Source organism: Ostrea edulis, chromosome 7 (genome assembly GCF_947568905.1).
Source record: "Ostrea edulis chromosome 7, xbOstEdul1.1, whole genome shotgun sequence".
NCBI lineage: Eukaryota > Metazoa > Mollusca > Bivalvia > Ostreida > Ostreidae > Ostrea > Ostrea edulis.
In genome coordinates this window covers 60,999,914-61,144,092 of record NC_079170.1, presented here as the reverse complement: position 1 = coordinate 61,144,092, position 144,179 = coordinate 60,999,914, and the positions used below count along the sequence as shown (strand labels likewise).

At 36.5% G+C, this 144,179-nt stretch overlaps 6 protein-coding genes and 2 long non-coding RNA genes across 11 annotated transcripts in view; 6 read left to right on the top strand and 2 right to left on the bottom strand.

Moving 5' to 3' along the window:
* Positions 1 to 3,542, top strand: part of LOC130048317 (prostaglandin reductase 1-like) — a 13,534-nt gene extending 9,992 nt beyond the window's left edge. Inside the window, exons 8-10 of the mRNA XM_056144909.1 lie at positions 1,910 to 2,015; positions 2,600 to 2,718; positions 3,371 to 3,542. Of these exons, the coding sequence (XP_056000884.1) occupies positions 1,910 to 2,015; positions 2,600 to 2,718; positions 3,371 to 3,481 (336 nt within the window). The 3' untranslated portion in view covers positions 3,482 to 3,542. The remainder of the gene's footprint in view (positions 1 to 1,909; positions 2,016 to 2,599; positions 2,719 to 3,370) is intronic.
* Positions 3,543 to 9,115: 5,573 nt separating this feature from the next.
* LOC130048314 (uncharacterized) lies at positions 9,116 to 13,700 on the top strand. The gene is made up of 6 exons (XM_056144904.1): positions 9,116 to 9,530; positions 9,742 to 9,997; positions 10,165 to 10,399; positions 10,598 to 12,357; positions 13,123 to 13,347; positions 13,488 to 13,700. The coding sequence occupies exons 1-5, from the start codon at positions 9,157 to 9,159 to the stop codon at positions 13,192 to 13,194; spliced, it is 2,697 nt and encodes an 898-aa protein (XP_056000879.1). The 5' UTR covers positions 9,116 to 9,156; the 3' UTR covers positions 13,195 to 13,347; positions 13,488 to 13,700.
* A 20,119-nt stretch (positions 13,701 to 33,819) lies between these two features.
* LOC130048723 (acetylcholine receptor subunit alpha-L1-like) lies at positions 33,820 to 36,606 on the top strand. Its single transcript, XM_056145766.1, has 3 exons — positions 33,820 to 33,830; positions 33,963 to 34,501; positions 36,188 to 36,606. Exons 1-3 carry the CDS (start codon positions 33,820 to 33,822, stop codon positions 36,604 to 36,606), a joined length of 969 nt encoding a protein of 322 aa, XP_056001741.1.
* Positions 36,607 to 49,226: 12,620 nt separating this feature from the next.
* On the top strand, positions 49,227 to 50,779 carry LOC125657386 (uncharacterized). Of its 2 annotated transcripts, XR_007363304.2 has the most exons (3): positions 49,227 to 49,632; positions 49,751 to 49,963; positions 50,567 to 50,779. It is a non-coding gene; the product is annotated as an uncharacterized LOC125657386 (long non-coding RNA). The 2 variants fall into 2 exon arrangements; XR_007363303.2 differs by having other exon boundaries at positions 49,227 to 49,963.
* On the bottom strand, positions 50,778 to 53,253 carry LOC130048323 (uncharacterized). The gene is made up of 2 exons (XR_008797161.1): positions 52,645 to 53,253; positions 50,778 to 51,009 (listed from the first exon to the last, which is right to left on the bottom strand). It is a non-coding gene; the product is annotated as an uncharacterized LOC130048323 (long non-coding RNA).
* A 7,076-nt stretch (positions 53,254 to 60,329) lies between these two features.
* On the top strand, positions 60,330 to 69,606 carry LOC130048321 (acetylcholine receptor subunit alpha-L1-like). Its single transcript, XM_056144913.1, has 6 exons — positions 60,330 to 60,474; positions 60,893 to 61,059; positions 63,957 to 64,001; positions 64,220 to 64,332; positions 67,807 to 68,345; positions 69,171 to 69,606. The coding sequence occupies exons 1-6, from the start codon at positions 60,429 to 60,431 to the stop codon at positions 69,587 to 69,589; spliced, it is 1,329 nt and encodes a 442-aa protein (XP_056000888.1). The 5' UTR covers positions 60,330 to 60,428; the 3' UTR covers positions 69,590 to 69,606.
* Positions 69,607 to 84,438: 14,832 nt separating this feature from the next.
* On the bottom strand, positions 84,439 to 107,594 carry LOC130048315 (uncharacterized). 2 transcript variants are annotated; one of them, XM_056144905.1, is made up of 11 exons: positions 107,331 to 107,593; positions 105,985 to 106,144; positions 97,673 to 98,002; positions 97,326 to 97,407; positions 97,156 to 97,238; positions 94,442 to 94,531; positions 91,842 to 91,865; positions 91,553 to 91,621; positions 90,715 to 90,921; positions 86,703 to 86,849; positions 84,439 to 85,913 (listed from the first exon to the last, which is right to left on the bottom strand). In XM_056144905.1, the coding sequence occupies exons 1-11, from the start codon at positions 107,382 to 107,384 to the stop codon at positions 85,249 to 85,251; spliced, it is 1,911 nt and encodes a 636-aa protein (XP_056000880.1). In that variant the 5' UTR covers positions 107,385 to 107,593; the 3' UTR covers positions 84,439 to 85,248. The 2 variants fall into 2 exon arrangements, with proteins under 2 accessions (XP_056000880.1, XP_056000881.1); XM_056144906.1 differs by lacking the exon at positions 94,442 to 94,531 and having other exon boundaries at positions 107,331 to 107,594.
* A 5,431-nt stretch (positions 107,595 to 113,025) lies between these two features.
* Positions 113,026 to 124,647, top strand: LOC130048318 (nuclear receptor-binding factor 2-like). 2 transcript variants are annotated; one of them, XR_008797156.1, is made up of 4 exons: positions 113,026 to 113,101; positions 118,113 to 118,197; positions 122,901 to 123,656; positions 124,012 to 124,647. XR_008797156.1 is itself a non-coding variant. In XM_056144910.1 (3 exons), the coding sequence occupies exons 1-3, from the start codon at positions 113,081 to 113,083 to the stop codon at positions 123,596 to 123,598; spliced, it is 804 nt and encodes a 267-aa protein (XP_056000885.1). In that variant the 5' UTR covers positions 113,026 to 113,080; the 3' UTR covers positions 123,599 to 124,647. The 2 variants fall into 2 exon arrangements, 1 of the variants encoding a protein (XP_056000885.1); XM_056144910.1 differs by having other exon boundaries at positions 122,901 to 124,647.
* Positions 124,648 to 144,179: the final 19,532 nt, after the last annotated feature.

Here is a 144,179-nt window from a genome sequence, read left to right as displayed (position 1 = left end):
ATGTTTTACTGTTCCAGCGACTGTTGAACTGGAACTGTTAAAATCGACTGTTGACCGACATGGATTCATATTGCGCTAAAACGATTTATCTTTCCTGTCGTTTCGTAAACAAATATGACCAATAACGACGCTTTGTAATCTCTTGCAACCAGACGTTTGGTTGTCTCCGTAAATATCCGACGAACAGAGAGTCTGGTAAAGACACGCGATAACGTTTGTAACGTCAAACCGAGGCTTACCAAAATATCAGTATCTAATAGATTGGTTGATTCAACACACCTCCAAAATAACGACTACCGAAGAAATTTGTAATAGACTGAATGTGCCATTTAAGCTTGAGGATTTACAACTAGAGTGTTTATAGAAACTGTTGTGAAAGGAGAGGATTTATTTGCTGTTCTACCCACGGGAAATGGTAAAACCGTTTTACCAAAATTACTTCGGGGGGCAAAAATGAAAGTACAATCTCCAGCCGGCAACGATCGCAATTTTTCTCTGTTGTACATGTAGTAATGATTTCACCATTAATATCACTAACGAAGGATCAACTAATTAACATTAAATTCCGGATTTGACTGTTTCTGTCGGGGAGAATCAAACCGAAACTAAATTAGCGCTTCCTTGCGGTAACAATTATTTTCGTGAATCTTTACCAGACTCTCTGCTCGTCGGAGATTTGCGGAAACAGCTGAGTGCCTGGTTGAATGAGACTAGATGCTTTGACAATACATCTAAAGACTCTGAGGAAATGCAGGCAATACTCGAAAGCAGTGATAGCCTATATGCGATAATGATTTTAAAATTGTTTCCAATATGGGTATACCAAAACAGCTGTTGACAGAGGTCTCGGGCAACAGTTTGCACACCAGTCCGACAGATCAACTGTTGCCCTCAACCCCAGTCAACAACTGTATAATATTACAATTTTCACAACATTGTGGGAATTTTTATAGATTGGAAAGATAGAGCACATTTTTGATCAAATACCAATTATTTACGGAATGTGTATTTATACTCATAATAGTGATCAGTGACATATTTATAAAACAAGCGAAAATGTGGTCAGATAATGTCTGCTTTCTTATATTTCTAAATGAAAATATCAGTAAGATATTGTACCTTTGATTGTATTTTGGGGAAATGGCAGACACTTTTTCATTTAGTGACATTATAGAAACAAACCTGAACAATGTTATGGTCATTAACATTTTTTGGACAAGAATTTGTATGTTAAGTTATTTTTATCAGACATTGAATCATTTAGAATTTCTGAAGATTTCTTTAGACATATATTGTTAATCTACCAAACAGGGGCGGATCAAAGTTGAATTGTCCTATGAGATAAAAAAAAAAAACATCCTTGCAGGTATCCTTTGAGAGCAAGAACTTCATTGGGGGCCGGTCCTTTGAGAGCTAGAACTTCTTTGGGATGTTCTTTTAAAGCAAGGACTTCTTTGGGGGTGTCCTTTGAGGGTAAGAACTTCCTTGGATTGTCCCTTGAGAGGGTAAATATTGCCTTGGATTGTCCCTTGAGAGGGTAAATACTGCCTTGGGTTATCCTTTGAGAGGGTAAATATTGCCTTGGGTTATCCTTTGAGAGGGTAAATATTGCCTTGGGCTATCCTTTGAGAGGGTAAATATTGCCGTGGGTTATCCTTTGAGAGGGTAAATATTGCCTTGGGTTATCCTTTCAGAGGGTAGATATTGCCTTGGGTTATCCTTTGAGAGGGTAAAGACTTCCTTGGGTTGTTTATTGAGGGAATAAGGACTTCCTTGGAGTGTACATTGAGAAGGTAAGGACTTCCTCGGGGTGTCGTTTGAGAGAGTAAAGACTAACTTAGGGTGTCATCTAATGGGGTAAGGACTTTCGTGGGCATGCCAGGTCAATTAACTGTCGTTTATTTCATAGGTGGGAGGAGAGGACACTACCATCGTGATTAAACACATGAACAAATATGGCAGAACCGCGATTTGTGGAGCTATCTCACAATATAACAAAAGTAAAGGAGATAAAGGTCAGTGGAGGTGGATCTCAGTGTGTACAACTCTAAAGATTAAGTTAGTGGAGGTGGATCTCAGTGTGTACAACTCTAAAGATTAAGTTAGTGGAGGTGGATCTCATTGTGTACAACTCTAAAGATTAAGTTAGTGGACGTGGATCTCAGTGTGTACAACTCTAAAGATTAAGCCAGAGAAAATATCTGTATATATATTTTTTTTATCTCACATTCAGATATTTGTTATACAAACATCATATTTACAGTCTGATCTGGTAAGAGTTGTTGAAAAGATTAGTAAATGGCGCGAGTTGGTGTACATGCACAATGCGCATATATAGTACAATTTGAATTCAAATAACGATGACATGTTATTATTTTTATGCAATAGAATGTTTCACGGTCATTCTACACAGCTCATTTTTTATTCCGAATTCTATTTTTTTATTCAAACTTTTTACATTGATTCGGCATTTTGATATAAGACGTGGTGTAAGTGAGATTTCAACTCAGAAACTTCGGCGCACGAGGTGAACCACTATCGACGGAAATAATGAATATTATGTAAAACTGGGTTACGAAAACAACATCATTTCTTACAGGCGAATTGCCATACAGTCCAATTCTAATGAACTTGTTACGTGTTGAGGGGATACAGATTATGAACTACGTTCAGAAATGGCCAGAAGGATTGAAACAGATGTCGCAGTGGATTAACGAGGTAAAGCAATCGTATCTCTGATTCAAAAACTGGCAACTGGCTCATCTCAGAAAACTAGCAGCGATTGAACGGCCGATAGTTTAGTTTTAAGAGTATTGCCAATCCTGTTTGTGTTGCCATACAAAATGATAAACCATTAAGCATCAATAAATCAATTGATTTCACTTTTCAATAAACTTAAAAACGAAAACAATTTTTTTCCAAATTGTAGTAGCAAACATGGTGTATATGGTAGGCTGTTGTTACTGTAGTGAAATTTACGGATTTGCAGTACAGTGCATTTTCAAAATAAAGGGGTCCTGACATGCCTTTGATTCTGAGCGATTAAACAGTTCGAGAGCGGACAACTTGTTATTGCATAATTGTTTAGATTTTCTTGAAATCCTACATAGAACAGATTGTTTTTGATAGCTGTTAATTTGCTCAATAAAAACTTATTTAGCATTACTTAAATTCGCTTTCCCTTTCTCTTTGAAAATCGTTTGGAATAAGCCATAAGCCGGAAACTCACTCTATGTGTTCATGTTGCATGAATTACAAGTTCCATCAAATGAAAACTGTAAATTGCTTTCTTTGTTTTCCATTAAATACTCAGTTTTATATTACGCGTACATGTATATATTGATAATGAATGGGTGAATTTTCATTTCAGGGAAAGATTAAATATAAAGAGACGGTAACAGAGGGCTTTGAAAACATGGTTTCTGCATTTATAGGTCTCTTCTCAGGCCAACATGTGGGAAAGGCTATTGTAAAACCATAAGTGACATATATAATAAGGAAACCGCGAACAGTGAAATAAATAAATTTTGATTACCGACAAAGTTCGTGTTCTTGATTGTTGTTTTAAGTATTCTTAGAGAACAAAATCACTCATGTTGAGAGATTACCAGCTGTAGGTGAGGTGCCACAAATATTCTGACCTATGCATAGCACTATGGTCGAAACATTAATTAAAGGTAAGTTATTGTGCCAACACGCACCGTACTGTGATGCGACAGCTCCGTTTTTCAGGTGATATGAACAAGTGAAAATAACGAACAGAGACCTTCAGATGTATCTCAAAAGTCTCATAAAGAATACAACATTGAAAGCAGGGTAAAACAGTAAACACGGACCCCCTGGAAACGACAGAGGTGGAATTAAGTGTTTAGGACTAATTATCCGATGTTAACTGGTTACATCCGCCGTTAACTGGTTACATCCGCCGCGAGCCCTTTATCTTCATCAAGTAAACGGAACAATTAGTACTCGGAATTAATATGTAAATAACGGCCTTAAAAATTGGTATGAAACACGTTAGACAGCATTCAACCTAATGATAGGTTGTGTGTATTTGCAACTTAAATCTTTATAACGACCATATAAGACGGGGGCACATTAAGTGGCAAGGAATGGTCACGAATTCTGTATATACATGTATACAGCTAGCTGCAATAATGTAGCCCTATCCAATTTTTTTTTATTCTGACGTTTTCGGGATAGGGCTACAATTCCATAGGATCTCCGTAATGGTGCAAAATAATTTTATGAATAACCGATAATAAACTGTGTATTAGTCCCAAATGTTGTTTACACCAAAAGGAGTACCAACTTTGTGCTCGGGCATGTCTAATAAAGGTGTTTTTCATTAAATATAATGTACAGCATGCAAAATTCTTCGTCTGCTCCGCCATGCTTGTTATCGCGAGATCTCGTAGGTGGATCTAATGAAAGCCTAAACATTGACAATCAGCGCGAAAATGTAGTTACTCGAGCCACTTCGACAAAGAAAGGAAAATCATATTGTTGCAGAAAGAAGTTACACTCTGCTGTTCGGTTTTTAACTTGATATTTAATTCAAACCTTTTCAATACCGACGAAATAGATTTCGCCTCCATACTTGTCCATTGATGTAAATACTACCTTATATGGCATATGCAAATGACTTGACAATCGGAAGTTGAAACTTCAGTACATCAAACATGGCGCACAAATATGAATCGAGGAATTGGAATTTATCGAAATTGTTGAAAACGGTAGAATAGAGCCTCACAAATCTAAAGTTGCAGGTTGTAAATTTATATATTGACTAAGAAACATAGAATATCATTTTATTTACGTAAAGAAAGTCAGGAAATGTTTAGAATGAACGCAAATGTTGCGGGAGTGAATCACTCTCGCATTTGCACCATTACGGAGATCCTAAGGAGTTGTAGCCCTCTCCCTAAAAAAAAAAAAAAAAAAAAAAAAAAAAATCAGAGAGGGCTACATTATTGCAGCTAGTATACAGCATTCGTGATATTCATCTGTTGCAATCAAAACATTTGACGTGACAGTGCGACGGCTCAGCGCAGATTGAAAAGATCTAAGCCTGTCGCCACGCACTTGTGGGAACATTTTTTTCAGCGCGGACTCCCTTGAAAACTTTGGATTGAAGTTCCAATTTCTATGTTGATTTTCAATCCACTTAGTTTTACTCTTATTGTATTGATGAATTATAATGTTAAACATTTGTTAAAACGTATCCAAAACGGAAGAAGGAGGTCTATAAGGGGTTAAAACCAAGGAGAACATAATTATTAGTTCAATTTTAATAAGCCATCTAGCTGATCATAAACCAATGAGCGGGTAATAGGCCCGCGAAAACTGCAGTTCCTGATTTTAATCAACTTTTAGCTTCCATTTCAGGCGCAAAAAATATATATGCAAGATCAACTTTTTAAAATTTAATTCAACCTCGCATGTGACCCGTGTATTCATTAAAGCATGTTTGTACTGTTAACATTTCAAGAACACGGTGTATTTGTATGAATTGACCGTTTATTTTCAGTTTTGTTATAATTACTATGCATGTTCAATTTTGTTGTAATGCTATAAGATGTATGTCTTTCGCAATAAATAATTATTAAGTATATGTAACAAAGGAGTCCGCGCTAAAAAAAAATTCCCATCCGTGCGCGGCGATAAGCTTAGATCTTTTCAATTCGCGCTGAGTTAGCATCTGCCCGTCGCACTGCACCAGTTCAACATGACGTCAAAGGTTTGACTGTAACAAATGAACATCACGAATGCTGTATATTTCATTTCTTGCCACTTAACTTTAAAAGGACTGTTCACACCCTTGTTAGGGACCGGTCAATATTTATTGGGAGGGTTGGGACCGGTGCAAAATGCACATTTATTTTGACTTGCATACTGATAGGACTCCAACTTTTTAAATTTTTTTAACACTGATAAGAATATATATATATAAATATAAAGCACTAAATAATCACAACTAGGTACTGAAAATTTTCACCCCAGCCCAGGGTCGAACCAGCGACCTACGGCACCCACCGCCTAGCAAGACTGTAAAACCAGTGCGTAAGTCCACTCGGCCACAACGACTTCCCAAGGGGTTCCCAACCTACTTCCGTAGGTCGCTGGTTCGACCCTGGGCTGGGGTGAAAATTTTCAGTACCTAGTTGTGATTATTTAGTGCTTTATATACCAATTTATTGATTATCACATGTATCGTTTAGATCCTAGGGGTAAACGTAAGGTTGGGTGTTATAATTGTTTGTTTGTGCTTTATTTATATATATATATATATATATATATATATATATATATATATATATAATATATATATATATTTGCAAATGTATCAATGAACAAAAAATATTATAAAGATTTCAAACTTTGAATTCAACTATCTTTTAAACAATAATACTGAATTAAGTGCATGCTTTATTTCAAGTCCAAGTCGAATATACTAGAGACAATTTGCAATGAAATACGTGACTGAACCTTTGAAAATTTTTCATATTAGCCTAAAACATGTAATTAAAAATCACAAAAGAAGTATTCGGCTGTGAATAAAATTGCAAAAAATTACATGCAAGTTTTGCATGAAGTATGGATTTCAATCATAGAAAATATAAATGGTACATGTATATCATGTTGGTCATAACTTGAAAGATACAGACCAGAATTTAACTAAAGTCTAAACACATCTTTAATAATTTGATAGTATGCCATTACATGTACAACCTATCATTTGGTCAAATGCTGTCTGAATTGTTTTATACCGAGTGTTAGGCTGTTCTTGGCACACTGATTTTGACTACGGATAAATCCGTTTACCAGATGAAGATGTAGGGCTCACGGAGGGTATGGCCGGTCGACAGGGGATGCTTAACCCTCCTAGACATCTGATCCTACCTCTGGTATATCCAGGGGTCGATCTCTTTGCCCACCTTTCTATTTTGTATTGTTTATAGGAGTTATGAGATTTATCACAGTTCGTTATCTTCACCTTTCATAGAGAATACTGAGATGTGAGAAATGCTTGTAAGTACATGATACAACAATTCAGTAAAACAGTAATTAAAAAATGCAAAATGTAGTACTTTAAACAACAATTTAACAAAAAGAAAAAAGATGAAAATAACGAGATCTGTAACTTCACTAGACAAATTACCGAACAAACATGATGAAGTAAACAAAGGTTTCCCAGGAGCTTGAATCTTTCAGCTGATACATATAACTGGAGAGACAATTATGAAGAACTCCAGATTTTTAAAATGAAGTAAAATGTTCTTTAATCATACATATATATTTATTTATTAGATAGGACACACACTTTTTAATTACACATCTGAAATAGGACAGCAACTTTTTTTGTATTCTTAGGAGATAGGACATAGGGTTTTTTTAAAAATGAAAATATGGAATGCACCAGTCCCAACCCTCCAATAGATATTGACCAGTCCCTTACATCACATTATTTGTCAGTAGCCCGCCTCGATAAAAATTGATCATACCCAGAACATGCTTAAAACATGCGATTTTCATCTCTAATGCTGAGAGCGTGGTAATCCAACAATTACTACCTATGTTTAACGAAACGTCATCGAATTTGAATTTTATCTTTTCAAAAATAACTGCATGCAAATTGCTGTTCCTGGCGTAGTCAATAATGGTGGTCAATTGGAGATAAACGATGTATGTGAGTAAATATGCAAACCAATGCTTGTGCATACATATAATAGAAACGGATATAGGACAAATGGGAAATCAAAATCATCAATTGATACTAACATGTATGTACACAGCTCTCCGAATAATGTGTAGAACCAATTCACATTACCTGTTTATTCTTCCACTGAATATAGGACAATGTGTCCTTATTCACAGGGCCTTGTGAAATCTTTGATAAATTATGGTATCAAACAGCAATAAAAAAGGTCTGGTTTCAAGTGGACCCAGGCTTGAGTTAAGGCAGCTAAGTTGGGGAAATATTATACCGACAATTGCAGTATAAATCATCACATACATAATGATTGATAAAATGTCTGACGACTGACATTAAGGAGATACTCTGTTATTCTTATTTTTTGTTTTTATATTTATTTGTCATAAAAGTGGAGACGTGTGTATCCTCGCACCTAAAATTGTGATTTCTAATATACATATACTAGCGGAAAAAAGAAACTGTGCATTATAAAATTTAGTATGATTTTTCTATATTTATTGTTTATATTTATCAAATCTAAACAATCGATAAAGGTGATGTTTTTGAACAATATCGGATAGTACCCAACTCAGATGAACGGACTTTTTCAAAAAGAGTTTGGCTTATGAGCAAACAAACTCTGGCGGAAGTTTGAACCCCATAGGGGGTCGTGTCCGCATGACCTTTCGCTACAATAAGATCTGACATAACCCCAATCGAAACTACTCGGATATTTTCGTAACCGCAAATAACATTGGAGTTATGTCAGGTCCTATTGTAGCGATTGTGAGCGTATTCTAGGATCTGATTTTAATTAGATTGGGTCCTCTTCTACATCACTTGTGGAGTCGTCTTCTGGATTTATTTCCGTGTATGTGGTGTTTATACATGTATGTATGCATGGTGATGACAAAATCAATATTTTTCTGTCAGCTGTAAGGGTAATACTCACATACTTACGTGTGTGAGTTGGTGCCGCAAAGGAAAGATACGTTTCTATTGGTAATTATATCATTTTCATTCATGAATACATGTAGTAATGCGTTTGGACGATGCGTTACCACGGGTTTGATTTGTATTATTTTTGATATCATTGTCCCAATTACCACGACCAATATGTACGATTCTCTCTCATCTGGGAGAGAGCTATATATTATGCGGACTCCGGACCGTGGCTTGAACGATGAATATCATACGGTTACTTAAAACCCATCGCTTAATTATACAGTTAGCAACTGTTACACGCACCGTCAACATCAACTTCATGTTGTTCACCATTAAGGCCAGCATTTTTTTATTTTTAGGTTTACAAACCCGCCGCTCGCTTTTTCGAATTTTCAGAAAAAAAATAAAATTGAGAAAATTGGGATTTTTTTTCTTTCCGATGTCAAATTTGTATCGGGATCGAGATTTTGAATTTACGAACTCGTAATTCCGGTTGATGAAAACATGGCGCTTTGATGGAGAAAACGTGTATGGCCTGGTTTAGTATTAAATATATCGACGGGAGTGCCGTTCGGAAAGTTTTCGCTCGATCGGAGGACACCCAACTTGCTGGGGAATTTGTTGTTCAGGGGTATGTTGGTGAGATGAGGCATTTGGTGAAAATTGAGGGTTTTAAGACTGACCCAGATGAAGCAAATTCAAGGCAGAGTGAAAATGCGATGCAAATACCGAACGACATGCCAATGCATACTGTCGCTGCATTTGGGGTGCGATACTTAGTGGTATACTATGAAAACAACGCCAAGGCAGTTCCCGAACCAACTAAACGAAATGCTTTTGATGTGCTCCGTGATGTAAACAGAGTTTATGACTGGCTGCCCCCACCCAAGTAAGTTCTTATCAAGTAATAAAAACCCTAAAAAAAAACAAAAAAAACAACAACAACAAAAAACCATGTAATTTTAAAAGTCGGCAATATTAAAATGCAATGTACGAGCAAATCCTCTTTTTGAGCTACTTTCACTTTACATGTATATAGCTATAGTGTTCCTCTTGAAATTTTATTTCAAAGTTTTTGAATTTTTGTAAAAATTTTGTAGAAGGACACCATCAAACAATAAGGACAAGCTCTATAATGATGTTCTTCAGAAATGTATGGATACCTTTCAAGTTGGTTTTCGTAGACAACAGCAGGATATTGGATCAAAGATCATCAACACTCTAGTGGAAACTCTTTGGTTTATTGACCCTTTTCTTGACAAAATGAAGGAAAGATCCTGCAAGATCCCAGACGAGCTCTACTTTTGTGGATACAGAGATTTGAAAAAGTGTCATAAAAAATATGTTGGTGTACAGGTAAACTTGATTGCTATGTGAAAATGATATTTGATATTTTGGATTATTGTTTTGAAAAAAAAAAATAACAAACATGTCCAGGGTGTCTTAGTTTTTACTGAAATACTTCAATATTTTATTTAGAAATAGGATAACAACAACATACAGTGACTAAATTGTTTTTACAGATGAAAGAGCCAGAACTTAAGGCCAGTCTAGATGCCTTAGCAGAGGTACTGATGTATCCATGGTGGACGAATCCTCGCTTTCAAGTATTTTACAAATGTGTGAATGGTCTGTACAAGGCATTGGAGAAATACCATAAATTTCTAGCAAATCAGCAGGAGCGTACCAACCAAAACCATGCATCCCCTACACCTGTTAGATCTCTCAACGACAATTGGTCCTTAAAGTCTATAGAGGGTCAGTATTTAAAACATCATCACAAGGTCAAAGTTTTGAATAGCAAGGGCCAAAATAATGGTACAATGTACGTGTCATCAAAGAAATTTCAATACAAGGAAGGCCTAAAGATTTCTTTAATATATAAATAAAAGGCATCTGACAATTTTTCATCATTTTCTCACAAACAAAATTTGTTAAATATATTTAATATTTCAGGTAATCCAGGTCAGTCTGTACCAACTGACTGTAAATCCCTTATTTCAAAACTTGAAACCTTGGATACTTACGAAGCAGTCCCATTAGACAATTTTGAACCTAGTGAGGTGAGTGATAGGCGCAAATGGAGAATGAAGATAGAGAGCGTGTTACCATTTCCAGTATCATTGTTTTCAATCAGTTTTGGGAACTACATTGGCAATTCACTTTTTTTATGGAAAATACCATGTGCAAATGAAAGAAGTGCTGAAAAAGAACTTGAAGTAGTGACTCACATTAAGGACAAAATGCCTGTGTTTTCTACCAGAGCAATAAGGAAAGAGTTTTTTGAAAGATATCCGAATCTGAAACCATATGAACTGAGAAATATGTTCTTCAAGCTTACAAATTTTGAATACTGTGCAGAGAATCAAACCACTGCAGCTGTTGATGAACGATTCTTGAAGTTTATTTTATCTAGTGATGATGAAGACTTAATAGTGGACCTTAGGAAAAACAATGGCCGTCCTTGTGACCCGAAGCTACAACCATTTTGGGATGAACTTGCCAAGTTACTGGAGGAGGTTTCAACAGTGGATGATCGCCGCCAGCATTCAACATCCTATCTTCCATTTGCAATTTCTATTGATGATTTACGAGAACAAGTGAAAGCAAGACTTCCTCCAGGTGATCCGACTCCTTCAAATTCCTGGATCAGACTGAATTTCATGCCATCTAACCCAATGGCTAAAACGGCAGCAAACTACACCGGCAGATTCAATGTTAAATATGCTGTACAGCAACGATTGCTGCGTGCACAACATGATGATGCATCCTTTGCCTTACATCAGTTCTACATGTTGAAAGACATGGCCGTCCAGTACAGGGAATTTGCTCACATGCAGTGTCTTGATGATAAAGCAATCGTACCCATAGGTGAACCATACCGACCTGTTTCCACTGGTGTTAGGGCACATCATCAAGGACTGACAATTAGCAATAGCAAAGGCCTACTTTGTCTCGATCACGATTACAGCATTGCTGGGATGGTACCTTCAGTGTGCTTTCAAGTGTCTATTCCTGAAAATTCCAGAGATTCATTTCATTCAGGAACCTTACATATTACACTGAAAGACAAGGTATTCCAGAGCTCCACTCCATTTAGGCATGGTATGGAAACCATCAACATTTTGCGGGAGTTTCATAGTCATGATGATGTGAATTTGGATAAGCCAATACTCTTCCGTTATACAGATGGTGGTCCTGACCACAGGACAACATTTCGCTCTGTTCAAGTTGCTGCTTTGCTGGAATTTATAAGTTTGGATTTAGACTTGCTAGTCTGTGTTAGAACAGCCCCAAACCAAAGCTATAATAATCCTGCAGAGAGGATGATGTCAATTTTGAATATTGCATTGCAGAATACCGCCCTTTGTCGTACAGCCATGTCTGAGGGAAGAGAGCTACAAGCAAAGCGATTGACATCACTTGCTTCCATACGAAGATATGCTGAGAAAAATCCAGATTTCAAAACTGACTATATAGATTCTATTCAGGAGCCTATCACTATTATTTCTGAACGATTTCAGAAACTTAAACTAAAAGGAAAACCTGCTCATGTGCACAGTGCAGCAACAGATGGAGAAATCAAAGATCTGCTTGAAATTATTCATGTGCTCGATCAAGACTACAAAACAGAAGATATTTCAAACTTTGAAAAATCTAGGATGGTTCATGCATTCATGAAGTCACATGCAAGGTTTCGCCAGTATTCCTTTCAGGTATGGTAATATGCATTGTAATTTTTGCATGTTAAAATGACATATAATGGTGTGAAGTATTAGTTAATGTCCCTTCGTAGAATATTAGCTTGCTAGCTTTTGGTATCCTAATTATTTATGAAGCTTAGATATGCATTAAATTGAGCTTGATCAAAGAAACAGTGCATGTACTAATCTTGTAACGAACACTCATTCTTGCATGCTTTTTCATACTCAGCTAGTATACTAACTTTCCTATTGCACACTCTACCTGCTTGCTAATATAATATGGCTAGGACACTGGATCATAAATTTCAGCTGAAGAAGTGCAAGGATGCTTGCTGCTCATATTGCACAATTAACCCACCTAGACTTCCTCATGATGTGTTTGAACAGCTTTCTTTCTTACCTGACCCAGTATTGGGATGTGATGGCAGATTCAAACCATTTACTGAAGTTTATGGCACTGAAACATCAGATTCAGATAGACCCTCTTTGCACAAAAAACCTGAACTTACAGAGAGAGACAAAAAATTCAAGACCATGCTTGTTGCTGGTTTGTTATATGTTTACTTGAAAATCATTTTAAATGGTGTCAGTTAACAAAGTTTAAACTTCTGCTGGGTACATTTTAAGTTGTTAAATGTTGTTCAATCTGATATTTAAAAAAAATGTGTTCAAAACAAGTTCATTTGATATTCTTTACCATTTTCGATGTTGGTAACATCAAAAATGGTAAAGTTTTTATTTATTTCATCCATCATATGTTGTTCTTTTATTTAATAGCCAAAGTTCGCAACTATGTTGTCTGCCATGACTGTGGAAAAAGACGGGTTGTGTATTCTGCTGCAAAACTAACTAGGGAGCAAGAAACCGCAGTCACTCGTGTGAAGGAAGAGCTGCTTTACTCATGTGGTAACCCTCTTTTCCCTGGTGGTGCTTACCAAGATATTATCATCGTTAAGGAGGGGATGAATTGTCAGAGCCCCATGGAGACCACGTACTATTCTGGTACTCATTTTAATTGATGCATTTTATGAGAATTTTGAAAATTGTCTACAATTCTACAGCCTCACAATATATATGCTCTATGGAGGTAGTTGGTAACTTATGACAAACATAATATCAAAATAGTTCATTATTTATAACAGGAACTGCCCAGGTGTTTGAGTCTGTGTGTTTTCATTGTGGCAAAGACGAAGATTTGGCTGATAACGATGAAATAAACAATTTAAGGTCGAACTATCTTGTTCGTCCCATTTGTAACCACTGTGTAGCCAGTGGAAAGGAGCCGGTTACACGAGCATCAAAGAAACAGCGAAAATAAATGTACATTACAGAATAAAGTCGATAATGAATCAAAATATGGATTTTTTTTTTTTAATTTCCTCCTCCTCTGGGACTTAATAATTCTTGGGTTCGTAAACCTAAAAATAAAAAAATGCTGGCCTAACGGCAGTGGTCTTTTTCACTAAAAATCTTCCGATTAAGACGAAAAATTTAAAATATGGTAATTCTTTTATAATTTTTTGCTCACATATTTTGAATGAGCAAAGGTAAGTATATGCATTGGTAATGAAACTCAATTCTTACTGGGGAGTTGCACTCAGTTGAATATAAGACAGAGACAAAAAATTTATCTTAGTCGTAAGATGTTTTTGTGAAAATGGTAAGTATTGTTACATTGAACGATTTGATGATTTTGACTACAGATAACTCCATTTACCTGATCGGGATATATGGGGCTCACGGCGGATGTGACCGGTCGACAGGGGATGCTTACTCCTCCTAGGCACCTGATCCCACCTCTGGTGTGTCCAGGGGCCCGTGTTTGCCCAACTATCTATTTTGTATTGCTTATAGGAGTTATGAAATTGATCACTTGTTCGTTATCTTCACCTTTCATCACAAATATGGAGTCCATTCTCCGATAGCATTGTTTGTTTGATAAGAAGCAGACTCTTTTAAATTCAATTTACTGAATATTTAGAGTAATATTAGCTGTAAATCTGAAAATTTTATTTTGTTGTGAAAATATGTTATTATGATAGTTTGTATGTAACTTTAACCATGTAGTACTTCATTGATAATAAACTTGCCAATTTTTAACATAAATTTCTTTATTAAAAATAGACCTTGTTATATAGAAATAAATTTTGGTACGGGAAAACAATAATGTAATTTTACTTCATTCAGAGCCTCTGGATAGGTTTTCTAACACAAATATTGACTTAATAACAAAAGTTTATAAACCCAATTTTTTTGTCATTGAAATAGTAAATCACTATTTTGCATCAATCATTTTCGATACCGAAATGACAGCTAGTACTAGTATTGCTTTAATGTTAAAACACAATCAAGATCTAGACACAAATTTAAGACATTTTAATCAGCAACCTTGACCTCGGAAAATGCCCTACATGAAAGGACATGACACTCCGTCTTGACATAATGGTAACTCTGTGATATGTGTTTCTAAAGCTTCTCTATATCTGACATAATAGTAACTCTGTGATATGTGTTTCTAAAGCTTCTCTATATCTGACATAATAGTAACTCTGTGATATGTGTTTCTAAAGCTTCTCTGTATCTGACATAATGGTAACTCTGTAATGTGTGTTTCTAAAGCTTCTCTATATCTGACATAATGGTAACTCTGTGATATGTGTTTCTAAAGCTTCTCTGTATCTGACATAATGGTAACTCTGTAATGTGTGTTTCTAAAGCTTCTCTATATCTGACATAATAGTAACTCTGTGATATGTGTTTCTAAAGCTTCTCTGTATCTGACATAATGGTAACTCTGTAATGTGTGTTTCTAAAGCTTCTCTATATCTGACATAATGGTAACTCTGTGATATGTGTTTCTAAAGCTTCTCTATATCTGACATAATAGTAACTCTGTGATATGTGTTTCTAAAGCTTCTCTGTATCTGACATAATGGTAACTCTGTAATGTGTGTTTCTAAAGCTTCTCTATATCTGACATAATGGTAACTCTGTGATATGTGTTTCTAAAGCTTCTCTATATCTGACATAATGGTAACCCTGTGATGTGTGTTTCTAAAGCGTCTCTATATCTGACACAATAGTAACTCTGTGATATGTGTTTCTAAAGCTTCTCTATATCTGACACAATAGTAACTCTGTGATATGTGTTTCTAAAGCTTCTCTATATCTGACATAAATGCATGGCTTAGAAAACGTTTAGAACTAGATTATCCTACTAGAAGACGTACGGTACATCCTTTGATCAAGGTCAACTCCTATGTCCACCCCTCGCAAAACTATTGCCTAAACATAAAATGAGATAGTAATCCAATTTCAATAGACCATTATTAAACTTGGACTATGTGAATTTAGGTTTTTGTCGGGCAGAAATCGCCCCTTTAGAAGCAAAAATAAAAAATAAAAATGACATTCCATATTTATTTTGAAGTTTCCTTGATCTGACTTTAAAAATTTCTTAATAAAGTAATGACATTATGATGGAATATCTTTGCTCGCTGAAAAACACAATTCCATTGGTTATTTCTTTGATCCACGCCGCGCCCAATACATTTCTTTTTATATGGGATAGTTAGGCCTAGAGATCTATTCGTAGATTTATTTCCGGGTTCTCAGGATGACGTCAGAATAGTCATGTTTACGATGCCTGGCCATGATGTTAACATTTTTGTTGATAACAGTAACTTCTGCACGATTTTTATTACTGAATCTTCCATTGAGTTTTGTAAAATCTTGTATCCTAGAATCGATAGATACATGTACATGCATTTGGTTTTTTATGTGGACTTTAAAAAATATAATATTACATTGTATTTTTTGCCAGATATCTATCGGTGATTGAACAGGCATGGCGTCGGGAAGAATGATGCTGTTCGTGCTTGGTGTTTCTATGGGCGAGTCTATGAATATGTTGACATAAAATGTATCATTCTGTTCGATCTATGTATTGATTTACATCATCAGTTTACATATCATTTGTGTTTATTGATAACGGTGAAAGAAAAAAGTTTGGAATTTGAGAATTTTGAACGTGGTAATTCATAAAGATATTCAGTCCAACAATCTATTACATGTATCTAAAAGAAAAATATCTGTAAATATGTTGCATGGTGTAATTCCGCAAAGTGCCATTTTCTTCACTTAAAATGTCATATATGGGATCGAGCGACCTGAATTTATTATCTGTTATTTAAAAAAGAAATAATTTCTGATTACTGTTCAGGTGTTATCAGGACATGTAAAAGAGTCACTACCCCCTTTGATAAGATATAAACCAAATATTAAATATGGTGGCGTGTATTCATACTTTGTTTTATAGGAACAGTATTGTTATGGCCGATACACATCGTCTCGTGTCAGTACACCCCGGAGTTGGAGGTCAGTTTATTGGGAGAACTGTACAACAGCAACTACTCTACATTAGTCAGACCATCAGCAACTGTCACCGTCAACATCAGCTTCATGGTATTCACCATCAGCAAACTGGTATTTATCTCATACGTGTGGTGTATATTGAAAGTGAGATAAAGCATTAGCTTTATCACACACCCGTTTGATGAAGTACTTCCGGTCCAAACTACTTTTGACACTGTCCCCGCTTGGATGACATATTTTCTGTGTTTATGCATATCCATGCATGAAATAAAGCGTAAAACTTATTATTCTGTATTTATTTAGAATTTCTTTTATAGAAAAATTAATATGATGTTGCCCCCACTGACATATAATGCAAATCACCGGCCACAAAAATGCCAACTCGGTCTGTAACTACTCAAAAATTACAATCAGAAAACAAAAATATGTGCACACTATTATCATCGACAAGGAATCGACCGCCTACTGGACAAGCCAAATCGAAAGTACCTCTACATGCTGCGGTACCAAGTATTCACAAGCACATTCTCTTTTTTCTGGAGCATATCAGGCCTAATTGTAACAATTCTTAACAGCTTTATTTACTAGGCTATTCCTATTTAAAGTGTCTCAGGATTTCCTCTCGCCCAAAGAAACTACGTAAATAAAATCCAAATGCACAAACACTTCTACTTTTCATTGAAAACTGTTGAACATTCTAATAACGCTGTATTAAAATATTACTTTCATTGATCGTTAGGCCTATTACACATGTTTACATTTCAAAACGACGACAACATGAACATTTTATCAGAAGGTCAGGCCTACTTCAAAAAATAAATACTCGGTCAATAGTTTTGTTGGAATGGCAAAACCATTATTAATTATAAACTATATTCCCTTCTAAAACAATTTTCATCCATGGTTTCTTTTATAAAAATGCCCTTTTGTACTGTATATCAATGGTTTATAAGCGCACTATTTTTTCCCGTGTAAGGTAGACAGATTAAGCACGACGTCTGAGCCACGGATTCAGAACAAATTCAATCAGCTGTTCCTACCATACTGGGGATCATCTCAAAATTAAGTGAGAAGAAGACGCATGAGATAACTAGAACATCTATGTATTAAAGTTTTGTGGAAGTACGTTCATTAACCTTAAAAGATTGTTTCCGGTCTTCCTAGTTCCCTTTCACTTCTCGCGTCCACCCTAGTGTCATCTCACTGTCCTTCCCTCCGTAGCACCTGTCTTATCCAGTTCCATCACCGCCTCCTTACCTCGTTGCTTATTGTATTCGTGTCTTCCCTCTCTGCCACTTCCCTATTTATCACCATCTGCTACCCCCTTATCCCCAGGATCCTTCGCAAGAGCATTTAAACTGGAATACATGTATTGTTTTCTCTGTCACCTCTATCTCCATATAGCCGCAATGGCCCCACTACTGATTTCAATAGCTTGACCTTCGTTTTAACTCCAATGTTCGCTGCACACTATACTTTCCGTAGTTTTCAATATTCTGCTGCCTTGCAAACCTCGTCCTGATGGATAGTTTAATTTTTACTCCCAGATAAACATATACTACCTGATCTTCCATATTGTCTTCCACATCTTTCATATCGTCTTATCTCTTTGGGATCCGGATTAGAATAGGTCATCAGTACCCTTTACTTGTCGTAAAAGGCAACTAAATGGGGCGGTACTTCAGATGAGATAGCAAAACCCGAGGTCCCGTGTTACAGCAGGTGCGACTCAATAAAGATCCCTCCCTGTTTAATGAACATAAGCGCCGAGCATAGGTCTAAATTTTACAGCCCTTCACCGGCAATAGTGACGTCTCCATACGAGTGAAAATTCTCAAGGGGGACGTTAAACAACATGAAATCAATCAATCCATATCGTCTTTACTTCCCCTACCTTTACCATTTGTCTCCATTTCTATTCATCCTCAAGGTATCGTACTTCAATCATATTCTCTCCTTCATTCTTGTTGTCTCTATATGTGTTCAAACCGTAATGATATAAGTGACAGGTCGTCAGCAAAATCCAAATCTTCTAAAACTTTCATGGACATCCACCTGATTCCCGTTTTCCTGTTCTCGACCGCTCTTATCATCACGTAATCTACTGCCAGTAGGGGGAGGAAACCTGACATGACATACCCCTGCTTAACTCCGGTTTTGATCTGAACAACTCTGATATATCTCTCCCACTTCAATCACGGCACATCTAAGCCCATCGTATCGTTATGGCCATCCTCTCTGTCACCCGATCTGATTTAAAGCTCTTCCGGTGTACAGAGTCGAACAATTTCTCTTACGTCCACGAAATACAAATGCAGTCCGGCGTTCCATCCGTGTGCCTGTTCGATGACATTTCTCAAGATGTGCTCGCATGTTCCTCTTGTATATCTAAATCCTGCATTATCCTCCAAACACCGTGCTCATTACTTAGAACAGTGTCACGCCTCACCAATTGGTACAGTCTTTCATGTCTCTTTTCTTCAAAATCTTCTTTGTAATTAGCGCCTTCTTTCACTTTTCTGGGACACTTTCCTCTTGTCATATAATTTTGAACAGGTATGTGACCCTCCTACTTGTCTCTTCCATATTCACCTTTAGCAGTTCATCTCCACTTACATTGTATGCCCCATGTGCCTTACTCCTTTTCACCTTTCAGTGCTGTCATCACCTCTTGCTGGCTAAAATGTGCGCAATCTATTTCTCCCATTTCTTCTATCCTCTCCGTCTTTTTTGTCTGCTGCTAGGTACTCTGGATCTTCCCTGTTGAGTAGTAATAGCGCCGCGGTGGCCGAGAGGTTAGAGCGTGCGCCCCGCATGCGGAAGGCCGGGGTTCGAATCCCTGCCGCAACAGACGTAAGTCGTTAAAACAGGTAATGACAATTTCATCGCCAAACGCTCGGCATAAGGTGTGAATGTCACGGGTGCTCAGAGATTACCTTAAAATCGGATGACCCGTGGCACGCTAAAGAACCCTCACTACTCAATGGCGCCAAGCATAGGCCTAAATTTGAAACCCTTCACCGGTCTTGGTGACGTCTCCATATGAGTGAAAAATTCTCGAGGGAGACGTTAAGCAAGATACAATCAATCAATTAATCCCTGCTGAGTACTCCCTTGAAAGGACATGGACATGGATGCTGAATTCAATGTTGTTTTGTGAACCTCTTTGTTCGGAAATATATATGATTTCAGTGATTTTCATTCCATTTGTGCTGGCACTCACAGTTTCTCTGCAATTGTCGCATATCTCTCACACTCCATGCTTTTCCATAATGCGCTCTGTGTGTCTGTTATCTGCGCCGACCTTAGCGTTGCCCATCACCAACATGATATCATTCCTGTTGCACTGATCTGTCGTCTTTTACAACTTGTTGTGGAACTCTTCTTTGTCTTCTTCCTCGACTTTATTCGTTGTTGCATACACCTGTACTGCTGTCACCTTCCTGTATGCTGAATAGAACCCTGCAGTGATAATCCAACTGCTCACTGGCCTCAATTTCTTAAGACTTCTGCGCTGTGATATAACCAGCGCCAACCCTCTATTGTATTGGCCTTCTCCTAAATGGGCCTCTTGTTAATGTCATTTGGCGAAGGAGCACTCACCTTCTATGTTATACGTCTAAGTTTAGATGCAGCGTCTGGATTGATAATCAAACCAGGATTTATTGGGTATGAAGCGAACAAGCTTACCACTAGATTTACCGCGACTAATCGCTTAGGGATTGGGAACAGTTTTACCACTAGACAACCGTGACCAATCGCTTCGGGACTGGGAAGAACCTTACCACTAAATTACCGTGACCAGTCGCTTAGGGACTGGGTTGTACTCTATTAACCAGCACTCATCTGTATTTGTGATTTTGAAAGCTGTATTATTTTGCCCTACTCCTTATGCACGGAATTCCTGCATCGTACAGACAAGGTATGTACATGGTAATCACTGTTTTGCGATAACAACAGATGTGGACATATCTGGTTAGAAATCCCAAGATATGTTGGTCCATCGGACTTCGATATGCATTTCTTTTAAGAAATCCAAAGATATGTTGGTCCATCGGACTTCGATATGTAGCATATTCTCTCCACAAGATTATATATTATATATAATTACAAATGTACATATCCTCAGAGAGAACTTGTCTATTTCCAAATTTTGCCTTTCTATATTTCTGTATTGTTTTGAAAAATGTATCAAAATTGGAATAAAACTTTATTGAGATTTGAGAACAAATTAAATTCAATTCCCTCTTTTAACAGTTTTCGTTGTTGCTTTCTTTCTTCATCAAGACAACTAATTCATTATTATTTTATTTACATAGAACATCGTTGACCAAACACTTTCTGTAGCGGGGATGCTGTCCATGGTAAGTCGCTTACAAATACAAAAATCTAGGTATACTGTAGTAGTGATGCTTGCATGATACGATTATATCAATCTCAGACTTATAAAGTATATTGTTTACCTTTCAAAACATGTTTATTTGTCTCGTTTTTCAAAGAAATATCGTCATTAAAACATTCCAACGATAATGTGAAGCAGATATGAACTATTGACACATCTTGTATTGTTGTAATTAATCTACTCAATTTTGGCGAAAATTCTTTTCTAGAAATGGATGGACAGTCGTCTAGCATGGAAAGATAACTCTGATTACTCACTAGTTAGTTTCATTTTCAACACAGAGGAGCACACATGGACACCAGCAATATTTGTGGAGAACTCGTGAGAAACATAATTTTCCTATTCTTAAATCAATACACTGACATACTTTAGAAATGCAACAGTGGATTGATACATTTAATATCATTTTGATTATACATGTAACTCTTAAACATATGAAAATCTTTTCAAATCATTCTTATAGAACCTAAAGTCCAGTAACGTAAAATTTTAAATGATAGTAAAGAAGGATTCACCACACTTCATTTTATTTTCTCTCTTATCGCTCTTAAATGACATACATGTAGTTCCAATGCAACAAGTTCGAAACCGCCGCGGTGGTCAAGAAGTTAGAACGTTCGCCCCGTATGCGGAAGGCCGGGATTCGAATCCCGGCTGCGACAGACCTAAGTTGTTAAAACAGGTAGTGACATTTCCTTCGCTAAACGCTCGGCATCAGGTTTGGATGTCACGGGTCCTCGGAGATTACCTTAAAATGGATGTCCTGAGTCACAGTAGGTGTGGCACGATAAAGAACCCTCACCGCTCAATGGCCGAAAGCGCCGAGGAAAGGCCTAAATTTGCAGCTCTTCACCGATCTTGGTGACGTCTCCATATGAGTGAAAAATTCTCCAGCGAAACGGTAAACAAGATACAAATAATCCTTTTTGTAGCAATGTCAACCCAAGCTGTTGCGAATTCTGATGCCTACATACTGGCGGTTTCGAACTGTCCTTCCAGCTCAGTTCACAAATGGTCGATTTGGTTTAGGTCCAAAGAGGAAGTGCAGGCCAATCCAGAACTTTTATTCACAAAACTTCAAATCAATCTAGCATTATATGCGCACGCATTGTCTTACTGGAACACGAACCATTGGTGTCGTTCATTTTGTAGTAATGGTTTGGTTAGTTTCTTCTATGCATCGCTTAGCATTTACAGTACCACTAAAACAAATCAAATTGACCCCTCCTATGTCGCTTCTTCCGCCAAACCTGTCACACTATAAGGCACGGTTGTCTGCAAAACGATGATGCTTAAGTTGTAATGTAAACGCTGTCGTCAGGAATGCTAACAATGAACTTTGACCATTTCGAAAACGCTACTCGAGTCCAATTATGAAGCTACTGATGTCTCTGTCTGGCCTACTCCAATCGGGTTCGGCGATAGCACAAACTCTAATATGGTGTTTTGGAGCTGATCATAAGACATTTCACTATTCTTTTTCTACGATGTCAGAATGAGTCTAATCTGTGGGATGATAATTTGGCATAAATCAATGCCTAGCTACTGCACGTTGACTCGAAACACCTTGCATCTGCTTAATTTCGTTCTTGATTGCTTAATCAGTATTGTCAGATTACTCATTTATTCTGTCCGTCAGTTACAGCTTGTATTGCTCTAAGTTCCGTGGGGATTTGGGTTAGAATAAGTCCTCAGTACCCCTTGCTTGTCGTAAGAGGCGAATAAATGTGGCGGTCCTTCGGATGAGGCCGCAAAACCAGGGTCCCTGTCACAACAGGTGTGGCACGATAAAGAACCCTCCCTGCTCAAAGGCCGTAAGCGCCGAACATTCGCCCTAATTTTGTAGCCCTTCACTGGCAATGGTGACGTCTCCATTTGAGTGAATTAAGTATGAAACCCAAACGTTATTATCTAGATCCGATTGTGTTCCCTTGTGAATTTTAAGTTAAAGGTCCAGATAAAATGACAAGGATGATTTGTTTGTTTACGTCCCATCAAGCATTTCTCACTCATACTGAGACGTCACCAGCTATCGGTGAAGTACCACAAATGTAGACATATGACAAAACAAGTTGATGGTACAGGGATTTCAACAGTCTCGATTGAAGTCAGCATTTCGCAAATTTTATGGTTGTTATAACGATCTAGTTCATCAATACAACCTCGCATTGGGTCAAATGCTGTCTGACGTGTTTCATACCGATTGTTAAGCCGTTCTTGGCACACTGATTTTGACTGCGGATAACTCCGTTTACCTGATGAGGATGTGGGGCTCACGGCGGGTGTGACCGGTCAACAGGGGATGCTTACTCCTCCTAGGCACCTGATCCCACCTCTGGTGTGTCCAGGGGTCCGTGTTTGCCCAACTATCTATTTTGTATTGCTTGTAGAAGTTATGAGATTGATCACTGTTCGTTATCTTCACCTTGCATGCTTAGCGCTCAGGGAGTCTTTAACGTGCCAATGCCTGCCGCGACACATGACCTCGTTTTTGTGGTCATAACCGTTATTCTCATTCTTAAATGCCGAAGGAGCAAGTATTACATATGTATACGCTGAACTCACGACCCCCATTTATAACTACCACTTCGCTACCGCAACCGGTAATACTAGGGTGACTTTTAATTCTGAGTTTAAAGGTCAATGAAAGCTACATATATTCCACATCCATTTTGTTATCAGTAATACTTTAAAATGAAATACGTTTCAAGATTAAAAAAAAAAATCTTTTCTAAAGCACACTTTTATTTCAACCTAGATTGATTTAATATTGTTTAACGTCCCTCTCGAGAATATTTCACTCATATGGAGACGTCACCACTGCCGGTGAAGGGTTGCAAAATTTTGACCTATCCTCGGCGCTTATGGCCATTGAGCAGGGAGGGATATTTACCGTGCTACACCTGCAGTGACATGGGACCTCGGTTATTGCGGTCTCATCTGAAGGACCGCCCCATTTAGTCGCCTCTTACGACAAGCAAGGGGGTGCTGAGAACCTATTCTAACCCGGATCCCCACGGGAGTTTAAACCAAGAATATTTAAAAGTTTCTGTTATAAACACACGAAAGACTATTGAAGTGTTTTCCTATACACAAAAACCACCGGAAAAACACTTATAAACACATATATTAACAAATAAACAGGACAACTTACAACGGGTCAACGAATACACGAACTATAGTGCTGCTCTTTCTAAAGCACGTTTGCTCTCCTTAGAGTTCGCGGGTAAGAGATAGACAGTTGCACGTGCAGGCTCAGAGGACTCCGAGCCCAACCAGAAATACCCAAAATCCACCCCCTAAAATCACTACACCCCCCCCCCATTTTGAGGAGGAATGTCCCAATTCCGATTAGTTAAACCTGCAGCACTGTAGCTTACAATAGATACATACAATCTCACAAATAAATGACTGAATTACACCTATGATTTACAGTATGATAAACTTTACTCTATAAAATCATAGTACTTTAGCAGTCCAAAAAGTTCACAATACAGAAAATCCAGTAACAGTTAAAGCAGTATGACCCGATGTTCATGTATTATTTATGTACATAATTACTTTAAAGTAGATTAATTACTTTATAAAGTTATTAACTTTCCCTTAATTACATGCTTGAAAACATCTGCATGTAAAAGAAAACAGTGCGAATATTATTTAGAAAGTAAATATAGTGGGTACATATATAAATCATCCATAATAGACGTCTATAAATAGACCCACGCGCGTCAGGGGAATCCCAACATGATGTATTAACTCATACGCAACTGTCTAGTTTTAAAGGTCATATGAAACGATTTCTAACAATGGTATTTTACTTTAAAATCATAAAGATGAGTATGAATGAAGGTCAAACAGCGTTTAATAAAAAATTATTGTCTTTGGATTGATAAGTCTTTATCTTTAGAAATAAAGCTGTAAACTAATTGTAGATAGAATGAATTTGTTACCCGCTTATCGTTCTTGATTATGTGTTTGTGACGTCACAACGAAATAGTGTAGGCCTACCGTTTTGTTCAACGAAATATCTCACTGCATTTAACGGATATGGACTGATTTTTGTTTTCTGACGAACTGCCCGATTTTGTGGTTCAACAGTTATCAGTTTAAACCAGTCAAGAATGATGCACGGCAAGCGAATAACGTTCTTCAACAGAGGATGATATTGAAGAAGTCAACACTGCACAGGCACCGGAAGTACGGCCACTACTACCCCCTCCTTTTCTGACTTTTTTTATCGGGGATAATTTCTCCTCCAAAATGCATGGATTCCTTGTCTATCCCATGCAAATTTCGATTTATATAATACTTTCCCACTTTTTGTAAGCTTTAGAGATTGACCTTCTACCGGTAACAACAAAGCCGGTAGAAGGCCAATCTCTAAATCTTACAAAATGTGGGAAAGTCAAACGATTACATAAAGCGAAATTGGGATGAGTTAGACAGAGAATCCACATATTTTGGAGAAATTATCGCCGCAAAAAAATCAGAATGGAGGGGGGGGGGGTGGTACTGTCCATACATCATGCAGATGCCTGTGGCTTTCAAGACCCCATGCCATCAGATACGGAAGTTTAACTATCATTTTAAAAAGATTAGTTCTAGTCGTTTGAACTTGTGTACATTTCATTTATGAAATAGTTTAAAATCTGTGATGGGAATCCCATTTTCTTTTTTATAAGATAATTGATTGATTGAGATTGAATGTTGTTTTACGTCCCTCTCGAGAATATTTCACTCGTATGGAGACGTCACCACTACCGGTGAAGGGCTGCAAAATTTAGGCCTATGCTCGGCGCTTATGGTCATTGAGCAGGGAAGGATCTTTATCGTGCTACACCTGCTGTGACACGGGATCTCGGTTTTTGCGGTATCATCCGAAGAATATTTCGACAAGCAAAGGGGTACTGCTCAAGGACCTATTCTAACCTGGATCCCCACGAGATACGAATAACCACAATATTGAAATAGCGTTAAAATATTCTTGTAAGTGTAGAGTACCCTAAATGTGGTAAACTTATCATGGATGTCATCTGTTGTACTTGCGCACGATTCTTCATAATTAGGTAGTGTTTCCTGATGTGTCCCAAATTAAGTATAAAATTCACAAATCGTTGTTTTAAAATAATGGGAGAGGGGGTTGCTTCTAAATTTTCCAATCGAAAAAAATTGATTGCGTTTATAATTCTATAGCAGGTATTTACTTTCTCACTTTACATCCCCGCTGTTCAAATATTATTTTAATGAGAAAAGAAAATGAATTTTTTTGATAGCTTTCATGTTTAGTAATATCAGTACTGATATATGGTATATGGAATATAAATTATAATTTATGAATGATACTTCATGATTTTCTTTTTGAATTTCAGAACTAAAGATTTATTTACAATTTTAATTCAACTGAAGTTTATAGTTAATAATAAGAAAATAAAAATTACACACTTTTGGGATACTCGAGTAGGTACATATTTATATTACATGTATAGGCCTAATAAACATGAAACTATACGAATACTGTTGACTGATAGTTTGTAATGTAGATAAGATATGAAAATAGAATATGATTTTGAGTACATTTATTCAAAGTTCACGTTCATTGATGAAATGTTTTTTTGTGATTACAATGATATCCAACCTTTGTGTAATTTAGTAATACATACCAGTGTCTTCGCTTTAACTATATAAGCGGTTGACTTTCATTTATGTTTTGATTTGTCTCCGTCTTTGGAAAATATAAAATTATTGGCACAGCGTCTGAACTGAAAATGATCTATTTGTGTCCACATTAGTAATATAACCCGCCTCCATGGGTGGTTCAACTGAGTGCACTTTTGAGGTCAAAAGGTCAAGTTTGCGCCTGGATGGACGGGTCAACTGAGTGCACTTTTGAGGTCAAGTTTTAGAGTGCATTCGAGAGCTAGGGGTGGACCGAGGTTGCGCGTGTCGAGGTAGCACGTGCTAGGACGGCCGGGCTAGGACGGTATGAACTAGAGCGGAGATGGGAGCTATGACGCAACAATGGGAAGAATCGATAGCGCTATGACGTAACAGTAGGGTTAAAGTCGCTATGACGAGGCCTGAGCCGTGTTTTATCGGTGTGTTAATCCTCAGTGTTTGAATCCTTTAAAATTCACAGTGTTATGAATAAAAAACGCATGATTTTAAGTTTACACATTTATTAAATAAACAATTTGAATAACAATTGAACACAATTTTATACAGTCACAAGTGAAACATTAAAATTGTCCGAATAAAGTCCACACTGGTTTTATCACACGCGTTCATTCTTTATTCTTTCGGCTCAGCTTTCTCTTCTTTTTAGGGGGTTCTCCTTCACTCATCTCTTTGCTCGTTTTCTTAGGGGATGGCGGGTTCCATATCTCCGATGGGGTGTACTCTCTTATGACCGGAGGCTTTGTGCCGGGTACCTCACCAATCATAGCCAACATTTCTTCTTCATCTCTTGGGCAGTCGCTGATCCAGTGACCTAATTTCCCACACTTGTAACACGGGTCCTTTTCCACGGTTTTCTTGACTTTCTGGGGGCAATCTGGCGACCAATGCCCCGTTTCCCCACACGTAAAATAGGGTTTAGTGGCTGGGTCCTTCCTAGCTTTGGTGGTGAAGTCCTTACGGGTTCAGGTTGCTGCTAATTTCTCGATTTTTTTCATCAAGACCCCCGTGTGATTGGCGATTTCGTCGGTCATCACGTTGATCCGGTTGACAATCCCGTCCAAAGTGGTCGTAATGATGGCGAAATCGGTCCTGGTCATGGGTGAATCTTCATTACTCATGGGAGGGTTGTACAGGCCCAACTCTAATCCCGTAGCGTCCTATGTCTCGGGAAAATAGAAGCCTAATCCCGGGTCTGTCGGATTCTGCCTAGGGAGGAAATCCGAGGTCTGGGCCATCTTCACCTGTTGAGCAATGTAGTCTTTCTGTGGCGCTATCTGGTTCTGTACCACCTGATCTACTTTCTTCTGAGCTTTGTCCACAAATTCTATTTGTTTCTGAGCCATGTCTTCTGGAAGGTGACTGGAGATCGAATGAGGACTGACATTTGGGCTCCGCTTTTATAGCCAGCAAAATGTCTAGAATATTCTGTCTCGTGGGGCGCACGTGGTTGCAGCATCTTTTCTGGAAAAACCGGTGATAGAAACATCTAGAACATCTCGTGACCAGCGCGTGTTAGTGCACATTGCTACACATTGACTTTAGTGCACTGGAACTTCTATTGGTGCTTAAAATAGCCCCGAAAAGGGCTGTTTTGTGTATGTGTGTTTTTAATAATCTCTTTGGCCAAATTCGTAGGGATAATCTACATCATAAAAGTTATAAGTGTGATCTTCTGAGGTAATGGCGTTTTCTATTTTTGAGCTCTGCTACCTCGGAAATTCATCACGTTGATTGTTTCCAGCCAATAAATGTTTGCACAAAAAAACTGCCGCCATGCGCCGCCTCTGTTACGACGTTTTTTCAAACGCATGAATCCCGATACTTTTCTGGTTCCGTTAGACAGCGTGTAAAACTGGGCAATCATAAACTGTATTACAGTACTACCGCGATAGCAATCTTCCAAATCTATCAAAATGGCATGTTCCGTTTCCCGCTGTTGTAATAAATAATAATAATGATTGGTTTTATATAGCGCCTTATCCAGCGTATGCTGCTCAAAGCGCTTTACAATTATCAATGTACATTATTACCCCGGCAGACCTTATATTAATCTAGAACTTTCTCAGCCTCCTAGGAAGCATACAGTGCAAACTGCCATTACAAGCGCTAGAGCACTAACATTCTAACAATATCTTTCACTGTCTATAGCCAGGTACCCCTTTTACACTTGGGTGGAGTGAGGAAATTCATGTAAAGTGCCTTTCCCAAGGACACAACGTCAGCCCTGCCGCGGCCAGGACTCGAACCCACGACCTTTCGGTCGAGAGTCTGACGGCCTAACCACTCGGCCACCGACGCCATCATTGTAAGACATATTCAGAACACCAATTTTTAGATCTTCTCCTACGAATGCTCATCCGACGTTTCTCTTTCAATTCTTCCCATCCGTTGTCGTCCATGACTAACAGTGTAATGCTCGAGAATGTTAGCGCGTGCTACTGAACAACGCTCTATTGCATCATCTTTTTCTGGAAAAACCGGTGATAGAAACATCTAGAACATCTCGCGACCAGCGCGTGCTAGTGCACTAATTGAACTTGAAAAACCCTATTGTATCAAATCTAAAATATTCTCTGCACTCCACGACCTTTTCCCTATAAATACGATTGTTTTCTTAGCTTATTTATTTACTATGGGTGGAACTTCCAACACTAGGTTAGACGGTCATACTTATATTATAGATTTTGTCAAGATTGTTGAAAATTCGTCTTGGTATAAATCTGCTAAATCTTATGTACAATCGGCGATACACGAGGTGGGAAATCTTGACAGTTTTCAAAGGATTGCTAGTTCGTTAGTTAAAGACACAAATCCCGGGAGACTAATCATGATCTATCTGTATGCTGAGGAACTTAAGAAAATCATCCCCGATCAACCCCGAGATCATTCTACAGGAATGTTTACAAGAGGGATTCATGGAAATGATGCGTTTTAACTAGTTTTCCTTCATTATCGAATCATGGCTGAAAGTGACAACATCGCAGAAAAAGTGGATACTTGTATTCTTTTCATTTACAAATCATGGCTGAAAGTGACAACATCGCAGAAAAAGCGATAAGCATGCATTATCATAGCAACACTGAATCCATCGCGTCGGAGATTTTGTATACCCATATATTTTTGTCTTCTAAATCTGATATCCCTTGGGAAGAGGTATATATCCACCCTCTTCTACAACCTAACACATGTACCACAATTAAATGCAGCACACGTTGACATTTTTCAAAGCTATGCAGTTTTAAAATACTTCGTTATACCATGTTATAAGGCCTAGTTGTTTACATCACAGTGGGTCTTTTTGACGTCATCAGCAAGGGAGATCAGCCGCGATCATCAAAAATCATTTTCGTGACCGAGTACATTTGATCAGCTGTTATGACGTTATAATGCATTGAATAAAAGAATTAAAAATGAATTATTATTTAATAAACCTTGATTAATGAATTTCCATACATAACTCAATTTCTTCAGATATCGTTTCATATGACCTTTAAGGCTGAGAGAGCGTAAAACAACGAATTACTAAGAGGTATTTGATATTTTTATTTCTATTAAACTTATGGTACGGTACTGTTATAAAAAATACACAGCTTTACACAGGTAAGACCACCGATGATCTGAAAGTTTGAACTGGTCACTTGAAATGGCAGAGTGACGCAGTTATTTGTAAACATCGATTTAAAATCAAATTATTTGGGTTAAAACAGGTGAGATAATTTATGATATGTCGTACAGCCTCATAACTACATACGTGTGATGATTTAATAGCGTTTTTACGAGTCACATCGCAGAGTCACATACGGTCATGAACTTTCCACATGTAAACGCCACAGGACAGGTATCATATCGCACATGGCAGATCACACCAGAGGACATCACACCTTCCAGGTCAGCAGATCCGGAAACCCCACAAGGAAATACCCCTGCCCAAGAACGGCTGGGTTACTGCAGCCTAATCTACCCTTCCCCGCATTTCGGGGTACTGTGCGCATAGAGGAGTTCACACCCCTCACATAACTTTCTTTCGTACCCCCTTGCGATGACAAAACCTGGGTTGTTCCTGGTTCACTGTCAGTTGAACCCGGGATGCATAGCCATCACCCCACGACCAATGGAAACTCGCGAAGCCACATGCAACAAAACCATTTCGTTAATTGCTTGGACATTTATCAGGAGGAAGCCTCTCAGACAGAAAAGTAACACTACTATTCCACCAGGTCGAACTGGACAGAGCCACAAACCCCGCATCCACGGGGACATCTCCGTGAGACGCAGACACAACACACCATCCATCAGACCAACACACAATGGTACATTTGTCAGGTGCCTTGGGGACACACTCCCCTGGGAACTGATAGGCCAATGCTTCAATCATGACTGGGGTATTTGTAATGATTAGACTCTGCCGCTCAGCAACAGTCTCTAGCACTACAAATTGAGGCCTGCATGTTTTCACTCTTGCATGGAATACCAACACAGCCCTCATCACAAACCTCCATGCATGCATCGAATCCCACCTGGAACTATCCAGACTCACCAACAAGACACTCAACTGCACCCTCGCCCCCAGACTCGTCATCCGCATACGGGAACTGACCATCAGCGGAATGCAAGACCAGAGCCCGTGCCGCCTCAATATTCCGCTGTCCAGCACTACTGGTCCAACCACTCAAACCAAACTGATCACGAACTGAGAGGCACGAGATACCGATCACACCAGGTGGAGCATCAGACGGTGCCTCAACCAGACACTCCAACAAAAACATTGTCACCATCCCGACCCTTGGACACTGTGGAAGGATCATCATCCACATCGCAGAACGCATCAACAGCCATGTCAACATCAAAACTCCGAGAACACCCAGAGCTCCCCCGAGAAGTCATATCACTATGGCAACCGACACTATCCCCGGTGTTCTCCCGCCCACCACCCTGGTGACTAACACCTGTCTCAGTGTCCTCCGGCCAACCACACAACTTCTCATCTGCGCCTGGCAGCACCCCTGTCTGCACCGACCCTGTGTCTGTGACCCTTGCTTCACTCCAGGCTCTCTGAACAACCACACACGTCGACAACAAAACACTACTGCCCACCACAGACACACCATTACTCGGTTTCACTGGCATTCTGACCTCATGACACGCACTGTCCACTGCTGGACTGGAGCTACCTAATAAGGGTTTACAGACCACTTGCTCTGACCTATTTTGAGCCCCAGTCCCTGGAGACCGATTAACTAACACACCCTGACTAGACAACTTTGGGACCATCCCTTCTAGCAGCCCTGCAGTCTTCTGTACTGACATGCCTAACCAGTGGAGATCTCGACTTTGATCTGCTATGATGTCTAATCCCCTGTCTGACTGGCGAGCGACCAAAATGCATACTCCTGTCTGCGCTGACCCTGTGTCCCTGGAAATTAGGTGAGTGGCCTTGTGTCCCGGGGGATTCCCTACTTACTGGGTTTACATATCCCCTATGAATCTGGATAACACCATACACACTTGAGTTATGTGGGCTATCGTTGCTACACGTATACAGGGGCTCCCCCAAGGGATTGCTCCCCTACTCTGGCGTAACTGCCCTACACCACCATTGAAATCTGAGGTATGGCTGGCCCTACTTCCCCAACTTCCACCCTCCCTGTGTGATACTTCTCTGGGATTACCACCACCGACTCCACTGTACATTGGGATACCTGTGCCCGATTGCCCAGAATGACCACCCTGGGACAATGCTGTCCCCCATAGGACGAAGTGAACTGGGTATCACTTGGCATGCTTGTCATACTGAGTATACCTATACCCCCACTGTCACCAGCCTGGATGGGCTGTGCAGCTGAGTTCCCAACGGGGGACCCCCCCACTACTTTGGTCCTCCCTGGGAACTGGTTCCTGGGAGTGCTTATTCCCTAAGGAACCCATCCAGCAACTGTGCCATCTGTGTCAGCTTAGATTCAAACCTATCCTCCACGGCATCTAACCTAGCCAGGACCTCCTCGTCTCCTGGTGCATACCCTGACCTTTGTCTACCTCCAACATTGCTGCTATCGCCCCTTGCGGGATCCCTAGTACCCCCGCGGGTCAAGGACATATCAACTTCTCCCAGTAATGTAGTATCCTTAACCCCACGTACCTCCGGGGTACTGTACACTGGCGGTCTAAAAGGTGTGATAAAACCAAACAGCTGATCCACCCTGTCAGGTTCTGAGCCCCCAACGTTGTCTGAACGCTGCCCCTGGGCCCCTGCTGTGCCACCCGGCCTAGCCCCCTAGGACACCCATGCCACTCAACAACCCGGGACTCCCCCTACCTCGACCAAACGACCACTGTTTCCGTTCCATATCTACCCACCTAACTGCCTAGAACGCAATACACAACAATGCAATGTAAACAATATAGCACCTGATAAACCTAGGCCTGCTGCCACACAGCTATCACAATCAACATATAACAAACTAATCAATTACAATTGCATAATAAAAATCACTATCGATTCCCTATCGATACGAAACAACAAAATTGATCAGTTAACAAAACTAGCCTAATCCTAGCATTTCAAAATGGTTCCCACCTGCGACCATGCGGCCCTCGCTATGATCCGCGGAGCAGGTGGGCAAAACATCCTACCGACGACGATAATGAAGTGTTTTCCTATACACAAGAACACCGGAAAAACACTTATAAACACATGTATTAACAAATAAACAGGACAACTTACAAAGGGTCAACGAATACACGAACTATAGTGCTGCTCTTTCTAAAGCACGTCTGCTCTCCTTAGAGTTCGCGGGTAAGAGATATACAGTTGCACGTGCAGGCTCAGAGGACTCCGAGCCTGACTAGAAATACCAAAAATCCAACCCCCAAAATCACTACACTATTATAATGAGCATGCGTTTTTTAAGGACATCAACTTGTTATATACAGACAGGAATGTATATCAATCTTTGGAAACTCTTGTTTTGATTGCTTGGTATACGACTAGATTTATCGTCCGCATATTGTTTTGTTTCAAGACCATGTGGACTAGGTACGTACATGTATATGGGGCATCACCATAGATAGACAACAATCGGTTATGATATTTATATGTCCATATGATCTATACTACTAGCTGTTTGTAATCATTTGTCTTCATTGTACCCTATGTTTTAATTCACAGTGTAGAAGACTTAGCTGTCATCTCGGCTGAGAACATGCCAATGAGAATTACACCTACTGGACAGGTAAGCCGAACTCTTTCCAGGGTGTACCATGTTTCCTGTGAATGTGACGTCAGATACTATCCACTGGACAGACAGATATGTTACATCAAAATCACAACATCCGGGTACACTCAGGGTGAAATTGATCTTCGATTCGATAAACCCGCTGTAGATCTCTCCGAATACGTTCGCAATGGAGAATGGGAAATTGTTTCCATTGGGGAAGCTCCGTCATTGCAGCAAACCAAGTCAAGGAACGGGTACAAATTTTCCAGCATAGCATTTCAACTTCAGTTAAGAAGACGTCTTTTGTTCCACATCCTGAACTCGGTATATCCTGTGTTTTTGATTGGCATGCTTATTCCATTTGTATTCAAACTTGGAGAGACAAGCGTTAAAATTGACTTTTCTTTGACGGTCCTTTTATCATATGCTGTATACGTGACCATGATTGCTGAAAACATCCCCAGCACCTCTATGTCTGTGTGTTATTTATGTAAGTACGACTACAGTATAATTAACTCTATTTTAGAATTTCAATCTGATACACATATTCAATAATGAAGCCTTCTGAATGGTTAATAGGCAATCTGCACACAAGAGTTTACTGTACCTTGTTTACTTCGGTTCAGATTCGAAGCTCGTTCACTTTTCAGTCTGTTATTCTTTCTTTATTTAATTTGAAGGTCATACCACGTGTTTATTGTTTGTTATGCATGAACATACATTTTTGGTGTATCAATTGTTGAATATGTAAATGCTATTGTTATACCCCCCGCAACAAGTTGTGGGGGGTATTCTGGAATCGGGTTGTCCGTGTCTGTCCGTCCGTCCGTCTGTAGACGCAACGGTTTCCGGGCTCTAAAGCATTATCCTTTCCACCCACCGTCACCATATCATATATATGGACTACCCATGGGATGAAGATGTTCCCTATGGATTTTGGGGTCAAAAGGTCAAGCGCACTGGACATTAAAGTAGCAATATGGTTTCCGGGCTCTAAAGCGTTATCCTTTCCACGTACAGTCACCATATCATACATATGGACTACCCATGGGATGAAGATGTTCCCTATCGATTTTGGGGTCAAAAGGTCAAAGGTCAAGCGCACTGGACATCGAAGTAGCAATATGGTTTCCAGGCTCTAAAGCGTTATCCTTTCCACGTACAGTCACCATATCATACATATGGACTACCCATGGGATGAAGATGTTCCCTATCAATTTTTGGGTCAAAAGGTCAAAGGTCAAGCACACTGGACATCGAAGTAGCAATATGGTTTCCGGGCTCTAAAGCGTTATCCTTTCCACGTACAGTCACCATATCATACATATGGACTACCCATGGGATGAAGATGTTCCCTATCGATTTTGGGGTCAAAAGGTCAAAGGTCAAGCGCACTAGACATCGAAGTAGCAATATGGTTCGGTTTGTCATGCCATTTGTTTTTTACACTCAGAAAAGAGGTAGTTTATACCTATTACCAACACCCTTTGGGAGATTGGGGTAAGCGGGGGGTATTCTTAGTGAGCATTGCTCACAGTACCTCTTGTGAAATTGAATATGGTATGCTAATGTTTGCTTATTGTGTTTAACAAACGTTTCCATATTTACGGATTTTTTTAAATGATGTATTCGTATACGTTTGTTCTTAGGTTTGAATTATAAAATAAAGACCCCTCACCACCACCATCACCAAAGAAAAAAATATTTTGAATGAATTCGAATCATAAGGATTAAAGAATTTTTAAAGAATTTATCTGTGTATACACTTGACATTTTACTCACAAACTATATATAAAAATACTTAGCACTTCCATTCAGTTTGTGAGTAAAATATCACGACTTTACACATGGATGAATTCTTTAAAAAGAACTGTTAATCCTGTATTAAAACTGTAACATATAGATGATAAAGAAGGCATGTTAAATTTACACATACCGTAATGAATAGTGTCCCATTCAAAGCTTATAAGTGCACTGTTAACGTTTAATCTTACAAGCTGTTTTGACGGCATGGTATTTTAATTGCTATTATTACAAATACAAAACGAAGATCCAACTTACAATGCGACATACACACCGCATAATGTCTACACGTTCAACGTATTACGTTAACATTGTTTGCTTTCCTTGACATGGAAAGTAATTATGAAATACTGTACATTTGATATCATTGCAGCTATGTATTTGACAATGATTCTGACGATATCAACGCTGTCCATCTTTATCGTTATTTTGGGGTCCAAGATAGCCAACAAAGAAGACAAGGTGTCACCAGGAGTTAGGGCATTTGTGCGCTGCCTCAGAAAAATGTTGTGCTGCTCCAGACACTCTTGTTGTGGTCGTAGTAGCGTAGCCTGTGACGCAAAAGAAGTTCACGTCTGCATGGAAGAAACTGGTAGAATCCATGGAGAGGGGAGTTCGCTGAAAGCAGTGGAGTATGTACCACATTTCGAAAAGCATGAAAATCCTGAGGAAGTTACGTGGGGAGATTTTGTGTGTGTTTTGGACAGCCTTTTATTTATTGTGTTCTTTCTGTTTATCATTACAACTTCTTTGGTTCTTTTTATCGTTTGGGGCATCCAATATGAGTTATGATTATGATACTGGCAAAACAAGTTTATGTAAATAAGTATTTTCACAGTACAATGTAAGTGAAAACTTCCACATTGCTTTAATTTATTGTAACGTGAGTGAAGTAAGATTTTTCTTAAATCAAATTTGTTCGTCGTCGTCGTTAACATTCACATAATTAACATCTTCGCAAAAAATGCTTGGCTTATTTCAACCTAGATGCATAACTGTAACTCTCTGGGACAGATCAGAGAGCTACAAATCCACCCCTTATAAATATCTTCGATTTACGGCGCACGAAAAGTGTGCACAGTTGAGGCTTATATCGCTATTGTTTTGCATCGCAATCTCATAGATTTAAAAAATCCTAACATATATTTCTACTATATTTGTGTCCAAACATACCTTCAAATATTCATTAGACCCCCATACGACCCGAAAACTCACATCTTTTAATGATTCCGTTCTTTGACGTAGCCATGCTAGGTAGCCAGTCAGTTTGAACCCCGGTTCATTTCCGTACAGGTCTGCAGCTGATTTCAACCAAACTGGACTCAGAGCCTCCTTGGGTTATTCGGAATTATTGTACAACCTCTTCAAAGGGCAGATAATTGAGAATAATAAAAAATGGAGGTTATATTTTGAAAATCCTCTAAAAGTCAAACAGACTTGGTGCAATGCATCCTTTAGTGAAGGGGATTCAAGTATATAATAGCATATGCAAATGGTGGTCACACGCGTTATTAACTTTGTTAATTCAAGTTCGAATACCATGCAGTGTCTTTCGAGTGTGCTGAAATTGACGTTATTCGACGTTAACATTATGGATCATGAAATGTTGTAATGAATACATTTGTTAACAGTATCACAAAAATTAAAATTTGTTCATTGTTATTTTTTTAAGATTATTTTTTCATATATTAAATAATGCACAGTTTCTTTTTTCCGCTAGTATATAAACAGTTCAGGGCAAAATATAATTTTTTAATTTTTTTTTTAATACTTACTACAAAATATCGTTAGTTTTGTTGACTATGAAAAAGTTTAGTGCATGAAACATTCCTCGAACTTTTGATTAGGCTCGATATTTGTGTAAAATATTTTCGTAAAAAGAAGTAATAAAGCTAAAATGTTAAAAAAAATTCAAATTCTTTTGAGTGTTTATTTTCACAGCGAAATTCTACTGGAAAACAGTGATCACGATTTGCGCACGAACGCGCAGAACACAACTAGCCCAAATTATCATCATAAAAATATTTAAGAATCCTTCAAGTACATGTACACTAAATCCCATATTTAGAAAGTTCATTTACATGTATATTCCAATCTTGAATTATTTTTTTCATAATATCTATTACGGAGTATTTGCTTGAGGATCACAGGCACATGAGTTACTATCTAAACATCTAGATCACAGGCACATGAGTTACTATCTAAACATCTAGATCACAGGCACATGAGTTACTATCTAAACATCTAGATCACAGGCACATGAGTTACTATCTAAACATCTAGATCACAGGCACATGAGTTACTATCTAAACATCTAGATCACAGGCACATGAGTTACTATCTAAACATCTAGATTTGCTTGAGGATCACAGGCACATGAGTTACTATCTAAACATCTAGATTTATTAAATGAACACTCCGAACTGAGGATTGGTTGAAATCTACATTATTTTTATTATACATGTAAAATAATGAAGAATAATCACATATATAAGTATATAATGCAATGCTGTTTTTCGTACCTATGTATGTGTATTGTACATGTATTATATGAAATGCTACTGATGTGGAGAGGGCCTACACAGGCTATGCCTGTTGCCGAATGCTTTCGAATTTCTGAATAAAATATGTTTAAAATAAATTAAAATGTGTTTATGTTTTTTATTAAAAGTATATAATGAATTACTATGCTGTTGTTCTGATTGAATGAGATGTATGACTATACAACGTATAAACCGGCACCAATTACTAAACATCACCACAAACATACCACCCTATCAAGACCTAAATCAAGCCATTAGTGCAATGTAGGCTACCACCTACTGCAGGGTCTATCACGCACGAGAACACATTATTTAGCCTCGTCATAAGCTCGCTAGGACTATGTACCCATACCGGTCACTATAAATAAACACGAGGTCAGGACCCGGCGAGTCTGGAGATGATTAATTTGCATCATATAATTATAAAGAATGACCAGAGGGAATACGGTTGTATATATTTGTAAGTTAGTTTCTGGTGATGGTACGGTAAAGGTAGTTGGGTTTTTAATTGCTTCACAATATAATCATACATTTTTCATAGTCATGGAAGGTGTAAAGTCTGGCTATACATGTAATATATTCAGGGTAGAACTGAGGATGTGAAATCTATTTCTAGTATTCTTAAATGCACTTGGTAAACAATTAGCTTACTAGTATTTGTCTTCTATATCACTTGTCGATTCGTCTTTTGGATTTATTTCCGTGTATGTATGGTGTTTATACATGTATGTATGCATGGTGATGATAAAATCAATATTTTCCCGTCAGCTGTAACATGTGTAAGGGTACTACTCACAGTTACACGGAGGTGCCGCAAAGGAAAGATACGTTTCTATAGGTAATTATTTCGCTGTTTTCTATTTAGTAGAATATCATTTTCATTCATGAATACATGTAGCAATGCGTTTGGACAATGCGTTACCACGGGTTTGATTTGTATTATTTTTGATATCATCATCATTGCGACAATTACCACGACCAATATGTACGATCCTCTCCCATCTGGGAGAGAGTTATATCCGGACTGTGACTTGAGACGATGGTATCATACGGTTACTTAAAAACCATCGCTTAATTATACAGTTAGCAACTGTTACACGCACCGTCAACATCAACTTCATGTTGTTCACCATTAACGACAGTGGTCTTTTTCGCTAAAAATCTTACGATTGAAATGAAAATTTTAAAATACGGCAATTCCTTTATGTAAAACTTATACGGTACCAATTTTGATGCACCAGATGCGCATTTCGACAAATAATGTCTCTTCAGTGATGCTCAACCGAAATGTTTGAAATCCGAAATAACAATGAAGTTTTAGAGCTATTGCTCACATATTTTTGAAGGAGCAAAAGTAAGTATATGCATTGGTAATGAAACTCTATTCTTACTGGGGAGTTGCACTCAGTTGAATATAAGACAGACACAGAACATTTATCTTAGTCGTGAAAATGGTAAGTATTGTTACAATGAACGATTTGATGATATCACAAAGACGGGGTCCATTCTCCGATATAGCATTTGTTTGTTTGATAAGAAGGAGACTCTTTCAAATTCAAAGTACTGAATATTTAGAGTAATATTAGCTGTAAATCTGAAAATTTTATTTTGTTGTGAAAATAATTATGTTATTATGATAGTTTGTATGTACCTTTAACCATGTAGTACTTCATTGATAATAAGATTGTCATTTTTTAACAGAAATTGCTTTATCAAAAATAAACCTTGTTATATAGAAATAAATTTTGGTACGGGAAAACAATAATGTAATTTTACTTCATTCACAGCTTCTGGATAGGTTTTCTAACACAAATATTGACTTAATAACAACAGTTTATAAACCCAATTTTTTGTCATTGAAATAGTAAATCACTTTTGCATCAATCATTTTCGATACCGAAATGACAGCTTTAATGTTAAAACAATTAAGATCTAGACACATATTTAAGACATTTTAATCAATGACCTTGACCTTGGCAAATGCCCTACTTGAAAGGGCACGATACTCCGTCTTGTCATAATAGTAACTCTGTGCTATGTGTTTCTAAAGCTTCTCTATATCTGACATAATGGTAACTCTGTGCTATGTGTTTCTAAAGCTTCTCTATATCTGACATAATGGTAACTCTGTGATATGTGTTTCTAAAGCTTCTCTATATCTGACATAATGGTAACTCTGTAATGTGTGTTTCTACAGCTTCTCTATATATGACATGATAAGAATTAAATTACATAGAAATATTCAGGTTTGATGAATCAGTAATGCATGTAGATCTCTGCAGTAACCATATAGGAACGAAACGGATGATATTTTTGGGCTGGGCCACATGAAATTACATATTTACTCTATAGCTAGAATTATTTCCTAACCGTGTTCTGAATGTTAGAAAGCTTCTATTCTCAAGACCATTTGAAAGAAAAAGAAGATGGGTGACTTTATCGAGCCTAGAACCCACAGAAGGACAGTTATCAAAGCTAAAGTTGAAACTCTCCAGTAAAAGAAAAATTTGCATTCTATATATATGAAGACTTAACTCACTCCACAATGTTTGGGTCTTATTACACGAAGTAAAAATATGTGTTATTGTTTCAATATTACTTGTACAAAATCTACAGAGATCATCTGTTTTAACACTAATGTTTTTCAAATAATAACCAACAGGAAGAATTCTATGTAAAATTCTAAACTGTAGCCACTGAACAGAAGAATCACTAGATGTTTTGAAACAAATTTTAAACACATCTTGCACTGAAATATCATCTACTCCATATGAAGATAGTTCAGTTTTCCACTTGCCCATAGAAGTTGGGATATCTTCTTTTGCATTTAAAATATTGTAAATAATATTAGAACATCTTTCATGTAATAAAACTGGTTCAAAAAATATAGGCATACATGGATTAACATTTTGTTTGGTTGAGTGTCTATCAATTGACAGACGTTTTAAATATTTTGAAATTGCAGTAATAATGCTATTGTATTTCATTACACATACTTCTTGAAGATTGTATAAACACTGAAATTTTTCTATGGTATGGAAGTTACAATCAGTATCAAAAAAATCTTGAACAGCTTTAATCCCCTTTTCATACCATTTCTCATAAAACACAGGTTTTCCCGCAATTCTAATATTAGAATTGTACCACACTGGAATATTATGAAAATTATTTTTAATATTTGAAAGATTTTGACTAGTCTTCAAATAAAAAAACCAAGCATTAAAAACATCCTTCCAAAAAACATTGCTTTTAACACATAATTGTTCCACAATAAAACTATCTCCAAAGTCATATAATTTCTTTAAAATATCATTTCCATACATGGCAAAAAAATATTCATCCACGGTTTCTGACAGTTGGACCTAGTAAGCCTTTTAATCCAAGAGCATTTCAATGATGTAATAAAATTGCTTATATCAACCATCTTGATACCACCCGATAGATAGTCTTGTGTTATCACAGACCTCTTAACTTTATCTACACTAGATTTCCATAGGAATTCAAAAATAATTTTGTATAAATAAGAGATTGTTTCTTTCTTTGGAGTAGGAAGTGATATAAACAAATGATTCAATTTTGGAATAAGCAAGGTTTTAATGACAGTAGCCCGCCCAATGGGAGTAAGAATCCTTCTTTTTCACTGTTCAGTAAGAGCAACGATTTTTGGTATTTGAATTCCGAAATTTATATCTTCAATTTCTGTAAGGTCAACTGAAAAATTAATACCCAATAAATTAAAAGTTGTTGATCCCCAATCTAATTTCCATCTTGTATGGTGAAAAACTTGATCTGAAAATTTCTTTGAACCAATCCAAACAATTTTTGTTTTAGAAGAATTAATCCTTAGACCAGAAAAACTGGAAAAAAAATTCTATCGTATCTAGAGCTGCAAAAAGCGATTCAGGTGATCCGTCAAGGGCTAGTGAAGAATCATCTGCATATTGTGATATTTTGTGTTCTGTGTTTTCTGTACATATGCCTTTTATATACTTTTGTTTTGTTTAATTAATATTGCAAGAAATTCTGCACATAGGATGAATAAATAAGGTGCAATGGGATCACCCTGCCTACATCCCCTTTGTATATCAAACTGTTCAGATAAAAAGCCACTCTGTAAAACTGAGGCTCTGAAATTTGTGTTTAAGATTTTTATCCATTGAATAAAGTTTTCCCCCAAACCAAAATACTTTAAAACTTTATATATGAATGACCATGACATTGAGTCGAAGGCCTTTTCGAAATCAATGAGAACTAGAAGGCCTGGGATATTATTTCTTTCAGTGTATGACATAATATCATATATAAATCGAGTATTCTCCCCTATATATCTACCTTTTAAAAAACCAGACTGTGTATCGGATATTATATAATCCAAAACTTGTTTAATTCTAAAGCTGAGACAACCAGATATAATTTTGTATAATACATTTAAAAGTGTAATTGGTCGCCAGTTTTTTAAAAACTGTCTTGGTTTATCCCCTTTAGGTAAGCATGAAATGATTCCTAGTATTTGCGAAATAAGGAAGTTCCCTCTTATGATATATACAATTAATAGCTCTAACAACATAATATTTAATGTCATTCCGAATTTTTTTAAAGAATTCAGTTGTATAACCATCGCTACCCGGGGATTTGTTGTTTTTCATATTTTTTAATACTTTAAGAACCTCTGCTTCTTCAATATCATCCTCCAGTTTTTTGGTTGCATGTGTATCTAACTTAGGAGAATTGTAATCTGAGATGATGCTTTCCAGGTCGACATTAATTAAGTTAAAATCATTATTAGTATATAAGGCTTCATAATATTTCTTGACACCTTCTAATATATCTGACTGTTTGTAGATTGTACCAGTATCCAACTGAATTTTTTTTGATAGTTTTATTTAAATAATTTCGGGATTCTAAATTACAAAAGTATTTTGAAGGTTTTTCCCCTTCCTCTATCCAACGTGCACGAGACCTTATCATGTGACATTGTAGCTTTTCTTTTCTAATGTTTTCAAGAGCTGCTCTCTTCTCATCTAGAATATCAAAATCAATAGGAGAGTCAGACTCTAAAATTTCAATTTCATCTAAAAGTTTCTTTTCTTTGATGTCTTTTTCTCTTTTCTTAAATGCTGAGTATGATATAGTAATTCCCCTAATTTCCATCATTAAAACCTCCAGAAATAAACTTTCATCAATATCGTTTTTGCACTGAAAATTTATATTATCTATGTTATCCAAATATTGGCTAGTAACAGATTGAATAGTTTCTTTGACCTTCATAACATATTTTTTGTCTGTTAATAAATTGTTATTAAATTTCCAAAGGCCACTCCCTCTTGTAAAGGGATTAAATTTTAATTCAAGAATAACAACAGAATGATCAGATCTATATCCTGGCTTTATGGTACAGTTTTCAACCAAATTTGACAAACTATCAGATACAAGAAAGTAGTCAAGGCGACTTTGTTTTAAGGGATTTTTTTCCCGCCATGTATAAGCTTTTTTATCTGGATTTAGCACTCTGTAGTAATCTAAAAGTTGTAGATCGTCCATGATTTCTAGAACTTTAGCACGTGCTTTGGGATTATTATTCCACAATAGTTATAAGTATCCAGTGAAGGGTTTAATGTGAGGTTAAAGTCACCACATAGAATAAAATATTCATTGTCATATTCCAAGAAAATATTTCGTACATTTTCGTAAAATTGAGGGTTATCAGTATTAGGCCCGTATATATTAATAAGAGTTACTTTGTTTTCTTCAATTGTCATATCAAGTGCAAGTAAATTACCTTCACAATCCCTTTTTACACCATGAATTTTAAACTCAAAGTTATTGTTGAACAAGATGCACACACCCCTTGAGTTTGACATATAAGAATTAAAAATACATTTGTATCCCCACTGTGATTCAATATATGGTTCACATTCAGAAATAAAATGAGTATCTTGTAGACATATAATAGAAAAACGCTTTTGTTTCAAGTAATTAATAACATCTTTACGTTTAGATGGAGTTGCCAGCCCCTGACAGTTCACTGTGGCTATTGAAATATTTTCAGACAACGACATCGCAGAAAAATAAGTAAAACAACTAAACATCTAGGCATTTTCAGCAAGTAACTTACCCGTCCATCGTTTACCCATTCACACACACTAACACTCACATAATAACACAAACACATGTAAACAATTTGTATCAGTTCGATGATCCCGATCCCGGTCCTGTCGCTCATCAGATAATGGTATTTCAAACCCGATCCAAATTTGTTGCTCCCGCATGGAAATTTAAAGTTTGTTTAGCTTTCTACAGGGTAACAGGCTGTGTCCATAATATCAAACTTGTGTCGAACACCTTTCTGGTCCAACCCGAAAATTTTTCCGTTGTAGTACCAGGCACTCTGGATTTTCTCGTCGTTGTTGAGATCTCTTAGTAATTGAGAGTTCATCTGTGTTATATGATCGAACATCTTGAAGCGTTTTTTTGACTTCTTCCTTAGACCTGTTTCGAATAACTGTAATTTTAGATTCTGAGTTTTTGAATTTTGCAATTACTGGTCTGATTTTTGCTTTCGCCCCTGGAATTCTGTGAATGGCTAAAATATCAGCGGGGTCGATGGTCACTTTCGCTGCTTCCTTCATTATGACGCACAGTTCTTCTCGAAGGTTTTCTTGTGGTTTCTCCTTCCATCCTAGAAATTTTATATTGTTTTTCTGAGAATACTGCTGGTTGTGATTAGCGAGGGTCAACGCTGATTCCGTCAGGGATCGATATCTTTTCATCGTGCTCTGTAATGATCTCAATTCTTTAAGGTGTTCTTGAAACTTCTCTCTTATGTTTATTAAAGTCCATATTCACCCCATCTTCAATTTCTTTAGTTTTCGACACAAACGTTTTTACTTTTTGGTCGACTCTGCTTTCAAATTCGTCTTTCACCTGAGCTTTCACGCTTTCAATGACTTCTTTTGTTAGTGCCTCTTTAACATCCGAGATTTCATTTTTTATTTCTCCCTTCATTTCTGACATAATCACTGCAACTATGCTTTTGATATCGTCTTTCTTTACCATAGATTCCCTGATCTCTGTTAGGCTTTCATGAATTCTTTTTAACTCACCCGATATGTCGGCACCTGGAGACGTGGGTGTCGTGGGTTCTGCGTCGGAACTACTAGTCCGTTGTTGTAGCCTTTTGTCCGAGACATTCGTACTTCTTAAAGTTCTTATAGATGATGGTACCGAATCTATCGTCAGTTGACTCTGTACCAACCTTTTCTCTAGAGATTTTCCGCTGCGATCTACTCGTTTCTCATTCTTTTTCTCTGTTTTCTCTTTCCCGTCCATGTTCTCCGATATTCCAGTGAGTAGATCTCTGCTCACGATGATTTTTATACTTCAAGGAATACAAAGTCAAAACCGCAAAGAATAGCACAGAAATTCCACAGAAACATGCACAAATCGGTCTTTTATTTGATTAGGCGTCTTTTGAAGCTTTTATAAAGTTTTTGAGAAACAAAATCGAATTTTTAGCGGAGCGCTTAAAAGTACGTCAGCCTACTGCCATCACGTGACCGGAACCTCTAAAAAATTTCCATTCTAGTTAAAACAATCAATCCATATTTTCCAATATGCCTATTTCAAAGGGACATTGAAAAAAATCCTATTTGAAATCACGTATACGCGAAAAACGCACAAAATAACTTCTCCAACCAGATTTTTCATATGGAGTGGGTCAAGTCTCCATAGTAAAATATGTTAGTACATGTTCAGGTATTGTATGTTTTGTAAATAAAAGTATGGAGACTTGACCCACTCTATAAAAAAACTTACTTTTTGTGTATAACTTTTGTCGTATTATCAAGAAAATTTCCATGTCCACGACGGGTGACTTTAGATAGCTTGAAATTCGTTAATTCTTCATGGGTTGGATATCCTAGGTGGTATAGCGGCAGTCTCAGTGAAGTTTTTGGCGGGCCCAAATTGCATATCTGTGGTTAGAATACTAATTTTTCCTACCTATTTTCTTCTTCTTATAAATTACTAGACTCCCCATGATTATTTGTCTCTGGCATTTTATGCTAAGTTTTACTCATGGTATCTAAATGACGATCACAAGTAATTGATTCCAACATGCAGCTCCTGTGAAGTATGGATGTTGTTTATGTAAACGACAACTTAAAGGAAAGTTAAAGAGAACAATTTCAACAATGCTTTAAAAGTCACTTGAAGAGATCATGACAAAAACCAAATACATGTATGCGGCCAGTGCAGACTGTTTAAAAGGCACAGGGTATTACAGTTGAGTACAAAAACAAAAACAAATCAAGTGTCTGTTTCTGTTCCATTTGTACTTGCTGGGAAATCTAACAGCAAATGTGCGTTCTGTAACTGTAAAAACGGCCTCAGAGTTGTACCAAAAGAGGCGAGAACTGAGGCTTTTATTATATTTGGTATACTAGTACCAGTAGGTTGTAAATGCTGTTCAAAAACATTTGTTGAGGAAAAACTGAATCCAAATCAAAGCAATACTGCACCATACAGAAAATACTATTCCACATTTGATTTACACCACAAAACATGTGAGGTTTCTCATTCACATCAGTTAATATGTCAATGGAAATGCGGAACACGTACTGTTGGATGTTGCGAGCATATAATTATGCAGTGTCATTTGGTACCTTAGGTACTCCAGGCATCACTGTGTATGTGTATGTTAAAACCACTTACTGTCTGATATACATGATGCTGCCTGTGAAACAAATTCTGATGATAATTTTGATTAAATATCCTTCTTTGAAGTATAGTCTATATATAGTTGGGTTTTTTTAAAATCTAAATATTTTGGACACCGTTTTAGTACGGTACTGTATCTATTGTAACTATGGGTACCATTAATGCGGATTTTAAACTCGGGACTGATTTGCGACCGGTGCCCATCATGAATAGGCTTATTGTTCGCAAAGTTCACCTATCTTCTTTGCGCGATTTCTACCGTACTAAACTTTTATTTACCTCGTGTTTATATTTTAGGGATCTTTTTCTTCGCCCCTGAAAATGGCAACCGCTCACATCTGGCGTAGGAATCGATGGAGGGGTGTGTGCAGACGTAAGGGGCGAGATCAAAAGAGCGATGTCGGCAGGATAAAAATCTAAATTCATAGTATAGTTAAGGGGAAGGGGGGGGGGGGGTAAAATCTCTCGTAAGTTTCTGTCATCCAACATCGGTAGTTTAGTTAAAAAAAGACAAGCGACTGTTAAAAACCACACCATGATGTTGCATTTTTTATATGAACATTTAAATAGTTTTATAATGTAGATTCTATACTTTCATTTGTGAATAACATTAGAAAAGAGTGTTAGTCTATTTATAATCTTATGTTTTTACTTCGATCAGTTTCAACATTCATCATATTTAGTTTTAAAGGGTCTTAGTGAAAACTATGTGAATCTAGTTTTTTGTCTGGCAGAAATCGCCCCTTTAGAAGCAAAAATAAAAAAATTAAAATGACATTCCATATTTATTTTGAAGTTTCCTTGATCTGACATTAAATATTTCTTTCTAAAGTAATGACATTATGATGGAATATCTTTGCTCGTTGAAAAACACAATTTCATTGGTTATTTCTTTGATCCACGCCGCGCCCAATACATTTATACAGGCCGAGAGATATTTCCGGGTTCTCAGGATGACGTAGCCATTCATGACGTCAGAATAGTCATGTTTACGATGCCTGACCCAAACTCCCCGTCGAGGCCTCATTACGTCACCTACGAATAGACCTCTCCTATGTGACGCACCACAATATACAGATTTGTATATTGTGAGTCCGCGATTATCACGCAGGCAAATAACACTAAAGAAGTAGTTCGCAGTTAAAAGTTTGAAGATATTGATATTAATATAAAAGTGTGGGTTTTATTTTAAACATAAAATTATCAAAAGATCATTAAAAAGTAGGGATACTCTGTTCAAATTATTGTGTAAAGTAATGAACTTGATGTTTACGTTCTTGTTTTGAAAGTTGTTTACGTTTGACGTTATGTTTTTTCGTCATTCTACAGTGACGTCACAGTATACGCGGCCTAAGAAATCGCTATCCCATAATGCCTAAGTGGAAGAGTTTGGTTTGTGAGCAAACGAACTTTGGTGGAAGTTTGATGCCTGACCATGATGTTAACATTTTTGTTGATAACAGTAACTTCAGTAAGTATTTCTCAATTCAGGAAAGACTCATTGAAACTTTAGATTTTGTGAGGTGCTGGTCTGGTATCTGGGCGCGGTTTCGGTTTACAACTTTGGTTAGAATGGCGTGACGTAAATTATCGTGAAACCTCGCAGACTTTTAATAACTTGTAGTATCAACTCCCGTTTTTGTGCTAGTTCAATGATTGTTATTGTACAGAGTATACAGGCTCTCAACCCCCAACTCTTTAACCCAACTACCGGTACCTACCCGCTCAAGATTAGCCTTAGTTACAACCCATCCTCATCTATTTTTCCCCCTTCGCGAGCAAAATTAATGTTCATCATGTTATTCATAATTAACTTATTATAATAAAAAATGCTTACGTCGGGATGAATATTGTTACCTAGATGATAGGCCTATGCATGGTTACAAAGTAGAACAGTAGACAGGGTACATGTACATGTAATAAAGGTACAGTGTACTACTAGCCTGAACTGAACACTCCAAAGTGCGGGTAAGGGATCAAATCTCTCTAGCATTTGTGGATTAAATCAGGTTAAATCTTTAGTGATACATATTTCGAGTCATAAAAATGTATATTAATCTACTGGCCCCATATTTCCGATTTTGAGTATGCGTTACATGTAAACTCGATCCCAAGAAGCCCCCCCCCCCCCTCCCCCCGATTTCCTCTTTAAAGGTCAACTGAAACGATTTTCAAAGTTCGTTTTTCAAATAAATTCCGTAAGAAAATACCATTCCTTAAATGTTTTCACATAAGAATAATTTTTGTTTCGATCATCCAGGTAGATACGACATCGTTAATTTCAACCCGGTAAATTTTATTGTATGAGTTATCTGTCCTTTAGGCGAACCTGATATTTCAATATGGCGGCACGATATGAAAATCATTCGGAAGATTGTATTCCTGAAATAGATATATCGCTTAGTGTTAATGTGCAGCCCTGCCAATACGAACCAGTTGTACAGCGAGACGCATCCCCACTAGTGGAAAACGATAGTTATTCAGAAAACAGCGAGGATCAATCGGACGAATGCCCTTCACCTGTTCACCATCTGATATGCGAGGTCGATATGCAATGGTTTGTTAATTTAGGCTAATTATTTATATGAGACTTTTAATGAAAACGAAACGATTACTCAAAGCTCAGAAGTGCATCAGCATGTATTTCTAAGACTAGTTTTCTATTATTCTAACAGGTGATCATATAGGCTAGTAATGTCATCGCAATGCCCTCAAGAAGGGAGTCCAAATGTTGCAGTGCATAGGATTGAAGAGGTGGGCGTGTCCTGCATCACAGATCACGAAGGTTTTGTTGTGGCAAACTGTCTCAACAGATTGGTTATAGGAACAGCTTATTATGAATGCATACAAAATATTGGTCCCTTGGAGGAGGGGGAATTGATTCACAAGTATGTATTTTGTTATGATTACTCAAAGTTAATATTGGGGGGGGGGGGGGGGGGGGGGGGGGCACTCGGTCTCCTGATTCACTATGACACGGCCATAGTCATAGTCATTAATGAAGCATTGTAAAATAAATGTCTAGATACTATTAAATACCAATGTTCTTTAATATTTTCTAGATTGAAATTGCTAATTTATTTAAGTATTTCAAATAATTTAATGCAAATTAGTAGATAAAAATGAAAATAAGTATGTCAATGGTCAATGGGGCAGGCACTCGGTCTCCTGATTCACTATGAGCCATAGTCATAATGAACCTCTCCTATTTCAATATCTAAACCCACTGAATTGTTGACCCTTTTATGCACTTCCTTTCAAATAAACATAAAATGTGCCTCAATCAATTTCTTATGTTTTATCTTTACCCATTTTACTGTCTAACCATGTGTACATTTTATATCAATTTTAAATCAGAAATTAATTCCTGAAAAATCATTCATATTTAAAGTAACCCCATCCCCCCCCCCCCAATTTTTTTTTTTTTTTGGTTAGATGAAAGTCATCAATTATATTTGAAATTTTAAAATTCTTCATAATTTTTTTAACAGATTTTACAGACATCATGCATATTGGAGATCTGGTAGTAGCTTGGGAAAAACAATTGGAAAGTTCTTCTATCCTGCGTTGTGACTATGATAAGAAATCATTCCATCACAACAGTACTGTGGATTTAAATACCCTTTGGTATTAATTTAAATGTGTGATAAATTCTTAATGCATTTTTCATAAGTGATATAAATAAATATAAACAAGTAAACATAGTTTGATGTTCAGTTTTTATATTGTACATAATATATATCACCAATTTACATATATGTAATTTGGGTTAAATCCAAAAGGTCTACAGGTCCCAGTCACCTGAGTTTGACACATGTTGGTAGGAATTTGTGATCGGGGCAGGAGAATTACCAACAACATCCATTATATTAACTTCCTGGAGTTTCTGTAGGAGCCAAACTGATCACTTCCTGCATCAATTCAAAGGCTTAATCTGAAATATAACAAAACGTTACAATTCAATAAACATGTACTTATTGTCTAGTATTATGAATATCCACTCACATACATACTAATTATGTGGGTCAATTTAAAAAATGTACATATTTGAGGTGAAGAAAAACAAAAAAATTCAAATGTCGCAGAAAATTAATTTTCATATTAATGAAGCATTGTAAAATAAATGTCTAGATACTATTAAATACCAATGTTCTTTAATATTTTCTAGATTGAAATTGCTAATTTATTCAAGTATTTCAAAAAATTTAATGCAAATTAGTAGATAAAAATGAAAATAAGTATGTCAATGGTCAAAATTGACCTACATGTAAAATTTGTACATGTATTCCGTTTCTTTTTCCAACAACTGGATTTATTTAATGATACAAGTTTAATTTTCCATCTCATAATTATAAGAATATTATCAAAACTATGGTTGTAAGAAATATTCATTTATCAATTTCACAATTTATCTATTTAGTAAATTGTAAAATTGCTTCTTTTGGGGGGGGGGGGGGGGGGGGGGGGGGTCTGTAACTTGGGAAATTTGCATAGTATCAGCATGGATAAATAAATATATGCTCTGCATCTAATTAATCAAATGTGGATCATGTGTACTTAGTTATGTTGCATGTATATCCTAAAGCTGATTAAGTATACTCGACTAGTGATATTTTTATTGTACTACTACTTGTGTAGATTTTTCTATACCTATTTCTGGATTTTATATTAATTATTGTACTTCAGAGAAAACTCAGTACAAATATGTGTCCTATATTTACTTGTTTTAAAATCATTTACCTTTATGGCATAAAAATAATGAATTTTAGAAAAATTTACAATTTTTTCATGTTTGACACTGTATTGAGTTTGTATTCAAATTTAGTAACAGTATCGAGAGTAACGTCATGGACAAAGTGTAAAAAATCTAAAGGGCATGAGTGTAGAACACAAGTGAAAAAATATTCAGATTTTATACAAAGTTACTTAACATGCATATTGGCTATGATTCTAATTTACACATTTGCAAAAGTTCACTTCAATCTAGAATAATATTCATAGATATTTACTTGATATCCTTCACCTAACTTGTATACATATGTATGTACATGTATGTTACATGAACAATTGAACATTCAAAGTATCCATTAAATTTACACCAATGTGTAATATTTTTGAAAACAAATTTGATAATACAATTCATGTCTTTTTGTGGCTCTAGTACAAATCTTGCAATTATTCCATATGTGGTTTGTGTAGTCATTTCATAAGTGTTTGTCCCATTCATGATTTAATCATTTTGAATGGCAGGATCATATGACATTGAATGGAATTGGTTGTTTTTGTTGATTGTCTTGGAATTGGGTGGTGGGGGAAGAATGATTCGGACATTGTCATCAACTTCTAACTCATATAAACTAATATAAACAAATGAATGAAAGTAAACTTCAGATATGAATGACTTGTGTGACTGCATGAAGGGGGGGGGGGGGGTAATAAAAATTAGCTTCAGTATGAAATAATTGTGTGACGGGTGGGGGTAGAGGATATTCGTATAGAGAACAAATAAATCGTGTCATACTATATCAATGTCAATAAAAAAGCCAATATCATTTACATCAAAACTTACGTTCTTTTCTCCACAGCTCTGGAAGTTTTGTTTATGAAGGGGAAAGTCCAAATCTGTTTTCCGTTTTCGGCCCTTTCAGGTCTTTGTAGCTACGTGTAGCGGTTTGTAATCAAAGAGAATTGGGATTGGCTTTTTCTTTCATTGCATTCTTGAGTGTTCCATGCAAAGACCATGCCATGGACAGCTGATGGACGGCTTATTATGTAGGCCTAACAGTCCTCAATAGAGTGCTTCGACGGCCAATAATTAATCCATTGTTTTTAATTTCCCCACCCAAATTCCGCAATTTTTTGTGTGTGTAGGGAAACTAAACATTGTTACTCTGTCTATATTAAACCTTACAGTCAGGAACCGCACAAAACACCATATTTACTCGTTGTTTACCGGACGTCACCTGCTGATTAGCGTCTTTAGTTTCAATATGGCGGGTTCGTGTAAAGGGGCATAACTCCCGCAATATTTTCTGCTCTGACACAGGTGCGCTATCTTTATCCGCGCGTATCGCGGATATATGACCAAAATGAACCGAACAAACCCGCACAATCATTTTATACGATCTAAATGAAGCAAATACATACTTAATATGGAAAAAGTTATATTTCGTTTCAGTTGACCTTTAAATTTAAGCTTCAGAAATTTTTTAATATAATTTTACTCCAATAGAAAAATGATTTTTAAAATCAGATGAAATTAATTTTCAAAACTTTCTTTTAATCAATTGGTTTTTGTTTGTTTGTTTGTTTGTTTGTTTGTTTTTTTTTTTTTTTTTTTTTTTTTGTTTGTTTGTTTTTTTAATCATTGAATGCTTTTAAAACGTTCGCAAGCTAGCTAAAAGCTCACATATGAGACATAACTTTACAGCTTATTAAAAAAAATCAGTCTCACTTAGAGCAACACCCCTTCCCTAAAGTTCAACAGTCTAATTTTGACACCAGGAAGTGTGATCTCGTACACGTATCTTATAAACGTGTACACCCAATCACACCTTTACATTATATAGTTTTGAAGGAAAAAAAACGATAAGTGGGTTTTTAATAATATATTGTTTGATAAATGATAGTGAACTTTATAATAGAAGTTTTTGCAAAATAGTGTTAAATTCCTCCCCCCCCCCTTATTTTTCATGTTGTCACGTATATGTTTGAAACACATACCTGTTTGTTATTTGTTTATTTAGTATTTTGTCTGCATTGGCCAAAACTAGGGAGTGTGTTCAATATTGAATTCAGGAACATTTCTGTCTTAGAAAACTTCTTCAGTCAGTAGTTGGAAGGAGGGAATTAAAAAGGTTTGAAGCCCTCGGAACAAGATTTCAGATACCATTCAAGTACATGACTCACACACAGTGAATGTAAAAGTACATGTACATTCTTTAAAGGTAAAAAATACAGACAGTATGGTGACTGTGCTTCTATTCAATCAGAATTATAAATGCCGGTGGATTGATTGCACATATTGTTACTTTCCGCCCGAGAATTTTTCACTCGTATGGATAAACGTCAATATTGCCTGTGGAGGGTTACAGAATTTAGGCCTATTTATGCTTGACGCTTTCAACCTTTGAGCAGGGAGGGATCTTTATCGTGCTACACCTGCTGTGACACGGGGCCTGTCTCAACCGAACCCATTTAGTCGCCTCTTACGACAAGCAAGGGGTATTGAGGTCTAACCCGAATCCCCACAGGAAGAATTATAAGTGAATCACTGTTTTGCTAAGTTTGTATTTAAATTAGTTGTTCATTGTACTTCATCACGAAGATACCTTGCAGTTTTCATACCATCATCTCTTGGTCGAGTGGCTTCCAATGTAAAAGTACATATTTACCAAGTAAATTAAAATCTAGATGGCTAACATATATGGAATCTTACGAGGTTCAACACTATAAATATTTACTTAAGACGTGCTCTTTATATAGAATAAAATATTCACCTTAATTCAATATGATATTTTAGGTCCTTGGTTAACTTTCAAATTATGAACCTCACCTTAAATAATCCCCTAGACATATTTTCATCTTCTTAAGGTTTATTTACTGGGACATTTTCTGATAGATGGCGGATTAAACACATTGGTTATGATTCTGTGCTACATGTATCAACATAATGTTATTTTTGCTGTCTACAGACAAGTAAGATAGTTTATGGATATTTATGCATGTGTTTAGTTTGAAAAGTCTGCAATTTTCTAAGAGCTATTAAATAGAAAATTCGCTATTCGTTGATTTTATAGTTGTGAACGAATAGGTTTTTTTTTATATTCATATAAAGAGTTGTTTGGTTGATTGTTTTACGTCCTGTCGAGATTGAGAAGTCACCAGCTGTAGGTGAAGTACCACAATTTAGATTTTGCTTAGCGCTCAGGACTGTAGCAGTGAGGGTTCTTTAACGTGATAACGCCTGCCACGACACGGGACCCCAACTCATATATATATACAAATGTATATATATATATATATAAATCGGAAAGGCTTGTGATTCTCACTTTTAAATGCTGAGTGTATGGCGAGGGATCATTTACATCTTTGGTTTGAAGCACTCATTATACTATTCTCTTTAGAGAAGTCGAGAGGCATAACCTTCATTCGATGAAGGCTATGCCCCTCGACTTCTCTAAAGAGAATACCATTATACAAGCCGAGCTCCAACTTAAGAACCCCCCCCCCCCCCCCCGATTACGAAGCGGACGCTATATACATGTACCACTGAGAGACCGCGACCGGTTCCATAGAAAGAAAAATTAGCCTGTACAGCGAGTATCCTGATTATCGTTTATTTTTCTACAAAGGACAAGGGACGTTATTGGCTATATACCGCCGAGATTTTTTTCATTTTTTCAACTTTCATACTATGCTTAATTATTCTTCTTATTTACACAACTAGGATGTTCTTCTAATCCCACTTACATGAAAATGACGTAATATTTTATTATGACGTCATGAATATACGCTAAAGATGAGCTGTTTAGCGGAATCTGTTGATTTGAAATAAATTATGAATAAACTTTAGCAAAAACTAATACTTTTGCATGCAACAACCAGATTTATATTTTGCATGTTTAATTATCCATTAATATTCTTCTTTCATTATCAATATGGTGTCGGTTGTTGGCTGCAAACAATATGAATTTAAAAAAAGAATGAATGCGAAATCGGCTGTTTTCGATACACAAAGTCAATATTTTGCATGTTATAGAACTAAAAAAAAAAACCACTTTTGCATGCAACAACCAGATTTATATTTTGCATGTTTAATTATCCATTAATATTCTTCTTTTATTATCAATATGGTGTCGGTTGTTGGCTGCAAACAATATTATTTTTTAAAAAGAATGAATGCGGAAATCGGCCGTTTTCGTTACACAAAGACAATATTTTGCATGTTATAGAACTGAAGCAAACTGTTCCATCATTTAACCTCATAAACTTTTACTTTCTTTGCGATTTAATAAATACATGTATGTCCAGTCAAACAATTAATGCGTTACCTAGTTTGCCATAAAAATCTACACCCAATAAATGCAGATGATGTCTGCCTTTCGAGTCACGGAGGCGGATCAAAAATCCACCGCATGATGAATGGAAATTATTCTACTTTCGTTTTTAAAGGTCACGGGAATATGTTTGGACGTCCTGTGTTTTCAAAATAAGATTATTTAAGAATAAATTGCATTAAAAAAAAGATAAAATCAAAGACACACATAGACCTTTAATAACTCGAATTTATTTTCGGACCAAAATTCGTTCATTTTCGGCAAAAATGGGTACTGATACGTTATATCTCAAGAACTAGATAGTTGGGATGTCTGTTACTTTTTTCGCTAAATTTTAAACTATCTTTTATACACATATATCAAATATAATGCGGTTTCTTTTTTAAAGCAGTTTTCTTACATCATTTTTTACGTACATGCATGTATGTATATATGATGCATGTTGAAATTAAATATTACTACATTAGTAATTAGATATTGATTCCAAAGGTTCTTAAAACGGTTTAAATTAAAAATAAAATAACAGCAAATCATTATTTATATCTTCCAGCGAGATGTGGTTTCTTTAAAACGTCGAAAACCTGTGATCGATTTGAAACTTCGACCATTGTGGTGGCAGATTTTTTTTCTATATCGCATATGATTGATTGATTGAATATTGTTTAACGCCCCTCTTGAGAATATTTCACTCATGGAGACCTCACCACTGCCGGTGAAGGGCTGCACAATTTAGGCCTATGCTCGGCGCTTATGACCATTGAGCAGGGAGGGATCTTTATCGTGCCACACCTGCTGTGACACGGGACCTCAGTTTTTGCGGTCTCATCCGAAGACCGCCCCATTTAGTCGCATCTTACGACAAGCAAGGAATACTGAGGACTTACTCAAACCCGGATCCCCACGGGTTCATATATACATGTATATGTAATAGATCGATGCACATTTACAGGTGCACATATATAACAAAGGTAATTGGGCAGGATGAACATGTGTATATATACATGTATAGATATAAATATTCAGACAGCGTAGTATCGAGGAGGGGTTGCCCCTCCACTTTGAGGGGGGGGGGGGGGGTGATGTTGACCATTCCCTTGCTATGGGAACAACTTGACCAGCCTAATGACACTTCAACTTTTATCAATCTTATAAAATATATAATATATGTGTTGTGATGATTGTTACTAAACGTTTATATTAGTATTGACGTATGCCCCCTCCATGATTAGGAATACTGGAGTATAACCGTAAGGTGATGTAGACACCCCCCCCCCCCTCTCTCATGTCAAGGTGTTCTGGATAGGCCTGGCCCGCACATTGAAAAACGAAAATACATGCATGATATTTATTAAATTCATTTTTATAAAAGGTCTGTTGTAGTTACATATACTGTCTCTTGGAAACAGACACGTAGCATCATCTATCGGGGGGGGGGGGGGGGGGGGGGGGGGGGGGGGGGGGGGGGGGGGTCGAAGGATAAGTTGGTAGTTAATTAGCAAATGAAAAAAACCTTTCTGCCTGATCTTCGAATTCTTAAATCGTCGGGAGGTGGAGGGTTATCCTTCGCTACATGGGTTCAATTAATAATTTTAAGCGTATTTTTTTCTCATTCAATACTACTATCAAGAATATGGGTGGGGGGGTGGGGGGGGGGGGGTCACTCAATATATCCTTATTCGCATATAAAAATAAGTGCCTGGGAAAAGCAGTTACATATACCACATTGTCTATACATGTACTCAAACAACTTCCCAGAGTCCGTTCTAGATTTGGACTGAATGTCGGTGCATGCAATGACATGCCCACTGACTGATGTATTTTCATTTATCAAAGATGAACACTAAATGGAGAGAGAGAGAGAGAGAGAGAGAGAGAGAGAGAGAGAGTTGGAACTACTTTGTTGACCATTTAGGGGAATGTAAAGATATAAACACGGACACATTTTTGTGAGGCTTTTAAATACATTGGACGCATTTTTGTGAAGTTTTTAAATGCATTTGCTATATGAAATATACCATCTGAAGTTACATGCATATTACTTGACGTGTTTTACTGTACCCAAGAAAATGATATCCCATTCATGCAACATAAATTTGTATCGTTTAGTATATGTACATTTACCACACTTTATTCAATATATTTTGTAAATACCCACAGCATATTTTATTCGTATGTACTGTAACATGTATATTGCATACACACGTAAGCAGACCTGTTATATAGTCCTTGGTGTACATGGCATAACAAGTAATTTTATCCGACTCAATCGACGTTTTTAATCAAAGTGTTAATATTTATGACCAAAAAACAAAACCAGGAAAAAGAAAATTCAAAAGCCATTTTATTTTTCATATTTCATTTGAATAGGAGGACATCGAACAGCACCTTCGAAAATATGATTACGTTCTACTGAACAATTTTTGACAAATACACGCATTATTTTCCTCACTCTAATTAACACAAGATTCTTCCGCAAAATGTCTATGACCACGATAAAGTTGCATGTAAATGAATTATGTATTTTCCATAGCATGCCAGTTTTCAATTGTCTTTGATCTCAATGAGTATTTTTATATAAAAAGTTAAAATTGTAACTTTTAGAAAAATATTCTAGAAGAACCAGGGGACTGTAAATCCTATAAGGTCAATGACGTCGTTCCGAAAAAGCGACCGTCGGGAGATAGCGTCAGAGTTAACAATGCAATATTGTAACGTTATTTTCTCAATATCAGCAACAAGTAAATGGTACATGTTATATATGAATGAAACGAGAAAATTATCACCTTTCTACCTGCAAAATATGATCGGTTTTTGAAGCGCGGCCAATTTTGGCCAATAACGTCCCTTGTTCTAAATTAGCACAATTTATACACAGTGTGTTGTTGATAATATTCGTTATCAACACAATCATACTCTTCCTACTGGATGTCAAATTTATCATTCTGTCTCCCCTTCCAAAAAGGGGACATAATGTTTTAGTGTGAATTCTTTTTCCGCTTTTTCTTCTTCCGCTTCTCATACAAAGTTTGTCCGGGCCGTAACTTTTGACATAGGCATTTGGTATGTTGCAGGGGCGGATCCAGGAATTGTGGTTACGGGGGGGGGGGCGCCACTTTATGAGGCAGTGGGTGCAAGGCGAAGCCCTGGTGGGGTCCAGGGGGCGAAGCCCCTGGAAGTTTCTAGATTTTACAGATTTTATGGGGCTTGAAATATTTCTCCTATTAAGTCATTTGTACTATTTTCTATCATTTTAATAAGGTGAAAATAATAAACTGACCCATATTTTAAGGGGATTTTTTGAAAAAATTAAGTTCTCCCAATAAAGTAATTCAAGAAATCAAAGGATTTTGTCATTTATTTCTCCGGGAGTGGAAGAAATTATTGCTACTTTTATCGTTTAGGACATTTTCCGAAACAAGATACCGCGATTTACCTTAAATTTGAAAATTTTAGGGAGGGGGGGGGGGGGGGTGGCTGCGCCCCCTCTAAATCCGCCACTGTGTTGGTATATCATAAGACAATGTGTCACGTGCCATTTATGATGACCTTGAACTTCTATGTAAAGGTCAAGTAATAGGATTTTGGGGCACATTTGTTTGTCCAGACCATAATTTTTATATAGGCCTTTGATATTTGGTATGTTGTTCATTTAATATTCACAACACTGTTCCAGTGTTCCTTGGTAGAAGCACATACACATAGGTGACTGCTTTGTACCGTAATTCTTAATGTTCTACTTTAAAGATGATCCCTAAATATGTTAAAAAATGAATATGGAAGGGGAAACATGCTATAACCCCCCCCCCCCCCCCCCTCCTTCTGAAATTTACGCAAAACTTTCTTTTTCTGACTATACAGTAGATGTCCTTTGATCGATGAAAAAACCGAAGTAAAATGTTAAAAAATCCTCTGTATCGAGGTATTGTAATGTAAATGTAGTGTTTCATCGAAAACTACCGAAATTCGATCTTATCTATTACATTATCATGGTTTAGTATATGTATCCTTCTCCTACATATTAATGTAAAATAGAAATGATGTTTTATTTGAAAACTGCATGGAATTTTGCATTACAATGTTGGATATCATGGGCTACATATGATGAAGGCCTCCGCACGATTTGTATTACTGAATCTTCCATTGAGTTTTGTATAATCTTGTATCGTAGAATCGGTAGATACATGTACATGTACTTGGTTGGGTTTTTTTTTTTTTTGGTGGACTTTAAGGAAAATATTGGTAATTAATATTACATTGTATTTTTTGCCAGATATCTATCGGTGACTGAACAGGCATGGCGTCGGGAAAAATGATGATGTTCGTGCTTGGTGTTTCTGTGGGTGAGTCTATGAATATGTTGACACACAGTGTATCATTCTGTTCGATTTGTGTATTAATCACACCATAATTATATATATCATTTGTGTTTATTAATAACGGTGAAAGAAAAATGTTTGGAATTTGAGAATTTTGAACGTGGTAATTCATAAAGTTATTCAATCCAACAATCTATTACATGTATCTGATGAAAAATATCTGGAAATATGTTGTAACTCCGTAACGTGCTATTTTCTTCACTTTAAATGTCATATAGATCTATGGGATTCATTATCTGTTATTTAAGAAAGAAATAATTTCTGATTTCTGTTCAGGTGTTATCAGGACATGTAAAAGAGTCACTACCCCCTTTGATAAGATATAAACCAAATACTAAATATGGTGGCGTGTATTTATAAAACTTTATACTTTGTTTTATAGGAACAGTATTGGTATGGCCGATACACATCGTCTCGTGTCAGTACACCCCGGAGTTGGAGGTCAGTTTATTGGGAGAACTGTACAACAGCAACTACTCTACATTAGTCAGACCATCAGCAACTGTCACCGTCAACATCAGCTTAATGTTGTTCACCATCAACAAACTGGTATGTACATTCTGTATTAAAGTTTTGTGGAAGTACGTTCATTAACCTTAAAAGATTGTTTCCGGTCTTCCTAGTTCCCTTTCACTTCTCGCGTCCACCCTAGTGTCATCTCACTGTCCTTCCCTCCATAGCACCTGTCCTATCCAGTTCCATCACCGCCTCCTCACCTCGTTGCTTATTGTATCCGTGTCTTCCCTCTCTGCCACTTCCCTATTTATCACCATCTGCTACCACCTTTTCCCCAGAATCCTTCGCAAGAGCATTTCAACTGGAATACATGTATTTTTTCTCTCTGTCTCTGTCACTTCTATTTCCATGTAGCCGCACTGGCCCCGCTACTGATTTCAATAGGTTGACCTTCGTTTTAACTCCAATGTTCGCTACACACTATACTTGCCGTAGTTTTCAATCTGCTGCTGCCCTTGCCTTGTTTGTCCTTCTCATGCTCTCTTGCAATCCTCGTCCTGATGGATAGTGTCATCCAGATAAATAGATTATACCGCATCTTCCATATTGCCTTCCACATTTTCCATATCGTCTTATCTCTTTAGGATCCGGATTAGAATAGGTCATCAGTACGTCTTACTTGTCGTAAGAGGCAACTAAATGGGGCGCTCCTTCGGATGAGATCGCAAAAACCGAGACCCCGTGTTACAGCAGGTGTGGCACACTAAAGATCCCTCCCTGCTTAATGGCCATAAGCGCCGAGCATCGGTCTAAATTTTACAGCTCTTCACTGGTAATGGTGACGTCTCCATACGAGTGAAAAATTCTCGAGGGGGACGTTAAACAACATGCAATCAATCAATCCATATCGTCTTTACTTCCCCTACCTTTACCATTTTGTCTCTCTTTTTATTCATCCTCAAGGTCATATTCTCTCCTTCACTCTTGTTTCTTTATATATGTGTTGAAACTTTAATGATATAAATGACAGGTCGTCAGCAAAATCCAAATCTTCTAAAACTTTCATGGACGTCCACCTGATTCCCGTTTTCCTGTTCCATTATGGCCATCCTCTTTGTCACCCAATACGATTCAAAGCTCTTCCGGTGTACAGAGTCAAACAATTTCTCTTAAGTCCACGAAATACAAATGAAGTCCGGCGTTCCATCCGTGTGCCTGTTCGATGACAGTCCGGTGTTCCACCCGTGTGCCTGTTCGATGACAGTCCGGCGTTCCATCCGTGTGCCTTTTCGATGATAGTCCAGCGTTCCATCCGTGTGCCTGTTCGATGACAGTCCGGCGTTCCATCGTGTGCCTGTTCGATGACATCTCTCAAGATGTGCTCATATGTTCCTCTTGTATATCTAAATCCTGCATTATCCTCCAAACACCGTGCTCATTACTTAGAACAGTGTCACGCCTCACCAATTGCTACATTCTTTCATGTCTCCTTTCTTCAAAATCTTCTTTGTAATTTGCGCCTTCTTCCACTTTTCTGGGACACTTTCCTCTTGTCATATAATTTTGAACAGGTATGTGACCCTTCTACTTGTCTCTTCCATATCCACCTTGAGCAGGTCATCTCCACTTACATTGTATGCCCCATGTGCCTTACTCCTTTTCACCTTTCAGTGCTGTCATCACCTCTTGCTGGCTAAAATGTGCGCAGTCTATTTCTCCTATTTCTTCTATCCTATCCGTCTTTTTTGTCTGCTGCTAGGTACTATGGGTCTTCCCTGTTCAGCACTCCCTTGATGGACATGGATGTTGAATTCAATGTTTTGTGAAATGTATATAGTTTCAGTGATTCTCATTCCATTTGTGCTGGCTCTCACAGTCTCTCTGCAATTGTCACTTATCTCTCACACTCCATGCTTTTCCATAATGTGCTGTGTGTCTGTTATCTGCGCCGACCTTAGCGTTGCCCATCACCAACATATCATTTCTGTTGCACTGATCTGTCGTCGTTTACAACTTGCTGTAGAACGTTTCTTTATCTTCTTCCTCGACTTCATTCATTGTTGCATACACCTGTACTGCTGTCACCTTCCTGTATGCGGAATAGAACCCTGCATTGATGATCCTTATGCTCACTGACCTCCATTTCAGGACTTCTGCGCATCCTGTGACATCATAAGCACCCCCCCCCCCCTCTACTGTACTCGTCTTTTCCTGCATGGGCCCCTTGTTAAGGTCCTACGCTATACTTTAAGTTTAGATGCAGCGTCGGGATTGATAATCAAACCAGGACCTACCGGGTATGAAGCGAACAACCTTACCACTAGACTACCGCGACCAGTCAATTAGGGACTGGGAACCATTAAATAACCTTGACCAGTCGCCAAGGGACTAGGAACAACCTTACCACTAAATTACCGCGACAGTCGTTAGAGGACTGGGGACAACCTTACCACTAGATTACCGCGACAGTCGTTAGAGGGACTGGGAAGAACCTTACCACTAAATTACTGTGACCAGTCGCTTATGGACTGGGTTGTACTCATATCAACCAGCACTCATCTGTATTGGTGATTTTGAAAGCTGTATTATTTTTTCCTACTCCTTATGCACGGAATTCCTGCATCGTATAGACAAGGTCTGTACATCTGTACATGGTATTCACTGTTTTGCGATTACAACAGATGTGGACATATCTTTTTAGAAATCCACAGATATGTTGGTCCATCGGACTTCGATATGTAGCATATTCTCTCCACAAGAGCACAAGTATATTATATATAATTACATTTCCTCAGAGAGAACTTGTCTATTTCCAAATTTTGCCTTTCTATATTTCTGTATTGTTTTGAAAAATGTACCAAAAATTGGAATAAAACTTCATTGACATTTTACAAATCAAATTCCATTCCCTCTTTTAACAGTTTTCGTTGTTGCTTTCTTTCTTCATCAAGGCAAGTAATTCATTACATGTATGTATTTTATTTACATAGAACATCGTTGACCAAACACTTTCTGTATCGGGGATGCTGTCCATGGTAAGTCGCTTACAAATACAAAAATCTAGGTATACTGTAGTAGCGATGCTTGCATGATACGATTATATCAATCTCAGATTAAACATGTTTATTTGTCTCGTTTTTCAAAGAAAAATCGTCAATAAAACATTCCAACGATAATGTGAAGCAGATATGAACTATTGACACATCTTGTATTGTTGTAATTGATCTCAAGTTTGGCGAACATTCTTTTCTAGAAATGGATGGACAGTCGTCTAGCATGGAAAGATAACTCTGATTACTCACTAGTTAGTTTCATTTTCAACACAGAGGAGAACACATGGACACCAGCAATATATGTGGAGAACTCGTGAGAAACAATTTTCCTATTCTTAAATCATTAATACACTGACATACTTTAGAAATGCAACAGTGGATTGATACATTTAAGGTGGGTCGATCCTCATGTGACTTATCAATATTAATGGTTAAAAATGGAAAACAAACTGTATTAATTTCCACTCAATATAGTTTAATCTAATCAATAACCATAGAAAATTTGTATGTTGCCACCCTTTGAAAGATGTCAGACATACAAAAACAGAAGTATATATCAACATAAAAAAAATCGCACATTTTAGTTAAACAGAATGATGAAAATTAATAAAAACTTGTTGAAATGAAATATTTTAAATGTCAACAGTGTAAGAAAACTGATAATTCATAGATATATAAAAATTGTGGATATTAGGGAAATAGTTGTGTCATAGAAATGCAGTAGACGAAATTCCAGCATAGGAGTTATTACCCTTGACAACATTTTTAAAATTATAAATAATTGATTATCCATGGAAAATAAAAACTTTTTCATTATCAAAAGTTTACCAGATAGTTTATCTTATTCTGTGAAAAAATTCCTGTGAAAGATATATAATTTCAATCATGCGCAAAATTTAATTAGATAAAGATTTTGAAAAAAAACTTAAGACTTCACATGAGGATCGATCAAGCTTAATATCATTTTGATAATACATGTAACTCTTAAACATATGAAAATCTTTTCAAATCATTGGCTTTTCTTATACAGACCTTGAAACGTGCTACTACCCCTCCAAAGTGTTTCGTTCCGTTCCATGCAAACCGCTCATCGTTCCGTGCAGATCGTTCAGCGTTTCGTACAAACCGTTCACCGTTCCGTGCAAACCATTGACCGCTCCGTGCAGATCGTTCAGCGTTTCGTACAAACCGTTCACCGTTCCATGCAAACCATTGACCGCTCCGTGCAGACCGTTCAGCGTTTCGTGCAGACCGTTCAGCGTTCCGTGCAAATCGTCTCGTACAAGAATCGTTTCGTGCATGATTAAGTCACGCCCATAGAAACGTGCGGATCGTTCAAACCAGGCCCTTAGAAACGTACAGACCGTGCAAGTCATTTCGGTGTGGGATGTAGGACAGGTAAACATTGTTGGGAATTTTAGAAATTATTTCAAAATGTCTCCAAGACGAGCTTTAAATGTTCAGTGAAAATCTGCAAATAATCGAAAGAAAGCAGTTTATTATAAAACCATCAGGCAGAGCAATATCCGATACTATTATATCACCCTTGGCTTGCAAGTGCCTTCGGTATTTTTTGTTTTCGTATATCAGATTAATTTATTTGTCGAACGTAAAGTTTAGTAACGTCAAATGATAGTAAGGAAGGATTCACCAAACCCCATTTTGTTTTCTCTATTAACGAATGCAAACTCCAGCAGAGCTCTTAAATGGCATAGTTCCAATGCAATCTTCTACTTGGAATAATTCCTCTTGTAGCAATGTCAACCCAAGCTGTTTCGAATTCTGACGCCTATACTGGCGGTTTCGAACTGTCCTTCCAGCTCAGTTCACAAATGTTTGATTGGGTTTATGTCCAGAGAGGAAGTGCTGGCCAATCCACAACATTTATTTCAATTCAAATCAATCTAGCATTATGTGCACACGCATTGTCTTACTGAATACGAACTGTCGGTGTCGTTCATGTTGTAGTAATAGTTTGGTTAGTTTCTTCTTTTAGTTTTGCAGTTACATTTCTTTAAAACAAATCAAATTTCATTGTTCCCTTCTCTTATATCGCTTCTTCCGCCAAATCTGTTACACTAGAATAATGTAAACGCTGCCGTCAGCGATGCTAATATTAAACTTGGACCATTTCGAAAATGCTACTCGAGTCGAATTGCTACTCAAGTCTCTGTCTGGCCTACTGCAATCGGGTTCGGCGATAGCACAGACTCTAATATGGTGTTTTGGAGCTGATCATAAGACATTTCACTATTCTTTTTTCTACGATGTCAGAATGAGTCTAATATGTCTGATGATAATTTGGTATAAATCGGCCTATTGTAGAAAAATAAACATGAATAATGCCTAGCTACTGCACGTTGACTCGAAGCACCTTGCATCTGCTTAATTTCGTTCTTGATTGCTTAATCAGTATTGTCATATTACTCATTTATTCTGTCCGTCAGTTACAGCTTGTATTGCTCTAAGTTTCATGGGTATCTGGGTTAGAATAGGTCCTCAGTACCCTTTGCCTGTCGTAAGTGCCGACTAAATGGGGCGGTCCTTCGGATGAGGACACAAAATCAGGGTCCCTGTCACAGCAGGTGTGAAACGATACAGAACCCTCCCTGCTCAAAAGTCGTGAGCGCCGAGCATAAGCCTAAATTTTTTAGCCCTTCACTGGCAATGGAGACCATTTGAGTGAATTAAGTATGAAACCCAAACGTTATTATCTAGACCCAATTGTGTTCCCTTGTTAATTTTAAGTTAAAGGTCCAGATCAAATCACAAGGATGATTTGTTTGTTTACGTCCAAGCATTCATTTTTCACTCATACAGAGACGTCACCAGCTGTAGGTGAAGTACCACAAATGCAGACATAAGCTTAGCGCTCAGGGAGTCTTTAACGTGCCAATGTCTGCCGCGACACGTGACCTCCGTCTTCGTGGTCATATCCGAAAGACCCGTTATTATCATTCTTAAATGCCGAAGGAGCAAGTATTACATATGTATACGTTGAACTCACGACCCCCCATTTATAACTACCACTTAGCTACCGCAACTGATAATACTAGGATGACTTTTAATTCTGAGTTTAAAGGTCGAAGCTACAAATATTCCACATCCATTTTGTTATCAGTAAAACTTTAAAATGAAATACGTTTCAAGATTTTAAAAAAAATCTTTTCTAAAGCACAAATCTATTTCAACCTAGATTGATTTAATATTGTTTAACGTCCTTTTCGAGAATATTTCACTCATATGGAGACGTCACCACTGCCGGTGAAGGGCTGGAACAGTTTGGCCTATCCTCGGCGCTTATGGCCATTGAGCAAGGAGGGATGTTTACCGTGCCACACCTGCTGCGACACGGGACCTCGGTTCTTGCGGTCTCATCCGAAGGACCATATTAGTCGCCTCTTACGACAAGCAAGGGGGTGCTGAGGACCTATTCTAACCCGGATCCCCACGGGAGTTTAAACCAAGAATATTAAGTTTCTGTTATAAAACACATGAAAGACGAATATAATGCGCATGCGTTTATTAAGGACAGCAACTTGTAATATAAAGACAGGAATGTATATCAATCTTTGGAAACTCCTGTTTCGATTGCTTGGTATACGACTAGATTTGCCGTCCGCATATTGTTTTGTTTCAAGACCATGTGGACTAGGTACGTACATGTATATGGGGCATCACCATAGACAGACAGGACTCGGTTATGATATTTATATGTCCATATGGTCTATACTACTAGCTATCAGTAATCATTTGTCTTTATTGTACCCTATGTTTTAATTCACAGTGTAGAAGACTTAGCTGTCATCTCGGATGAGAACATGCCAATGAGAATTACACCTACTGGACAGGTAAGCCGAACTCCTTCCGGGGTGTACCAAGTTTCCTGTGAATGTGACGTCAAATACTATCCACTGGACAGACAGATATGTTACATCAAAATCACAACATCCGGGTACACTCAGGGTGAAATTGATCTTCGATTCGATAAACCCGCTGTAGATCTCTCCGAATACGTCCGCAATGGAGAATGGGAAATTATTTCCGTTGGGAAATCTCCGTCAGGGGAGCAAACCAAGTCAAGGAACGGGTACAGCTTTGCCAGCATACAATTCCGACTTGAGTTAAGAAGACGTCATTTGTTCCACATCCTTAACACGGTCTATCCTGTGTTTTTGATTGGCATGCTTATTCCATTTGTATTCAAACTTGGAGAGACAAGCGTTAAAATTGACTTTTCTTTGACGGTCCTTTTATCATATGCTGTATACGTGACTGTGATTGCTGAAAACATTCCCAGCACCTCTGTGTCTGTGTGTTATTTATGTAAGTACGACTACAATATAATTAATTCTATTTCAGAATTTAAATCTGATACACATATTCAATAATGAAGCCTTCTGAATGGTTAATAGGCAATCTGCTCAAGAGTTTACGCTTCGAAATACTGTACCTTGTTTACCACGGCTCTGATTCGAAGCTCGTTCACTTTTCAGTCAGTTATTCTTACTTTATCTAATTTTGAAGGTCATACCACGTGTTTATTGTTTGTTATGCATGCACATAGATTTTTGGTGTATCAATTGTTGAATATGTAAATGCTATTGTTAAAATTAAATATAGTATGCTAATGTTAATATTATGTTTAACAAACATTTTCAAAGATACGGATTTTTTTCATAGAAAAAATATTTTGAATGAATTAGAATCATAAGGATTAAACGATTTTTAAAGAATTTATCTGTGTATACACTTGACATTTTACTCACAAACTATATATAAAAATACTTAGCACTTCCATTCAGTTTGTAAGTAAAATATCACGACTTTACACATGGATGAATTCTTTAAAAAGAACTGTTAATCCTGTATTAAAACTGTAACATATAGATGATAAAGAAGGCATGTTAAATTTACACATACCGTAATGAATAGTATCCCATTCAAAGCTTATAAGTGCACTGTTAACGTTTAATCTTACAAGCTGTTTTGACGTCATGGTATTTCAATTGCTATCATTACAAATACAAAACGAAGATTCAACTTACAACGCGACATACACATTGCATAATATGTGTATACGTCCAACGTATTACGATAACATTGTATCCCTGACATGAAAATTGATTAAGAAAATTTATATCATTGCAGCTGTGTATTTGGCAATCATTTTGACCATATCAACGCTGTCCATCTTTATCGTTATTTTGGGGTCCAAGATAGCGAACAAAGAAGCCAAGGTGTCACCAGGAGTTAGGGCATTTGTGCGCTGCCTCAGAAAAATGTCTTGCTGCTCCAGACACTCTTGTTGTGGTCGTAGTAGCGTAGCCTGTGACGCAAAAGAAGTTCACGTCCGCATGGAAGAAACTGGTAGAATCCACGGAAAGGGGAGTTCGCTGAAAGCAGTGGAGAATGTACCACATTTCGAAAAGCATGAAAATCCTGAGGAAGTTACGTGGGGAGCTTTTGTGTGTGTTTTGGACAGCCTTTTATTTATTGTGTTCTTTCTGTTTATCATTACAACTTCTTTGGTTCTTTTTATCGTTTGGGGCATCCAATATGAGTCATGATTATGATATTGGCAAAACTGTGTAAATAAATATTCTCTCAGTACACTGTACGTAAATTAATTTATTGTAACATTTTTCTTAAATCAAATTTGTTCGTCGTCGTCGTCAACTTTCACATAATTAACATCTTCGCAGAAAATGCTTGGCTTATTTCAACCTAGCTGCAGAACTGTAACTCTGGGAAAATATTGGGACAGATCAGAGAGCTACAAATCCACCCCTTATGAAAAATTTCGATTTACAGCGCACGAAAAGTGCGCACAGTTGAGGCTTATATCGCTATTTTCTTGCATCGCCATCTCATAAATTTAATATTAAAAAATCCTAACATATATTTCTACTATACTTGTGTCCAAACATACCTTCAAATATTCATTAAAACTCCATACGACCCGAAAACTCACAGCTTTTAATGATTCCGTTCTTTGACGTAGCCATACTAAGTAGCTAGTCAATTTCAACCCCTGTTCCATACAGGTCTGCAGTTGATTTCAACCAAACCGGGCCCAGAGCATCCTTGAGTTATTTGGAGTTATTGTACAACCTCTTCAAAGGGCAGATAATTGAGAATAATAAAAAATGGCGGTTATATTTTGAAAATCCTCTTAAAAGTCAAACAGACTTGGTGCAATGCATCCTTCAGTGAAGGGGATTCAAGTTTGTTCCAATGAAAGTCCACGCTTACTTGAGAACGGAAATAATGTATAAAATTGAATTTACTCTTCAAATATTTTCTATATTTCACATGGCACAATACATAATGGCTTTTAAAAGGGGATCAGATAAAAGGTCATGCCCTAATTATGAAGATGATGTGGACTTTAAAACAATCTAAACGACTGGATCTACGATAATTATGTACAATACCTAGACAGAAACCAGGGTAGTACATGTAGAAACATCTTGTAGTGTAGATTCAAGTTTCTTCAAATTATAGATCATGGGTTCAGAGCGAGTCCATCGGCTTCCATAGGAATATATGGAAATTTACTGTATATGGAGGAACCATTATAAAACTCCAGAACGACACGACTACAGTATTTATGGCATATGTAAATGAAAGCACTCTCATGTTGATTCAGTTTAAATTAATTTTTCTCCATGGGTGTCAGGATGATGGAAATATGTTTATTAAACTTTACACATACAAATCGGTCGCAGACCTGGTATTTGGGGCGCTTGGTGTGCAACGACCGGGTTCACTTATCAATTATGATGCAACATCACACATATTACTACATGTAAGACGTTAAATGCTCTTCTCAAGCGCCCGCCAGTAAAATTAACTTCAGATATGACCTTCAAAATGTAGGTTTCATGTCACGGTAGGCGTTACCATATCAAAGAACTCTCTCCTGTTCAGCCTTTATCGCTAAACCTAGTTCTTTGTCTAAATGTAAAAGTAACGTACCTATGTGAGTGACAGATCCCCAATGAAATGTAAAACAGCATATTAATAATTTTAGCGTTTGCTTACAAGAAAATATTGACCATATATATAAAATCACTAAAATTAAAGCAATGCATATGTAGTTATTGATTCGATTGAATAAGATAACGACTCAGATTGATGACGAAGAGGATAACCACTTCAGATTCTCAATCGGTAACTTCTATATTTATGTACCAATGTTCCATTATTAACTGATTCGATACGCAAGAGCATGTTCTGCGTATGATTGATTTTTTAATTTAGACATGCTACAGACAAAAAGTTGATCTTACACGGATTTCAACAGACTCGTTTAACGTCAGTATTTCGCAAATTCTGTGGGTTTTTTTTAAAATGATACATTATATGTATCATTTGCATATACAATTTTCATTAGGTCAAATGCTGTATCACGTGTGGGGATCCGGGTAAGAATAGGTTCTCAGTACCCCCTTGCTTGTCGTAAAAGGCGATTAAATGGGGTGGTCCACCGGATGAGAGAGCAAAAACCGAGGTCCCGTGTCACAGCAGGTGTGGCACGATAAAGATCCCTCACTACTCAAAGGCCATAAGCGCCGAACATAGACCTAAATTTTGCAGCCCTTCACCGGCGGTGGTGACGTCTCCAAATGAGTGAAATATTCTCGAGAGGGACGTTAAACAATATTCAATCATACCAATTGTTAGACCGTTCTTTGCACACTGATTTTACTACTGAATACCCCCGTTTACCTGATTAAGATATCACGGCGGGTGTGACGGGTAGACAGGGGGTGTTTCCTCCTCCTTGGCACCTGCTCCTACCTCTTGTATTTCCAGAGGTTGGTGTTTTCCCTATTCACAATTTTGTTTTCGTGATAGGATTTGAGATGTGTCATCCTTCGTTATTTTCACATTATTGAATGGAATTGATGGAAGATGGGGCAAGCTTAAAGACTTTTTTTTAATAAAAAGTTTTGATAACCCAGGACATAACAATGGTTGCAATACAAAATCTGATGAAAATAAATAATGTTTCGAAGTCAGAGAGCAGCAGATCTTAGACTACATGTATGGGTATCTACAATGTATTGTTTGGGGTTTTTTTCTTTACAAATGACATTTACATGGTACATTAGTCTCCGCAAAATTTGCATAAAAGAAAATTCATCAATATACGAATCATTAATTTGTCTGATTTTTAAAGAACATTAATTTGTTGTTTTTTTTTTTTCATCGTCGATGTCATCAGCCTCCTTTCGTCTCGAGAGACGATGGCTGCACCAGATTGTGTCGGGTCTAGTCACTGTATCTCCTCGTGTGGTTGTGAAGGCCAATGTGGGAGTGGCAGACATTACTGCAAAGTATACAGGTGTGGATTGTCACCGCCTGGCCTGTGAAGCTCACATCACAATTGAAACATCATTTCACATTTTTACACCCCGACACTTAAAGTACATTTTAGAATAAAATTTTACTTTCTTCCGAAGTTTGGTTGGAAATGTTTCGGGAACTGTTTAATTGATGAGAAACTTCCAAAAACATCCCACCGTAATTAGAATTAGCACATAAAGCATTGTGGTAGAGCCTTCATTCAAAAGTTTCTTTCGATAAATAATTCTTTTCCATTTGAATGCTTAAAACAACTCATACGCTTATCGAAAAGTAGACATCAGACATAATTTAAAGCTTATTTTCATGTAATATCTCGTAGAGCAGTTACCCTAATACAAAAATGACATGGATAATCTCATGTTCTATTAGTTTCTTCTTTACACCAAAACGATTTATTTGGTATAAAGAGACACCTTAACTTATATAACTTATAGTATATATTAGGTCATAAGTTATGAAAAATAACAAATTTTTTGTAAAATTGACAACAGAAAACATAAACAATTTAATGGGTAATCTGCTCACGGCCTTCAGAATTAAAAAAAAAAACAACTCTAGTTTAAATTTTTCAAAATACAAATGTTTATATACAATCTCTGCTTCAAAAATATTTAAGAAAAAATATTTTTAGTATACAGAATACACATTTTATCATAATTACCCCTATGTATTTTGGATTATAGTCTCTTGAACACGTACACCTCCATATCTATTTGGTGATATGAAATTTTACTAAATATTCTTTGTGAACCGTGAAAATCGTCAAACGAATCAAGCAGATTCAATATCTTCGGGCGGTGTTCTTTGCTTGTAATATTCTTTTTGGCCACTCCTTTCTTTGAAAATACAATGCTGTACATATGCCCAGTGAAACATGTTTATCTACACCTTATTTATAATCTATATACTCCTGTCATCTGTACTCTAGTAAAATTCCATATGTTTTTAGTTCCCTTTATTTTGCTGCTGTTAAGGGGGTACAATATTTAAACTGAAAAATACAACCAAGAATAATTTTCAGTCTTGATTTAGCAAAGGTTCAGTAGAAAATTTTATATTATAAATCGTAAAATAAATGCAACTTGCCCACCATCTTTGTGGACACCCCTTGTACTTTAATAATTTACACAAATCTGTCGTATGATGCTTAGAATGTCTAAGAATTGTTTATTACCATACTAGTTGAATTATTTAGACCTGTTGTTCTACTGTCACGAGGCTGTGCGATCATAAAAGTAATTTTAAAAAAAAGGTATAAGCCTATAGATTTATATCCATGATCAGCACTGACCTTTAACAAGCTTTTCCATGCTTCACTGGGCGCGTCCTTTAATGGAAGGCAGCATCCACTGCGCCGGGTGAACTGTACTTTCTGCAGGCCTGTTATACAGAGCCGATCAGGTGGATAATCATGGACGGGGTCAGCTGACGCTCAGGTAGCAATTAATATTTTGAGACGAGTCTGGTAGTTTGGTTGCAAATTAATAATGTAGACGTTGAAATAAAAAAAAAAAAATAAGGTCAATATGAACCAGGTATTAAGTGTAGCGATGTGTTTAATTACATTTAATTCACGTTTTGTATTGTAATACCTAAAATCGTATCAAACTAATCCAATACTATAACTGTTTCAGGTGTTTGCGGTCTTTGTGATGTTGCATCATAGTGGCAAATGTTCATGAAGAATAAAGAAAAGTATAGAACAAATGCCCTGACGTCATTTGATGAATTTACGTTTTACAGTGTACATGTAGATGCACGTTGCATATGCGCAAATACATGTTGGCATATTCAGAACAATTTAATTAGGGAAAATATTGATTTTAATTGGAAAGTAGGATTGATGTACGACAAGTTTTGTGCCAGAACTACTATATATACATGTACATGTATATAATTATGTATATATTGCATTCTAAACCTTCCTTGAGGACCAGTTTGAAGCAAATCGCCCTTAGATGCATGTGAGCACTAGTAATAATAATAATAAATTCTTTTATTTAGACAGGATAGCACAATTAGTACAAATGACTAGTTTACATTGTGGTCCTGTATAAAACATATTCACGGACAGATAAATGAGAGAATAGAAAAATAGATAACATAATATAAAATATATACATAAAATACACACACGATATCACTGGGGGGAAAATAAACATATACATCATATCTATATATCACTTATTTGAGAAATAATGCTGCAAATATGCTGATTTAAAAGATGCAATAGAACCACAGCTTCTGACAGACTCGGGCAACTGATTCCATAAAATTGTGGAGGATACCTTAAAAGACCGTTTATAATATTCAGTTCGAACTTTTGGTAAATATAAAATGCCACTATCGCTACTTCTTGTTGCTCTGGAACTAACTTGGCTGACAAAACTAAAACGTTCATATATTCTGGTGTCATGTTATTAAGAACCTTAAAAGCAAGCACTAGTTTTCTGTATACAAAATAATCATGAACAGGCATCCATTTAAGAACACTAAAAATATCAGCTGTAGAAGTCTGAGTTACTTTCACTTTCAATATAATTCTGGCTGCCCTTTTCTGTAACTTAAAAAGTATGTCAATAAAAACCTGTTTTTGGCTGAGCACCAAACTGTGCAACAATAGTTAAAATGAGGAAATGTAACAGTGTTATAAATTTTCAATAATGCTGCATTTGACATAAAAGTTTGCAGACGACGTAAAATGCCTATTTTCTGTGAAAGTTTCTTGCATAAAGAATCAATGTGTACAGACCAGATTAACCGTATCTAAGACAATATATCCTACTTTGATACACATTTTTCTACACTTTGAGAGTTTTTGTGCAGTGCCAATCAACATACATTGTGTTTTCGCTAAATTCATCGTAAGTTTATTACTTTCCATCCATGTCATAGAGTTTAAAAGATCATCATGTAACCTTTGCTCAATAACATCAATAGATTGATGTGAAACATCCTGAGATGTATCATCTGCATATATAGAGACATTTGAGTGCTTTAGGCATTTAGGATAATCGTTAACAAATAAAATGAAGAACAATGGACCCAATATGGACCCCTTAGGCACTCCTATTGTAACATCTTTTTCATCTGACAAAACACTTTTCCATTTAACACATTGTGATCTTCCGCTAAGATAAGACTGAAACCATTTAAAAGAATTTTGACAAATACCAAATGATGAAAGCTTGTGTAACAATACCTGGTGGTTTACAGTGTCAAAGGCTTTACTAAGATCAATAAAAAGAACACCTGTTAATTTGCCACTATCTATATTACTTAACCATTTATCAATAATGTTATGAAGTGCTGTTTCGCAAGAATGCTTTGGTCTAAAACCGGATTGATGTTCCTTTAAAAGATTGTTTTTATCCAAATACTCGTAAAATGAGTTAAACATCTTGCTTATTTACTTTTTTTTTTTTTTAGCTCACCTGAGCTGAAAGCTCAAATGAGCTTTTCTGATCATCCGTTGTCCGTCCGTCTGTCTGTAAACTTTTAATATTTTCGACTTCTTCTCCAGAACCACTGAGCAAATTTCATGGTCCAAACTTGGCAAAAAAACATCCTTGAGTAAGGGGCTTTCAACTTTCTTCAAATGAAGGGTCATGACCCCTTAAAATGGGATATAATCACAAAAATGCAAAAATAGGGTGGTGTCATCTAAAAAATCATCTCGAGAACCACTAGGCCAGAGAAGTTGAAATTTACATGAAAACTTCCTGACATGATGTAGATTCAAGTTTGGAAAAAACATTGCCCCGGGTGTAGGTTGGGGCCACAATACACTATAGTTGATCACAGTTTTGCATGCGAATATTTAGGGAAAATCTTTTGGCTAGAAAAGTTTACATTTAATTGAAAGTTTCCTGACATAATGCAGATTCAAGTTTGTTAAAATCATGGCCCAGGGGGGTAGGATGGGGCAACAATAGGGGATCAAATTTTGCCAATACAGCCTATCATTGGGTCAAATGCTGTCTGACCTTAACAGGGTTTGACATTTACTTTTTTGAGCACTAGACCAATCGGGCTACTTCAAATGATTTTTGCTAGATCTGACCTTACATCCACTAGCCCTGATCAACTTTCCAGAAAAAAAATCTGATGATTCTCCATATCTAAATACTTAACGTTTGTCATTTAAATTAAGTTTGAACTAAAATGCATTTAATTGTCTAAAAAAATATTTAGTCTCGTCATTCAATTTGATGCTTTTACTTAAAAACAGATTTTCAGTTTCTTTAAATTCTTACCGGCACGGAAATACTTTAATCCATTTAGAATAAAATGACCTCAATATTTTTTAAAAATTTCTATTTCATAAGCCCTGCTTTGTTTCTTCACAACGTTTTCCTTTTTTTTCTCTTTCTTGGGACATCTTTTGCTTTCCTTGAGGACGAGAATTCGTATTTGAATATAGACATTCCCGCACATATGTAAACACCAAAAAATTGCTTTATTATATTCAATTCAAATGAACTGGGTTTTTTTTATGAAAATGAATTCAATAATTCTATTTAACCAAAACATAACTTTAAACACATTAACATTGTGTAGATGTCGTAGAACATCACTTCCGACCGCGACTTATTAGAACTAAATTGCTCGCGAACTCTTTACAGTTTTTTTTAAAAGAATAAAATATCTTATGATTTAAAGTAAAGTTTCATAAATTTGTTTATTTTTTAAACACGACCAGTCGGACTAGTAAATCGACATTTTACCCGACCGGACCTATCATTTAGTAGACTCGGTCGGTCGGACGGGCCTTAGTGTCAAACCTGGACTCGTTTGATACCAATTGTTAGGCCGTTCATGGCACACTGATTTTGACGACGGAAAACTCTGTTTACCTGATCAAGATATAGGGCTCACGGCGGATGTGACCGGTAAACAGGGGATGCTTACTCCTCCTAGGCACCTGATCCCACCTCTGGTATATCCCGTGACCCGTGCTTGTTCAAATCTCTATTTTATATTGCTTATAGGAGTTATGAGATTGATCACTGTTCGTTATCTTTTTAAACGTTGATATCACTTCAGTTTTTCCACATTAAAATTCAGATTCAATATTGATTTACTAATTTAAATCGTGACAAAGTGACATATTTTCTCTGTTTTTATTTAAGTTTCATCCGAATGACTCCCGACTTTCAATCTAATAGCAAGCTGATGTCTTACACTCTGTGATGGCACGTGACTGATTTCAGTAGAGCACGGTTGCTAGTCATTAAGGGAATGGTTGTATTTCAAATCCCTGCACACATGTAAATCTTCGATCAATGCATATCAAATATTCAACATAAGATCTCCCTATCATTTATGTTAAGTCAACGTTGAAATTCCAGTGTTGAATCAACATCCATTCTCTCATCAGAGGGCGCGTCACACAAGCTTCACATACACTTAGAACTGTCAACGCTTGGAATCACGTCACAATATAATCGCATGATATAAACAATCATTCTCGGTCTCCTTTCCCTTTAAAAGTCTGGTAACAGGTGATGACATCAGGCTCTTTTCATAGCCCACTGGCACTTTAATAAGTACATATTTACCGTTCAGCTGTTTGTCTCTTATTTCACAAGTTTTATCGTATTTTTACAGCCTTTCTTACTTTTGATTCCATCTTTACATTCAAATCTTCACTACGTGGATGTCCTACATTCATGCGCATATTACGAAGTAGTTCCAAATTTAAGATCAGAAAACAGCGATTTTAAACAATTTACGGTAAGCATCAATTTAATTGCACCAACAACATATAATATGACTAAATATTTAGTCGAAAACATATATGTTGGATATTAGAAACTTTTACAAGATTTCTGTAAAAAGCCGTTAACAGAGGTATAGTGGGAGGAGCGCACAGAACTCTGGGTAGAGAATGAATCAACATCATCTGATTTTTTAAGGCAAACAAAATTTGAACATCATTTCAACATTGAAAATTTATGTTGATTCAATGTTGAATGGAAATTGCTATGTATGCTGGGTAGGAGCAACTTTTCAGAACACAATTAGTAATGAAAATAAGATTTAAAAATCTATATTCTGTCTGAAACACTGTGTTTGAAATAATTATCTGTTGCTGTATCATGTTGAGTTCACCACCAATAGTAAAATAGATTTATCTTTAATCTAAGAAAATATGTCAACACCGAATGTGTCCTTCTGTATCACAGTGAACGCAAGGTGTCTACATGTATTTAGATGTGTTTTTAAAATTTGTATTTTGATCTTTAACAATATATGACGTTTGTACCTGAACATGACTGTCCGCTAACTGTGTCTAGTACCAGGTTACACATTGTTCCATGTCTTTTACAGCTCTATATTTGTCAAGTGTTCTTGCAATGTCTAGTCTTTCTATCCTCATCGTCATTTTCGAATCTAAGATTCCCAGCAAAGATCGAAAGATGTCACCGTCTACCAGCACGATTTCACGCTGTCTTGGGGAAACTGTCATGTCGTTCACGACATCCCTGTTGCTACCGTAATCGTATTGGTGAGGAACGCCACTCAAGAGAAGTCAATACCCGGATCAACAACTCTCGTAATCATAACAAAGGGAAGTCCGCGGGAAATGGTGGAAAATATGCCAGATTAAGAAAGCGAGGTTAATGTGCAAGATTACGATAGCGAGAACGCATGCGCAATAACTTGTACAGAATTTGCATGCATACGGGACTATTTTTACTTTTTACATGCATCATGGCTGTGGTTCTTGTCACTCTTTGGGGGATTTAGTATGGATCATACTAATCAAAGTGTCAACTGCCACATAGTACTGTCTCTGAAGTTCACGAATTGTTGTGGGCATATTTCGTAACATTCATAAATACTAATGCTAAATGATTCACCGTTTGCACTATGTATCGATCAGCAACGACGGTAACTTAAGAACATGTCATTGCTTTGCCTCTTTCATAAGATCACTATTTCCTTCAGCATTAGAAAATTCTACATGACATGGTTTTTCTCTTAATTATTGGTCCAACAATGGGTATATGTTTACGTACATTAACAAACATTGTTTACTAGTGTTACATGATGTAAACTGAAAGTATATATGTCGCTTTGGTGTACATGTGTAGCATACATTAATGTACATACCCAACAATGTAATCATGTTTTGTAATTTATAACTTAACTTGCTTTGCTGGACCAATTCCTATTGAATGTAAAGTATACAAGTTTACAAATAAACTACTGAGAAGTGGAATTGACCACCGCTGTAATCACTGAACAGATCCATCACTGTCTCAGACGGTGAAGGAGCAAATTCAAAACTAGATGTCATAAGACTCTAACAACCCCACGCAAATGTTTGCCTTTTAATATACTCTATATTATATTATTGATGAATAAGTCAAGATGTAGTGAGTATTTCGTTGCTCTATTTCATAATTGTTGAAATATTATCTTAAAAACAATCACATGAAAATGAAATTTCTGAAACTTTATTGCACATCTATAGAACACTGCCAATAATCTTCCAAAAGAGTATTTCTTTAAGATTAGATGTACATGTATGAAACTTCAAGTTTGAGATTAGATGTACTTGTATGAAACTTCAAGTTTGGGATAAGATGTATGAGACTTCAAGTTTGAGATTAGATGTATGAAACTTTGAGCATTTATGATGAGGACCTTGCTTATGTGCACAACTTCAAGCTTGGATGTCCAGGACCTTGGGTTCCTATGTGTAGAACTATATATATATATATATATATATATATATATATATATATATATATATATATATATATATTCGTTAAGGAAAGCACTTTAGTTTTGACAAAATTTACCCTTCTGTCATGCCACGACTCATCGAAAACCAACGTAATCGTGCTGTTGGGATGCTTCAAGCTAGAATGGCACAAAATAGCGTAGCAAGACACTTTGGAGTTCATCGGAACACCATCCAGTCAGTATGGAGACGTTTCCAACAATCTGGCAACACTCGGGATCGACCACATTCTGGGCGTCCTCGTGTGACGTCGCGTCGACAGGACAACCACATTAGACATGTGTACCTGAGAAATCGTTTCCAAACAGCAAGTTTGACTGCTCGTAGCATTCCTGAACTTCGACCGATGAGTCCAAGAACTGTTCGAAATCGTCTACGCGAGCACAGCATCAGACCAAGACGTCCAGCGGTGCGCCCAATACTGCTTCAACGCCATCGTATCGCTAGACTAGCGTGGTGCAGACGACATCTGCGATTCAGAATACAGGACTGGGCCAATATTCTATTCACTGATGAATCCAGATTTCATTTGGATAGCAGTTACGGCCGTTGTAGAGTGTATCGTCGCTTTGGGGAGCGGTACCAGGACGCTTGTGTTGTGTAACGTCGACAATTCGGTGGAGGTAGCGTTATGGTGTGGGGGTGGAATAATAGCACGTGGAAGGACCCCTCTACAAATTGTCAGTGGAAATCTCACTGGCGTACGCTATCGAGACGAAATTGTTCAGCTCCATGTGATACCCTTCATACAGAGACAGCAAAATCACATCACTCTGCAGCAAGACAACGCAAGGCCACATGTTGCATGTATAGTCATGAACTGTTTTGTTCAACAGAATGCCGATGTCTTGCCTTGGCCAGCTGTTTCCCCTGGTTTATCGCCGATCGAGCACGTCAGGGATGAAATGGAACGACGTCTATGCCGTTTACTAAATCAGCCAATGACATTGGCTGATTTAGGCCAGACTTTAACCAACATCTGGAACAACATCAAGCATTTCTGAACACTTTAGTGGCATCAACGAGGCGCCGTTGTCAAGCATGCGTGAATACAAATGGTGGTCACACGCGGTATTAACTTTATTAATTCAAGTTCGAATACCAGTGTCTTTCGAGTGTGCTGAAATTGACGTTATTAGACGTTGACATTATACAATTATGGACTGTTTAGCAGGAAGACATCACAAATTATCAGGTCTGAGTAGGGTTATCCTCAGACCCGATAATCGCCCGAGGGTGATAACTCTCCTCAGACCTGATAATTTGTGATGTCTCCCTGCTAAACAGTCCATAATAGTTTTATTATCCTGAAGAATTTGAATTTTAAAAAAACTATCACACATTTATTGACTTTCACCATGTATCTTTTTTATCTGAAATGTCAACAAATTCGTAATAACTTTCTCTGCAGAAAGTTCTAAAAACTTTTCAATAGTTTTCGAGGGCTAAAATTAATGTTATCCTCAACTTATTATTTTGTTTTACACTCAATGTCATACATTTATTGAATATATTATATGTTATACTTTCATGTAAAATGCTCGAATCTGATTGGTCGAGAAGCATTTGAAAAAACATATTGTTGCACTCTGAGTACAGAAAGCACGCGCTCCAGGGTGATAGTATCTAGCAACGGGTAACAGTACTTGACAACAGTAGATATTATGAAAAATTATCATACGCGTCAAATTTATGCGCGTACGGTTCGCCGTAGATTATAGACGTCATTTGAGCGTTTGTAATAAACGGGAATATCGGTATCGATATACGAAATGTCGCTTGAGAGTGATCAAATGTCTACAAACGAAAGTGTTTCTGCTTTCCTGTGTACATAACATTCAGTATAATAAAACAAATATTGCATAAAGTTGAGGGTAACATTGAAATTTTCACCCCTCGAGAAACCATTGTCAACCTCGGCTACGCCTCTGTTGACAATGGTTTTCTCGGGGTGAACATCACAGTAGAATGACGCAAAAACATAACGTCAAACGTAAACATTTCATAACGTATTTCAAGACAAAAACGTAAACATCAAGTGAAATGCAAAATTGCATTAAGATGGAATTTTTTTTTTTCTCGATTGTTATTTGCAAGCGGTCATGTTGACGCTGAAGTTTATGATTAACAATCCCGCATATTTTCAATATTTTTTTTATAGAGCTTTCTCGCTTGTGCCATTAGAAGTTATCTTAGAGGAAGGTCCTGTTTTTAGGAAGGGACATGTACCATACCTTGAGTCACCACATGTAAGAATACTCCAGTTTCGAGATACGAACTCTTCTGTACAGGAGGTGCATTTAGTGGAACTTTGAATGCCTTAGTGGGACAGAGTGGATATACACCCAACGAGGAAGACGATGAAATGTATTAAAAACGGCTTCTCTTTAAATATGTAAATGTGGGAAATACTAAATACTATTGAAAGAAATGTTTTACCGAAGTAGTAACATAAAACAATGTCATATTTGCAAGAAATATCTTGGATATGGTACTTATGACGAACGAAATAACGTGATAGGATAAGAATTCTATGTATTTAATTACTTCCTAAATACTCATCACTTACTTAGTTTGTGTATCGGTCGAATTCGGGTTATCAAACAGCGTATGAGAAACTTACTGAATACATTCACTTACGTTGTGATGAATATCTGTCCCACTCCCGCGTGTGAACAAATTCTTTAGCGCCTTACTATGTACGAGAGTTCTCCAAAGGGAAATAACTCGGACGTATCTCGAAACCGGCGTATTAGATATACATTATATCTATTCCCTCCTCGCAAAGACTATCATGACGTCACAATAGACGTCTCTAAGATAAACAATTTTGTATTCAATATTTGTATTCACCTGAGGATGGATGTTAAAATCCAGAGAGCGCTAGTGATTTAAATTTATTTTGGAACTACACATTTTCCTGCTTTTTTATTGAATTATTTTGACTGTGTGATATCAACTCTTTCTATTTGGATTATATATATATATATTTCACAATTTCGTGGATGATGATACTCTTTAATAGCTCTAATCAATACCTTTCCAACGGTGTAAACACGAGCCTTTAGCTCCTCATAATTTTAAAATTATAGTCATTTCAATAGAGCCAGTCGTTGACCACTGTTGTAAAAATGGTTGGGAAACGGGTTGAGAATATTGAAAAAATTAGAGAGTAATATACAAAAGTTCGCACAAAACTCGGTCATTCGGTAATGCAGATTTTTACTGAATTGGGGGAAGTTTATGGGTCTGATAAGGTATTGTATGAGACAGTTCGTAGGTGGTGAAAGAAATTTCTGACTGGCAGAGTCCGTCAAAGATGCAGCAAAATCTGGCCGACCTGTGACTGCCTAAAAAAAATCAGAAAAATATTTAAAAGTTATGGCAGATACACGATTTGTGATATTGCCAAAGCTGTTGGCATATCATTATCGCGGATGCATTTCATTTTGAAGCGTATTATGAAAGTACGAAAGATTTCTGCCAGATTGATACCTCATATATTGACAGATGTTCAAAAACGGGTACGAGTACAAACTGAGCTAAGCAATTGCTGTAAATGTTTCCCAAATCCAATCAAAGACAACTTGCTAACATTGTTACTGGTGACGAAACACGGGTTCACTATTTCGAACCAGTAAGAAAAATTGGAAACACAATATGGCTAACTAAACACGGTAGAAGGCCTGTAGTTGCCAAAAGAACCATAATCGCAAAGAAGGTTCTTTATTGCATATTCTTCTCATGTGATGGCATAGCCGTACAAATTCCGGTGCCGAAGGGAAAAGTGTTACAGGTCGGTATTACTGAGATGTTATACTAAAAAAGCTCAAGAAATATTATCATAAACGACGCCCCGTGTCAGGATTTAGGCATGTTCGTTTACTTCATGACAATGCTCCATCACATACATATGAGCTTGTGAAGCAATTTTTGAAGTCGGAGAAGGTTACCGTCTTGCCACACCCACCATACATTCCAGATCTAGCCCCATGCGCTTTTTCCTTTTTCCAAAACTTACAAAGTTCTTATCTGGTCGTCGTTACAAGTCCCGACAAGCCCTTGGCTCAGCCATCAGTCAGTGCCTCAGAGATCTACCTAAATCAACGTACCGTGACGCATTTCAGAAATGGATTCAGAGATTGAAATTATGTATTTCAAGCCGTGGAGAATACTTTGAAGGGATGTAATGTTTATTTCACTATATGAGTCGAATGTGTTTGAGATACCGTTCAATACACATTACATATCGAACAGCCCTCGTATACACATGTATAACATTGACAATAAGATGGACGCTTCCTTTATTTGAATGACATTAACAGGATAATGACAGTTTGATACATGTAAAATTGTGTGAAATCGTGTGTGTGTGTGTGTGTGTGTGTGTGTGTTCACCACCACATGGTAATAAGATTATCGAAAGCTGGATACGTAATTCACGGTAAAACATTTCAAAGCACAACTTAAAACGTAAAATTGTAAATCAGATGTCTCAGTTTTCAATATATAGTTTTGAGTAAAAGAGATATAATTAACTAATTTATAGAATTGAATACAAGATTAATAAACTACTCGTAGAAAAATAAAAATGATATCTTTATCTTGTTTATATAGGAAAACATCGGTGTGAAATGTTTTGCAAATATCATTTTTACAGAATTCCTAGTCAAGGCAGTTTATATTTAATTATATTTCACTCTTACGTTTAACCAATGGATTTCAACGACTTGATTTTGACAAGTTATGAGATCTGCGTACAAAATGACAAGGAACAGTATAACATATAAAAACTTGTCGAGAAACATAGCTGAGTTGCTTCTGTACAAAGTTGATACAATATATGAGGTAGGTTTCTAACATACCAAATCGTAATTATTACAGCAATAAAATCAATCATAATGAAAGTTACATACATACATATGCCTGATCAAAGGTGGGAAAGTGTGTGTTTTCTATTTTCGTATGACTACAGGTACACAAAGGTACAGTTTTACATCAGACAAACAGTTAAACTACCTCAGAACTCTGTCATGCCATAGATGCTTCATTACAAATGATCTGGTTGATGTCAAATACGACGTCATAATGATATTTTCATTTAAAGATTATGTCAGCAAGTTCCACTAATTTGTGTTCACGTACTAACAAATCCTTCACCTTCTCCATAGACACGCCCGACTCTATCAACACGCTGGGTTTCTTATTCACTTTCGTATTTTGGCGATATTTATTGTAGTACAATTTCGGATAACCTTTAAGAAGAATACCGATTACCTCTGCTTTATCATGTACAATTCGAACCAAGGGCGACCCCGAAGCACCATGTGCAGTGTTTTTGGAACAATGAAAAAAGATATGATTTTGTGAAATTTTGCATTCACAGTACTCGTGTTCAACTTTTGATTTGTTTTCACCAAGGGAGGTAAATAGTTTAATTCCCTTTTTAATGGCACTGTTAAGCTGATGTTCGTCATTTAAAATTCGACATGAGGGATCAATTATCAGCTCTCTACCAGCAGGATGACCAAGTACATATAGGTGATTTGTAGGCGTGTAGAGATCGGCCAGGGAAAGTGCGTCTGGCATAACACTGTCAGATACTGGCAAGAGTTCCAGAATCGCAATATCGTGTTCTTTGGATATGAACGGTGCATCATAACTGAATGTAAAGTGTGTTCCATTTATTTTATCATCAACATATCCAAAGCTCATTTTACATGTGTCTGAAATCATCCCTTTTCCAATGGATTTGAAAGTTTCTAAAATAACAAAATATAAAGGTTTAATGTATATTTTTCATATTCAGAAGGAAACTGATTTCAACATAGTTATATAGAACTAGAGATTGTTTTTTATGAAAAACATATGTCTCCCCAACTCCCAAAATTGGAAGTGTTCCAAACGAAACATCCCCCCTTTAATGTACTGCATGGTGTGGACGAGAAAGCATGAGCAGGAACATAGACAATATGAACTCCGATAAGCCACATTGGAGAAGTCTTCACAAACTATTTTACAACCTCCATTCCTCAGATCCACTATAACTTTAAGGACAACTATTGGATCCTCCTGTCCCTGCAAAATGCACATCTGCATATGGCATTGGAAGTATCATACCCAATTCCATGTCTATTGGATAAGCCATATAGGAGGAGAAGCGTTCACAAGCTATTTTAACATCATTCACCCCTCTTTGATCTACTATTATAACTTTTATGAAAATAATTGAATCCTCCTGTCTACAAACGGCAATGAAGCATTGTACAACGTTTCAAATCTATCCAATAAGGCGAAGTGTTCACAAGCTATTTTACATCCTCCACCCCTCTTAGATCCGCTATATCTTTTAGGACAATGATTGGATCCATTTGTCCCGACAATATGCACATCTACAAATGGCAATGAAGCATTGTACAAAGTTTCAAGTCTATCTGACAAGCCATATAGTAGAAGAAGCGTTCACAAAATTTTGAGACAGACGGATGGATGGACGGACAATGTGATTACTATAGGGCTCTCGCATTTCATGCAGGGCCCTAAAAATATACCTCGTGTTGGGGGGTCTAAATTTATTAATAAATCTGTAAGGCTCCACTTTCCATCATCTGGTATGGATTTGCTTCCAAATTCTGAAATTCCCTTTACATAATCTCTTCGCTGCTTCAGTCTTCTAATCACAGTCTTCCAAAGGTTTTCTGAAAAGTTAAAAAACAAAGCTTGCAATATTAATTACCTTGAACATAAAATCTATTATAAATACAAACATATAAATTCGTCGAAAAGAGCTTCAAATATTGCACATCTGCGTCGAATGTCCAGAACAACTTACCTAATAAGTTTTTGTAAATGTATCATTTGCTTTCATCTCATTTATACATGAAACTTCATCAACAAAGAAAAGGATTATAGACCATAATCTAAATCATTTGACCCCTGAACCCCTCATTCTATATGTACATGTATATTATGAAGAAAGGTAATGCAACTGAAATATATACCACAACAAGCTGCTTTCCTATATTTCACAAAGTAGTTCTACACACAACCCTACAAACAAGTTGTGAAAATTTAGCCCATGGACTATTCGGAAAAGTTTGGCACAATGCATTGAATGTCTTGGATCCGTAAAGCTTCCTATATATTTGTACAAATTTCAGCACAATGACAATGGTCTCCTAAATACGGGATATCGGAACTAGAAAATTTTGGAACTCTTCAGAAAAAGAAGTTACAAAATTAAGCATCACTTGGGCAATTCTTGTATACAAAATAGTGAGGACTAATTTCTGATTCAAAAATATCTACCTGGCTTGTAAGTTATTTTGCAGAATGTTGTAAGTGAACATGAGTTATTGGATTATATTTCTGATGTTTAAAAGCGAAGATATTAAAAGTTTATTAATTTTCCTCTATGTACGTATACATGTGGATATTTACTTAATGAGATTTATATTCTCAAGTCATTAAAACAACCGACCGCTATGAAATGATATAAATGATCAGAATTTATGCATCGATCCCCAGTTATGTATATACGGTGCTCAACATGTAGCCCCTCCCCCTCCTCACTTCTACCCCCCCCCCTCCCCCCCCCCGTTTTCTTGACATGTGACGTACTTATCGTGTTATTATCATGTATAATGTTTGTTATTTAGTACAAGCAAAGATCGATTTATTAGCTGGTCAGTTGCTATAATGGCGATGAGAGGTAGTAGAAATGTAAGTATTGAACTCGTACGTACATGTACTGAAGAATATACACACACACACACCCCTCTTTTGATTTTATGATTATGGGGTTTGGGCAAAATTGCTTTTCATGCTAAAAAATTTTCTACATATATAATGGCACCTTTTTTCTCCGTTTGCTCCCCACCCCTCAACTTTCAAAACCGACTTTTAACCGTGCCTGAACTCACTATATCTGATAATAATCATTAATAAGTAAGTTATTAATTATCGATTGAAAGCAATCTCTACCCAGAGTTGTCGTTCCTTGCTCTCACGTGTAAGTGAGTGTAAGGAACGATAACTCTGGGTAGAGATTGGATTGAAAGTTGCCCAAGTTAACGCAGAAAACGTAATCTCGTTGGGCATACTAAATATTAAAACCACGACGGAATCGGAGACGAAATAATGGTTTCGATATTCCGTATTGACGTGAGTCACGCCTATGAAATATTGCGGCGAAAACATGAATAGATTTTAAGAATAATCATCAAACTATTTAGGTATTACATATAGTATATGATCTAAATCAAATTTAAATACTTAAGTTTGAGTTACTGCAATTTAAATACTTAAGTTTGAGTTACTGCAATTTAAATACTTAAGTTTGAGTTACTGCAATTTAAATACTTAAGTTTGAGTTACTGCAATGAAAACCTTAATACCTTTGTGAACTACTGATTCGATATGCAAGAACTTGTTCTGCGTATGGTCAGTTTTTAAATCGACGCAGGCTACTGACAAATAAGTTGATGTTACATGGGTTTCAACAGTTTCGTTTAAAGTCTGACTCAGCCTTTCGTAATTTTATGGTAGTTATAACGATCTAATTTACTAATAAAACCGGTTATTGGATAAAATACTGTCTGACAAGTTTCATACCAATTTAGACCGTTCTTTACATACTGAGTTTGACCACAGATAACCGTCAACAGGGGATACTTACTCCTCCTAGGCACCTGATCCCACCTCTGGTAAGTCCAGGGGTCCATTTTTGCCTTGCTCTTAATTTTGTATTCTTTATAGGAGTTATGAGATTGATCACTGTTCGTTATCTTCACCTTTTCATTATAACAAACAGTTACTATGGTTAACCGTTATAGAAAGTTTATTACAGGTAGATTGTAGAGTAAACTTTTGTACTGCAAATTCAGAATTTGTTGTAGCATGGGGCATCTTACAGACTTTCGCGAAGTGCAATAAAAATGTAAATGAAAAAGGCAAACTATAATAACCCAACCTTTAATCAGTTTACAATTTGAAGCGGTCTTAGTGATACATCGTATATCAGTTTCTTATATGACACTATATCTTAGATTGCACTATCGCATATTGCCTAATATTTACTTTTCCAATGTGTTTGCCTTCTATATCTTTACCAATTGTAATTATAGCCATATCCTCATGAACGTGATGTAGATGTGAACAGTAGGCGTATGAATTTTAATATTGAAAGTACATGAGGGTATGAATTGCAACGCTTTACGCTTGTATGTTTTCCATGAAACACTAACACGCTTGATGAAGTATACTGGTGTAAAGAGTAGTGGTTCATACCGCCATGCATTTCTCAAATGTTTACAACGAATAGTAGTAAACAAGCAATTCATTGAACAGTGTGTTTTCTGCAATCCAGAATGTCCTATCATACATTTCAAAATCAAGATGTTAAATTTTCTATACAAAAGGTGCATTGTAATATGGATGTTGTCTAACCCAATAATATAGATTAAAGAACTGTACAGGATATTGGATACCCCCCCCCCCCCCGCTCACCCCCTCCCTGACCGTCGTGATTTTACATCAAATTCGACGCAATTCAATGTCATTTATTAGTCTATAGTATATCATGATAGTAAATCAATGTAACTACGTATCTACATATTTGATACAATAAACATTGAATGAATGTTTGATGAATATGTGAAGATAACGATGGCCAATCCCAAAAATCCTATAAATAATGCAAAGTTGAGAATAGGGGAAATACTGTCCCTGGAAATACCGGAGGTGGGATCAGGTGGCTATGAGGTGTAAGCATTCATTGCTGACTGGTCACACCCGCCGTGAGCCCTTTATCTTAATCAGGTAAACGGAGTAATCTTAATCAAAATTAGTATGTAAAGAACGCTCTATTAACAGTGGATATGAAATACGTCAGACAGCATTCGACCTGATGACAGGATGTATGATTTTGAACATTTGATTTAGATTATTCTAAAGAATATAGAATTTTCAAACTTCTAACTTTAAATAATACTTTTGCAAACCTAGTAGCATCAGCTTCTTTTGTCAATAGAATGTCTCGATTAAGACTGATCATGCGCAGAACATGCTTTTGCGTAAATAGTCCAAGAAATATATCATACTTTACAACCCAAAACTTAGGCCCAACCTGAGCTGTTCTAATTGGTTATGATTTGAAAACTGGTTAGTCGCTTTAAAAGTTCAAATTGAATTCATAAACAACGTAATTTGATTCAGCTTAAGTTTATATTCCCATTACATGTATTTGTCTTTCGAATTACAGTCAAGGGTAGACAGAGACAAAACCTTCAGACAACCTTTGATTAGTAAGTACATTTGAGTCTACATGTAACAGGGTAGGTAGGATATGGTATGCATCATTCACGATGAAATATTCAATGTTTGAAAAAAAAATTAAGAAAAGAATGTAAAAGCTGCTGTTAAATTAAACATATTCCATGTATACATGTACAAGTAATTTTCTATTCAAACCAACCTCACAAAAAAAAAAAAACTGAAATAAAAACTATTATACTTTATCTAATCTATCTAATATGTAATTATGAAGGACACAACAGGCATTACCAAACACTCCCTGAACAACATGATAAGCGGTCAACACGTGTCGCTCTCCTACTCTAAACCCGGTGCCGAATTCTTTTCCTCCCGTGGGTAACTCCACTGTTATACAACCAATTCGGTCTTTCAAATTGTTTTTATGGATGACATCACCTTCTTTGTATGGGTAGCCATCATCAACATGCTTGCGGAGTTTCATCCCCTCTCCGGTTTCTTTCAGTGGAAAAAAAAATCATGAGATCATGAGTCTCTGCTCCCTACTAAGATATACGATTAGGATAAGCCATTTCAGTATAGGAGCTTACAGTCAGTATATACACGGTTGTGGTAATACAGTAGAACCTGTCTCTCTGATATGCTTTTTTGATATACATTTTATGTCGGATTACACAGGATGTCAGATTGGACAGTGTAATGAACACAGAAAAAGACAGAAATGAAAATTCTGGTCGAAATTCGCAGTGAAATGCATTACTCGGGTGAATTTTAATTATGTTTCAGTTTTTAAATAATGATATATATTCACAATGTACAGGGAAAAATAATGTACTATAAGTAATAAAATACAGAAGACATATTTTTCTTATATCTTATCTGTTTGCACCTTCCATTATCATAAGTAAGAATGCGTAAACTGCAATATTTTGATTTAATGTTTCGGCATTATCATCACAACATAGTAAAGTTCAGTATAGTTTTATTGCTGTTTGCTGCAGATAAACGCCAGGTATTTCATAATCTGATCCTGTCCACTAAAGGAGTGTTTTAATAAGATTGAAAAACAAACGAATTTGATGAAAATTTAATTGTCTAGCATAGTAGATCGCATAATAAAATATCAAACCTGAGAGATCAGAAGATTCATCGTCGCTATCATCTTTATGTCCCCTACATGTATTTATAATCCGTGCAACTGAAATCCAGATATGAAACATTCAAATCAATGTTATGTGTATAATACACATACTAGAATGAAAACAAGAAGTGGTCGATATACATGTGATTTTATCACTGAAGTTTGATTACAGATGATGCTTAGCAATAACCGCTATACATATCAAATACATTTATAAGTAACGATAGTTTTCATATATTACAGGGCAACAATGGCTCAGATGAGAATTAATACTCACTTCTTCCTTTCCATGCGCAATACACTGAAAGAAGATGATCAAATCCAGAAAAAGGTGAATTGCCTTAATTTTCTAGAGTGCAACATGTCTAAACTTTTAATGAAGTCATCATTAACACTTATATCTATATTAGTGTTTCAAAACTGAAACTAAAACTAAAACGTGGCAGGCAGAAACAAATCAAAGACAAGCAATGAATTAATAAATTTAAAAAAAAGTAGCGTCTAAAAATTGAAACTTCAATTTAGATAATGAGGTAGATTCTATGCACTAGATATATGCTGTGTATACTATATTTATATACTATATTCTGTCGAAGATTATGCCAGACGATGGGCTAAATAAGAAAAAGAACTTGATACATCGTCAGAATGGATTAAAAAGTCTAAGAGGAATATTAAAATCCCGCATTAAACATATTAAAACAAAAGTACGTACCATTTATCCCTCTGTGTTTAGTAAACCAGATGTGATAAAAGAATTTGATGGGTTACATGAGGAATATGTTTTGGTTCCAGATGACAAAGCTTGCATTGTCTTTGTACGGCTCGTTATTACAACTGTATCTTAAACGAACTTGGCATTAACTCCACTTTTGGTAATCGTACTTATACACCAACCAGTGGCGGATTAAAGCCGGCTGCGCCCCCCCCCCCCCCCTAAAATTTTCAAACTTAAGGTAAATCGTGGTATCCTGTTTAGAAAAATGTACTAAACAATGTAAGAAGCAATAATTGCTTCCACTCCCGGAGATATAAATGACAAAATCTATTGATTTCTTGAATTACTTTATTGGGAGAACTTAATTTTTTCCAAAAACCCTTAAAATTTGCGTCATTTTATTAATTTCACCTCATAAAAAATGATAGAAAATAGTACAAAAGTCTAAATAGGAGATATATTTCAAGCCCTATAAAATCTGTAAAATTCAGGAGCTTCCGGGGGTTTCGCCTCCTGGCCCCCACCAGGGCTTCGCCCTAGACCCCCTGCCTCATTAAGTGGCGCCCCCCCCCCCCCCCCGTAACCGCAATTCCTGGATCCGCCCCTGCCAACTGCCCTTTCAAAAGATGAAATTCTTCAAAACCATGCTCCAGTTTAGACAAATTTAATATCCCAGTCAATGAGTCGAATGAATATGAGTTACCGTACTTATACTGGATTCCAAAACTACATAAAAACCCTTACAAAGATACATTGCTGGATCCAGTAAGTGCTCTACCAAGCCCCTATCTTTGCTCCTCATGAAAATATTAACAGCTGTGAAGGAGAAACTTCAAACTTACTGTGCGACTATATACGTCAGAAGTGGTGTAAACAAAATGTGGATTCTAAAAAAAAAATTTGAAGAACTTTTAGTAAACTTGAAATCACAAAACTTTTCTCAAATCAACAACATCAAAACGTTCAACTTTTCCAACACTTTACACGACCATTCCTCGCGATAAATTAAAGACTAGGCTTTTTGACATCATAGGCAGTTGCTTCGTCAACAAAAATGGAAAACAGAAATATTCATATCTATTGATAAGTCATTCAAAAAATTACTTTGTTAAACACCACTCTGATTCCACGCACAAGTACTCTGAAGTTGAAATAAAAAATATGCTAGAGTTTCTCATTGACAATATCCTCGTGGTCTTTGATAATCAGGTCTTACAACAGTCTGTTGGAAATCCCATGGGCACGAATTGTGTTCCTTTGTTAGCTGACCTATTTCTATATTCATATGAAGCAGATTTATTCAAGAACTTCTACGTGAGAAGAAAAAAGCTCTTGCTGTGGCCTTCAGTTCGACATTTCGATATATCGATGACGTTTTATCTATTAACAATAATAACTTTCATTCATATGTCGATTCGATATATCCGTGTGAGCTCGAAATAAAAGACACCACAGAGTCGTCTACTTCTACTTCATACTTAGATATTTTATTGAAAGTATACATTAACGGGAAACTAACAACTCAACTTTATGACAAACGGGATGATTTCAACTTCTCTATCGTCAACTTCCCATATTTATTTAGCAACATTGCAATATCACCTGCATATGGTGTTGATATCTCTTAACTGATTCGATACACAAGAGCTTGTTCTGCGTATGATTACTTTTTAAATCGTCACCTTTCATGTAAGAAATAAATCTTTTTTATATTTTATTCAACATTTATTTCTATCGGAACTCACAGCCCTTATAATAGACGCAGATATTGTACTATATTTATCAAGATTCATACGCGCAAATATTCCTTTCTCAATCTATTCTTTTATATACTTTTTCCATATCCTGACTTGTGTATATATTTATCTACATATATATGACTTTGATGTAGGGAGATGGCTAAAATAGGCTATGCCTGCTGCCCAATCCCTTTCGCTTTTTGTGAATAAAATTATTATAAATTAAATATTTATCAAGATCCGTACGCACAACATTCACATTAATAAGGGAATGTCAATCAAACATATCGAAGAAAAAAACTTTGGAAATATAATTAGAGCAAATCTTCTGGTGAAGGCGATTTTCCACAGTGACATGTTTTACAAATTCTTGATTTGATTAATTTAAAAATACTAATGAAATTGTAAACACATACTTACTTAAAACCACCAAAAGCCCAAACATGAAACAGCTGCCAATTGTACTTAAAATAATTGCATAATCAGGATGGTTGTTCTCTAAAACGTGACCTATATTTAATCAAAAGAAAGTACACATACTCATTTGAAAATATGTCACACTCCATCAGATGTTTTATATTCTCCCTTACGGAACAATGTTCAATGCACTACGATCCCGATTTACTGTAGACTCGATCGGCAGAGTCGATCTTGGATATCGCGCTTTAAATTCGATGTACAACCAGAGACGGTATTCGAAACTTCGAATCAGACCTACGAGTTTCTGGAAGCCAGGCCACGGGAAATAAGCCATTCCTATATCAGTACAGGTATTTTTACTAATATGGTAAAGATTTTAATTTGTACAAGTGCACCTATGATCGGTTCCACAAACAAACGAATGAAAGAGTTTCGAAATAGGAGTCATTTATTGAACAGACAATTTGACAGGGATAAAACAAGTCTGACACATCTATCAGTAAGAAAATATCAATGGATGAAAAGTATAACAAATTATAATCTTATGGAATAGTAGGCTTTAATATTCAGTTCGGTATTGTGTAAGTAAAATATACAGTTGAAAATTCAAATATCAAGAAAAAAAGAAAAAACATCCTTGGGGATTTGAACTCATGATCTATAGTTTGACAACTGTACGACTTAATCCACGTACCACTTAACTAAAGGAGCTAAGCAGTTAGTTTCATGTTGTAAACGGTATACAACAGGATATTAAGAAAATAATTCAATATATATTACTGATGTTATTTTATGCGAGGTGTGGCACGATAAAGATCCGTTCCTGCTCAATGGCCATAAGCGCCGAACATAGGCCTGCATTTTGCAGCCTTTCACTTAACAATATATACTACTCAAAATTTGATAAGGATCACTAGGTTATATGTGTGTAATTTACCACTAACATAACAAAAGACATAAATTTGACTCAGAAACGTGTTTACTCAGGTTATGAATGAAAATTCATGAACGGCATGAACTTTTATCAATACGGAATGCTTGGAATCTGATAACAACACCAAAAGGCATTACAAAAAGTTAACAGCAAACCAGAGAAAGAATTACACAGTTTTTGGGGATAGTCCATCATTACACTTAGTCGATGAAGTGTCAATACCGGGTATGGCCTCCCCTTGCATCAATGACGGCTTGACAACGTCGAGCCATGCTGTCAATAAGCAACCGGATGTTTCCAATGGGAAGGTTGTTCCACTCTTCCACGAGGGCGTTTCCGAGCTCTGCCAAAGTCGTGGGTCGTGCTCTACGGCATGAAAGGGCATGAAAGGGCAACCTGCAGCATGTTCCATACACACTCAATCAGGTTCAAGTCCGGCGAGCGCGCTGGCCAGTCCATACGGACAATTGTCTCCTGCTGAAGGTAATGCTCCACCATCCTGGCGCGATGAGGACGGGCGTTATCATCCATCATGATGAACTCAGGGCGAACAGCACCAGCGTAGGGTCTGACGTAAACATCGAGGATCTCATCCCGGTACCGCACCCCCGTCATTGTTCCTCTCTCCAGGACATGCATATCTGTTCTTCCATCCCTGCTGATTCCACCCCAGACCACGATGGAACCACCACCATAACGGTCATGTTCACTGACGTTGGCATCATGGAAACGTTCACGTTGTCGTCGCCACACGCAATGCCTCCTGTCTGTAAAGTCCAAACAATACCTGGACTCATCGGTGAACAGAACTTGAATCCAATCGTTCTGTGTCCTAGTGACATGATCTTCAGCCCAGTCCAATCGCTCCCGCCGGTGTCGAACAGTCAGAGGGACTCGAACACATGCCCTTCTCGAGTTGAGACCTGCATTGTGAAGCCGATTCCGTATCGTCTGAGTGGACACATTCACCCCCGAGGCGTTCAGGAGGTCGTTACATAGGCTGGTTGCTGTCCAGAAGGGATGGCGTCGTGCCTGAAGAGCCACAAAATGGTCTTGGCGTTAGGTTGTCGACCTCTGACGACCACCCCCATGTCGGTGTGCTGCTGTACCAAAAGTTTGCTGTCGGTTCCAGGCCCTGTTTACAACGCTCTGACTGACGTTTAATGTATTTGCAACGTCACGTTGTGAATAGCCAGCGTCAAGCATTCCAATACATCTGCCCAGTTGTTCTGTCGTCAAGCGACGCCTTACACGTTGAGGGGGCATTGTGTTGATAAACGTAGTGTAAACACTCAAGTGAGTTTGAAATTTTAGAAAGAATCAGACACCGATGCCCGAGTGAAAATCGTGTAATGGTAGCAAAAGCATAAACTGTGATGAGAAACGCATTTCCCATGGCATGAAATGCACGTGCAAGTTTGTTGAAGACGTTTTTGATTTCACTTGGACACAATATTGCCAGTTATGCAGTTATTAATTTTTTAAACAGAAAAATATCTATGATCCTTATCAAATTTTGAGTAGTATACAATCAATCAATCAATCAGTACTCATTCCATCTTCTCGGATGCAATGTATGAAGGAAAACCCATACAACGAGTACACTGAACGAACATAAGACGTTTTATATCGGGATGCGCGTCTATTCCTTACTAATTTTCATATTTAAACTGATTTAAGGGTGAACAAAAAAACATGTATATTGTCACATGAAATGTGTATAAAATCCAATTAAAATAATTTATATGTATTGTGTTATATATTACATGAATCAAAGTACCTGTCATTTCAGGCGCTTCTTTCTGTCGTGATTGGTCATCCACTGCCTTGGAGGTCAAAGGTTCTGTTGAGGTACTTTGACTTCTGAAAACAATTTACATATTGCATAAAATCCGACTGGCGTCAGAGAGAAACGATATATGAATTGTAAATTCTTTCAATCTGTCTTACGATGTTATATGTCGTGGAACACAATCAAATTCAAATTTGGGTCTGAAGTAGCCAGAGGGACAGATTGGAACACACTGGTAGGCTGGAAAAAATGGATCAAGATTGTACTCTTTTGTACAAGTCAACATTTACTAACAATATTTCTTTATTCTGTATACCTATACATTTACTACCAATATTTCTTTATTATGTATACCTATACATTTAAACGCAATCAGACTATATACATTTTAGCAGCAACACCCCCCCCCCCCCCCCACCTTTTTGTTTAAACAAGTTTATAAATATTAGTATACATAAACTTTTATACATTAAAATTGTATCCTACTAAGGAAGTATATTCATACCTTTGTTTAACTCTGTCCCATTTTCACAAGGCAACATGACACATCCTTGTACTTCAATCTTTGGTTTATAACATGACTTAGACCTGGGATTGGACAGCAAATACTCGCTAGACGCGTACCCTCTCGTGAAGTCACAACGACACATCCGGTCACTGACTGTATCGCCGTCATCACAAGTCTCCTCTCCGTCTCCTGCACAAGCACCCTTAGTGTATGTACAAGGTACTTTTTTATATTGGTTGGACGGTTGTCCATAGGGTTGATAGTGTGTGTTAGGACACGGCCTCTCAAGTAAAGCGTCCTCTCTAATTGATAGAACTGGATAATGCCCTGAAAGTTTTAGATTGTTTGTAAGAAATACTCCATGAAAGAGAAATATTCATAGAGATAACATTGGATGCAGAAGGAAGAAGAGACATGATGGTACTGTAGAGTATTTTACACATAGTATAGGGGCCTAGTTTTGTGTCAGCAAAAATGCTGCTCTCTCAAAATTTTTGTTTGTTGTATCTGGATGATGGTAATGCTTGCTAATCTGACTCTATCCTGTTTCACAATAATAATATTACTTTTCCTATTTGAAAGTCAGAATCACTAAGTCGTCACAATCACTAAGTCGTCAACGTCACTAGGTCGTCATAATCTATAAGTAATCAACGTCACAATCACTGGGACGTCATAATTATTGTCATCAACATTACAGTCACTAGGTCGTCATAAGCACTAAGTCATCAACGTCACAGTGACTAGGTCGTCATAATCACCACGTCATCAAAGTCACAGAGTCGTCATAATCACTAAGTCCGACATCTAGGCACAGTTACTAAATCGTCATAATCACTAACTCATCAAAGTCATAGTCACCAGGTCGTCACAATATCTAAGTCGTCACAGTCACTAGGTCGTCACAGTCACATCAGTAGATTGTTAGAGTCATTAAGGTAGAGACGGATAGCAACCACGTGATCAGTAAAAATCGTGTACATTCACGTGAATTTATTTTCCGGAATTCCGTATATACACCGTCCAAACTCCCCGTCGAGGCCTCATTACGTCACAGTGCCTACGAATAGACCTCTCCTATGTGACGCACCACAATATACAGATTTGTATATTGTGAGTCCGCGATTATCACGCAGACAAATTACACTAAAGAAGTAGTTCGCAGTTAAAAGTCTGAAGATATTAATATTAAAAGCATTAATATAAAAGTATGGATTTTATTTTAAACATAAAATGATCAAAAGATCATTAAAAAGTAGGGAGACTGTGTTCAAATTATTGTGTAAAGTAATGAATTTGTTGTTTACGTTCTTGTTTTGAAAGTTGGTTACGTTTGACGTTATGTTTTTTCGTCATTCTACAGTGACGTCACAGTATACGCGGCCTAAGAAATCGTTATCCCATAATGCCTAAGTGGAAGAGTTTGGTTTGTGAGCAAACGAACTCTGGTGGAAGTTTGATACACCGTCATAGAGTAGTTGAAAAACATAAAGGGGTTCCGAAAGTACAAGTTGTTGCTGTGACTGACTCGATGATTGAGGGGTCGTCTCGACGAAAGATAGAGACAGTTGGCCATAGTTTAAATTAGGAATACGTCAATGTAATAATAGTGGACCAAATGTTTCGTCCGTGCTGAATGGCACTTTTTACCTCACGATCATGCATAGCTGCGCTACGTAAACAATTTTACAAAGTTGTTGATGTAGCGTGATCACAGGGGCATCTTATCCGCTCTGTTCTCTATCACACATATATAAATACACAAGGGAAGAATCGAAAGTAGCACACGATTTGTAAACAAAGTCATAAAACACCTTACTTGAAAAAAGTTACACAAATCCTCGTATGCACTAATGCAAATGATGTCCTAGAACTTATCCAGACTCGAATATTCCAAATAGTCCCAATGTAAATAGTTTTTATCCACATAAAATCCCAGCTTGCTGCACAGTTTTGAACTCTTAGGCCAAGAAAAGATAACTCTATTTCAGACGACAACTTCCGGTTTTTGGTTATATTTATCAATTTTTGAAGAAAAAAATCGATCTTATTGTAAGCATGGAGTTGACATACTTTTATTGTAATTCAATTAACGTAATTCATTGCACAATTGTTGGTAAATAGTCGGGTTTAATAAAAAAAAGGGGGGGGAGAGGGGGGATAAAATATAAGAAAAGAATTTGACTTTATATTACAATAAAAAAAAAAAAAGAAGAAAAAAGTAATAATAATAATAATACAAAATAAATAAATAAAAATACTACTTTCTTTAATTTGTATAAATTCAATATATTCATTTATATAAAATTTATATATAATAAGAATATATTGTTTTGAAATTAAATACTTATATGTAACTCCTGAAACTAGACAAGTATGCTCAGTCGGCTTTGTGATATTTTTATTATGCTACTAACTTGTAGGCCTATATATTTTTCTATACTTATTTCTGGATTATATATATATACATATATTCATTTCATGTTCTTGTCCATATTTGAATTTTTTTATTCAATGTGAAGGAAAATTATTTTAATTGCTCATCTGTTTCTCATATGTTATGGTAATTAAATGAATGACCCAATTATTATATATTCATACTAACCATATAAGGGTATAATGCCATTTAATTCGGGGGGGTGGGGGGTGGGCTGACAATTTTTAAAGTTAGATTATTCATTTATTCTCATGCCGTTAAAGGGCAAATTCTTCATTTCCACGATGATCAGAGACAGATTACTTATTTTTTCTTACCTTCAAAAAGGAAAATTACATAACTCAAAAACTCTTTATTTTGTGTGAAGGGGGGGGGGGGTAAAATAGCACCAGACAGGGACAGATTACAGTTGAGGACAGATGATTTATTTTTATAATTTTTGAAGACACGTTATACATTTCTAAAATCTGCTTTTCTTTTGTAATATAAAGTCAAGTTCCTTTCTCATATTTGGTTGTTGTTTCTTTTTCTTATTTGTTTTTTTTTTTTTAATTTATTCATTTATTTTTTGCAATTCGAAGTTAAAGGAAAATCTATTGTATAATTGCCTATTATATTACAATATTTCTTTTCAGACACTGATTTACAAATTAACGCCTATTTACTTTATTGATCCTTGATTTTATGCTACTCAAATATAGATTCCAAATACCGGAAGTTGTCGTCTGAAGTAGAGTTATCTTTTCTTGGCCTAAGAGTTCAAAACTGTGCAGCAAGCTGGGATTTTATGTGGATAAAAACTATTTACATTGGGACTATTTGGAATATTCGAGTCTGGATAAGTTCTAGGACATCATTTGCATTAGTGCATACGAGGATTTGTGTAACTTTTTTCAAGTAAGGTGTTTTATGACTTTGTTTACAAATCGTGTGCTACTTTCGATTCTTCCCTTGTGTATTTATATATGTGTGATAGAGAACAGAGCGGATAAGATGCCCCTGTGCACTATGCTGTATAATCATATCAATTTCTTCAAATAAGTATAATAGGTAAGCGTGTCTGGTTATTATAGAAAACCGCCGCGAGCCCCCCTAAAATTTTCAAGTTTAAGGTAAATCGTGGTATGTTGTTTAGAAAAATGTTTACGATAAAAGAAGCAATAATTTCCTCCACTCGGAGAAATAAATGTTTGACAAAACGTTTTGATTTATTGAATTACTTTTAGACCCCTGCCTCATACTGTCCCCCCCCCCCCCCCCCCCCCCCCGATTACAGTTCCCTATCCGCCCCTGAAATAGCTTATAGAAACCTTCTTATTGTCATGTTCAATTCTCAGAGGTAATTTGGGATCGAATGCTTAAACATTTTAAGTTATTAAAAAGTCAGTAGTTTATCTCTGCTGGCTAAATCCTTCTTCTCAATGCGCCGAGTGCAATTCACGATGTCTTTGTTCCTGCTCATTCTTTCTCCTCCATACCATGCAGTATATTAAAGGGGTTGGGATATAATGGAGACATTTGTTTTAACAAATATAAATTGTATTTCTATTTTGTGTGGGGATTTTTATGTGGGAAAACTCTAATATTAATCATCAAATGTGATGACGTATGATAAATTTATATTCTGAGTGTAAGTGCACAAAGGTCAACAACGAGAACTACAACAAAGTATAAGCTAAAATTTGAAATACATACTTTCTGTATTATATTTATTAATTTAAAAAAGGTATTACAAAGAATCTTCGAATTTCAGCAAGCTTTTTTGATGGATTGTTTACAACATCTTTTAATAATCCTTTTTCTTACGAAAATGTGTAGTTTGTAAAAAGGGGGTGGGGTTAGGAATTTTTTGCTAGTTCCATATTGAACCCCATTATGGTGTATAATTTTTTTCTTATATTTAACTTACTAATAGACTAACCACTTAATGAAATAAAATAAGAAATTTGATGGGTAATTTTTTTGCAGCTACAGCAAAAGTATGACCCTGTGTGCAAATATTGTGCACTATTTTAAGGTAATAGGCCAATGTAGCTTTGTTGAAGTAATGTTGTTGCATGTTAACAATGATTGCTGAACTTGAAATTGATGTGTAATGTACAATTATGTGAAAGGTTGTTTGAAACCATATATGACAAGTTATGATCCTTTTTACAATAAAAATGTTAAAGCTCTATTTGTATATTGCTCTCTACTTATTTTTCTTTCACTTTTTACGCTTTGCAAAGACTAAAGAAGGTGTTATTAAAATTGCCATATTTCTCAAAAACAAGGTCGATTACCAACATTGATTTTTAATATGTTTTATATCAAAGCTTCATCATAAACATATATCGAAATTTAAAAAATGCAATGGTTAATTTTTTTTAGCATCAACCTATCAATTTCTACCTTAAGTCGCTAGGTCGTCAAGAGAGTGACTTACTAGGTCATCAGAGTCACTACATCTTTAGAGTCACTAAGTTGCCAGTGTCACACTCACCAGGCTATCAGTAAATAGTTTGTCAGAATCACACAAGTATTCAAAGTCATAGTTGTGGTTGTCCAAGTTCGAAGTTACCAGAGAGAGTCACCAGATCGTCCGAGTTGCAGTCACAAGGTCGTTAGTGTGATTAGAGTGACTTACTGGGTAATCAGAGTCGCTAGGTTGTCAGTCACAAGGTCGTTAGAGTGACTTACTGGGTAATCAGAGTCGCTAGGTTGTCAGTCACAAGGTCGTTAGAGTGACTTACTGGGTAATCAGAGTCGCTAGGTTGTCAGTCACAAAGTCGTTAGTGTGATTAGAGTGACTTACTGGGTAATCAGAGTCGCTAGGTTGTCAGTCACAAGGTCGTTAGAGTGACTTACTGGGTAATCAGAGTCGCTAGGTTGTCAGTCACAAGGTCGTTAGAGTGACTTACTGGGTAATCAGAATCGCTAGGTTGTCAGTCACAAGGTCGTTAGAGTGACTTACTGGGTAATCAGAGTCGCTAGGTTGTCAGTCACAAGGTCGTTAGAGTGACTTACTGGGTAATCAGAGTCGCTAGGTTGTCAGTCACAAGGTCGTTAGAGTGACTTACTGGGTAATCAGAGTCGCTACGTTGTCAGTCATTAATTTGTCACGGTCACTAGGTCGTAAGGGGCACTAGCTCGTCAAACTGGCATTAACTGAAATATCACCCCAGTAAATATATCTTACTGAAAAATTGTTGTTGGCAAGGAAGACACTTCTTAACTTTATGAAACAGCTGTAGATTTGGGAAATTTTGACACAATATCAAGAAAGGCTATAATTTATATGCATGAATAATGAAACTGCAGAATTGTTGCAGATTTTAGCTCACCTGAGCCGAAGGCTTAAGAGAGCTTTTCAGATCAAAATTTGTCCGTTGTCTGTCGTCGGCGTAAACTTTTCAAATTTTCATCTTCTCCAGAACCATTGGGCGAATTTCAACTAAACTTGGCACAAAGCATCCTTGGGTGAAGGGCATTTAATTTTGTTAAAATGAAGGGTCATGTCCCCTTCAAAGGGGGGATAATAAAAAAATGCAAAAATAGGGTGGGGTCATTCCTCTCAAGAACCACTGGGCCAGAGGAGCTGAAATTTACATAAATGCTTTCTGACATAGTGCAGATTCAAGTTTGTAAAAATCATGGCCTCCGATGGTACGATGGGCCACATTAGGGGATTAAAGTTTTACATGCAAATATATAGGGGAAGATCTTTAAAAATCTTATTCTCAAGAACCATATGGCCATGAAGCATCCTGACCTTGTGCAGATTCAAGTTTGTTAAAATCATGCCCCCCCCCCCCCCCCCCGGCCACAATTGAGGATCAAAGTGTTACATACAAATATATAGGGAGGAAATGTTTAAAAATATTCTTCTCAAGAACCACTGGACTAGGAAAGTACAAATTTACATGAAAGCTTTCTGACATAGTGCAGATTCAAGTGTGTTAAAAGCATGACCTCCAGGGGTAGGTTGGGGCCACAATAAGGGATCAAAGTTTTACATACTAATATATAGAAAAACATATTCCTCTCAAGAACCACTGGACCAGAGGAGCTGAAATTTACATAAATGCTTCCTGACATAGTGCAGATTCAAGTTTATAAAAACATGGCCCCCGGGGTACGATGGACCACAATAAGGGATTAAAGTTTTACATGCAAATATATATGGAAAATCTTTAGATATAGGCCAAGGTGACTCAGATGAGCAATGTGGCCCATGGACCTGAGTTGTCTTTACTTTTAATTTATTTTATGTACAGCTTAATAGTATATGCAAATATCTTTAAAGTTATTTATAGATTATGAGATCATAATGGTCAGTAATAGCACCATGTAAATATTTATAGGATATAGAACTCTCCAATTTCATTGGTTGTCTAAGTTCCCTCTCTTTGCTATTGTTCACATTTTTTAATTGTCTTCTAAGAGTATTGACGTGTTTTCCAGAAGATTTTCCCAGTACATTTTGACTATTTATATACATTGTATTACCAGCATATAGAATATTCTGGACCTGACCAGAAAATTTGGCTCTGTATCACACATAGAGCTAATTAGAAAAGAATACAAACTCTTATGTTGAACCCTAACATTGGTGTTGTGTTGTTTATACCTATACAACCCACATCATTACACTCTTATTGCGCATTTGCCATTTAAATACCTGTAGGATTCCCCAGTACTAAGGACAAACCTAATATATTTTATGTGTCAATACATTACACATGTAGTCTAAACATATACGACATTGTACAGTCTAAAACCTTTCATACTCGTATGTATTATTTTCAACAACCAACAGTTGGCAACTGTACATAACTCTGACCGCAAAACAAAATATGGGAAGTTCAATACACATTAACAAAGTTCAACATAATTCGAAGTACATGCACCTATAAAAATTGATTCGCCATAGCAATGTGCTATTGGAATACATATCTTCTCCATTCCAACTGTTTAACGGTTATTTATCTTGTTTGGCCTTAATTTTATTCCCAAAGCTTTGCAAAGTTCACAACGGTATTTCGTAAAAGGCACCATGGCTTTGCCAATGTTTACTCAGAAAAACATACAAGTTCTCGTTAGCAACCTTGACTATCAAAACACAAGTATTGCATGCTGTATTCGGCGTGTTGGTAGCGATTCCTATTCACAAACTAAATCGTGTCCAGATTGGAAGCTTATTTCAAATCGTGACAAAGTAATAAACAGAGATTTGATATGAAACATTTATAAAAACTAGAGGCGTGTTTCAATTTTAAAAAAAATCTCGATGGAAAACGTAATAAGAAAAAAGATGTGTTCGTGAGGGATTAGAACCCGTTTTAAAAAAGAAAAGTTTTAACATCTTTACATATAAAAGTTGACGACCTTGCTCACTGAACCACGCAGTAGATCATCGTACAGGTGAAGTTAAAAATAATATCAGTGAAGTTTCGATTTTTTTTTAATTTTACATAAAAATGCCCTCGTGAAACAAATTTTTTTTAGAGGAAAGCTCGAAGAACATGTTGATGCTAAATCTATTTTGTTTCACGTGGGCAATTTTTTTGAAATTCGGGGACACCCCTCCATTTTATCTCTAAAGTCATATAAATTGTTTATTGCTTGATTTAAACTCGAATTCTTTTGGCTAATTTTGTCAATACACGTCTTTTAAACTTATTTTCATCGTTTGAATCAAGACATACGTTCCAATTGGTTTTATCATCTATGTGAATAACTTAATTTTTTCGATCTTTCATGCAACACCTTTAGGGAATTAATACGAGACGTGCAACACCTTCATTTTGTAAAAAACATTGAAACACAAATCAGTGTACATGTACTTGGAGTACTATCTCGGTAGTGAGCATTGAGAGACAAGAAATGATACCTTCTTTGATGTATTTGGGAGTTATGCAAGCCTCTTGTATCTGCCCTGCTTGGTTTTCCAAACAGTGGTACTTCGAGGGGTCATCTTCACAGAAAGTGCTGGCGCGAATATCCCAACCAGAGAGATTTGGACAAGTATCTGCCAGTACTAAAGAAAATGTCTGAAACATTCGCAGAAAACCCATTTAATCAGTTAATATGCTAGAATAAGTGCTAAGTTACAATATTTGAAACAGGCGCTATTGGTTTATTTACTCTATCACTATTTTACATACAGTGTATACATGTACATCCGATTGCGTGACTGGTTAATGAACAAGTGAAAATAACAAACAATGATCAATCTCATTAATCCTAAAAAAAAAAAAAAAAAAAAAAAAAAAAAGAATGCAAATTTAAGATTAGGGCAAACACGGACCCCTCTTCTATCAGTCAAGAACTGGCTCTAATATAGAAATGGGAAAAAAAAACCTGTAGTAATGTAGTATGTAGTTATAGGTAGTAATATCCAGACTTCAGGTGCCTGTGGTACTGCATACGTAAATTTCTATTTTCATTTAACGCATAAGTGCTATAGGTCTTTTGACTCTTAAAGACAATGTTCTAACGCGTCATCTACGGCTTTCTGATAAAGTAATGCACGTGCGAGCCTGGTCATTTCCACGTAAAACACTTTGGGTTATACATGAAAGTGCATCTGCACACACAATTATCCTTCTTCTTTCAGACAATAAATATAGGGATCTTTAGGCGACCATCTAAATTAATTAGACACATTAAGCAGACAGCTGGCGGGTTCGTCAACAGTACCAGTACAGGCCTCTACACCGGATAGATTTCCTGTGCCACACCCTTAACACGGTCTTAAAGAAGATCCATCTCCCTGATTATACTGAGGGAGATCCGAGGGTCGAGCGACTGTGTTAGCCCTCTTTAAAAAGCCCACCCCTCCATTATACTATTGGGATCCGTGGGCAATCATCCACCATCTTGTGGAGGACCCAAATTTAACCATCACTGGATCGTCAAGAAGACCCGTCCCCAGGGGAACCGAGGGTTAACCGCCACCGACACCTCGCGGCAACAATCCTAGTGAAGCAGGGCCCCATTACTGGGCAGTCTGCACTATAAATATCCATAATTAGCTTTATATTTCCAATCTTACCAAGTGTTAATGTAACTCCGAAGAGTTACGAATACTAGCATTTGAATAAGAGCCACTTCATTGTTGTGGTTTTAAATATATGATCATTACAACGGGTGGTTTGTTTACATACAAGTATATTTACATATATACACATACATGTATCAATTAACAAGGATGGGGTGATGATATATATAGGTTACCGTTATGAGGAAGAACACTTTCAACCAGCAAATCTTTAATCCGTTATTAACCATTTTTGATGTCTTTCTCCATGTCTCTGCCTTGGTGGTATATAAGATTACGTCATGCAAGAAAACACCCCAAAATAGATCATTCAAACCGAAAGCAGGCGAGGTATATTTTTCCGGTCACTAAGTTCATAATCACTCGATGTTGAGATAGGGGTCAAATACTGGTCTACATATGTGGCGACATATCGGTTTTAGTGTATCTCAGAAACATTGGAGCAATGTTTTCTTTGTCCATTACAACTTCAAAAATTTCAATCGTTTCGTGCTTATGAGTGTACTTAACTTCCCCAGGTATTACCCCGGTGTGGTTTGCAGTTTATAAACGTCTGTGCTACTAGAAATCTTTCTGCGAGAGATACATGTGGGTTAGAATAAGGACCTAATATTCTTTATATTTATCTAACGTCGTTCGAATTTCTCATTGATTGTAATTTGAAGGTGCAACGTGTACACACCTTTTGTTTTGAAATTAAAGAAAGTGGCGGATCCAGATTTTTGATTTTTTTTAAATGGTGGATGTTGCAATTTTTTTCCTAAGAAAGGATGGGGGGGGGGGGGCAAAAATGGGAAAACATTACCTAGTTTTAAAAAATGAACAATGGGGTTGTTGCAACCCATAACCCCCTCTAGATCGACCCGCCATTGTTACATTGTCCCATGATATGTGGTTGTAATTCAGGGGGGAAAAAGGTATGGCATAATAATACACCTCCATGAATAACTCGGTACTGAAGTGGAACTAGGCAACCAGTAATCCGAGATTCCTCTGACTCTTACCCCCGCTTTTATATTTGACATGTGCGGGGGAGAGTCAGAGCGGACTCCATATTGAAAAGTGGGAATTCAGCGACACCAGCTCGCTGCTTTACCTACCTCTTACAACTTTATTTCGCGGATCTATCTTCCAAGACGTGAGAATTCAGTTATCGGAAGATAAATCTATAAATAGATCATGATTAATACGATGCTATCGCCCTAACACGGACAAATGGAGCATCACTTGAATTAGGTCACCGCCTCGCCATTTGATTTCTCTGCGCATGACGTCAGCACATATAAACACAAAATTCCATCGTTTAAACGGCGATAGCATCGTATTAATCATGATGTATTTGTAGAATAATCTTCCGATAACTGAATCCTCGCGTCTTGGAAGATGGGTCCGCGAAATAAAGTTGTAAGAGGTAGGAAAAGCAGCGACACCATCTGGTGTTGCTGAATTCCCACTTTTCAATATGGAGTCCGCTCTGACTCTCCCCCGCACATGTCAAATATAAAAGCGGGGGTAAGAGTCAGAGGAATCTCGGATTAGGCAACCAGTCACCTAAAAACTTGTTTTAAAAATTGGAAACCGATGTTGAAAATTGAAAGTTGGTTTTTTTTTAAACGCGTCTAAAACTCGAATGGATTAAAGAGGGGGGTGGGTGGGTTGAAGATACTTTAGTTGTTTATAAAATGTTTATAAAATCTATCAAATTACATCGATTATGAATTGTGTATGTTTGCAGATAATCGACTGAGTTACAATTACACTGATGATAAAATATGATAAACTCCATAAATTATAATTACATCGATAGTAAAATATGATATAAAGCACTAAATAATCACAACTACGTACTGAACATTTTCGCCCCAGCCCGGGGTCGAACCATCGACGTACGGCACCCACCGCATAGCAAGATTGTCAAACCAGTGCATAAGTCCACTCGGCCACAACGACTTCCCTAAAAAAGGAAGCTTTGTTATGCTCCTAAAGCGCTACTTCTACACACTGATGCAATCTCACACAGTCGCTGTGTCATTCAGTGTTTAAGATATTTTATAAGGAGAGTGGATCTCTCGATGCATTTGTATAGAATATTTAATATAAAGCACAAACAAACAATTATAACACCCAACCTTACGTTTACCCCTAGGATCTAAACGATACATGTGATAATCAATTAATTAATATATAAAGCACTAAATAATCACAACTTTATATATATATATATATATATATATATATATATATATATATATATATATATAGGTAAAAAAAGAAAAGAAGAAAGATACAATATATATATACATTAGTTACATTTACTTCGATGATGATTAAAATTTGATTGACTAATTATATGCATATAAATTACAATTACGTTGATTATAAAGCATGATGGTCTAATTTTATGTATATATAAATTATAATTAGATTGATAATAAAATATGATGGACTAATTATATATATATGCAAATCCATGCATCCCAATTGCATGTACACCTGAGAATCTTTTATTTTATTTATTTATTTATATTTATCTTTTGAGTAATCCGTACATTTCATTCTGGATTTTCTGTTTTGTCGTATGTGTCAGATTGAATTCATTTTCAGCGGCTCTAAAAATCAATAGTATTAAAAAAAAGGTCAATCTGTATTTTAGAAAAATAAAATTGTAAAATAAGAACAATATCAATTAAACCTTACCGCACGTGTCGTTGTTTAAAATATTACATTAGCATGTAACACCCTGTATACAGAGTAGAGAGCTAGGGAAGGGGGAGGGGGAGGGGTAAACCGGGCAAACCTATACACTGTAACAGTTGTCTTTCCTGCACCAGTAAATTGTCAAGCAGTCTTAGATTCGTTAGCACACGGGATGAATTAAACCTTACCGCACGTGTCGTTGTTTAAAATATTACATTAGCATGTAACACCCTCTATACAGAGTAGAGAGCTAGGGAAGGGGGAGGGGGAGGGGGAGGGGTAAACCGGGCAAACCTATACACTGTAACAGTTGTCTTTCCTGCACCAGTAAATTGTCAAGCAGTCTTAGATTCGTTAGCACACGGGATGAAAAGAAAGTTCCAAGATATGTATTAAAACTGTTATCAGAGTGAATCGGTGTGATTAAGACAATTAAGGCTATGATCGATTTTGCTTTGTTTGTGTGTAAACTGCAATCCTGACATAAAATCCTATGATACAAAATGTTTAAAGAATGACATCAGTTCTTCTAAGTAATAAAAGGGGGGGGGGGGGGGGGGTTAAGGATGGGAATCTGAAAACTAATGTGAGGTTCGCAGATGACCCAGTGCTTCGCATTGGTGGTGGAGATACTGATCAAAGAGATCGGGGGAGTCCGGAAATAATTTTCAAAGTTTTCTCCTATATGCCTCCATTGCAAAACAAATATTATTATTATTATTATTATTAGTTTTATTTGCAAATTTTAGTATCTGATAATAACATTCATACATATAGTAGCTAAGTACTTCGTTACTAGCTTGAAAATACGGATGTATATTTAATTGCTGTTATAAAATTTAGAAATTCATTTCAAAATTAAGGATTATCTCCCTCATGCATAGCTCTTGTTTGGCACGCTGTTTTTGGCTATATTTAGATCTAAAACTTCATAGTTATTTCGGATTTCAAACATTTCGGTTGAGCATCACTGAAGAGACATTATTTGTCGAAATGCGCATCTGGTCAGGGCCGTAAATTAACCTTCAATTTGGAGGAGGCAGGACATTAGGCGGGGGTCTGGGGGCCTGGGCGGCCCCCAGACGCTGAGCACATTTTGTGCACACTGAACACGTTTCGTGCAAAATCCTTGATTCTAGGGCCTTCTAAGATGTTACTTGACTAACTCATTCTAAAAGAAAGATTTGGAATGCTTTTTAAGGGAGTTATCATGTTCTTAGTTATTGGAAACAACATAAATTCTAATGAACTTTAAATTTTAATTTTTTTTGGCTCAAAAGTTGGAGGAGGCAGCTGCCTCCTCCGCCTCCATGTAATTTACGGCCCTGTACCAGGCATCAAAATTGGTACCGTATAAGTTTTACATACATACATTCACACACATATATAGTTTAGTTATAATAACATATCAAGGTTGAGAGTACCAAGTAAAGAGTGGAAAGGCATTAATCAAAATATTTTTCCATACAGCCCAGATTGTACTTATTTTTTTAAAATTGCAGTGTTTTGAAAATATACAATGGTCAATTTCATATTCCATCCTAATATATTGTAATACACCCTCAAAAGATGGTAATCTGTTTTGTTTGCAACATAAATATATATAGGCCTATTGTTTGGTATATAAAATTATGAAATTTATTACTTTGTTTGAATTTTGTAATGGACAATCACCAAAAATAATATTAAATACATTGAAACCAATTTTATTTGTTGTTTTCTCATAAATATGTAAGTTTAGTGGGTTCCACAAAGTTCCTATCTTGCACAAAACACAAAAATATGTTCAATGTTTTCAGAGCTGTGTCCACAAAATGAGCAAATATCATTATCCACAACTTTGATTTTTTTCAAGTAACTTTTAACAGGTATAATTTAATTCTATGTAAAATTCTGTATTGCAACCATTGTGCTGCTGAATCTGATGTTAATTTAAAACATATTTCAAAAACTTCTTTGGTAATGATATCTCTATAGTCCCTCAAAAATGGACAGGAATTCCACTTAACAATTGAAGTCGGAATTATTTCTTTATAAGTAATGTTCTTTTATAATATGATTTGTGCATTTCTTATGCAATAGCATATCTTCATAGTGAAAAGGTGTGGCTGGACCATTAAAATATTTTCTCAACTCTTTTGACACACACAGTTTGTTGGGTTTTTTTGGTTTTTTTTTGCCATTGTAGAAATAGAATTTGTAATACTGTTGTATTGCATAAAACAAACATGATCAATATCATTTTTTCCCCCAAATCTATCCATTGTTAGAAAAATACCGTTAGAGTCTACAAAATCATTGACTGTCTTGACACCTTTTTCATACCACTTTTTTGCAAACACATATGACTTGCCAACTTTTACTTTTGAATTGTACCATATTGGAACATTTACAAATCTCGTTTGTGTCCGATAATTAATTGCCAAGTGTGAACTCATTACCTTCAACCATGAAGTAAAAACATCAGTCCAAAATGGATTTAAAGTATTTTTTAGCAGACAATATATATATATATATATATATATATATATATATATATATATATATATATATTCATCCCCAAAATCTAAGATCTAATTCCATAAGAAGCTTCAAGAATGTTTATCCAGGATTGGTTGCATGTTATTACTTTTCGAATCCATGAGCACTTTAAAGACATTATGAAATTATTTATATTGGTATATATATATATATATATATATATATATATATATATATATATATATATATATATTTAAACGTACATTACACAAAGTGCAAATTAACCGTTAAGCCCACCCAACATGTATTTTTGAGTAACCGTTACTATCACATTTTGCCTTCCATATAAATCTAAAGAGTTCCTGTGTTAATGAGTTTATGATTTCTTGACTGGGATTTGGTAGTGCAGAACATAAATGATTAAGTTTTGGGAGGAGAAGCGTTTTAATAACTGTGACTATTCCTATAACTCCACTGCTTAATCATTGCATGAATAGTATAGGAATCTGAGGACTATAATTTAATTCTACAATTCTTTCTAGATCAACTGAGAAATGTATTCCTAGGAGAGTGAAGCTTGTGGATCCCCAGTCTAGTTTCTATCTTGGGTGATGATAGACATCAGCAGAAAATTTTGAAAAACAAATATTATACCAAAGGGTGTCTACCGGGAAAAATAGGATTGTTGCTAGATGAGTTTGTTTTTATCGAGGGTACGCAGTTTCCGGGTTGTGTTCAAAATATTTTGATGGAATCTTCGTTGAATTTGGTATTGCTTTCTACTTTTCATGATATATTTTCAGCCTGTGGTGAAACATGCTTTAGAATGTCTAATTATAGAGTATGAAATCCTGTTTAACATTACGTAGATTTTTCGTGCTATATTTCATTGTACATGTACAAAGGCTAATCATTAGAGTTGATAAGGGCGTTTTAAGAAGTGGGAAATAAAAAAGCATTTTATCTGATAATGCCTGTATGTTTGAATTTTGTAGAACTATTTGCAAAATTTAAATTATTTAGTAGTTAAGGTAGCGAAAAATGATTGTAGTAATTATGGCTATGAGGACCGTGGTATCTGCCTGTTGGTAGAGCACCAGCTCAGTTGGTAGAGCACCTGACTAGAAATTCAGGGGGCCCGGGTTTGAATCCCGGTCTTGTCCGTTGCATTTTCTCCCTTCCTGTTACATTTGGTGCGGTAGACCAGCCACTGGAACTGACAGGTGAAAATGCTTGCCAGGGGATTAAGATCCTGGGTTGATGTCTTCAAAATGGGTTGATGTCTTCAGCCGGATTCGATTGACGGTGGCCAGATAGCTCAGCTAGAGATTCAGGGGGCTCGGGTTCAGAACCCTTCGATTTACGGCACACACAAAAAAATACACATGGCTGAGATCAACTATTTGCATGACGGATCAGGGGCGGATCCAGGAATTGTGATTAGGTAGAGCACCTGACTATATGAGGCTGGGGGCCACCTTGAGGCCCCATCGGGCCCAAGACAAAGACTTGGTTGGGGGCCAGGCCGCCAGGGAGCTAAGCCCCCATAAGTTCTTGCATTTTACAGATTTTATAGGCTTGTAATATGTCTCCTATGTAGTTATTTTTACTATTTTCTATCATGTTTAACTAGGTGTAATTAATAAAATGAAGCAAATTTTAAGGGCTTTTGGAAAAAAAAAAGATCTCCCAATAAAAAGTGATTCAATAAATCAAAAGATTCATTTATTTCTCCAAGAGTAGAAGAAATTATTGCTTCTTTTATCGTTTATTTTTATTCTCAACAAGAGACCATGATTTACCTTAAATTTGAAAAATTTTAGTGGGGTGGGGGGGGGGGGGGCTCATAAGGAACATTTAATTTGGAGCTCCAAGTGACTTCCTAATAATCAAGTTTTATTTCCTTATACGAGGGCTGATAATTTCAATCTCTGAATCCATTTCTGAAATGTGTCACAGTATGCTGATTTAGGTATTCTCTTTAGGGAAGTCGAGAGGCATAGCCTTCATTGACTTCTCTTGGCAAGCATTCATATTTTGATTCTGGAAAACGTGTAAATGCCGGAGTCGATGACGGATTATGCTTCGACCGACGTTTCGACTCAGATCTGCCAGGATTTACGCAGTAGACAAGTTGTTTTCAAATATTTAACAGCAATGCACAAAACCGTCACAAGGAAATCAAAACTTACTTGCTTTTAATCCATTTTCAACATGCCCCTGTCCCGGGTTTAAATCACAACTTTGATTACGTAAGCTTGCTTTTCTCTTAACTGGTCCCCTATTGTGACAGCTCTCAAGACCAGTTAACATAAACCCGGGACAGGGGACATGTTGAAAATGGATTAGAAGCAAGTAAGTTTTGATTTCCTTATGACAGTTTTGTGCATTACTGCTAAATGTTTGAAAACAAGTTGTCAATATGCGTAAATCCAGGTAGATCTGAGTTGAAACGTCGGTCGAAGCATAAACCGTCACCGACTCCGGCATTTACACGTTTTCCAGTATCAAAATATGGATGTTTGCAAAGAGAAGTCGATGAAGGCTATGCCTCTCGACTTCTCTAAAGAGGATACTGATTTAGGTAGAACACTGAGGCACTGACTGATGACTGAGCTAAGGGCTTATAGGGACTTGTAATGATGACCAGATAAGAACTTTTTTAAGTTTTGGAAAAAGGAAAAAGTCACATGGGGCTAGATCTGGAGAGTATGGTGGGTATGGCAAGACGGTAACCTTCTTCGACTTCAAAAATTGCTTCAGAAGCTCAGATGTATGTGATGGAGCATTATCATGAAGTAGACAGACATGCCTAAATCCTGACACAGGGCGTCGTTTATAATAATATTTCTTGAACTTTTTAGGTCACCTGAGTAAACTCAGGTAACCTATTGCAATTGGTTTTCGTCCGTCATGCGTTAACAATTGAACATTTTCAACTTTTTCTTAATAATTACTGGTCCGATTCTTTTCAAATTTTGTATGAAGCATCATTGGGACAAGGGGGACATAGATTGTAAATTTCAGGACTCTAGCACCTCTGGGGCCCTAGCAGCAGGGCAAAAACTGCCCACAATTGACCAATTTTCAAAAATCTTCTTCTCAAGAACCACACACATGTAAGAAAACCTAATGCATAGTAATGTAGAGCAGGAAGGCCTCTACCAAAATGGAAATTTCATGATCCCCGGGGTAGGGGTTGTGACCCCAGGGTGGGACCAAACTTATTACATAGTGTTTATGTGTAAAACACTTAAATAACATCTTATTTAGTGCTATTGATACTAAATTGAAAGTAATTAGATATTTAAAATGAACAGGTAGTCCTTTACCAAAATTGTAAATTTGATAATCCCAGGGGTAGGGGTTTTGGTATCAGGGTGGGGCCAAAATGGTCAGTTATTTATAAATGTGTGAACAATTAGATATTTTTAACTTCTTCTTGATAACTATCATTCCAATTCTTTTCAAATTTAGTATGAAACATATTTGGAACAAAGGGAACATAAATTTTAAATTTCAGGATGCCTGGGGCCTTAGGGGCAGGGCAAAAACTGCCCAAAAATAACCAATTTTCAAAAATCTTCATCTCAAGAACCACACACATGTAAGAAAAACTAAATGCATAGTGATGTAGAGCAGGAAGGCCTCTACCAAAATTGTAAATTTCATGATCCCCGGGGTAGATGTTGTGACCCCAGGGCAGGGCCAAACTTATTATATAGTGTTTATGTGTAAAACACTTAAATAACATTTTCTTTAGTGCTTTTGATACTAAATTGAAACTAAACGGATAGAACAGGTAGTCTTTTACCAAAATTGTAAATTTGATTTTCCCCAGAGTAAGAGTTTTGACTCCAGGGTGGGGCCAAACTTTGTATATATAGTATTTATGTGTACGTTTGCTGATACTGTATAAAATCTAAATGCATACTTAGGAATAGCAGAAAAAGATATACAAAAAATGGTGAATTTCACAACCCAGGCTTATGACTTTAGGATGAGTCCAAATTAGTCATATATTTTGATGTTTTAATGTTAATACACTTATTATTTAAAGTCTTTCATCAGTGTATGCACTTTTGAGGGCAGTGAAGTTTTAAGAACACATCTTGTTTTATACTGTTGCTGAACATTAGAATTTAAATTAGCTTAGATATTCAGAATAGGAATTTTTTTCTAGATTTCATAGCCCATAGTGATACTTTTTCACTAGTATACAGGTGACCGATAAGGCCTGTGGGCCTCTTGTTTATTATAACATCGGTAATACTGACCTTTAACACTTTTGCCCTTTGCCACCGGAATTTGTTTGGCTATACCATCACATGAAAAGAATATGCAATAAAGAACCTTCTTTGTGCTTGTGGTTCTTTTGGTTGCCAAAAGCCTTCTACTGTGTTTAGTTAGCCATGTTTTGTTTCCAGTTTTTCTTACTAGTTCGAAATAGTGAACCCATGTTTTGTCACCAGTAACAATGTTAGCAAAATTGTCTTTGATTGAATTTGGGAAACATTTTGAGCAATTGCTTAACGGTGTGTACTCGTACCCGTTTTTGGTCATCTGTCAATATAGGCGGTATCCATCTGACTGGCAGAAATCTTTCATACTTTCAAAATACGCTTCAAAATGTAATGCACCCGCGATAGCGATATGCCAACAGTTTTGGCAATATCATGAATCATATGTATCTGCCATCTCTTTCAATTATTTCCCTGACTTTTGAGACATTTGCCTTGCCTGTTACAGTCATGGGTCGGCCAGATTTTGCTGCATGTTTGACGGACTCTGTGCCAGTCAGAAATTTTTTTTTCCACCTACGAACTGTCTCATAAGATACCTTATCATACTCATAAACTCCCCCCCTTTCAGTAAAATCTGCATTACAGAATGACCAAGTTTTGTGCAAACTTCTATATAAGCTTTAATTTCTTCAATATTCTCAACCCAATCCCAACCATTTTTACATCAGTGGTCAACGACTGGCTCTATTGAAATGATTATAAGTTTAAAACTATGTGGAGCTGAAGGCTCTTGTTTATACCGTTGGAAAGGTATTGAATAGAGTTATTCAAGAGTATCATCATCCATGAGATCATGCAAAGCGTTATCGCGCTGTGGTACAATACACACTTCATATTAAACAGCCCTCGTATGATATCAATAAATATAACAGAATTAATGCATGCAATTATTCATAAATTGTTCTTAAACATTTGCGCAACAATTCAGACATGCTAACAATTCCTTCCTCTGTGCATTATGCATGCAATATCATTTGCGATTTGTGATAAGATTAAGGAATTGCTTACCAAAAAGGCCAAAAATATAAACTGTTGTGTTTACAATACCATCAAAGTAAAAATTAGGGTTGGTCAGTAAGAAATAATTCTTTATCATACTTACTTTTAAGAGTACACAAAGAAATATTCTGATCTCAATCTCCATATATTAACGTATTAAACATTAGGGGCTCATTTTCCCCATTAAATGCAACTTTTGAATATATTTTGATGAAAATTTGTATTTACAAGTATTAACTCTAAAATGATGCCTATAAATTGAATTAATCTTTTGAACAATATGTCAATAAAAAAAATTAGGGGAGGGGTTAGAGCTGGTCAGGTTAGCGGAAACAGCAATTTTGTTTAAGGCCTAAATTGTGACACAGCACTAGATTTAAGGAAAAAATATTCAAGAATCAAGTTAGGAAAATTATACAGTCATGTTGTGCATCAACTGAATTTTAAAAAAAAAAAATTATTTTCTTCTTGTTGAAGGCTCATCAGCAAGGCAGAAAAGCTGACCAATTACTCCATAGCAAGAAATATGAAGAATCGATGTTTTGTCACCGAAGAGCTGCAGGTATGGGCATTAATGTGTTACCGCATCACAGAAGACTGGTAAATCTATTATAAGTTTAAATGATTGTGATGGTGACTTTAACGGGAGAAGTTGTACATGAAGGTAGTGTGTGTGTGTAATCAGAGTAGGAATATGCAGTGTAAAATCAGAAACAATAGTATTAAAAAATGAAAATGATTTCTATTAATTTTTAACAGTGGAAAGTAAGTTGGAACAGTTTGTAAAAAGTGAAAGATATTGACCTTGATATAGATTTACTTCACCCACAATATTTTAGGGCTCTCAATTCTCTGTAATTAGGGTTTTCAAATGGACCTGTTCCCAATGCATAAAAGGCACCTTTTTTGTCAACAGAAAATGTATATTTCTCAAATGATTGGGTTATCAAAAATCAGAAAACTGACATACACCAGCATGAATAACAGAATTACAATCTAAACTAAGGAAAGTTAGTTTGATTTAAAAAACCCAAATAAGTTGATTTTCTATCACAGTGGTATATTGACACCAGTTTATTGTCGGGAAGAATGTTTTCAGTGCGACTTGTTAGTGCATGCTAGTACCATCGGGAAAAAGAATTGACATTAAAACATCTAAAACCTGGAAGAAAATAGACCAGGGTTGGGCGGTTAAAACCGCCCCCAGTTTTAACTAGTGGTTTTAACCGTCAAGGTCAATACTCCCCAAGTGGTCAATACTGGTCATTTGTGATTTAAACCGTCCATTTTCCTATTTTTGATCATTTCTTGCAAAGATAAAGATAAATTAAGTCTTTTCATTATATGGATCAATTGTTGATTAATATTTTTCATTAGATAATCAAATGTAATTTCATAAGTTTAATATATTTTGTTTGCTGAAACTGACCGAAATATCTTCAGTACCTACCAGAGGGACACAGATAGCATAGGTTGACAATTGGAGACAGAGCTGTTAATGCATGTACCTGGATAGATTAAGAATAAAAGGTAGCTGGACATAACCTGAGCACAGGAAGCAGAGTTGACAGGTTTTGATAACTGTAACTTTAATATTAAAGCATAGGCTGGGACCAGAGATAACCAGTGTGCGTGTTACTGTTTTGAAAACATCACCAACCCACCTCCTCAAATGTTTATTTAACAGTTAAAATGAAGATTGATGAAAAAATTCTTTAATATAGGTAGTTCTTTTTAAACTAAGGAATTTGAACAGAAACATTTACATCTTCCCCAATTCAACAGAGTCATTTGTACATTATTTATTTAATATTATGACTTATAAGTATATTATAAACTGATAGTGCATGTTATGAATTACAGTATTTACCATAAAGGTCACTTAAACATTTAAAATGAATAACACAGACTATAATGATCAAATAATTTTCAAGCGACCAGTATTAACCAGTATTGACCGGTTTTAACCAGTATTGACCACCAGCCCAGTCAATACTGATATTGACCACTTTTTTGCCTGAAATCGACATACTATGGAAGCAACAATATCTATCTAATGAATGTATTTTTGATTTAGAGAAATGTCAGTCAACAGAATCTATACATACCATGGTGGATAGAAACTAGCAGAGAAAATAATTTGTAGAGAATTCTTAGAAGTTTGAATCATGTTTTACATAAGACATGTCACTTTAACAGTTTACTATTATCAGTAATGCTTATAATTCAGAAATTGATACTCGGAGAAAAAAGATTGGTCTTGTATTGATCATAATATCCATTTTACCAGAATGTTGGTAATTTTCCCCATTACCAATAAGGCCGTAGTACCAAAAATGAGTGTGAAAGCACTTTTTAAAGCCCGCATTGCATTTACACTGTAATTCTGTCCCGTGGGAATCCGGGTTAGAATAGGTCCTCAGTACCCCCTTTCTTGTCGTAAGAGGCGACTAAATGGGGCGGTCCTTCGGATGAGACCGCAAAAACTGAGATCCCACATCACAGCAGGTGTGGCACGATAAAGAGGCGCTTATGGCTCAATGGCCATAAGCGCCGAGCAGCCCTTCACCGGCAGTGGTGACGTCTTCATATGAGTGAAATAATCTCGAGAGGGACGTTAAACAATATTCATTCAATCAATCACTGTAATTCTTCAGTGGGTTACATGTAACTGGAAGAGGTTGTAGTAATGTTAGGTCTTTTGGAATTCAAAAATATTTGATTTCTACATGTATCTTGATTGATTGATTGTATTATATTTTTTAACGTCCCTCTCGAGAATTTTTCACTCATATGAAGACGTCACCTTTGCTGGTGAAGGGCTGCAAAATTTAGGCCCATGTTCTGCGCTCACGGCCTTTGACCAGGGAGGGATCTTTATTGTGTCACACCTGCTGTGACACAAGGCCTCAGTTTTTGCAGTCTCATCCGAAGAACCGCCCCATTTAGTTGCCTCTTACAGCAAGCAAGGGTGTACTGAGGACCTATTCTACATGTAACCCGGATCCCCACGGGACTATTTCTACCTTGAAGGGGAATTTAAAAAAAACAAAAAAACTTCGGTTAATAGTCCTTGTTATTCAACTGCAGTGTGTTAGTAGTAGTCTAGATGTACTGTCAGTTTTCAAAATTACACATAACTTTCAATGTCTTGTCTCAAAATTTGAAATGGGACATAAAAACATACTATTTGTTTTATGAATCAGGAAATTGAAATATATGTCTCTAGGTTTAAATACTGACAATATAGATGAAATAAAAATAGTAAAATCACACAGCTTTTTGATTTAAAAAATTCCTTCCATTATAAACCCTTTTTAGCTCACCCGAGCCAAAGGCTCAAGTGAGCTTTTCTGATCAAAATTTGTCCGTTGTTGGCGTCGTAAACTTTTCACATTTTCGACTTCTTCTCAAGAACTGCAGGGCCAATTTCAACCAAATTTGCCAGTAAGCATCCTTGGGTGAAGGGCTTCCAAGTTTGTTCAAATGAAGGGCCATGTACCTTTCAAAGGGGAGATAATCACAAAAATAGGGTGGGGTCATTAAAAAATCTTTTCAAGAACCACTGAGCCAGAAAAGCTGAAATTTACATGAAATCTTCCTGACATAGTGCAGATTCAAGTTTGTTCAAATCATTGCCTTTGGGGGTTGAATGGGGCCACAATAGGGGATCAAAGCTTTACATGCAAATATATAGGAAAAATATTTAAATATCTTCCTTCTCAAGAACCACTGAGTCAGAAAAGCTGAGATTTACATGAGCTTCCTGGCATAATGCAGATTCAACTTTTTTCAAATCATGGCCCCTGGGGATATAATGGGGCACAATAGGGGATCAAAGTTTTACATAGAAATAGATAAGAAAAATCTTTAAAAATCTTCTTTTCAAGAACCACTGAGCCAGAAAAGCTGAAATTTACATGAAAGCTTCCTGACAAGTGCAGAGTTAGGTTTGTTCAAATCATGGCCTCCGGAGGTTGGATGGGGCCACAATAGGGGATCAAACTTTTACATACAAATATATAAGGAAAATCTTTAAAAATCTTCTTCTCAAGAAGCACTGAGCCAGAAAAGCTGATATTGACATGAAAGCTTTCTAACATATTTCAGATTTCAGTTTGTTAAAATCATGGCCCCTGAGGGGTAGGATGGGGTCACAAGGGGGGATCAAAGTTTTGGATACAAATATATAGGGTAAATCTTTAAATATGAGCCAAGGTGACTCAGGTGAGCGATGTGGCCCTTGGGCCTCTTGTTAGCTCATCTAAGCTGAAAAGTCAAGTGAGCTTTTCTGATATCGCCTGTCGTCTGTCCGGACGTCTGTCTGTAAACTTTTCACATTCTTGACTTTTACTCCAGAACCGCTGGCCCAATTTCAACCAAACTTGGTACAAATCATTATCAGGTGAGAGGGATTCAAGTTGATTCAAATGAAGGGCCAGTCCCTTTTCAAAGGGGAGATAATCTCAAAAATGCAAAAATACATGTAGGGTGGGGTCATTTAAAAATCTTCTCAAGAACCAATGGGCCAGAGAACTTTACATTTACATGAAGGCTTTATAACATAGTACCAATTCAAGTTTGTTAAAATCATGGCCCCTGAGAGGCTGCAAGGGGGAATCAAAGATTTACATTCAAATATATAGGGGTAATCTTTAAAAGTCCTCTTCTCAAGAACCACCGGGCCAGAAAAGTTTACATGAATGTATTCAAGTTTGTAAAAATCATGGCCCCTGGGGTAGGTAGGGCCACAATAAGGATGAAAGTTTTACATGCAAAGATATTGGGAAAATCTTTAAATATGGACCAAGGTGACTTGTGTGAGTGATGGGGCCTCTTGTTAAATTTGAATTGACACAAAATTTGTCAAGAGAGTAAGGTGAAGTAACCAAATATATTTGGGCAGATATAATGAGCATTGAACTAGGATCGACATAGTTAGAGCATTATTTATGGTTGTGCTCCAGAGCTAAGGCGCCAGCTTCCTTAAGCCACTACAGCTTGAAATGGGTTAACTTAACCCATTTCGAATGTGAACATAATGTAGATTAAGTGAATTTAAAACAAATCAAAGAACTGAATAGTGCTAATTATATGCTTTCTGACACTTGCATGAAATATGGCTTTTCTTAGTACATGTACAGGGTAGCAAACAGCCCTATTCTTCACATTCTCTCTCTCATATCATGTGAAAGACTGAATAAAGAAAAAATTATCTGCTAGATTGTTACATCTACATGTAACATTCATGAATTTCTTTTTCAGAATATCTTCTACAAGCCTTGCAGCTCTCTCCCTCTCAGTATGCTCAGGAATCTATCAAACTTCAACATCAGTTCCATCTTAAACAGCAGGATGCTATTCAGAACAAGATTAACAGAGTGGAGAAAATGAACAGCGAACTAGCAAACAAAGGGTCAGAGGTCAGGAACCAGTCAACACAGACAGAAGCTAAACTGGTATTCAGCCCTAACCACTATGTTGATGACAGTTTGAATCAGGAATCAAATGACAGGGTGATGCAGGCTTTGGCTGGGACGGATTCTCTTGTTGGACATTTACTGCTGAAAAACAAGTCTGTGAATGACACGGATGTAGAAAAGGGTCTTAATGTAGGATATAATGCTTTCCAGGAAAACATTACACTGACCAAGACAGGAAGTGACACTGACGAGGAATCTGCGATCAATCGACTCATTCAAGAAAATTTGGAACTGAAAAAGGAAGTTTCACAATTGCAAAGAGAATTGGACAATTCCAAGAAAGATAATAGATATTTGACTGACAGAGTTTTCAGGTCTGACAAGGTGAAGAGGCATTCATATCCTGATGAGGAATGCGGAGGAGTTGCCATCCCAGACATGGAACTTCCTCCGCTGGAAATGCCACAGTTCGATTTCGACTCCCTACAAGTGTCCACCACTCAAACTGACAGGGGAGGGAGTATATTTTCTACTCATTAGTACTTTCCTATGACAATGAACAAGCACTTGTGATAAAAAATGAATGAATATATACATGGTATTGTTATATACTTTCAATTTCATCTCTTCTTTTTTCATTAAAAGTTTGCTGGCATATATCACACGATGTATGTCCACAAACATTCCGGCCCGCAAACATTACATCGCAATCAATACACAAGCAAATTATTACGCCATTAATTTTCAAATTTTTCGTGTTTTTCATCTTTTACTCAGTTAAACCAATAAGAAATTGTTAAAAATGAAATTATTGTTAGTTTCTAAATGAAATTGAAAGTATATAATAAAAAGGTTATAGACTTTGTATGGGAAAATATGATGACTTCAGTTTTTTTTTGTCGCAGACGGACCGAGCACCGAAAAACTTGGTCGTCATATTTTCCCATACAAAGTCTATAACCTATAATTATCTGCTGTAGTGATTCAGGAAATACATCTACATTACATGACCTGTATTTTGTATGTGTAGTATGTCTGTCTTTATAGACAGGACAGATTAAGATATCAACACGATGGTTATGGTTAAGTGTTATTAACTAGGAGGTGTAGGATCTTCAAATCTGATACACGTACATATATTTCTCAAGGTCGTAAATGTAGGTTTCAGGGTCATTTACTCTATATATAAAAAACAGTCATTAAGAGTAAATTTTACATAATTCTGCAGTTTCATTCAAACTCATATCAAAAACGCAAAATTAAATGTATATTTATCAATTATAATATAATTTGTTGACAATTAATTTTCCTTGATGCTTGGTTATATATTTTTATACTACATAAATATTTCAGTCTCATTATATTCATTGTTTTATTTCAAAATTGGTACAGGTTTTAATTTTGAGATCCCCCCTCTTCCCATATCCAATGGCAACATTCCGTTTTCTTATGGTTTCTTTAGAGTAAGGACACAAGTTGGTAATGTGGGAGTCATTCAAATTTTTGTTTACACTTTATTTTTCTTTCTGTATCCAAGATGCTTACATTTTGTACTGTATTGTATTATATAAATAAATGATAAAACGGGTTTTTACATGTATGTTTTCTGAGTGTTCCATTTAACTACAGTAAGTATTGCCCATAATATTGTTTTCAAGGTCAGAAGTTTAAGGTCACGGTCTGTTAACCACATTGTACAAAAACTATCACAGGCATGCAACATTCGTCGTTGTTAGATGGGACACTATTTCTCATGAGGAAAAGAGGAATGTAAGGATACAAGTTGCTGTCTTTTTAAAAAAGACTGCAATATGTGAATGAAAGACGTGTGTTTCTAACAGAAGCTTAAAATATTCTAGGTTGAAATTAAAATGTGTTTTAAAATTAAAAAAAAAAAAATCTTGCAACATGCAAATATTTCATTATTATTATTATAGACTTGTAAGATATATAAGGGAAATGAAATGATTGTAGCTTCAGAATCAAAAGTCATCCTTGTATTAAATCTGTACCTTATTAAGTACAGGGGACACAACCTGGTCTAGATAATAACATTTGAGTTTCATACCTTTATCCAATGATTAATCCGGCAACAAAATACTTTAGTCCAATGATATAAATCTAGCAACAGTATATTGGTGCTCACAAGCTTGGAATACCATTTTTCATTTTAATAGTTAACTTCTTCAATGATATCCATTTTAAGATATGAACAACAATATTTTACCTCTTTTGTGGAGTGTTGCTGAGGTGAGGATGTTGTCATGTATGTATTAATGAATAAATTAGACTCCATAACATTAATCATTTTTAGCTCACCTGAACTGAAAGCTCAAGTGAGCTTTTCTGATAACCTTTTGTCTGTCTGTCTTTAAACTTTTCAGATTTTCATCTTCTTCAGAACCACTGAATCACACTTGGTACAAATCATCCTTGGATGAGGGAGATTTAAGTTTGTTCAAATGAAGCGTCATGTCACTTTCAAAGGGGAATATAATCACAAAAAGGCAAAAATAAAATGGGGTCATGCATTTAAAAATCTTTTCAAAAACCATACGCTTGGCCAGAAAAGTTTACATTTACATGAGAGCTTCATGACATAGTGCAGATTCAAGTTAGTTAAAATCATTACTGCCGGGGCTATGTTGGGGCCACAATAGAGGTCAAAGTTTTACTTGTGAATATACATGTATAATGTATAGGGGTAATCATCTTCTCAAGAGCCATTGAGCCAGAAAACTTCAAATTTACTTGGCAGCTTCCTGACATAGTGCAGATTCAAATTTGTTGAAATATGGCCCTCGGGAGTAGGGTTGGGCCACAATAGGAGATGAAAGTTTTGTATACAAATAATTGTAAAGAAAAATCTTCCCTTGAACCACTGGGCCTGAAAAGTTCAAAGTTGCAAGAAAGCTTCCTGACATAAAGTAGATCCAAGTTTGTGCAATCATATCCCTCATGGGTAGGTTGGGTCCACAATAGGGGATCAAAGTTTTATTTGCTGATATATATAGGAAATGTTTTGGAAAATGTCTGTTGAACTATTTAAGGTAGGACTTTCATATTTTTTATATACATTCTCTATGGAAAGGACTTTTCATGTGATACAATGGTGTGTGACTTTGACCTGGAAGTTTGACCTACTTTTGATAAAAATCTGACCCATTCCATATGTCCTGAGGTAGGTCTTTCCTATCTTGTATATACATGTATATTTCTTATGGCAAGACCTGTCATTTGATATCATGATCTTTGACGTTGTGACCTTGAACTGGGAGTTTGACCTACTTTTAAGAATTCATAACCTCTTGAATAATTCCGAAAATATTTCGGGTGGGACTTTTATATTTTGCATATATACATGTAGATTCTTTTTGACAAGGCCTTATTTTTGGGGGGAAGTTGGACCTAGTTTTAAAATCTCTGACCTATTTAATATATCCTGAACTATTTGAGGTAGATGGTTTGGTTTTATACTATTTAACGTCCCTCTTGAGATTATTTCACTCATATGGAGACGTCACCATTGCCGGTGAAGGGCTACAAAATTTAGGTCTATGCTTGGCGCTTACGGCCTTTGAGCAGGGAGGGATCTTTATTGCGTCACACCTGCTGTGACAAGGGACCTCGGGTTTTGTGGTTTCAATACGAAGGACCACCCCATTTAGTCATCTCTTACGATAAGCAAGGGGTATTGAGAACCTATTCTAAACTGGATCCTCAGTATTTAAGTAGATCTTTCATATTTTGAATAAAGATTTCTTATGGCAAGACCTTTTATTTCATACTTTGACATTGTGACCTTGAAAAAATGACCTACTTTTAAGAAAATGTAACCTGTTAGATATCTTCAGAACTACTGTATATTGCTAAATATACGCGAGGAATTTATTATCGCATAATTTCACGAGAAACATCACTCGCGAAATAAAATTACTCGCTTTTATTTTTCTGTTGTTAAAATACATGCAAGAACTTTTGATTGACAGACGGCATACACTTAATTCATGTTTACTCGAGTCAAGTGCTCATGTAAAATAAGGAATCTACAGTATTCAAGGTAGGGCTTTCATAGTTTGTATACAGATTCGTTGTGAGAAAACCTCGTGATACAATCATATTAAATATTTTGATCTTGTGACCTCGACCTTCTTTCTTTAAAAGCTTGACCTAACTCATACACGTATCTCCTGAATTATTATTTAAGGTAAAGCTTTCATATTTTGTATATATAGATTCTTGATGGCAAGGCCTTGTTATACTTCAGCGTTTGATCTGTAATCATGACCTGAAAGTTAGAACAATTTTTAAAAATTAGCATTTGGCCTATTTAATATTTTCTCAGCCATTTGATATAGAGCTTTCATATTTTGTATATAAATTTCTTATGGCAAAGTCTTTCATATCATACCACGAAACCGCAGTGGTGGCCGAGAGGTTAGAGCGTTTGCCCCGCATGCGGAAAGGCCGGGGTTCGAATCCCGGCCGCGAGAGACCAAAGTCGTTAAAAAAAGGTAGTGACAGTTCCATCGCCAGACGCTCGGCATTAGGTGTGAATGTCACCGGTCTTGATGATGTCTCCATAGGAGTGAAAAATTCTCGAGCGAGACGTTCAGCAAGATCCAATCAATCAATTAATCATACTACGATCTATGACTTTGGTCTTATCCAAAACAGCAAGATCACGTTAGTCATATTTGTGTTGATGCATCCCTGTGTTATGTGAAATTTATTTTCAGTTATGTTGTGATCCGTTGGGGTTAGATTAGAGCCATAATATGGGTTTAAAATTTTCATGGGAAAATGGGATTGATAAATCTTTTAAAATTCATAACAGCAGAACAACAACAGGGCCAAGGTGACCCAGGTGAGCGATATGGCCCATGGGCCTCTTGTTTAATTCTCTTGTAATTGTTTATGAAACATTGCCGATCCCGACTTATTTAATAATAATTTAAGAATACTGACAGCAGTCAGACGGGGTAAACAGGTCTGTGACTAATATGACAGGGGATGCTTATACCCCTCTTAGGCACCTGATCCCACCTCTGGTATATCCAGGGGTCCGTGTTTGTCTGATCCCACCTCTGGTATCCTGGGGTCTGTGTTTGTCCAACTCTTAATTTTGTATTCCTTGTAGGAGTTATGAGATTGATCACTGTTCGTTATCTTCATCTTTTCATGTCCTTGTGTTGCATGCACATACCGACTTCCCCCATATGTGTACGGTCACGTGCTACCCTGTTAGGTTACAATCTATAAATAAAGGTCGATCACGTCATCAAGCTAAATATTTTCCTCATCACAGCCAGTGAATCCCGATACCAATAAACATACACTATTTGACGTTTGCCCCATAGCACACGATTTAATTTCACTTAAACATTTTCTGCATGGACCCAAGGGTCTACGTAATAAAGGTTGCAGCGAACATCAAGCAACCAAAATTTCTCGCTCGGCAAATCGAATTCGACTTCCGTTTACAGAATTTTACAGGTGTGTTGATTTCGCTTTATGTCGTGGTACTGTAGGATACGAATAGTCGAGTACAAATCAAATGCCTGTTACCAGCTGATCGATTAAAGTGAAATTTTATGAAGTTATGGCCATATAGATATGGATTATATAGTTTTTTCTGCCCTTCATTTATTACAATATAAGATGACCCATGAGACTGAGCACTGTTTTACCGGTTTACATAAGTGTTTGCTTTATGTTTGATCGTAAAAATGTCATGCTATTTCTATCCTATTGATGAAAAATTGGTATTTATGGTAAGCTAGATTTTAGTATCATACGGTTCTGGGGCGCTTAATTTATGCAAATCCAAACTGATCACGGGGATACGAAACGGAAGTTTGATCTGCAGGAAGAAGCAAGATGAAATGTATTATATTTGATATATTTTATTTAATTATCAACATAAAATTTTCACAGCTGAAGAGCTTATTATTGACATGACTTTCATTAAGCGAAGTTTATTTAAGGAAGAATAACACATAGACATAATGGCTGACTTCCTTTTAAAACTGTAATGAAAATATTTATATCAGCATGTATACATGTATATTTCTTTGTTAAGTTGAGTAGCCCGTAAGGATCCGGGTTAGAATAGGTCCTCAGTACCCCTTGCTTGTAGTAAGAGGTGACAAATTGGGGCGGTCCTTCGGATGATACCGCAAAAACCGAGGTCCCGTTTCACAGCAGGTGTGGCACAATAAATATCCCGCCCTGTTCAAAGGTCGTAAGAACGGATCATATGCCTAAATTTAATAGCCCTTCACCGGCATGGTGACGTCTCCATATGAGTGAAAGATTTTCGAAGGGGGACGTTAATCAATATACAATCAATCTAGCTGAATAGCGCAGTAGGTTAACATGTCTACTATTACTCTGGAGTTCAAACTATAACACACACTGTACATGTATCCTCCACTTCCTACCCATATCAGATTTCTCTGGTGTGTTAAACATCCTTAATAAACTTCATCTTTTGTTATTTTACCTATCCGAAGTCAAGAGAAATTATCAGGGAGTATGGAGATTTTTTTCAAATTGAATGCTTTTTCACTATGTGAGCAACAGGCCTTATCCTGACACCAACGCCCAGGGGCAATAATTTCATTTTCTTTGTCAAGACCACAATGCTATATACATCCGATTCAATTGCGTTAATGATGCCTATGAGTCAAGAAGTTTTCATTAAGAAATATAGTACAAAGCCACGATACAACCCCCAGCTTATCAACAGAATCCCTGATCTACGCAAACTCCATGGGTTTCTCAATTTTAGTAGATTTGAGATTTTTGAAATGCTTAATTGAGCGACATTCCCCTTGGGTGATACCCAAAGTGATATATCTACCTACTTTTTGCTCTGTCGTTGAATTCATGACATTTTTCTTCATTAGATTTTTTTTGTGTTTTTCATTTGTGATTTTCTAACCAGAACATACACTCGTTAAAGGTAAACATTTTGAATATACTGTTATTATTGTGTGAGGGTATATATACTGTTATTATTGTGTGAGGGTATATATACTGTTATTATTGTGTGAGGGTATATATACTGTTATTATTGTGTGAGGGTATATATACTGTTATTATTGTGTGAGGGTATATATACTGTTATTATTGTGTGAGGGTAAATATACTGTTATTATTGTGTGAGGGTATATATACTGTTATTATTGTGTGAGGGTATATATACTGTTATTATTGTGTGAGGGTATATATACTGTTATTATTGTGTGAGGGATTTTGAATATACTGTTATTATTGTGTGAGGGATTTCCGAATCCGTTTCTCAGGAGAAACAGCTTTTAGAAACAAAATGTGTTGGTTTTACTTTGGTGTGAATGTTTCGTGATTGTGATTTTGTAATTTGATCTTCAATATACAAAATAATATATGGAAAAAAAAACTAACATGATTACTTTCTTTGTCTATGAAAAGACACGAATTACAATTGTGCTAATCTCCCTTTTCGTGTCTCAATCTTAAAGATTTATTAGTGTTTATATGAAAAGAAATCTGATAGCTTGTGTATTCTGAGCGACCACTCCGGTGCTTTTGAACTAGTATATTCTCTATCTACCATGATTAGGTCGTCAGATGAAATCGATGAACTATAATTGTAAATCAATTAATTTCAATCTGGCTGACGATATTGCATTTGTACCTCCTCAATGAACTGAATTCGGTACACTCATAATAATTGATAAAACAAATATTAAAGTGATTGAAACATCTAATTCATTCACAATAACAAATTAGAATGAAAGGGTATTATAAAACTGGCCGATCGATTACAGACGTGTGTTCTATATGACGTCACAACAAAGACATGAGATACACATCTGAGGTATACCACTATATGCATAAGTGAATGGTGTAGACAAAACGGAAATGAGCAGTGGCGGCAATTCTTCGTGATCAATGTGCCTTTCAATTAACATTTTACAATTGTCTTTGAGTTTATGACTGTCTACAAATTGTTAATTGCTTATTCCAAGATGATTGCAATTTCAGAAAATTAATGGATGTCACCAATGGGGCTGCACAGTGGTAGCATATAATGGTAGATAAAACACATCACATTTCAAAATCATTAATGGTGATTAACTAATTGCATATTGCACAAGTGACTCGTAGTTACGAGTGTTGCCGTTGCTATGTTGTTTCTAGAGTCATTTTGGGTTTACACTTAATGAACCGCATCAGATGGCATATAGTGTGTATTCTAGATTTGTATGAAACAAATAATTCAAGTCTAGTCTAACAAAAGATCTTTGTGAAACATATGTGCCTCCCATGGTGCAGAATTGAAAAGGGTTATACACATGCATCATTTAATTGATAGTAGTATCACCAATTCAAAATATTGAACAATATCTTCCTATGTCAAGTGTGGATTGACCATGTGACCTAAAAATCAATAGGGGCCATCTACTCCTTATGCTGTACCAGTGTACTAAGTTTGGTGTCAATCAAGCAATTAATTCTTAAAATATAGGAAACAATATATTATTACGTCCAGTTTAACCCTTGACCTTTGCCGATGTGACCTCAAAATCAATAGGGGTCATCTTCTCCGGAGCATGTACCAGTGTACCAAGTTTGATGTATGTCAAGCAAAGAGTTTTCAAGATATTGAATGGACAGTATATTCCTATCTCCAGTTTAACCCTTGAACATGTTACCTCAAAATCAATAGGGGTCATATTCTCCTGAAGATGTACCAGTGTACCAAGTTTGATGTCTGTCAAGCAAATGGTTCTCAAGATATTGAGCAGACAGTATATTCCTATGTCCAATTTGACCCATGACCTTTGACAATATGACCTCAAAATCATAGGCGTCATATTATCCTGAAGATGTACCAGTGTACCAAGTTTGATGTCTGTCAAGCAGAGGGTTCGCAAGATATTGGGCGGACAGTATATTCCCATGTCCAATTTGTCCCGTGACCTTTGACCTCGAAATCAAAAGGGGTCATCTTCTCCTAAAAATGCACCAGTGTACCAAGTTTGATGTCTGTGAAGCAAAGGGTTCTCAAGATATTGAGCGGACAGTATATTCCTATGTCTAATTTAATCCTTGAACTTTGACCATGTGACCTCAAAATCAATAGGGGTCATCTTCTTCTAAAGATGTACCAGTGTACCAAGTTTGATGTCTGTCAAGCAAAGGGTTCTCAAGATATTGAGCAGATAGTATATTCCTATGTCCAGTTTGACCTTTGAGCTTTGACCACGTGACCTCGAAATCAATAGTCGTCATCTTCTCCTGAAGATGTACCAATGTACCAAGTTTGATGTTTGCCAAGAAAAGGGTTCTCTAGACATTGAGCGGTCAGTATATTCCAACGCCCAGTTTGACTCTTGACCATGAGAACTCAAAATCAATAGGGATCATCTACTCCTTAGAATGTACGAGTGCACCAAGTTTGATGTCTGTCAAGCAGAGGGTTCTCAAGATATTGAGCAGACAATGTCTTCCTATGTCCAGAATAGATTGACCCTTGAACTTTGATCTTTTGACCTGAAAAACAATAGAGACCCTCTTCTACTCATAACCAACCCACATATGAAATATCATTACGATTAAGTGAATGGTTATCAAGTTATTGAGTGGACAACATATGGTCTACCGACCGACCTACCGACAGTTGTAAAGCAATATACCCCTCTTCTTTGAAGGGAGGCATAAAAATAACTGTGCTTAGAAACATATCATTTTAACATTTACCAAAACAAGTTCAAAATTAAAACTGGTTAAAAATCGTCCATAGTGTTAACTTACACTATACAAACTACATTGATATAAACGTAAGCTATAGTGCATTGACTGAACACTCAAAGTAAACAATACGACAGGAAGGGGCATACGTACTCGACAGACAAATGTTAAATATTTACATTTACCAATGCACTTCCTTTTATGACAGTACTAATGAAATTGAGATTCAATTTCGTGTAACATGAAGTTGGTCGCGTGATAAGTTTGTTCTTGCGTATGAATACAATCACCGCTTCAAAAGTCAGTTCCTGTACTTTAACCTGGCTTCTTGCTTCTGCAATGCAGTGGGGGATTTAGACCCTCCCCCTTTCGCCACAAATTTAAATAATAGAAATAGTATGAGTAAAATTCCAGATTGGCACCCAAAATGACTGAGTAGTTTGGCTAATACTTGACTTTTACACACCCCTTTTCGTAAACCCTGGATCCGACACTGCAATTACATCATAACAGAAACAAACGCAGCGGGATATTTATACAGAGTTTATTTTGTAAACAAACAAGGATTTCATCAATTTATAAAACAGAAACATTAAACATATCGTTCTGTTGTTTCATTTAAAAAAGTTTTAAATACCGTCTGCAACTACATGTATGCCTCATTCAATTGCAACTTCTGCATGGCGAATTTATAAAATAAAGTTCTATGATATTGGAAGCGAAAAAATGTAGGCAGAGTTATAAGCCTATTTACTTTATGATGTTGTTGTTTCCTGGCAACTGCCATCACGGCTGTGACTTGGCATGATCATAAGCGAGGCTGGTTTCGCGGCTCGAAAAAGTATGTTCATGTCAGGTTATCGGTGCCAGTCTTCATTAACATCTTACAACAGAAATCTCTCAGGTGAACAAAAACTCCATCACTTCGTTTTTATTTTCTCTTAAACACACTGAAGGTAAATAAAAGAAGCAACCTACCTGCACTTTGTCTAAATCTGTTCTACTGTCTCGAATCGTCTTCTGTATGGCTACAACCACTAGTGCTAACGATGCCGTTGTTTCTTTCCAAAAACCTGACTTAGAGCTCAACGTTAACTTGACGCATCATATCCTCCATCAATTCTCTCAGATCCTTTGAATTTCTGTCGAAATCTGTGTTCAACAATTGCGTTTTCAACTTTGTAGGCTTGACCAATGCCAGTTTCTCCATCGCTGATCGCGACCAAATCACATCACGGATGTAGTTTACTCCGCTCTTGTCTTCATTTCAGTTAACTTTACGCTCTAAGTTACCTTTATTTTACACCTGTTTCGTTTTTAACCTTTTCAATTAAATATCTTATATTTTCTTTGATATTGTTCCTAATTATTTATTCGATAAAAGTTTAACGAACTATATTTTGTTTTTTACGATCGTTATTTCGGTCATCTGCCACATAATCATGGAAGCTCGTTAAGAACACAAATCAAAATAGAAATTATAAAGATAAGAAATAAAATATAATTTTTGAGTTTATTGGTATATGACATGAAGTTGGTACGTGATAAAATATACTATAACGCCCTTCGGGTGTTATAGGATTTGATCACGTGACCAACTTCATGTCATATCCCAATATCATTAAAATCATATCTTATTTCTCAAATGACTCTGTCATACACTCTAACATATTATAGAATGAAACAGACAAAATACCTTATACCGAAAATGTTTCCTAAATCATTATGTCCGTAACTACCAGTGAGAAAGTCGAAACAACCGTCTCCGAAAAATATACCAAGCTTACACGTATAACATGGGTTTATTCTCAGACCCGAAAGGGGTAGGCTAGTGATACTATTTGTGACGTAACAATGCACTAGTACATATGTGACGTTAGATTACCTCTTGGCGTAATGAATGATTGCATGACGTTATCAGTATAGTTATTATCTTTAGACGTTTCACTTGTTTAAAGCAAATCATAAGAAAAGATAGTTTCAATTCATCCATTAAATTATCACCTTTTAAGCTTTCGTTGACGAGATTCATTTTATTATGATATGTGTTTACCAATGGGAGTAATTAGCAGTTGTCAAAATTTGAATCACTTAGCTGTGCGTTACAGTGGATAATTTAACGCGTTTTCAAGGCAGCAGGTATCTCCCATACCCTGAATGTTTTTTTTCTTTATAGGCCCACCGAACTCATCACAATGTAGAGATGATCTAACAAGTTTCTTATTTCTATGCAAACAAGTGGGCATCCCGATAAAGATGCAAAAAACACAACCCCCTACAACGAAGTTAACTATCTATGGGATTGAGGTAGATACTGAAGCGATGGGATGTAGACTTCCCTATGAAAAAGTTGACAAGCTAAAAAACGCTTAATCAACTGAAAAAATGCCGAAAGGTCTCATTAAAAGAATATTGCAATCAGCCACAGGTCTCTTAAATATACATGTGGGTTTGTAGTACCAAGCAGAGCTTTTTGCGGCGTTTAATCAATCTCACCTGTGGTTTAGATGATTCTACAATGTATATTAAGTTAGATATAGAAGCTAGAGCTGACTTAGCTACATAGTCAGATTCCATTGAACACGTCAATAACAAGTTAGTTTTCTTTGATAAGGAATGGATGTATTTGGAACTATTAAATTTGCAGACTAATGCATCAGGGTCACAAGACTATGCAGCCGTACTGGGTCCTAAATGGTTTGCAAATACGTGGTCACATGCACTTGCGTAATATCAAACTTCAAACTTACTGTGCAACTAAATATGCCAGAAATGATGTTAATCAAATGTGGGATTCTAAAACATTCTAAAGAACTTTTAGTAAACTTGAAATCGCAAAACTTTCCCAAATCAATAACATCAAAACCTGTGACTTTTCAACACTTTACCCGACCATTCCTCACGATAAATTAAAGACTAGACTTTTTGAAATCATAGACAAAAATGGAAAACGGAAACATTCATATCTAGTGACCAGTCATCCAAAGACTTACTTTGTTAAACACCACTCTGATTCCACGCACACGTACTTTGAAGTTGAAATAAAACATATGCTAGAGTTCCTTATTGACAATATCTTCGTGGTCTTTGGTGATCAGGTCTTACAACAGTCTGTTGGAATTCCCATGGGCACGAATTGTGCTCCTTTGTTAGCTAACCTGTTTGTATATTCATATGAAGCAGAATTTATTCTAAAATTTCTACATAAGAAGAAACAATCTCTTGCTTTGGCCTTCAATGTTCGACATTTAGATATATCGACGACGTTTTGTCTATTAACAAGAATAACTTTAATTCATATGTCGATATGTATATTCCTGTGAGCTCGAAATAAAAGACACCACAGAGTCGTCCACTTCTTTAAAAAATAAATTATGCTTCATAAGAATATAAAAACAGGTAAGCTAACAAAGCTATAATTCGTGCCCATCGGACTCTCAACAAACTGTTGTAAGACCTGATCCCCAAAGACTACGAAGATATTTCCATTTTCCATTTTTGTTGAAGAAGTAACTGCTTATGATGTCAAAGAGACTAGTTTTCAATTTTTCATGAGGAATTTTAGGATACATTTCAAGTATAACCAAGTGCTTACATGTAATAAAACAAAGATAAACAACATGTAAATGTCACTGTCACCATGCATAATGCCTAGCATATAGATGGGGCATATACAAAACTAAGACCCGTGGTCAGTTGATGAAGAAATTCGGATCAAAACTTACATTGTCTGGTAAAAGGTATATAGTTGACAAGGAAGGTAGATGACCCCAGATGATATTGATATTTTTAAGAAGGGCAGACAGAGTTATGGATTGCACAGTGTCGAGCTCCCCTAATACGGTATTTTCATTGCGTTTGTGGTGTGAAGATTTAGCCCATGCAAATGAGAGAAATCAACGCAAGAAGGGGATATTTGTTCAGAGCATGTTTTGTGCACCAACATGGATGACTTGTAATTTAGAGTTATGATTTTTAACTACACGTACAATATACAAAATTCAAGTATTGGCATAAAAAGGAAATATTATTTTTCATTAGCCTGTCACAACCTGACTTCGATGTATACCCACTACCCATATGTTTTGGTATCGAAAAAACCCCAGGTTCCCTTAAAGATTTCATTTAGCATATTTGAAGGCCTGTATCTGGTTTGATTGATTGATTGTATAACGTCCCTCTAAAGGATTGTTCACTCATATGGAGACATCACCATTGCCGATGATGGGCTACAATGCTCGGTGCTTACGGGTTTTGAGCAGGGAGGGATCTTTATGTGCCACACCTGCTGTGACACGGGGCCTTAGGTTTTTGGTCTCATCCGAAGGACCGTCCAATTCTGTCGCTTCTTACGACAAGCAAGGGTACTGAGGGTCTCCTGTACAAGTGGCTATTTAAGCGTGGAAAACATTTACACTAATTACATGGTCACATAATAAGCGCGTAAATTTCCCTCACGCGTATAGTAATAACTATTTGATATGATATATATTATATTCCATTTCCGCGTATTTTCCCCCATGCTTTATGTTGGATGTGGAAAAACGCGTACTTAATCCCCAGCTTAAATAACCACTTCTACAGTATTCTAACCCGAATCCCCACGGAGCGTACGTGTTTTGAAAGTCACTGAATGATTGTTAATGATGTCTTAGGGGTTTCATGTTGAAAGGGATATACAATATTTATTTATTTATCTACAAATCCAATTCTGGGCCGGGCATACAAGCTTAAGAAAAAAAAGTGACAATCAAAAGACCAAATACAGAAAACGAGTGTACAGCAAAATTTAGCTGTACAATATATCCCCACATAGTCTGGATCATCACAACCTTTGTGTATTCTCCCCCATACACTTCTGGACACTTTATGCAGAAAGAAATCTACGTTAGATGATGCTGATCTAGTAAACCAAGAAAAGGATCCTTCGTTATAAAGAGAAAACATGTTTGTGAAATATCAAGTTTCATGTATGAAATTAAAAACCGATGCCTTATCACGATTAATCAAAATATTTTATTAGAGAGCAGGCGTCACATGTGACTCACATGATAGTTACGCCAAGAAGAGTCAAACAATTGTTTTTCCGGAAGAGAAATGTTCTAAACACTGAATCTGTCTTTCTTTCAGTGGAACATTTATGCTCCAACTCCCAACACTTCAATTCATTTCAAATGATTGCAGAAAGATACTGAACAAAGAGTTCAGATGTCTGTGGGAAATATACATAAGCACCAGGCTGATATAGACTAGTTCCCGTAATAAAGAACAGTGAAGGGGGTTGGTGAAGAGCTCAAATCCGATTTGCAAGACTAAACAGAAAGTGACAGGTAACACGTGAAATATAGTGAAAACGAGAAGATGAATGACAGATAACATGATATTATTATATAAGTTGCTAGCTGACTTGTTCTACATGTATATATCTGTGGTATGCACAATGTCTCGGTTATCAAATTCTGCAGGTAGATATAGATAGGAATGAAGAAGTAATTAACTATAAAAAATGCACAAGTTGATGTTACAGGGACTTTACAAGTCTCATTTAAAATCAGCATTTCGCAAATTATATGGTCATTATAACGATCTAGTTTTCCAATACAACATGTCATTGGATGAAATGCTGTCTCATGAGTTTCATACCAATTAGTTGTTAGACCGTTCTTGGTACATTTATTCTGTCTATGGGTTAGTCCGTTTACCTGATCAATGTATTGGACTCATGGCGGGTGTGACAGGTCGACAAGGGATGCATACCCCTTCTAGACACCTGATCCCACTTCTGTTATATTCAACGGTCCGTGTTTGCCCAACTCTCTATTTTGTTTTCCTTATAAGAGATGAGATTGACCACTGTTCTTTATCTTCATCTTTTCATATGACGTAGGGGGTTCAGATTCTTAGAAAATAATATGGACAGTGTGTATACATATTTTGTAGCTTGAATTTGATTTGCTGTCTCTGCGGGGTGATTAAAAGGGATATACATGTAGACACTGAAAATATTCCTGAGGATATTCGTTCAATAGAATTTCAAACTGATAGACTCCTTTGAAACAATACTCGGGGCACAACAACTGTCCCTTATCTCCTTACTGGTGTACTACCTTGCTCGAGAAACTCTCTAATTGAAAAGGATAATATTGACATCATAATCTCTAGATAATTAAAGCTTTTTGTTTCGGAGGGTGATAGAAATATCCCTAATGAAAACAACTGCTGATTGTATACCTAAACAATCATGTTTTGTAATTCTCATACCATCAGTCTGACGGACACACTAAGAATTATCATTCTTGTCCTAGTTTGTCTATCAAACATACTTTAGAACAGACCAATAATTTTGTAAATAATAATTGTCAAAGACGAATTGCTCAGATCAAAACAGACTTGAATCAGCAAAGAATATTTTGCATTGTAGCGAAGAGTGGATACTTTTAAGTGACCATTGATAAGGTACTCAGCATCTGATGATTTCTTTTTCTGACCAGGATAGAGACAAAAAATCCTGAATTAAAAAACGTTTGGTTTAGACTGGAAAGACACAGTGGGAGAGAAAAGATGTTTATCAGTGTAATGCTTTTCTTGAGAGTTACAAGTTTTCTTCAGAAAAGTACCGGTATGAGATGTTTCTGATGAAAGTCGAGGGAAAACAGAAATCTAAATCGGAGAAATTTGATAAAGCATATTGAGGATAAACTTAATCAAAACAAATTGGCGTTGTTTTCCATTCCTGATATCATTATCAAGCTTGGACAGAGAAATATTGCTTTCCGGGGAAATAGGGATACTCATCTCGAGATGGTAGATGGAAATTTTCAATTTTTATTGAATGGACAGCAAGATTTAACATTGTTTTTAATTTGTGCATGTTGAATTCGGAGTATAAATACTTTATCTCCCAAAATTCAGAGCTTGAACGTGAATTTGATGTTCATGACGTTATTCGTTATATACCGGTAGGTGTAAAACCGAGGATTTCAGAAGAATTTATACTGAGACCAGCGGCTCTTTTCGACATACCCAGAGTGTTCAATACATTAGCTTCTGAGATACTGAAACTATCTGAAAGTTACTTGACCTACAGTCATAAAACCAATTCAAACTTTGATTCAAGATGATGCTTTAGTAGAAATATATAATCACGATCGTCAATGTAAATGATCAAAGCAACGAATGCTAAATGACAATTTAGAAGATCTGTAGAAAAGGAATTTGTGTTTCACGGGGAATGTTTTAAAAATATTTTGCGTTTTCCATTGATTTCTTTAGTGAAATACGTGATTTTATCCCAAATCATAGAGTTACATGTGTATCTCTTTGTTTTCGGAAATAAATCAACTTTTATAAAATTCATAACAACATCTATATTGATATAAAAATCATTTACAAAAGAATGATAACTTTTAAAAATTGACCAGAAGGTAGGCAGGAAAACAATGCTATCGTTCGCAGATCTTTGTCATACATTTTAGGACAGGAGAATGTAAAATAAGGGCGATATCATATAGTCTCCATTTTGACAGCATTGACAAAACTAGTAAACCTGATCATATTTATCTCAATATGAATATCAGTTTTATCAATCACTTGGTATGACATATGTTAAGTTCACAGGGTAATAAAAATTAACAAATTTGAAGCATAAGTTGCTTCTTGAAATATAAAGCACATGCTTGACTACCTTTCAAATTTACCTTTTTTTGTACACGGGTATTAAATGTAAATTTGATATGTCATGATAGAGAATGTACATTTCTAGATCTATACAAACTTGTGCTCTATGTTCCCAAAGCAAAATACATGTATATGTCAAATTTCAAAACGAAATATGCCAGTTTCCTCCGAACTCAGAATTTGCTCACATCTGTGACAATCCTGTGGCTTTCGTCACTTACATTCACGATCGTCATAATACATAATCTGCAAACAGGTTTTACTAGGCTTGGCAGTTTTAAGTCTCTATATAGTCTAGTGATAAAATGGGAGTGGCAAGATTATCTAACCCCTAGTTTGTTCTTTAATTCTGATTCGACATAATACAAACCATGCAATTTGTTTCATAACATAGTAACACTGCTTCGAAGTAAATGAGATGAATTTGGAGACGTTTGACGAACTTGACAGGTATACTAGGTATGATCTTTGTAGAAATTAGGTGGCGAGTTGTATTGAATTTCACAAAATAGTATACGTAATTATATAAATCAAAAGGACCGAGAGAGTTATACAGGTTGTATGAAATATTGGCAAAATCATTCTTTTATGAATATTTTTCGATTGAAAAAATCTTTAAAGGGTTTCGTATATATTGACTATTGTTTGGGCTAAACCGTTCACCACGTAATATCTTTAAGATTAGTCTTTTTAGGACTGCCCTGAGACAACGATTCGCTGAAGTTGACGGTTGCAAGAATATCTCGGAGTGGTTGACACTTTCTTTTAACTGAACCAAGTTAGTATATTCTCAAACTCTATCTTGAAAATGAGGTTTGATGGTTTTGTGACGAAGGTCGAGGAATCCAGTGATCACAGTAATTAATATTTTCCAATTTTTGATCAAGGTTCTATTCTTCTAACTAATATTCTTATTTGATAAGGTCATGCGTGTTTCACACTGATTTCGCCACATTTCGTGAATTAAGAAACTGTTGTCGTCGTGCTTTGATTGTTTTACGTCCCGTCGAGAATTTTTCCCTCATTATGAGTAGTCACCAGGTGTAAGTGAAGTACCACAAATTTAGACCTATGCTCAGCGCTCAGGGCCGGAGCAGTGAGGGTTTATCGTGCCAACGCCTGTTGCGACCCAGGACTTCTATTTTTAGCTCACCTAAGCCGAAGGTTCAAGTGAGCTTTACTGGTCAAATGTGTCCATCGTCTGTCGTCCTCGGCGTCGTCGTTGTAAATTTTCAGATTTCCATCTTCTCCAGAACCCCTGGGCCAATTTGAACCAAACTTGGCACAAAACATTTTTGGGTTAGGGCGTTTAAGTTTGTTTAAATTAAGGGTCATGCCTCCTTGAAAGGGGAGATAATCACGAAAATACAAAAATAGGGTGGGTTTATTTAAAAACTTTAAGATAAGAACCACTGGGCCAGAGGAGCTGAATATACATAAAAGCTTCCTGGCATAGTACAGATTCAAATTTGCTAAGATCATGACCCATGGGGTTAGGATGGGGTCACAATAGGGGATTAAAGTTTTACATACAAATATATAGGGAAAATCTTTGAAGATCTTCTCAAGAAACACTGGATCCAAAAAGCTGAGATTTACACTACAGCTTCCTTACATAGTGCATATTCAAGTTTGTAAAAATCATAGTCCCCGGGGGTAGGATGAGCCCTAATAGGGGATCAAAGTTTTAAATGTTCATGATAATAAATTTGCATTATCAGTTATCGACTTTATTGTTTTATTGGCAAAACCCAAAGAGGAAGCGAGATGTATATCAATTTTCTCAGTATCAGTTACTACGTATGGAGGTATATCACAGAATAATGACCGCGGCATTCCTTTGATCTTTGCAATAACTGTGGTAGAATTTCACACTCTGCTTGCAGCACCGAATGTATTAAATGCCGTGTCAGCGATTGTGACGTATTTTGAGAACCGGGAATTTCACTGAGTCTATGATCCACTCACTGAAATCCTGGTACATGTGCTATTCTAATTTCTAATTCACCGAAGACACTTTCTTTGTGGTTGAAATGCGTGATGCTAACCTACGCATGTTTTTCATTAAACTTGCACGTGTTCTAAATTGATTTCTAATAACTGAATTGCATAAACTCACCTCCGATACGCGTATGATCAGTTTTCAAATCCAGGCAGGTTACTGACAAACAAGATGATGTTACAGGGGTTTCAACAATCTCGTTTAAAATCAGCATTTCACAAATTTTATGATCTAGTTTGCCAATACAACCTAGCATTAGGTCTAATGCTGCCTGACGTGTTTCATACCGATTGTTATGCCGTTCTTGGCACATTGTTTGTTATCTTCACCTCTCACCAAGTACGCTGCTTTCGTGGACGATACCAGTTGATCTTTCAAGCTCATGTGAAAATTTAAATTTCCGATGAAAATGAAAAAATACATGTTCAACAACGCAATTGAGAATCTATTGGGTGGAAGTCGAATTCAAGGCAGTGATCTGGTGTCAATCAGTAGAAGAGGTTCAACACACTAAATATGGATTGAAGGAACTTTTAAAACTCGAATCGAGTTACAGTCTTTGATATATGTAGGGCAATTTGATGTTGAGTGCTCAGTTGTTTTCCCTAGCCAGTATTTTCTTCCTAGTTTTATAAACCTAACAAATGGAATCCAATCTTTTCATTTCGTTCTTCTAGCAAGGAAAATAAAAGAAGATATACACATGTGGCTAACTTTTATTCAAAATGTAATGGGAAATGAATATTTTGCCATTGTAATGGCCACCTTCGAGCCATCTTTCTTTATTCAAGGAAGCCTCAGGGCGTTTAGGATTTACAGCAGTGCTTGGAAATCAATTACCTTGATAGCATATCAGATAGCGATCAAAAACTATTTCCATTTGATATGGCTCTTGCAATCAGGGTCACCTACTATCATACAAAAGAATCCAGATTCAAGTGTGAAATAAGGCTGCGGTTGAAATCATCAATAGTCAAACTAGTTGAGATTATAAATTATAAATAATTATAAAGCCAATCAGTTAGTTGCTTTAAAATATAATATTCACTTTAGAGCTAGATACACACAAGGCATGGGAAATACAGTAGGAGATTAGTCTCGCTTTCAATTTCAGGAGGCTCTCAAAGTGACACACAGGTTCAGCCATCAGACCCAGCCTCTCTTTTGTCAATATAAGTAAAGATGTGTTGTTGCTTATAACATCATATATTTCTGAATCTTTAAGAGAATTGAATAAATTTTAATTTATTCAATTTATAAGCAGTGGTTGACAGAACGAAATTCCATTAGTGTTACCAATTAGTATTTAAAATTTTTGTACATGTTTAGCTTTATATGGGAGATGTCTCTCTCCTAGTACGATTTCCTCGAAAGCGTCGGCATTATGCTACAGTGTATGTGCATAAGTTCTAAATTCTCGCATTGTTAAGAAACTTCGAGTTCTGAAAAGAACCGTGACTTCTCCTTCGAGTCTATCATTCCAAAACACATGAATCATATTCTGCCAAAGGCTCCATTGTCTCTTAGTCTTCGATGTTTGCATGCGTTTAGGGGAGCTAGAAGTGAAAAAAAAACAGGGTTCAGAGGATAGATGTATCAATGTAATCTAAATATCGTAATGCAATGAAAAATAACAATCCAAATATCAGGCAAAGACCTTCTGTTGCGTCAAGGGAATGCGTTCAATACATACCTATGTAA

Excerpts from the sequence above, each read along its gene's own strand:
- LOC130048314 (XM_056144904.1), top strand. The coding sequence starts at position 9,157 with ATGGAGAAAACGTGTATGGCCTGGTTTAGTATTAAATATATCGACGGG. Across the intron at positions 9,998-10,164 it reads AAAAATATGTTGGTGTACAG|ATGAAAGAGCCAGAACTTAA; the intron begins GTAAACTTGATT and ends TTGTTTTTACAG. Across the intron at positions 10,400-10,597 it reads GTCCTTAAAGTCTATAGAGG|GTAATCCAGGTCAGTCTGTA; the intron begins GTCAGTATTTAA and ends TTAATATTTCAG.
- LOC130048318 (XM_056144910.1), top strand. The coding sequence starts at position 113,081 with ATGGAATCTTCGTTGAATTTG. Across the intron at positions 113,102-118,112 it reads TGGAATCTTCGTTGAATTTG|GCTCATCAGCAAGGCAGAAA; the intron begins GTATTGCTTTCT and ends TTCTTGTTGAAG. Across the intron at positions 118,198-122,900 it reads TTGTCACCGAAGAGCTGCAG|AATATCTTCTACAAGCCTTG; the intron begins GTATGGGCATTA and ends TTTCTTTTTCAG.
- LOC130048315 (XM_056144905.1), bottom strand. The coding sequence starts at position 107,384 with ATGGTTAATAACGGATTAAAGATTTGCTGGTTGAAAGTGTTCTTCCTC. Across the intron at positions 86,850-90,714 it reads TGTTGTTCAGGGAGTGTTTG|AAAACCTTTGGAAGACTGTG; the intron begins GTAATGCCTGTT and ends TTAACTTTTCAG. Across the intron at positions 85,914-86,702 it reads TTTAGACCCCCCAACACGAG|AAACTTTCAAATCCATTGGA; the intron begins GTATATTTTTAG and ends TTGTTATTTTAG.
- LOC130048723 (XM_056145766.1), top strand. Across the intron at positions 34,502-36,187 it reads TATGTCTGTGTGTTATTTAT|CTATGTATTTGACAATGATT; the intron begins GTAAGTACGACT and ends ATATCATTGCAG.
- LOC130048321 (XM_056144913.1), top strand. The coding sequence starts at position 60,429 with ATGGCGTCGGGAAAAATGATGATGTTCGTGCTTGGTGTTTCTGTGG. Across the intron at positions 61,060-63,956 it reads TGTTCACCATCAACAAACTG|AACATCGTTGACCAAACACT; the intron begins GTATGTACATTC and ends TTATTTACATAG. Across the intron at positions 64,002-64,219 it reads TATCGGGGATGCTGTCCATG|AAATGGATGGACAGTCGTCT; the intron begins GTAAGTCGCTTA and ends ATTCTTTTCTAG.